We start from the raw sequence: 144,179 nt of genomic DNA on the forward strand, positions 1-144,179 counted from the left end.
ATTATAATTTTAAAAATTTTCATTTTTAATTGATTCTTTATTTATTAATTAGATGATAATTTGATATGATACAGAAAAATTAACAAATTATATTAAAAAAAAACAAATTCACGAATAATAATAGTGTTTAATGCAAAATAATATTAGTATTAAAAAGACTCCAAGATCAAAAGATATGAGCTTAGAAAGGGAAGAAACACTCAAACCTAAACCGAGCCCAACGCATCCAAAGCAATGATAGAAACAACCCACCAACAGCAAGCCCACATTCTATTCAACCCAAAATTCCAAGCCAGCTCAACCACTTCACCGTTGATCCACCGCTCTGCCTCTGCTTCTGCCTCGGTGGAGAAGATGAAACAGAGCAAAGAAACCACATGCATGTCCAGAAAAAAAAAAAAAAAAAAATCAACACACTTACAAAGACATGTACGCTAAATTTTACACAACTAGAGGCAAAATATCACAAGAAGAGTAAACACTTTAACTCACAAAATAAAAATACAACCACTATTAAATTAGATCTCTAAACGAGACTTAAATCAAATTTGGTAGAAGTCCAAATAGGCTAATAATTATTAAATCAATTAAATATGAAAAAATAATAAAATTACAAACTGACTTCTGAACTTTTTTTATAAAAAAATTAAATTGCATGAAAATTTTGTATTTTCATTTTAATTTTTTAAAGTGGTGTCTTTTTCATTATTTTCTGTAAAATATTATTTTATTAAAATAGAAATCATTTTACATAAACTTATAATATATAATACATAAAATTTATTTTATTTTAGTAAATAAATTTTAAATCAAATAATCATATGAAGTCGCTTATTGTAACTTCTTTAGACATTATCTTATGAAAAAAACAGTAAATTTGTAGTTTTTAGTAAAAGACACGTTTTTAAAAAAATATATATATAAATTTTCACAGTTTTTTTAATTACGTTTACAAAATTTTATTTTGATTGGGACTAAAAACTTCAAATTTATGCATATACTAAAATATTTTTTTTTAATTTATATAAGTTTCAAAAATTAATTTAAGCAATAACTTATAATTATAAATAATTTAAAAAATCATAAAATTAATTTAAACTGTAAATAATTTAAAAATTAAACGATATTTTTTTAATTCTATTGTTTCTCTTATTTTTTTCATTTTTATAAATATTAAATATATTTTTAACGTGGGTTGCGTATTATTTAATTTAATTTGTTAAATTTATTTAACATTCCAATTGGAAGTCTTTTCTATTAAGGAAAATAATATTAAAATTAAGACTATAATATATTTTAGAATTAAAAGTATTATTTTATTTTATCCTCTTATATAATGTGATTCATACTAATTTTCTTTTTTATTTGTCCCAAATAAAGTTAGATTATATTTTTTTAAGCACATCACATTTAAATGCTTTAATTTAATTATATTTTAGTCTAAAATTTCTTTTTTTATTTTATTATTGAAAATTAATATATTATGATAATATTATAATTCTTAAAAATACATGAAAAAAATATATAAAAAAGTAAATAACGAATACCAGAGCTAAGCTGGTAAGTATTTAAACTAAAGAAAATTTGAGATTTTTTAAATGAGATAATTTTGAACATAAATATTAATAAATTTAGAGAAGATAGTATGAGATTTAGAAAATAAGATTTACGGGACGTGTAAGTTTAAATGGAAAATATATATATATATATTTTTATCGATTAGTTATGTCTAATCGCCTCACTACTATAACGTCACTTATTTTTGTCAAACAGATCTGTACGTACAGACGTGTCAGAATGTCTCTTCACGTTAGATATCCATTTAATTCTCCCAGCATATATACTGGCAGGGTTGCAAAGTAACTGAACTCGCTTTTATTCTGTCACGTCACTGGATTATGCTGACAGTGCTGCAAAGTGATTGAACTCGTTTTTCTTATCTTTTGTCACGTCACTGACTGGACTATGCTTTTCATGGGTAAATTCGTACACGTTACTGAATTATGCTGATAGTGCTGCAAAGTGATTGAACTCGTTTTTCTTGTCTTTTGTCACATCACTGACTGGATTATGCTTTTCATGGGTAAACCCGTACACGTAATCAATTCAGTCCGCCTCTTATTATAAGATTGCATCACGTAATATTAGGCTAATCTATTTATGTGTGACTTGATGAGTTTTACGCGTATTTTTTTCTTTAGGATCAAGTCTTATTTTAAGTGTGAGAAATTAGACGTTGAATTAAGAATAGTATATAAATATAAAGTTTATTTAAATTTACCTTCAAAATTAAAGGACAAATATCTTCCTTTCGGTTTAGATTGTCACGGTTTTCAGTTTTGTTCCCAACTGTCTGTGCTTTTATATTTATCGAAAAAACGAAAAGAGTCGGTCACTGTCCTGGCTTAGCAGTGGGTGGTTAGAATTAACAAATGAAACGTAAGACAAATTTGTTTGGATTAGCGACCACTGGAAGAACCAAAGCCGGAGATTTAAATTAGTTTTCCTACAAACATTACCACATAATCATCAACGTGCTTCATGCTCACGCCTAACAAAATTACAAATCACAGGGGTCCCATTATTTTTTATTTTTTTAAAAAACAATTAGAGCCAATAATTAATATGTGTAGATGCCAAGTGGGCATGCATGATCATGCTTTTTTTGTTCATCTTTAAATAGATGGGCCCTCATTGTCTACTCGTTTGGGGATTTTTACTAGCTCATCCACCGTTCACATTATTTTTTTTTTCATTTTAATAATGATAATAATAATTTATGAATTACCTAATTTTTTTATTTTATTAATATAAAAGTGACTATTTTTAAAATAAATAAATAAAAAGACAGAGAATTCAAAACTTAAAAGTGAATAAATGGTTTGAGATGTGGCGTGGAATTCCAATTCAATTAATTTTTTTTTAAATGGCTAATTTTTTTTAAACATGTAAATTTTATTGTATGTGAAAGTCCAAATGGACCAAATACACAATCAAGAATAATTAATAATACTTACGTGGATGGGCCTCGTGACAATGTTTTCATTCGCCATACCTCAATGCCTACTTACTAGCCTTTCATTATGTATGTTTTGTTTTTTCAGATGTAAAAGATTTCATCCATGTGCATATTCACTATAAACATTTGTCGCATTACCAACCCAATTTTAATTTTTTTTAAAAAAAAAAATAAAAAAAATATTATTAACTCAAAGTGATTAAGAAAATTATATGAAGAGGAGGAACATGAACCCAAACTCCTTGATCTGACTCAGAATGAGCCGATGTTGCTAGAACATGAGCGACATCATTCGCAGACCTGTGAATAAAAGCACATCTTGTTTCCTCATAACTGGATAGAAGCAATTTACAATCTTGAACAAAAGACTAAAAAGTAATAAATCATCTAATGAAACATTGTTAATGGACACAATAAGAACCTGAGCATCCGATTCGAAAAGAACTCGATCCCATCCGCACTCTTTAATCCAGCTCAATGTCTCTCGAAAAGCCACTGACTCAGCACACTTAACCTTCATCTGACTGCAAAAACAGCCTGCTTTAGCCGCTATAAATCTACCATTAGCATCTCGGACTACACAGCCGAAACCTAGCGAACTTCCTTGCGAGTTTAAAGAGGCGTCAATATTAATCTTAATCCAACCCTGCGGTGGATGAGAGCAAACAGTCAAAGCCGACACAATATTGGTGCAGCTGGTAGAATCAAAACAGGCCCCCTCCATTGCTGCAAAAAATTCAATGCCATGAAGAACACACCATGTTAATGATTTTGCTAATAAATTTTAAAATTTATTGATAATTTATAAATTTGTAAATTAATAGGTACTAAAATTTATTAATATACTTAAAATTTATTAATAAATTTTAAAAATTATTAAAATAACTAACGAATCTTAAATCTGTAATAAAATTTTATTAAAAATTACTAAAGGATAAAATCCTTTAACCGTATTTCTTTTTTGAAATCTGTAATTTTTACTTTTCAATTGATTTATTAATAACTTTAAATATATAGATAAATTTTAAAATTAAAATTAAAATTTAATAATAAATTGTGAATTCATTAGTAAAATTTTTGTAATTAATTTAATTTTCTTATCTCACCATTTTATTATTTTTTTTCTTTCTTCATTATTTTATTTCTCATTTTCTTTCATTTTCTCTTATTTTTCTCATTTTTCTCTATATTTTTTCTTTCCACCACTTTCTCCCTTTTCTTTCCTTCCATCATTTTTCTTATTTTTTCTTTCATTTTCTTCATTTCCTCCATAATTTTCATTTATATTAATTTCCCCCATTTTATTTTTTTCCATCATTTTTTCATTTATAATTTATTTCTATTATTTATTTTAATTATTTATTCTTTTTTCTCTTTTCTCATTAAACATCTTTCTCATATTTTTTTCTTTTTTTATCAACATTTTCTTTTTCTCATTTTTCTTTTCTTTTTATCGTTTTCTCTCCTTTCATATCATTCACTTTCCTCTTATTTCTATTTTCTCTCATATTTTATTTTCTTATTTTATTTTATAATCTACACTTTTTCTTTTTCTATTATATTTCTAATAAATATTAGACATAAATTAAAAATTTATTAATTATATTAATAATAATATAAATTTAAATTTTACTGAATTAATAAAAAATAATATTAATAGTGAAATTTATTGTTTAATTAAAATAATATTTATTTTTTAAAATTATTTAAATAATCAATAAATTTATTGATAAATTACAATTATTGATAATTTATTAATAAATTTTATATTTATTAATAAAATATTTTTCTTTCAATTTATTAATAAATTTAAAATTTATTAATAATAATAATAAAAATTTCATTAATAAACCTGTTAATATTATTACTGAATTTAAATTTGTTAATAAAATTTTATTAAAAAACTATTTTTTAATAATGGATGTAATTAGCCATCAAATCGGTGGAAGCGCCTGAGGCTAAGCAAAAGAAAATGCCTTCCTCACAGTTACAGATGCAATATTTACAAGCAAACGTGATAACCGTTGGATTTCACTATTCCGAACCAAGGTCAAGCCCACAAATGACTGCTCACAGTTAAAGATGTAATATTTACAAGTAAACGTGATAACTGCTGGATTTCACTATTCCGAACCAAGATCAAGCCCACGATGACAGTCTATAACCTAAAAGCTTCTAAGTCTCCCGCGTGAACCAGGTCCAGTCCGCTCAGTTTTAAGATCGGGTCCTATGTAGATTTCTCAATCAGACCGGTCCTGCCCGTTTGACCCTAATACTGGGCCTCTACTGGGTTCGGACTTTCTCTCTCCTATCCTGTCATGAGAAGAGAAGACAACAAATCTAGTCACTTCGCAACCCTGTCGATTCGAGCGCCGGAGAGAATTAAATGGCCGCCTGACACACAGAGAGTCACTGCATTATCCGTAAGTACGAACCCATACGGCATAAAAGATGGTCCTGTAACAGAAAAGTCGTGACACGCTACGAAAAAAGGAGGATAAAAGGAGAGACACCCTCCTCACCAAAGGGGCTTTTCTTTTTCAAACTTATAGAATCATTTATAAACCCTATTTTTTGACCTCAGATCATCAAAAAACATTATTTACATTTAAAGAAAAATGAAAATAGCATTTATATTTAAGGGTATTTACATTTAGTAACAATAAAATATATTTAAATTTAATATAATTATATTAAATTAACTATAATTTAAGTAAAATTAGATGTAATAAAACAATAAATTTAATTTATTAAATTTAAACTCATTATATTTTTATTTAGCTAAATTAATAAAAAAATAAACTTATTAAATTTTTTTAAATATAGTAATATATTAAAAATAAATTCACGAATGAGATAGGGATAGGTTGATTTGCCGTAGGAAGAAATAGGAGACTTCGGTCCCAAATGAAAAAACTTCCTAGAGAAAAACTTTCTCTATAGAGAAATTTGGAAAGAGGACACCACTACCTCATCATTGTAATAATTATTTAGGCCTTCAATAATTCAGACTGCAATAATATTTAAACACAACTTTTGATATGACTTGATTTCTCGAATGATTTTGAATCTGATTTTTCATTCAATTTAAAACAATTTAATATAAATTCCCTTCCGTGCCGATATGGGATTCGCATTCCACAAAACGGCGGGATTTTATATTAATTAAAATAGAAAATACATAATGCTCATAATGGAGCTCGTCAGATCAATGCAGTCCATCTTCCTCCCTCTTTTAATATATGCAGAAATTGCCAGATAATGACCTGCACTTACCTATCAAATCATTAATAACTTCACAATTCCTTATTTATCATTATTCAATTTACTAAATTTGTCACGCTCCAGAAAAGCAAAAACACGATATAATTTTTGTATACAAAATTAAATCATAACAGTATAATTGCTTACGTAATGGAGTTACTGTACAGTTGGGTTCATAATTAATTTCAAGTAACAGAATTGGATCACGAATCATCAAACTAATATAAGTTTAATTTAATTTTAATTCCTAAAATTTTTTAGAATTTAATTAAATTATATATTTTTAAGTTAGATCATAATCACAATTCAATTCTAATTCCTAAAATTTTATGAAATTCAATTGAATTTCATGAGTTTTTGAGTGTTTGATTTGGAAAGAAATTAAAATTTAATTTTAGATTTTAAATTTTATGGAATTAGTTATAACTGAAAATCAATTCTTTCAAATTTTAATGAATTTTACAAAATTTACATAATAATATTTTGTGACCGAAATGCTTATAACCAACTATTTCTTTTGATTATTATTTATTTTAATAGTTAATTAAATAAATAATTCAAAATTAATAAATAATTAAAAATATTAATGATTATAAAATAAATGATTAAGAATTATTTTAATAAATAATTACACTTTTTATTTTTGTATTATTTCATGAATATTAAATAAAAGTCTTGGATGTTAGTAAATCTTTAGATTCCCTTGAATTAATTGGATGAAACGGAAACTATTTTACATAACAAAATATATAATTATTTTACTTTTACGGCTAATATAGAAATTGAGATTAAATAAATTTTAACTTTTAAATTAAGCCGAATAGAAATTATGGCTGTGGAAGTAATTCAACTAGAAATTTTGAAATTTTTAAAAATGTAAATTATTTTTATTTGGTCTATATTTTTTTATTTTTCAAAAATTTAATAATTTTTAAAAATTTATCCAGATAATATATATAATTATATAATTTTAATATTCTAAATATTTAAATATACAGTTTGATTTCATTTAAAATTAGTTAATTTATTTAAATTTTATTATTTTGATAGGATTGAAGAATAATAAGAGAAAATTTTAATTTGAACTCTAACTTCTGAAATTAACGTGAACACAATTAAATTCATAAAAAAATAAAAGACAGAGTCATACTTGAACTTTAATTTCCAAACGAATAGTGTTATGGAGTATGTTATGCCTATAATCATACTTAACAAATAGAATTCAGTTTCAAAATTCAAAAAATAAAAAGATAACTCTCATCTGCCAAGATATACTCTACTTTAATTTTAACTAATTGTATTTAAATTAAATTAAAGCTCTTAGCACTATGAAAAGGTATTTTAATACAACAAGCATCTCATTTTCAATTAAATGATAATTAAAGTTTTAATTCAACTGATTGTGAGATAATTGGTTGTAAGATTTATGTGCCGAGATTTATGTATTTCTATTGTTTTCTCAATTATTTTTTATATTTATATTATTTTTATATTTATTACTTAATATAATCGCAGTTAGTTTTTGTATTAAGACGTCATTGCTACTATTATTCAAATTAATTGAATTTATTAAACTCAAATAATTAATGAATTAGGTTTCATAAGATCTTCTTAAAAATAATATAATTTAATTTAAATAAATTCAGCGTCTCATATATTTTAATTTTTTTAATTTTTAAATTTTAAAAGCATTTGTCTAAGAATTAGAGATAGAACTATGTTTAAAATCTAAAAAGGATTAGATACAACTAGTTTATATTTTATATTTGTGATGAACCAACAAAAACTCTGAATATTTCTTATTTTCATTCATTTTCTTAAATTTAATTATTTATACTTCTCATTTTTAGTTTCGACATTCATCATAAATTTTTTATTAGAATGTGATTTCTCGAAAAATAACACATTTAAACTGAATAAAATTTATATAAAATTTAATTGAATTTTAGATGTTAAGTTATATTAAATTAAACTGTAAATTCGTATAAAATTTATTTAGAATTCAATTGATTTAGGTAATTTTACTTACTAATCCAACCAAATACTATCATAATATTAATTAAATTTTTATTGAAATATAGAGGAGAGCTTTGCAATAGAATCCAGACTGCTAAAACTGAAAAGCACGGTAAACCTATACACAAACACAGATTAAAAACAACAAAAGCCCCCTGGCCACCCAAACTAACACCACCCACGACTGCAATTCAGCAGCAATGCAGCAGCCCAACCAGCCAAGAACACCAGCCTCGCTTCCAATCTGCTAATTTGCATGCAGGAATCAAAGGGGAAAAAAAACAAAAAGCCTACCAAAACTGTACCCCTGCAGATTTTGCATAAACCAGAGAGCAGTTTCCTTCAGCTAATTTTGTACCATCCTTCACAAATATGCTTGAAAAATCATACATACAATACAAAGCTTCATTAAAAAGCTCTGATTTAATCCCCGGGAAAAAATAAATATATACATGAACCCGGTTTATAATTTTAATTTTCTTCAACTTTTTGGATTTTTCAATTCTCCGGTATCAAATTATTGGATATACATATTGATATATGCATTAAAGTGCCCTCAAGCGTTCCGATAATCATTCACCGGAGGCAGTAGGTGCCGCCTCGTAAACCAAGCTTCCGAGCTTAGGCCTTAATTTGTCTTTCCAGATTTCTTGGCCTGGTTTCGCATTCATTTCCTTTCCCTTCACCTCTACCACAACCAATTGCTCAGTTAATTGGTAAATTTCGATGGCCATGACAAACGTCCCGTCAATTCCTTCCAGTTTAGCTCCACAATCTCTGTTTTTTGTCACTTTCACGTTCTCTGCCTCGGCTATCTCTTCTATTCTGTCTATTATCTTCGCCGGTGACTCGGAGGATACAAACCGTTCATTGCAGGCCGAAATATCGCAGTCATTGAACAAGCCGGATAAATCAAAACCTGATGAGAAGGAGATGATGTCAAAAGCGTTCAAGCTCTTGTGGTTTTCTTGTCTCTTCAAATCAGAATCCTCTAAATGGAATTCTATCCCTTTGAAATCCTGTTTGAACCATGGATCCCGGAGAATCTCATCGACGGTTATCCTAGTCTCGGGATTTGCATCGAGAAGCCGAGAAAGGAAACGCCGTAGATCCGGAGACGTCCATTTCGGGAATCTGAACTGGCCTCTGTAGATCTTCCGATACATAACCATGAGATTAGTGTCATTGAACGGTAAATAACCAGCAATGAGAACGTACAAGATGACGCCGCATGACCAAACATCCGCCTTAGCACCATCGTAGCCTTTCTTGCCGAGAATCTCAGGTGCAACGTAAGCTGGAGTCCCGCAGAGGGTATGGAGCAGACCGTCCGATTGGATCTGATCGTTGACGGCGCTGAGACCGAAATCAGAAACCTTGAGGTCCCAATTCTCGTCGAGAAGGAGATTCTCGGGTTTCAAATCGCGGTGAAACACGCCTCTGGCATGACAATATCCCACGGCTGTGATAAGCTGCTGAAAATACTTACGGCTGAGATCTTCGCTGAAACGCCCCTTTGCAACCTTGGCAAAAAGCTCACCACCTTTAGCGAACTCCATGACGAAATAAATCTTAGTTTTGGTGGCCAAAACCTCCAACAGCTTGACGACGCGAGGGTGGTGCAATCGGCGCATGATAGAAATCTCCCTCTTAATTTGCCCAATAAAGCCTCCCTTCATGACCTTCTGCTTGCTGACGGCCTTAATAGCCACGCTCTGGCCGGTAACGACGTTTCTTGCATGGTAAACCTTGGCGAAGGCTCCACAACCCAGCAGCTTCCCCAACTCGTATTTGTCAAATAAATTAATATCCGGCGTTATTTCGGCGATCGCCGGTGAAGGGTTGCTGGGGTCCTCCGCCATATCTGAGTTGTCAGGCAGAAAAACCTTCGGTCTGCATTGACGTTAGCAGAGAGAATCGGCAGGAACCCCAAACGGAATCAGAATGGCAGGTTAAGATTAAGCCTTCCAAATTTGAAATTTAAAATATTGTTTATATAAACATTATCCAGTGAGGAAGCGGCGTCACAGCCAAAGTGTATTTTTGTCACAGAAAGCGGAGAGAAATTTGATGAGCTGGAAGAAAATTAAGCTAATTAGGAGAGGAGGGGCTGAGGTTTCTTCCAGATGGCACACAAAATCTGGTCCAGCTCGTGCTGTCAATTTAAAAGAGTCTGTTTCTCATATAGAGAGAGGGGAGTTGAGTGTAGTGGCAATTTTGTTATTTTTAGACTTAGCCGCTATATTTACAGATTTTCTTCCATTATTTTTTTTACAGAGTGACGCAAGAAGGGACAAATGTCTACCATCCACGTGTCTATTTGTGTTTGGCAGGAATCATACATCATTGAACGGCAAGTTTTAACTTTTCAATGATCGAGAGTGTGGATTCGATGCGGTGGCGTATGGAACCGGGTAAAATTGTTCTTCTATTATATCATTATCCTTCACATGTTTTTCGCATCTCATTCTCATTTTTTTCAATAATTGAGTTTTTTATTTCATAAAAAGAAAATAATAATTGAGTTTTTTTGTTTGAAAAAAGAGTTTTTAATTTTTTTAAAAGTATATATACACACACGCGCCCCTTCGACGTCAATGTTAATTAGTGTAAAAAATTTATCAGTACAAAGATTAGTTTAGTTAAAGAGAGTGAAAGTCTTTTTCTATTAATTAATCTGTAATCATATTAGAAAAAACATTTCAAGATTATTCGTTGTGTCCAATTTAGAAATCTAATCTGTAATCATATTAGAAAAAACATTTCAAGATTATTCGTTGTGTCCAATTTAGAAATCTAATCTTAAAATTTAATGCTAATGTTGATAAACTAATTAAAATAGATACAACTGGTTATAATTGTCGAAAAGAAATTAAATTTTAGGCTATTAGGTTGGATTTCTTCCTATGAAATTATTCTGTTATGCTCAAGTTCATTATTAACTTGGAGGTTACAATGATGAAAATTTTATGGAAAATTAAAAAATTAAATATTCATATACATGAAAAATTTACAATTTAGTTTGTAATAAATCATTTGTACTTGATCAATTCAGCTGCTTAGCAATTTCCATTTACTGTATTCCAAGGAATATAATGCATTAATATATGTGAACACCTTCATACTTGAAGTTATTGAATATTTAATTAAAAATATAACCTATTTAATATTTCAATTTATAAAGATTAAAGTTATTAAATGCAAAATTGGTCATATAATTAATAATTTATAGAAAGTAAAAAAATTATTTTATTTATTGTTAATTATATTTAAATTTTTATAAAATGATAAAATCACATTTAGTAAAATAAGAATAATTTTATTATTTTATAATAAATCTTAAATATAATAAATAAATTATAAAATAATTAATTAAAATTTCTATGACTTCATAAATAAATTATTGATAATATAATTAATTATATTTAATTTTTATAATTTAATTTATTTAATAAATTTTAATTTTAATAAAGCATGTAATCAGCCTAAGCATAGATTTGGCATACTATAATTCTACAACAATATTCAACATGGTTATTTTTTCAAAAAACAAAAAAAGAAAAAAAAATTCAATTTAGCATCATTCCGTTACTCTCTCTCTCTCTCTATATATATGATAATTAGTTATTTGCCAGCATCCACTTTCCGTAATTGCTATGAACTAAGGCTGGATAATTATGTGGAGATTACAGAACTTTCCAAAATACTAAATACTGCAATAATTGATATTTCTAAACAAATAAACAAATTTACTAATTAGAAAAAAATACTATATACTTATAATATTCAAATAAACAAATTTACTTCTATTTCACTAAATAGGTTAGATTTTTATAATATTAATAATTGAGTTTTTTTAAGGTCAAATATATTAATAATGAGTTGAAGGCTTGGTTCATTCATAAAAAAAAATACATGAAAATAATAACGTAGAAATAATTATGTTACTAAGAATTTTAAAGTTTAGAAAGTAAATTGTTGTTTTTAAAAAAAACACTTGATGCTACACTAAGGAAAAATGCATGAATAATGTTCCGCATATATACTGAACTGTGTGAATGTCGAATTAAGGGTTGAATCACCAAACTATCCTCAAAAACTCTTTTATTGACTAACCATCAGAATGATTGCGGTAGCCAATCCGTCTACTGCTTCTACTTTATTATCTTACTAAATCAAGGGTAATTCAGGACTTTTATCCCATAGCTGTATCATAAATAATTTTTTTAAAAAATATTTTTATTCTTTAAACTTTTGAGTACTCCAAATATTAGAAATATTCGTGAAGTAACCAAATTCTTAAATATCTACAAAATTTTATGTAGGCTTTATAATAAGGGTAAACAAGTGTTGTTACTTCGTAGCATGATTCTAATAATTATGCATTCAATGTCAATGTTGAGGAAATAATATGGTTATATATATATTCTTATAATAGTTAACTTTTTCAAATAAAATTTATTTTTATCTGCCAAATAAAAATAACTTTTTAAACTTTCAGTTTATTTAACCAATAAATTTGAGGAAAATAAAAAATAGCGAGAAAGTATATTTATTATCAAATATAAAGGTTGTATATGATTTATCAATCATAATCCAAAAAAGTTTAAAATAAAAAAAATAAAGTGAATTGAATTAATCAATCATATTTAGTTCAATTTAATTAATAAAATTAATTTTAATATTTAATTAATTCTATAAAAAAAAATAATAGATAACAATATGAATAGATCTTGCGGTGGCCACCGCATAATGGCCTCTTCTAAAGTCCTGTAGCTGCAAGCTTTAACGGCTAAACGCCGAATGTAACAGTTGATGGAGAGAGAGAGAGAGAGTGAGAATAAGGAGTGAGGGTAGGAGGCGGTGGTTACAGTAAGAATAGGTTAAGAGAATCTGGCAACAAATGGCAATTGGATCGCGTACATGTACTGTTCAAGCTTGCATCATTTTCTTTTCTATTATTTTCCTTTGAAAATGAATATTCATGAATCATGTACATTGTCTCTGTGAACGTGATCTCATCATATCTAAGCCCAAATTATGCTTCTTGTCTTTTCACTCATTATTATTATTATTACCGCCGCAGAATTGAAAAGAAAAACCTTATCAGAAGCCTTAAAGTTTTTTTTTTGAATTGAAATATTGTTTGACTGTTATATATTACAACACAATTAAGTTTTAATAATAATTGTTTGAAATCATCTTGCACGTGATCTTAATATATAAATAATGCTAACTTAATATATTTAGACATTAATATAGCATATGATGCAATCAATTATATATATGTATAACATTACATATAATAATATTATTATAAATTAAAGTAAAAGATTTTTTTTATCAAGATAAAAATCTTTTATTAATAAAATGGGTTACTCGTCTATTATAACTTTAAGTTTAAAAAACATTCAAAGTATAAAAAATAAAAAATAAAAAATTATACAAGCTGTAAAAGTTCTAAAGATCCGAATGCACCCCTGATCTAAATGACCATCCAAAGTTTTAGAGAGATCTCGCTACTCCACCTTCTATAAAACTGTTTATTGGCACTGAGAAACTCCTTTTATAGTAGCTCTAATAGACTATAGGATAACTCAATTAAGTGCCAAAGAAATTAAAAAGAAAGCTCGACAATCTTGTTATTGGAAGAAAACATCAAACACAAGCATAAAACATATATGCACCCAATGATTTTGGTTAAGGAAAATATTATTAGACCAGTCATTGCCAATGGGGTGGTAGTAGTGGCGGAACCAAGAGCTTCCTTTTGGTAGGGCACTGCAACTACACTGCTGCGGCACCACCGGTTGCGCCGCTGCGGCACCTTCCTCCCCCTTCAAAACATTTTTCGGTCGCCGGTACGGCACGTACCCCTTGCCGTACCCTCCCTCCGCCCTTGGTAGTAGTGTGCTCTACAACCATTCATCACATGGATCAAGGTTAATCTATTAAACGGCTTCTATCGCCCTTCATTGAACTTAAACAACATGAAGTGCGAGATATACAAAACCTTAAACTTATAAGCAAGAAAAAATTAAAAGACACAAAGGAAAAGACAATCCAAAATAACAGTCTTAAAAGCTTTCAAATATTAATTAGCTTAGATATTGCCAAACAAAATATAAGCTATATTTATACCCGGCCTAGCAAGGTCAAGGAGGAGCTGTTCTATGGGCAACGGTAAGCCAAAGGTGAATGACATAAAAAGGCAGAGCAACATAGATGCTCAAATCAAACTCAAATTGGTAAGGAGAGGAGGTAATGTATTTGTAGAACTCAATCGCACCCTTAACCCCACAAGCTACTACTAGCAAACATTGCTAACTACACTCATCTATCGAGCTAAAACAGAAAAAAGACATAGGTTTTAAGTTTTCTTTGATTATCAAAAACTCGTAGGATCAAAAAATAAGAAATATAGAGCCCAACAACCTTTTAAAAGCTAGATGGGCGACAACTGCTCAGGCATTCCTTAGAATGTTGGAAATGATCTCTTTTTTTAGCCCAACAAAATGCGACACAATTCCTTTGAGTTTAATAGCTGACCTCGTGATGTCTAACTAGCAAAGAGAAATCTACATACATAAAGGTAAATAAATCAAACCAAGCAGTAGAAAGTAAAAAAAGCATATCAACATATCACTCTTTCTTCATTAAAGTAATTTAAATCTGCTAAAAAAACACAAAACACCGAGAATGCACCACGGATTGGAAGGAGAAGGCAAGAAGATATATATATATATATATATAGCAGACTAATGTTTCTTTAGAATATATTATGTGGCATATTTTAACTTCAACACATGGCCATTTATTTAAATAGATTGTTTTATAGTGTTATCACTAAGCATTTATAATACAAAGAGGATTTATAATACTTTATATCAGAATTTTATTACTCTTTTTTTATTCAATTGATATTAAATTTCAAGGTTTTTATGATTATATTTTTTTATATTATTTTTAAAAGAGCAAAATAAATTTTTTTGTTTAATTAATATTTATACTTCAATCTACACGTATATTCTTTTAATTATAAATTGTACGGTTGAGTAATAAATTTAATTTTTATTAAAAATAATATATGTTTAGATAGAGTAAATTAAATGCATGATACTTTAATTTATATAGTTCAATGCGAATAATTTATATCTCTCATAATAGAATTTTATATAATTAATTTGAATAAAATTTACTATTTTAATAGAACCCTCGACATAGAGTTTATAATAAAAATAAAATTTTCATTAATTTTATTATATCAATATTTTATATATAAATTGAGTAATTTTTATTATATTTTAAAGAAAAAAAATTGTGACTATTGATATTAGTTTACAAATTAATTAAAAATTAAAATAGATGAAAAACTATTAAATCTAATTTAATTAAGAAAATTTTAAATTTAAATTAATTTAATAATAATATTTATTATTTAAAGTTAAAAAATTGAAACTAAAGTTTAATTTATAATTAAATAATAAATTAAAAAGTAAACAAAAATTATAGTCGTTTGCATTTTTAGCTTTAAAAAAAAATAAAAATAAAAAATGATGACGAAATAGAAAAATAGGGGTGGTTTTTGACACATTATCATTGAGTTGAGCGTATGGAGGATCTTCTAGTTTAATTATATTCGGTGCTTCCATGATGTTATCGTCATCCTTCCTGGTTTCTCTAAAAACGCCGGCTCCATCCATGGATCAAGCTTTTCTTTTTCTAAAAAAAAAAATTTATTATATGTGTAATTATTATATTTATAATAAAAAATTATTTTATAATATTTACAATAAATAATAAAAAAATAAGTTATACATGTAAATTATTTTTTTGCAAAACAACGCATGCTTTAGTTTATGTATAATTCAATGTAAAATAGAAGTTTTTCTTTTTTAAATTTGTCCATTAATAAACGAATTCAATTTCATTTGTGTAAAATTGAAGAATTAATTGCATAAAAAAATAAAATAAATATTATTAGGAAATTGTGGTGACTACATAACAATAGCATCATATTCATATGAAGAGAGAGAGAGAGAGAGAGAGAGAGAGAGAGAGAGAGAGAGAGAGAGAGAGAGAGAGAGAGAGAGAAATTAAATGTAAAACAAGAATCAGGCATGGTTCATTGGTGTGGTCCCTTTTAGTTTCCTTAATTAATTAATAATCCAAGTATAGATATGTCAGGACCATGTGGTCGAGATTTCCATGCTCCCTTTCCCATGTTGCTTTCTTATTGGGACCATTCTCAATTTTCTGAGGATATAATTAAAAAAGAAAAATAAATAAAAAATATTGATTGCGTTCGTCCAAATCAATGCATTTAATTTGTTGAGTACAAATTTTAAACTGTGGTCAGGAAATTGATCTGCTAATTAAATTGGTTGAGTGCAAAAAAGAAAAAAGCATAAACTATTGACTAAGCAAAACCCTTAAGTTAAAGACTTGAAGATTATTGGTGTAGTGCAAGAATTACTAATTGTTCTTGGAAATAAAATATAATACGTTTTATAAAAATGAATTTAATTAGTTATAAGCCTAAAATAATTTTAATAGTCTTAAAAGATTTATTTTTTGAAGTAAACAGTATTTCCTAGGTGGCAGTATATTTTGTTTGTAAAATATATTTATAAATTAACTTAATATATTAACAAAAAATAGATATTTAAATAAATCTTTCAAAATATTATAATTTTATAAAAAGTGGTGTATGTGTAAATTAAATATTTTTTTTTTGATGTGCAAAGGTGGATTATAAGTCGAAAAAAGCAGCAGTGAAATTATACAAATGTCTCTCAAAAAATTGCAGATAAAACACCTGATTCTAATAATAAAAAAAACACTTAGCCAACTGATCAGCCATACACAAATTAAATAAATGAAAAATTACAAAAGCTCGTAGTATATGATAGGCTAAGAAAGATCCATGGTTATTCTTATATTGCTAGCAAAATTTTTTTTTTTTTTTTAGAATAGCGAAAATATCTTCCATTCTAGACTATATAGTATAATATAAGCTTCAAAGACCATCTGACGTTGCATATATAATAATATAAAATATTATACTAGTATTTTATAAATAAATTATTATTTATCAGTCACTATTAAAATCATTATGTCAATTTAATTGAAATGAAAATTTAATATTAGCTGTGTGTATAGTTTAACTTAATACCAACAAATATCAATAATATTGTTTTTATTATTTACTTAATACATTGAGTAAAACATAATTTAAAAATTATTTTTATAAATGCTAATTAAAAAAAATTAATTAATTTATTAAACTAAAAATAAAATTGAACTGTTATTATTTAATTTATAAAAATTAAAAAATAAAATAGTTTATGCTTGTAAATAAAATTTCAAAAGAGAATAAATTTTAGTGATATACTGAATATTATGATGTATTGATATTTTCTCAGATGAAATCTTTATAATAATGTGTTAGTTAATTAAATCGTTATTAGATAGCATTATTTTATGGTTATATTTTATTATTTAAAAATTAAATATTTTTAATTACAAAATAATAAAATAAATATATAATAAATTTATTAAAATTTAATAAATAAACAAAACTTGTATTATTTTAAAAAAAGTATTGATCGGCTATTATCTCATGAAAAATATTATTGGATAATTATTATTTTATAATAATTAAATTAAGAATTATTAACTTATGATTTTTATTTGCATTAAATTACTATCATATAACATAAATTTTTTTTTCTGTTACTGTAGTGCATTCATATTTGTCCATAACAATTTTTTTATAAAAAATTCACATAATTGTTTTATGTTCTCGAAGAGACAATGGCTCACCAAATGGGAAGATAGGAAACTGCAAATTCGATTCAGAATCTGCCCCTTGAGAATAACAAGTCAGGATCTAGTTGGCTCTGTGTGTTATTGATTAGCCATCATTTCTCTCTTTTTCTTTTTCTTGATTATATCATTTCTCTACTTTTATTATATAGATAGATCTAGGTTTTAAATTTACTGCCAATTGGATGAAAAATTTTAACGGTTTAATATTTATATTTTAAAATTTAAATTTTAGAGGATAAAATTATTATTTTTTAATTTATTATAATTATAATTATAATTAAAATAAATAAATTAAATCTGAAAATATTAATAATAAATTATAATGTACTTCTTAAAATTTTATTTGATTAATAAAAGAGTCATTAAAATATATATTTAATTTTATTTTAATAATATCAATTAAATGATTTATTTCTTATTTTTATTTATATATATTAATAAAATTTAAATATAATAAAATATATAACATTATTAATATGAATTATAATTTTATTTAATATCTCAATAAATTTATACATATTATAGATATATATTTATTATATAAATAAATAAAATAGAGATAAAAAATATTGAATAGCTAAAATAACTCTTAGTAAGAAATATAAATTTTATAAAATCAATTAAGGGAATGACTTTATAAGTTAGAACATATAATATTTTATTTTATTTTATTTAATATTATTTATATGAAATATAATTTTTTATATTACATAATTGATAATATTGAATATAAATATTTAATAAAATATTTAAATATATAATAAAAATTTATCTATTAATATAATATATTTAATATTACATATGATAAATACTTTCAATATAAAATTTAAATTAAATATTTTATATTTTATTGATATAAAATTTTTATAACTATATTATAATTTATTAAATTCAATTTAATTCTCAGATAAATTGAAAAAAATTATTTTTACTATTTAAAATTTAAAGTTTTAAATATAAATTGAATTAATATAAATATTTGAATTTTTTATATAATGGACCTAAATTTATTGATCAAACAATTTGTAAGGAAGCAAACTTTGTTTTGATGATTAGATTTAGTCACTTTTCAGTAATAGAAAATATCAAATTAAAGAAAAAAATAAATAAAAGAAAATGTTTTGTGGGTATGAGTTTTATCTTTAAACATCGGCTTATTGGGTATCTGAAGAAGGCCCCATGAAATAAAGCGGGGCCCAAGCGTCAGAAAACCCATATCAAACATCCAATTACTACACCTTTTGTTCCCACAAGACAAATTTAATTGAAAAGGTAATGCATATAGTAAACTGGGATTTAACCGGATTATCACTGTTTAAACCGTTGTCTCTTCTATATATAAAAAAAATTAAAATCTAATAAAATTTATAATCTAATTTTAATTTTTTAATATTAAATAATTAAAGTAATAAATTTGTTTAATGAAATAATTATTTTATTAAATTTATTATTAGTTAACTTAAATAAAATAAATTAAATTGTTACAAATATAAAAATTATAATAATTAAATTATTTAAAAATTGAAGGCACCAAATTATTATAAAAATGAAATTAAAAGAATTAAAGTATTATATTTTAATAATAAATTATAATAATATGATTATTTTATTAACTAAATCAAATTTTAAGTAATAAATTATTATTCATTAAAATGGTAAGAATAAAATTATAAAAAATTTATTAAATTTTAGGGGCTATATCATAACAGTTAAAAATGAAAATTAAAACCTAGTTGAGCTTAGGTGCATTTACACAAGAATTTGCTATTTTTAAAGCTAATTTTTAGAAAATAAATTCAATTAAATCTCTTTAAGATTAAATAATTTCAATTAAATTGTATACTTTTACTAATAGTTAAGTAAGTTATAATTTAATAAAATATTATTTTTAATAAATAAGTATATTATTTAACAATAAAATATATTTTATAATAAAATTTCCTTTTTAGAATTTGAAAAATCGTTTTACTATTTTATGTATTTTAAAAAATTTTATGTTAATTAAAATATTAATTTTTTGATATTTTAAATTATAAAAATATTATTATTTTATTAAAAAATATATTAAGTCTGGATTGGGTGTTAGCTAAAACCAAAACAAAGCAAATAAAATTACACCATCCAAATATAACAAACAGATAAACTACCCAAACCGCCTAACCAAAGCACAGAGAAGTATGAATAAATTGTGAACCACAGAAAATTCAGGAATTAAAATTTTCATATATAATAAAACTTCATGATATATAAATAATTATATAATCATTGTGATTAATTATCTTTTATTAGAATTGTATCAAGAATTTAACCCTGTTTTGATTATTAAATTTGGTTATTTTCAGAAATATAAAATATCAAATCAAAGAGAAAAGAAAAAAACTTATGTAATTTTTATCTTTAATTAAGGCTCATAGTAGGTGTTTGATGGAGGCATTGGCATTGCAGTTATAGGTTATTGGGTATCTGAAAAAGGCCCAATGATATAGAGAGGGGCCCAAGTGAATTGGTGGTCAAGTTCATTAGCTAGAGAAAGCCCCATCTACAAATTGGCCCAATAAAATTGCATAATCATAGCTGCAAGACTGCAGCAAAGCAAATTACAATAAGGCAGTGAGGCCCAAAGTATTCAAGAAATAGGCTAAAAAGGGGGGCTACTAAAGGCTGGCCTAAAACGTGAAAAAGAAATTGCCTAAAAGCGTAAAATATGAAGAATTAATTTATTATGCAGAACAAAATGAATTTTGCTGAATCAAAACAAAAATGTAAATTAATTACCAAATGATATCCAAATTCTCACCAAAAATTTCTCCTTCTGCCTCTTTACAAAGCAGCAAAATATTCTTTTTCTTTATGTTATTGACTAGTTATACTCGATTATTATATATATATATATAGAGAGAATTGATATAACAATAGCAAATTTTTACCTACACAACTGAACTAACCGCTTCTTATAAGCTTTATGGTTAAATTTTATTACTCTTAAAAAATATTAGTAGTGTAAATTACTATATCAATAGTAATTTTATTTATTAGAATATATATTTTGAAAAAACTTTTATAATAATAAATATTTTTGTTATTCATGTCAGGCGACAGAAAGTTTTTTTTTTTTTTGGTATATAAAGAAAAGCTGATATGAAAAATAATTAAAGAGTCCTTTTAATTTTTTAGAAAATAATTTTTATAAAGGTATCGAAAAGAGTTCATTTGTTTGACCAATTTTAGACCCCATATACCACCTAGACACATTAGGATGGGGTTGATCTAGCGGTTGGTCAGATTAATTTGATTTGTGATAATTCTTTTTATTAATTTCAATCATTAATTAATTTACTATTTAATTTTTATATTTTAAAAAAATTCATTAATTAATTTTTAAATTTTATAAAAAAAACTTCTAATTAGTTTCTTCATATAAAAATATTTTATTTTTTTTATAATATTTAAAGATTAAAATTAATGAAAGGAGTAATTAGTAAATTTTTCTATAAAATTAAATAATAATTTTTTAAAATTGTTATTTTTTTAAATTTTGATAATTCTGAAGCCGTACTTTAATTTAACGGTAAAAAGCTGAAATATTAATATAAAGACATTTCATTCTTTTTATATATTAATTGATTATTTATATTAATTTTCATTTATTTAAAAATAGAAAATTGTTTTAGGTAAGGGATCTTTAGAAAACCTAATTATAACAATGATTTGGAAAAGGGTTAACATTGCCTTTCATGGATTGAGTTTAGGATAGGGACACATCATTTTAACATTCAATGCAAAGATTAAGAAATAATAGAAATTTAAGAAACTAAAATTCAATATATTAACAAATTAAGAAATAATAATTTTTACATTCAATGCATCATGTGGATATATAAACTATAATTTATATGGAAGTTCCTTATGACGTATTTCCAACTAAATTCACTCAAAATTTTGTTAAGTAGATAAGTTTTGTCTCAAAATTGTACGATAGAAAAAGTAATAAGATTTTTTTTTTTTGTTTAGAGTGATTATTCGAACATTTTAATTTAGAATAAAATAAAATTAAATTAATTAAAATTTAAATAAAAATAAATTTGAATCGAATCAATTTGATTTTGATTTGATGAATTAAAATTTTAATTTGTTTTTTATTTTTTAAAATTTATTTTTTAATATTTTAAAATTTAATTAAAGTCACTTATATTCTAATTTCTCTATATTATAAAAAATATATTTTATTATTATTAATTAATTTGATTTTATTAATTTTTTTAATAAAAATTAAACCAAATAAAAATTTTTTAAAGTAAAATTTAAATAAAAAATAAAAAATTGCACTGAATTTTTAAATTAATTCAATTATATTAATTTTTCGAATTAAATTAAATACGACACATCTTTATATATTTATATGTATATATATGTATACATGAAAAATAATTTTTTTAAATTAATATTTAAATAATTTTTTAATATTTAATATCATTAAAATAATATAATTAAAAAAATTTATCTTTTATAAAGTGAATAAAAAATATGAAAAAGGAGTAATTTATTTAAAATTATAAAGAGTTAAGTATGAATATTTGGTATAACATGAAAATATTTATAAACTTTATTTCATTTAAATATTTTTTCCAAATACGTGAAAATATAAATTCTTCTTAAAGGAGGGAGTAAGTGAAAATTTTTAAGAATATATAAATTAAAATTATATTTAGAATTGTGAAATTTATAAACTTGATTAATTATGTGTATATTTTAATATAAATATTTAATTTGATGGTTATTAAATCCATATTTATATAAAATTGCGTTTGTATTAAATACGTATATGCGAGTTTTGTCTCTCAAGTATAGAACTCCATTGAATTTAAAGCTCTTATTTTAGAAAAAATTTTTTTTTTCTTTAAGAGAAAGAGAAATAATTTCGCTAAAATGATAGCTTCTTATCACGAAAATAAAATAATAATAAAAAGATCTCATTGCATATTATTATAATAGATTTCATCATTAAAAATTTTACAAAATGAGAAAAAGCCATATCTCACCATTATATTATTAAGAAAATAATACAATATTGGTCGCCAAACCTATAATTACATTAATTAATTAATAATAATTAAGGAGATTAATTAAGAATCTTTAGCTTTATGTTTGGAGGGATGCATGGTTGGTAGAATAGGTGGTGAATAGCTAATCAAGGGAGGAACATATTCCCTTTGTACTTAGGGCAGGTATGGTTGATGTTGCCCCTCCCCATTTTTGGAGTGGGTGCGACTAATCTTATCCCAAACGCTCACTTTTGATTCTGGTTATGTTCTGAGAACGGATTAGATATTTTTGTACAGAGACGATTTTGATATGTTATAATTGAATTTGAAATGAATTCAAATTTAAAAAATAATATTAGTGAATTCAGATCAAATTTGAATTTTATGTGTAGACCTATTTCAAACTATTTATATAAATAATTAATTTAATATAAAAATTATATTTTATAATAATTTTATAATTTTTTATATATTTTTATTTAAAATTAAAATTTAAATATTTTTTAAAAATATTAAATTTTTTAACAAATATTATTAATGAAAAATAATTTTATATAAATTATTAATTAAAATATATAAGATTAAACGGATTCAAATTTTATTTAAATAATAATAATTAGATTTGAAATAGATTCGATTAATTTAAATTAATTTTTAATCAATTCGGAACTAATTTAGATATTACTAATATAAATCATATTTAAATAATTTAATTTTTATGAATATTCTATCTATTTATATTTTGAAAAAATTACTAATTTACTTTTATTTCAAAATAATTCAATTGAAATATTTTATATTTTATAAAATTAAATTCTTTAATTCTTTTAAATAAATAATTAACATATTTAAATATTTATATTATTTAATCTTTATAATTACGATTATATTTATTATTTAATTCACCGAAAAACTAACCATACCTAAAACTAAAACCCACCTTTGCTTGTATGTTGTCTCTGTTGGCTTCTTTCTTATCCATCAAAATTAACTACGTCGATAGAAACTTCGTGTTTATCTTACTATTGTGTTGACTTTACAACTGCGAATAAAATAGAATTACCAAGACCAAAATAATTTAGTTTATTAAAGGTATTTAATTTAAAAATTATTTGAAAAATTAAGGCTGAATTTTGTGTAAAATAAGTAAGTAATACAGGTTATAGATAAACACAAACGGATCCTAAAGTGTATTAAGATGAAATAAAGTCGCAACCACCTGCGTGATATTGCGTGTAACACGGAAAATTCCATAATCCATTAGACCACTTCCACAGATTAAAGCAAAATGGCATATGCCTATTTCAGCATTCCTTTATATACAAAGTCAATTCCTATAAGAACAATTACTCATCGCAGACTTTATCATTAATCGTTGAAAAATCTTAACAAAGCATTTTTAAACCAATTTCTAATTTGATTATTCAACTTCAAAATTAACACTATATATCACCAGCTTCACAGCTGCTGCTTTATTTGACCAAGGCTAGCTTCTTCGTCTCAACAAGAGGATTCACCGTGGCACCACCCTCCAGTTGCCGCTGGATCTAATCATTGAAGCCAAATAATTAAAAGGCACAGAATAAAATTAAACCCATCCATAAAAGAAACCAACAATAATGCACCAATTGTTTATTAGCATGTGGATGACGATCCAGAACGAGTCCACAACAACCGCCACCAACACTGTTGGATATGCAATATATCTTATATATATACAACATACCCATTCATGCCTTGAGTATAAATTGTTTTTTTAATAAATTCGTTTCTGACTGGATTGGAGTTCAAAACCTCTTAATTTTAGAAACGAACCCTTATCAATGAGATATAAATATTATTCATAATTTTTATTATTTTAAAAATATATAAATTAACTATTATAATTTTATATAATTTTTTTTAATATTTAATAAAATTAAAGGTCTTTAGAAGGGATATAATTGAAAAGGTGTAAAAAAAAAAAAAAAAACCATTTTTCTTAATATATAAACAGAGTATTACTTTTACGATTAAGTAATTTGTACACGCACACCTGCCTCCGGCTGTTAAAATGGAGCCGTCTTTATTCGGTGGAGTCTCATTTCTTCTTCTTCTTCTTCTTCCTTTTACCTAGTAAACCAGCCGGATTAAAGCAACCAAAACAAGCAGAACAGTCAAAAACCAGCTATTGTTATTCATTGCTGACCATGCTCTTTTTGTTTTAACATATAAATGAAGAATTCAAGAATCCACCTTCCTTTAGATGCAGCTTCTTCTGCAACCCAATACACAAAAAAGAATCCTCACTCTTCTTGTTTTATTCTTTAAAGCATTTGGCTATTCATGACGGCTTCTCTTCAAATTTTCCCTCCGAGAAAACGCCGGCCACCGGTGGAGGCGTTTATTGCTCCTAACTTTTCCGACCTTAAACTTGTACACTCTCTCCTTATTCTATCCCAAGACATATGTTCTCTCGACCCTATACCATTCCTTCTAAAACGCAATTATCTTTCCATTATACGCAAAGCCAAGCTCCTTTCTATCCTATTCGATGAGATTTTTCGAAACCCAATTCGTTTTGTGTCTCCAATTCACCTCTGCTTTGAAGAAATGTACATAGTTTTACTGAGGGTGAAGGCTCTGATTGAAGACTGCTCAAATGGAAGCAGGATGTGGCTTTTAATCCAAACCGAATCTGTGGCTACCAGTTTTTACGAGCTAATCCTTGAATTATCAACACTTCTGGATATTTTCCCAGTTGAGAAGGTTGATTTGAGCCTAGATATTCAAGAAATCGTCGTTTTGATCAGAAAACAATGCTACCAATCAAAAGCATTCTTGGATCCGAGTGATTATAATTTAAGGCATCAGGTGTTAACCATGCTCGATCGAATCAAGAAACAGATCGTGCCTGATCATTCGAAGCTCGCTGAGATATTTTATAAATTAGGCTTGCGTAATCTTTCCGCCTGCAAAGAGGAGATCGAGAGGCTCGAAGACGAAGTACAAAATCAGATCGACGAGAAATCCAAATCTGAGGTGGTTGCTCTGATGGGACTCGTACGCTACGCGAAATGTGTTCTCTATGGAGCATCAACGCCCACATCCGATCACCAGCGTAGACGGAAGGTGTCAGAGGCCAATATTCCGTCAGACTTCCGATGTCCGATTAGCTTGGATTTGATGCGGGACCCAGTCGTAGTGGCCACCGGCCATACATACGATCGAGAGTCCATCAATCCTTGGATTGAATTGGGACACAAGACATGTCCAAAGACAGGTCAGACGCTGCCACACACCAACCTCATCCCTAACCTCGCTTTGAAGAATCTAATCGGCATGTGGTGTTGGAAGCACAAAATTCCCTTCGAGACTACAGAGAATAACCAAAAAGATAACGCCGTTATACAGAACAAGGCAGCGATAGAGGCTACAAAGATGACGGTGTCCTTTCTGGTCAGCAAACTTTCCCATTCAGAGTCATTGGAAACAGCTAACGGCGTCGTTTATGAACTTCGTGCGTTGGCTAAAGCAAACCCAGACAGCCGAGCCTGCATGGCCGAAGCTGGAGCTATACCTTTGCTTGTACGATACCTAGGCTCAGACGTAGGTTCGAAAATACCGAACCTACAAGTCAACGCGGTAACAACCATTCTCAACCTCTCAATCCTCGAAGAAAACAAAATAAGGATAATGGAAACTGACGGAGCTTCAAACGGCGTTATCGAGGTGCTGAGGTCAGGTGCCACGTGGGAGGCCAAGGGAAATGCGGCAGCTACAATATTCAGCTTATCTGGCGTGCACTCATATCGGAAGCGATTAGGGAGAAAATCCCGTGTAATAACGGGGTTGATTGATTTGGCTAGAAGTGGGAACACGTGTTCGAAAAAGGATGCATTAATTGCGATATTGAATTTGGCAGGAGATCGAGAAACGGTGGGGAGGCTAGTGGAGGCAGGGGTGGTGGATATGGTGAAGGAAGTAGTGAATGAGCTGCCGGAGGAGGCGGTGAGTATACTTGAAGTGGTGGTGAAGAGAGGTGGAATGGTGGCGATCGCCGCTGCTTATAGTGTAATTAGGAAACTAGGGAGGTTGTTAAGGGAAGGATCGGATGCGAGTAGAGAGAGTGCAGTGGCAGCTCTTGTTACGATTTGCAGAAAAGGAGGGGCGGAAATGGTGGCGGAGCTAGCTTCGATAACTGGGATTGAGAGAACGATATGGGAATTGATGGGATCAGGTACGACGAGATCAAGAAGAAAAGCAGCTAGTCTGTTGAGGATTCTCCGGAGATGGGCGGCTGGTTTGGATTGTGGATATGTGGATATGAGTAGTTCATCAACAGCTGCATTGGCAAGCTAACATTTGTGTGCAGATGAGATGTTTTTCAAATTTTTTTATGAGATAAAAATGTGTAATTTCTTCGTAAATAAAAAATAACAATAATAAATTGTACATCCTTGGATTTTTCAGTTTGGATAATTTCATTCTTTGTAATTGCTTGTTAAAATTGCAGTCTCAATAGCAGCATATGGTAAATATTAAGTAATGAACTCGTGTAAAAAATGTTAGTTAAATTGTTATTAAAATATTATAACTTTATAAATGAAGTAGAAGAGGAAATTGCTTGCATCTCTCTCCTTATGATGGATCTAGAGTTTTAATGGCTATTTAGGGTAGTTGCTAGAGAGACGCTTCTGTCTTTATTTAATCTCGTAAGCAGCTGGGCTATTGCCTAAGTTCCTGGCACTGGTTCAGGCCCTTTGTGTTCCTTGGTGACTTGTTGCAAGTTCTCCTCTCTCCCATTGGTGTGATGGTGTTGGAGATGGAGTGGGAGGACTATTCTCAGACTTGGTATCTGCTGCGCAGGAGTATATATCTGAAGCTCTTTTTGAGATTTTTATTGATTTTGTTTGAAAGATTAACTCTTTTCCTTATATTTGGTATAACTATTTGAGTTGGATGAGAAAAAGTTATAATTATTTGAGTTGGATGAGAGAAAACTTTCACGCCTGATTTTGAAGGGGAGACTTTATAAGATTCTATCCCAATTTTTCTTTTATTAAAAATAAAATATATTTAATTCTTTAGATGCTTATCTTTATCTAAATTATTAGTCTAGATATTATGCTCTTACTGTCTTGCTATCCTTCCTTTTCAATTAATCATGTAAATATATTTATCAATTTTTATGCTGATTAGCCAGTTAAACGAGTAAGATTGTGGATTCTGAATACAATGTAACATTACTTTTCTGGGTAAATAATACTCGGCTATTTGATGAAAAAACAAAACCTGAAGTTTACAAACATGAAGATCTTCAAGTGGCCGAATATTGAAGAAGAGACAAAGTGATATTATATAGAGAAAAGCGTTGGTAATTGATTAGTATTAAGATGAAAATTGGTGTCTATAAGAAGAGAAACACAAGAGTACACAATTGCACATCTCCCTGCTCTTTCCTAGACGGGCCAAACCATTTTTATTATAAAGATGGGCCAAATTCTGACAATGAATTAATTGAAATAAGAACTAGTTTCAGGCCATTCATTGATTTGGTCCCTAGGCAGTAACAATCAAACTGCTTCAAACTTAATACGTCAACATTTTTGTTCATTCTTATTTAAGGAATAAATGTGGTCGGGACCAAAGCAAAACTCATTTCCAATCAATTTGTGGAGGATGGCTACAAATAAAACTCAATAAATTGATAAAAACGTAACTCACATTTTTAAATTTTATTTATTTTTTTAATAATAATTTTAAAAAATATATAAAATTAAAATTAAATTTGATATTTTTATCTGCTATATAATTTTAATCTTTAAGCTAAATAATTTCTCAAGCAAAAGAATGGAAAAGTATTTGCCGGAAAATGACTACAGCTAACACTCAGGGATAATGAATGGGCCACAAGCATATGGGCATGGGAGTCGGATGTAGCAGCATTTAGTTCGTCGGTTGTAATTTATTGGTGTGGGTTTAAATATCTGTAGACATCCCATTGGATAAAATTTTATTAAAATATGTTTAGATAATATATATTATATTTAAGATTTGAGTTTAGAAAACAATATCCTTCATTAGTTCTATACTCCAACATGTAGATTTTGCTGATTCAAGTTCTTTATTTCTGTGAGAACGGGCCGAATGAAAGTATTTGGTTCGATAGGTTCCTGTGCCCCTTGGGGTGGTGGTAACTCATTTTTGCTAGCAGCGAGACTTGCTTGAGTTTGGTTGTTTCTCTGTCCAGATGTATTGTATAGTTTTATGCGTGTGGTTCCATTGGTTAGGGTCCTCATTTGGATTTGGGTATCTGAGTTTATTGTTTTTCTAGCTCTTTGCTTTGGTTGCTAGTGGTCATGTCTCTGGTGCATGGTGGAATAGGCGCCAACGTCGATTGACCTTCTCACGGCCTCTCTATGGCTATGCTAAAATGGAATTGCCATAATGATGGTTCTCTTTCTAATTGTCAGCAACTTTGAGCCTTTCAAATGTTTTGTGGAGGTGCTTTGCTTTGATTTTCTTTCAAATGCTTGGTTGAGTTTCCAGACACGCAATGGATGTTCTAGCTTCTTTTTATTCATATGTTGTTCAGCTGTCAGCGATTCGACAATGGTGGACACTACTTCCAAAATGCTTTGCGATAGGATGAGCTTCTTAGTGTTTATGGTATGAGCTTCTATTTGAATTATTTATTATAAAATATAAAATTTTTAGCCTCATCAAAGTATATATAAAATTATCCGTAGTTTGGAGCTCATTGGGTCCTAACTATAATTACAACCAGAGGAGTTGCTGGTCTATTCTAGTTGCATGCTCTGTCCCGGTTTCCTTTCCCACTTTCATTTCTTTTTTTTTTTTTTTTTTGAAATTTTCTACACACAAAAACAAATTTATGAACGTAGTGCCTGCAGATATGCCAATCAATCCACAGCATTAAATGGATATTTCTTATCTTTCCGCTCATTGGATAAGCTTTTATTAATTGAGAAGCTGCATATGGATGGCTTCAATTAATGTTTTCTCCTTCTCTCATTTAATTCTAAATATAAATTATTTTTTATGATTAATTATAATATAAATGAGTATTTTTTTTTTCATGGAAATTCCTATATATTTATGTAATATTATGAAATTTTATGAACCTGAAATGGTTAATGCTATATAATTTTATTTTTTAAAAAAAAATTATTGGAATTAATTATTGTGGTAAACTTACTATACCATCTAAGAGAATTGGGTAATAATTAATATTAATTATTTACATGGAGAGAGGGGCTCTATGGAAGATTATAAAAAAGAAATTAAAAACAAAAGAGAAAAGCATATATAGGCTTAATTTTTTTCAGGTAATATTTAATATTTAGAATCAATCAAAATATTAATATTTATAAGTTTAAGAGTTTAAATTTATTTTTTAAAAATATTTTATCAATTACTACTAAAACAATTATATTAAAAAAAAAATGCAAACAGCCGAGAATGCATGTAAGCCACATGGGTATGGAAGAGGCCGGAAAATTGATTAACCGTAAAGTACAAAACGGATCAGAACCGATCAAACAAACGGCAAAAAAAAAAAAAAAAAGACAAAAAACATAGATTGAAGAATCTGTTGTTGTTAGCAAATAAACCAAGAAAATGTAATGATAATAAAAGAACAAGTTTCTGTTGGTTAGGTGATTAATTCGTCAGAACCCAGTAAGGCAAATTACCACGTGTCCCCACTTTTTTCCTTTTTACTAACTTTTTCTTTCATTAGTAGACCCCACTTGTCTTTTGTCCCCGCACCTTCTGCTAAGGCTATCCCTCTCCTCTCCTCTCCTCTCCCTATTTATCTCTTCAACACACAACACCCTCGCTCACGAACTCGCTCGCACCACCCAATCAGACAAAAAATTTTGTTTCATGTGGGGAGAGAGAGAGAGAGAGACACACACACACACACACACACACACACACACACACTTCACAGCCGCACGCACTCACACACAGAGGCAGAGAGCTGAAGAGGAGAGGAAATTGAGGTGGTTTCATGGGTAACTACAGATTTAGGTTGTCTGATATGATGCCCAATGCTTGGTTTTACAAGCTCAAGGAAATTGGCAGAACCAGAAGCCATAACACTTCTGCTAATTCCATGAAGAAAAAACACCCAACAGCAACATCAGCTGCTGCTGCTTCTCAGGCACAGCAGTCCAAAACAAAGCAACCCCACCACCAACACCACCACCACCACCACCAATACTCTTATCCAAGAAAATCTTACTACTTCACCAGAGAACTTATCCCAACTAACGCAAAATCTACAGACACCCATTTCCATGACCCACCAAGAAGATCTTCCAAACAACGACTACTCAAGAGAAGACCTCTCAAGTCTTCATCTCCTAAGCTAGTCACCTCCTCTGTTTCCGCTGGTTGTAGCTGCCGTGCTACCATCTGGACTAAATCATCAGATTCTCCGCCTGATTATTCAGCTTCTAGTTCTGATAGCTCTACAGATCAGTTAGACATCTGCGACTCGTTCCCACCAGAATTCAGGTCTGACCGTGTTCTTGATACTCAGTCGTTTGATAAGATGGTCGCATGGTCGAGCTCTTGTGGTTGTAATGTCGATTCGAATGCTGATGACATTATAATCGATGTTGAAAAGAAATCTGTTGGTGCGAATTTTGATAAGCTGGATTTATCTGATCTTGACCTTCCACCAATCTTAACCAAGCCTGCTAAATTCGACGACAAGGTTGACGACATCAAAAACAAGGAGACCAAAAAAACAACCAAGTATAGAAAGAGTTCAGCTAAATACGGGGAAAAGAATGCTCATGGGTCTTTATCAGTGAAGGTGGTGAAAGAAGAGAGCGTCACCATGAAAGAACATAAGAGCAGTTCCATGAGGAGACATTCTCTGAATTCTCCAGGACTAAGACTTCGAGTGAATTCTCCAAAAATAGCGAACAGGAAAGTTCAGGCACACGCTCGAAAGAGTGTTTCATCAACATCGAGTTCAAGCAGTCGGCGGAGTCTTTCAGATAGTCTGGCAATCGTGAAATCTTCTTTTGATCCTCAGAGAGATTTCAGAGACTCAATGGTGGAGATGATTGTGGAAAACAATATCAGTGCATCAAAAGATTTAGAAGACCTTCTTGCTTGCTATCTTTCTTTAAATTCCGACGAGTATCACGATCTCATTATCAATGTTTTCAAGCAAATCTGGTTCGATTTGACAGAAAACAGGTCCAAGTAATTTTCCTTCCTTGTATATCAACTTCTTCTTAATCTATACATAATCCAAATTAATAACCATTTCTTGTTATTGTAATCTAACGTAAACAGCTACATATCTCCTTTTTCTCATTCGATTACACTTGCGTGCTTCTTTAAATTTTGGGTTGAACTCGATTAAGGAAGTGGGAACAGAGCACTTCATAGTTAGATTTAGATTTTCTAGCTTTTGGGTCTAATGATGCAGCTTCTGCAATTAAGATTCAAGGTGGTCTGAACACTGTAGGGACTCGGACGGCTCAAAAAGCCTGGAAAATCTGTTACGTTTTGCTGCCTCTGCGCCTAAGATTCAATGTATTTGGTACGAAAAATTTTTAATTCTTAATGTAATTTTATTTTTCCAAGCTAAACATCATTCTTCAAAATCTACCCTAGCCAGCAACCACCAACTTGAGTGCTGTTTCTTTTTCAATTTTATGCTTTAACCCCACTTGAATCATTCATGCTCTAAAAGTTCTGAACAACCAATCCATTCAGGTCTTCAACCCTTTATTTATTTATATTATGATAAAAAATATATATATATAAATATTATTTATATTATTCGGATGATAAATTTTGATATTGTAGTCTTTTTGAGGTTGTCCTTGGTAATGGAAATTGAACTGCAAAAGTATTATTTGGCTGTGTGGATGCTGGAATCAGCAATCGCCATGAAAATGGACAGAAACAAAAACCGAACAACATCCTAAAAAATTTCAGCTTTTACCTCCAAAAGAAGATACCCTTTTATTCTTGTTGGATTCTAAAAATTGTAACAAATTTTATTCAATTAATTTTTATAAAAAAAAAAAATTCAATGTTTTTAAATGTTTGATGTTTCTTCTTCAATTCTTCTCCAACTTGGAGACAGAAGAAAGTTGTTTATTCAAAAATCTTTAAATAAAGGTGATAATAAAGAAAGGAAAAGGGTAAGATTCAAATTTTCACAGTGATGTGAAACCAAACCAGCAAAAGCTTTTCATGAACACCTTAGCTTTGAAAAATTTAAGGGGAAAATTTTCTTCTCTTTAAAGTTAAAGTTTTGCATAGAAGATTTAAAAAGCTGATTAATTCACTTTCATGGCCTTCGCAAGTAGGACATGTAAAAAGGAGACTGCAGACACTTATGGCCTGTAATGGAGGGTTTAGATTGCTATTGCAAGAAAATCTACGGCCAGAGATGATTGTTTTATCAGAATTTGGAAACTTGCATTCAATAGAGAAAAAATTTATATTTGATTAGAAAGCATGGATGCTTGGTGTTGTCTCTTTCTGGGACAAAGAGTTCCATGCTTGATTGACATCGCCAAACAAGACCTTGGAATCTTAAATTAAAGGTCCCTAATTTTGCGGTTGCTATAGTTTCATATTAAATTTATTTTCTAATATAAAAAGTCAATTCCTCACTCGCTTTTCATCTACCGTACTTTTAAAATATTTCAAGCAAATTAATCCTTATATTGTCCAAATACAAATTTAACTTAACATTTTTTTTGGCAAATTAATCGTTATATTGTCCAAATACAAATCTATATCTGTCTGCCATCATAAAATAAAGAAGCAATTTATTTTTTTTTACAATTGATAAAAATTATTATTAAAAATATAATTAAATTAAATATATAACAAGAAATTTATTAAGACTTATTAATATAACAATACATTGAATTTTTTTTATAATAATTTAAAATTATGTAAAACTGTTGTTTTAATAATATTAAGACAATTATTTAACATCCACTCATAAAATATTATAATATTACTATAAATTTATAAATTTTACATATTTATCTATTTAAATAAAAATGAATTAAAAAATACAATAATTATGTATTAAATGTTTTAATTACATTATAGATATAATAATAGTCTAACGTAAATTATGAACCGTCACCATAACATAAATCTATATAGTAAGTGTCTCATAAATTGGTATATAGTTCCTCTATAGAAAATAACATCTGAACCGTAACATTCGTTTTTCACTATTACTTGCTTTTTTTAAGTAAGAGGAGATTTCATAAAAAATTATCGTTAGAAAATACAATCGAGTAGATCTCTATTACATATATTATAGCGAAATTTCTTATCAAATAGTCGATACTAATTAAATTTTTAAAAAATTTAATGATCAACTCTATCTTTTTATAATATTTTTACAACATAAAAATTTAATATGTATATAAATTAAAGTACACATTATTGCGTACTCATTATTATAAACAATTCATTACATTTATCAATTCTATTAATTTATTAACTTCAATATTATAGTAATTATTACGAACACTAATTTAATTTTTATTTTTACATATTAATGAAATTATGATGTAATTTTATTTCAACGGCATAAAAAAATTTTCATTATAATTAATCATCTAAGACAATAATTTACTATAACTTGAGGGTTATAGGCCATAATGGACACAATCATATTAAAGTAGACTTATTGCCCTAATTATTAGAAAGAAGTTATCCATACCTACATATAAAAAATCATTATCTCTTAAAGGACAATGATGTAAGATATGGACTCGCACAACATTATATTAATAATATGTTGTGTAATAATTTTAAAAATAGTATTTAATATTTTAATTGAATTAAAATATTAGTATGTAATAATTAAATTGAGAAAGTAAATTATGAAAATATATTTTTTATAATATTTAACTAATCACTATTAAAATAAATATCTGGTAATAAAATATATAATAAATATTAAAATAATTAATATTTTCAAACAGGTGGTTTTCAACTTTTATATAAATAAATATTTCTAAAGGGTCACATGGGATGCTCATAATACTTAAGCTAGAATTAGAACATAAGATTAATTATTAATTACTTCTAAATAAAAAATTAACTATAGAACATAAGATTACATTGTCTGGCTATGCCTTGTACTGTGTTTGGTGGTCTCAATGCAGTATTGGGTCAACAAAAAACACTGTTTTTTTTCTTCTTAATTTTAAAAAAGCACTGTTTGAAGGAACATGAACAAGTAAAGCAATTGATGCATTAATCAATAGACTCTTCAACAAAAACATGTCTTTTTTTATTTAAAAATGGCAAATTAGGTGCCCGAAATTTGGCAATTTACCCATTTTTAAATTATATACGACAACTACCATATATTCTATATGGACCTTACCCTACCCAAATAATGGTGACAAAATGGGAGATTTTTTTAAAAAAAAAATCGTTTTTTTGTCTTTATCTATAATTACAGCCGGTTTGATCATTAGAGAATAAAACTTGTGAGAGAAAAGGCCAAGTTATTGGAAAATTTTATAAATCTTGCATTTTTGGAAACATAATAACATAATAAATAAATGCTAATTTTTGGAAACATTAGGCATAAAATAATAAATTATAGCAGATGCCATAAAAAGTATTAGTAATTTAAAAAAAAAAAAAAGAAGAGAGAGAGAAAGAGAAGCATGCATGCATCTACGGACAGCTGACAGGAAATCAATTTTGACAAAGAGATTGAGACTGACTTCTACCTTACGCATCCGTAATTGCCATACAAAGACAGCCACACCCAAACCCACCTGTCCAGTCCGGCGGTGGGCCACTACGGCACTACCTCAGGTGGGGGTACCCCATAGATTGCAGAAATGGTGATTGGGCAGCCACGTTTCGTTTTCAATTCTATCAAATCAAATCCATCGAATCCATGTTGGGAAATTTAGCTCAAAATCAGCCGTTGGAGTCAGTTCGAGTAGTTTAAAAAAAATTATCAACAAAATTTTCAATTTTAAAAATATATTAAAATATTTAATTTTTTAAAAAATAAATATATAAATAATTTATTATTTTTAGTCATTAAATATTATAAAAATTTTAAAATGACTTTAATATGAAAAATTTAATTAATAATTTTTTTATAAATTTAAAAAATTAATTTATAAATTTTTTAAATTACATAAATAAAATAGTAAAATAAATAATAACTAAATTTAATATAAAAATTTATTAGATTTTTTAAAATATTTTAAAATATTTTCTAATATTGAGAAATTAATTAATGAAAATTAAATAAAATTTTTTTTTTTAAATCAATAAAAGATTAAAATTTGACCAGATCTGATGGTTATGTTGTGCGAGGGTAATTTGTCGGCGAGCGAAACGACAACCCATGTCAAACAGCTACGTGTATATATATGGAATATGACAAACAAAAAATAAATTTAGAATTTACACAACAAACTCGTTTTTTCTAGAACGGTACCGCTTTTTTTTGGTACGAAATTGAAAATATAAAAACCTTGAATTTAAATTTTTTAAGTGAGTAATATATCTCTATCTATTAAATTAAGGTAAAGATAGAATAAATAAATACAAGTTTTATTCAACTTATTTTATTTTATTTTGTTTATAATGTAAATATAATAAATAATATTAGAGTAATATGGTAGATATTAAAGTAACAATAATATAATGATGTTATATATAGTATTATAAATTACTATGCATATATTATTTTAAATATATGATTTAATTTTAGTGGTATGTTTTTTAGCTTAATTTTAATAATTTATCTTTTTAAATTTTATTTAAAACTTATTTTTTGAGAGAAATCTTTTTTTTTTAGAGTTTTTCTATTTGAGTGAGGAACCAACAGCAATATAATACGACACTGATAAATTATGCTATTTTGTAAGGGTAAAAGTATATCGACAGGTGTATAAATAAGAAGCAAATGATTGCAAATATCGAAAAGGATGAAAAAATTATAAAAGTAGAGAAATAAAATAGAAAGTAAGTGATTGCAAATAGACCATACCATTTTATAAAAGTGGAACTATGCTGGCACGTATATAAATAAGAAGCAAATGAGTGCAAGCATTCAAAAGGATGAGAAAATCATGCAAGTGGAGAAGTAGAGATCACATAGAAGGATATGAATGCAATTTCATAGGAAAAATAATAAATATAATTAATTAAAAAATAAAAAAAATATAAAGAATGGATATGTTTTGAAGAGATTAGTAGAATAAAAATAAATATTTACAAGATAAAATTGATACTATTTATATATTATGTATCTGAGTTTTATTTTATATATATATATATATATAAAATAAAAAAGTATAAAAAAATATATTGTAATTTTATTAATAAAATTATAAAATATTTTTTATATTTTTTTAATTTTAATTGCCCACACTCTGTTTAAGCTTTGAAATTATTATTATTATTATTATTATTTTTAAATAATATTGAATAAAGTTATTAATAATCACGTGTAAAAGACAATTTCCCAGTTGGATATTTATATAGAGATGAGAAGATAAGAGTTAAGTCCCAATAATTGCACAACATACACTTGTAGCCAAAACATGTTTGCACGTGTGTGAGCAATGTTAAATCTTTAATGTTTGGCATCCCTCCAATTTGTCCCCGTTTGCTGTCGTTTCATATTATTGCACAACTGATGACTCACAGACCGTATACGCATCATTTCTATCCTCACTAATTAAAATATTTACATTTATATAAAACCATTCATGTTCAGTTTTTTTATTAATGAATTTATTTAATTAGAGTAATTCAGTTAAAAAAATTTATATTTGGAGTAATATGTATCGGTAAAAATAAAATTTATTAATTTGAAAAACAAAAAGAGTAAGAAATTAAGAAATTTAACTTTTTAAGTAAAATATAGAAAATTGAATTTTTAAATAAATTTTATATTTCATTTTAAATTGAAAAAATTAGGTGAGATAAAAATATAAATAAATTAAATTGGAAAAATCGAAAATACGGGGTATTATTATAAATTTGACTTTGCATGGATGTGGTGTGAATAATTATCTACAATTAAATATAAAAAATGAAAAAGAAAATAGTAAAAGAAAAATTATTGGAGATGAATGGGATAGGTGCACGTGCGGGATACAAAAATCTAGAGAGATCTGAATATAAGGCGGAGAGGAAAAGAGTTAAGTGGAAATTGGAAGAGTCCAGTCTCATCTCGTCTCGTCTCATCTGTCGCTATTCCAAATTTGTCGCCATCTTCCGGTGAAACGCCGATTCTTACAATACACCAAATCCTTTTCTTATATATTTTTCATTTTCTTCTTTTAAATAATTTTCTATCTGTAAATTACAAATCACATTTACTTTACCTTTTGACTCTTCGTCTCTATTTGAGGTTGGATTTGTTTTTTTTACCTGAACTAATTTGATCCAATAAATCCTGGCTAATAAGTTAAATGGGATGACAAGATCTATCCACACTGATTTTAATTAAAAATATTTTATTTTTTAGTGGTTTCAAAAAGTTATAGAAAAAGAAAGAAATATTCTTAATGTTTCAGCTACAAAAGGGACCAATAATAATATGGATATTTAGAATTAAATAATAAATATAATTAAAATTATATAGATTAAACCACATAAAAATTTATTTTTTAAAAGTATTAAAAAATTTAATTTTATAAAATATAAAAACTATTTAATGGAGTGGTTTTGAAATTATAGATTAAATTATTTTTTTATGATGATGTGTAAATTTTCCTAGTGAAAATGTACTACAAATACCAGAAGAAGAAGAAGAAGAAGACATGGCAGATAGAGCCGACCAACCCATAAATAGGGGAAAGACTTTTGGGGAAAAACGTTGAAGAGAAAATGCGAGTGCCCAAAATCTTTACAAAGGATTGTTTGGTGGGATTCTATGTTTTCCCATTGGTACAAGGTACTTCCAATTCATCACCTTCTATTTTCTTTCTTTTTTTTTTTCTATTCTAAAAAAATATTAATAAAATAATAAATATGTATATTATAGGCAATAAGTAAGATAAATGGAAAATCTTATTAGATTTCATAAAAGTGATATCCCAACTACCTGAATTTTGCAACTTCCTCACTCACCTAATTGAGGCTTCCTGCTGTCATTCACTATTATTAGTTTAATCAGTTAATCGATACCTTTAAGGGAGAATTTTTTTGTTTTTAAAGACAAAACTTCATTTGAGAGTAAAAAAAAAAAATGCAATAGAAAAGCAGGAGGGACAGGATTCCACTCATGCAAATCAAATTAGAAATTAACTGATGCCGCTAGACTGTAGAGTTTCCTTATCTACAAGTAAAAGATACTGAACTATTATATGCTCTAATTGTTTAATTTTTTGTTATGCATGATTTATCTATAATTAAATCATCAAAAATCTATTTTCAGTTTTCTTTTTTTTTAAAAAAAAAAAAAAAGTTTACAAAAAATGAGCTTGCATATATTGCCTTGATTCACGTAACGATATGTTATCTTCTCTTTCTCTTCCTTCGAGTTTCAACAAACATTCACAGAGTCCAATAGTGCACACATCATCTCTGAATCTGCTTGGATTCAGCTGACAATTATAGTACTCTCTGGAATGCAAATGCAATCAAATATCTTAAATATACATCCCAAAATAATTCATAAAAATATTTTTATATGATAGAGGATTAGTTCCCCCCACTCATCTCAATAAAAATAGCTGTTTCTCTTCTTCATAGATTGTCTACCCAACTCCCAACTGAACTCCAAATCGGCCCCCTCAACGACAAGTTTCTGCAATATTTGCCACGATTAGGACCAGGCAGGTCCCAGGAGGACTTTCTGTGGGTTTAGATACAGAAATCTTGGGCCCCAATTACAGCTTTGTCTGGGGTTATATAAAGCCCAATTCCAATTTATTTTCCAAAACCTTCACCCAACACTTCACATTTTCTGGGCCTACCTTCTGCCATTCTACTATTCTTCTAGAACTTTGTGATATATAATATTAAAATTAAGAAAGAAACTATATATATTCATTCATATATAAGATTTGTACAATACAATTGAATGTATGAGAGTGAGCATATGCTCATTTCTCCAAAGATTATTACAAGCTCTTTTTTTTTTTAAGGTTTTATTTTTGCAAACTATAGCTTAACTTGTGTATGTAATATTTCCTCACAACAAACTTACACTCATGCAAACCATACTCTCCAAACTGTACATACTTGTGTAAAAAAAGAGTTATCAGCTGACTATGCTGCTCTGAACGTGCTTCTACTCTTGCAAGTCATGAAAATAGAAAAGTAAAACTTCTGTATAAGAAAGCAATAAATAGCACAAACAGAATTTGATCCCTAATTGAGATTGTTTTACAATTTTTGCCGGAATTAGGATCAAAATTTAAAGAAAAGCACTTGAGCTCTATAAAGAGAGGAGGTTGGCTTCCTTGGAAGCGAGGCACACAGGCTACTTCCTCACAGGCACATATGAAATCCCCCATGCTCCAGTCCTGTGTCATGAGTATGCAAAAAATTATGTACTTTTTGCGTTTTTATTTGTACAAGTCAAGATACAACCATGAAATTGTGTAAAATTTTCAAGCTTTTATCTGGAGCCCATCATTGTTAATACACAATTCAAAGCTTGTGATAAGCAAATTCGACCTAACAGCCCCCCACAAAAATTAAGAGCATAGCAATTGAGAAAACAGAGAGAGAGAGATTTACCTCAATACGGTGTCCTACAACGACAAGGATGGTGTCTGGCCCTGCATCTAAAGACAAACGGCCTTGTGCTGACGGGAGAAGAAATCGAGATGGTGTTGCAGGAAGGTGAAGGCAGAAAGTAAAGTCACAAGTTTTGCTGTTCCTCTCATTCGGGGAAGATGGATTTTGTTTCATATAATTATCATTGTGGTCGTATCTACATAAGCTGAGGGCAGACTCTTTCCCTTGGATTCTTTTTCCAAATTGTGTTCTAGCGATGTTTTCAACGAAAACTTTACCCAATAGCTCAGCAATATAATCAAGTTTGATAGCAATATTCTCCATCTTTTCACTGCAATTTTGGAAATTATCAATTAACTAGCGGTAGGTAGGCCACATAATCCTCATTCCATAATCAAGTTTGTAAAAACTTCCACTAAACTAAAACTAAATTTTCAATTAGTTAATTAGTTTTATTTTTCCTGAGAATTAGTTAATTAGTTCACCATTGATTACCAATACTTAATTCTATCAGGTACATGTTGAAATTAAATCATGCAACAAACTTCAAGATTCAACTCGCATATAATGATGCTTTCAAAAAAAAAACTTCAAGATTCAACAAGCTAGTGTGCTTGGATTAAACTTCTCAGCAAAAATTTTCACCAAAGCAAAGCTCATGCTTGAATCTGAAATACTTCCTCTTCTCTCTCTCTCTCTTTTTTTTTTTTAAAAGCAGAAATACTTGGTATTGTTCAATACTGATTCTAACAGTAGGCACCAGAGAAGGGCTATGTTAATATAAATTCAGGCCCAAAACACATAGGATCATGGGCTACGTTCATCGGAGCTCGACTAGCAATTGAACCCTACTGAATACCGATCAAGAAAATCAATTTACAGACTGATGAAGCCGATATATCCGATCAGGCCTACCACATGTAGTTGGCAACAGGCATATATGGAAATTATCTGGAAACCAGGGTTGGGATTCCCTCCCCAAATATCTATTGACAAAAATATATATATATATCGGATCAGTGGGAATGATCATTGAAGCAAAAAAGAAAGTGTACCTAAAATCCCGACATCTTTCGGGCACGAAGTACTCTGGCTCGTATTTGATTCTTCCCTTCCCGGAACGAGCCCACGCAATCCGCTCCTTGTTATTGATGCGCTCAAAAGACTTCCCTCGAAATCCCAAATCTTCCTGTTCTAAATCTCCAAAAACTCGATCGGCTTCATTGGCCAACGATTGCAACTTCTCAGCACAAATCTCGTGGCAGGTTATCATGAAAGCACCAAATTCCCTGGCCGACCTCAAAAGGCGATCAATAGTTTCACAATCATTCAATTCCAAGGATCGGTAATCGATTTCTGCTGGAATCTGATGAGCTTCGTCATTGAGCGGAAGCTGAGGGTCAGGGAGGGAAAGTTCAGGGACATTTAAGGACTTGCCAAGGTAATCGCATAAGATCTCATTGGCAGCACAGCGAGATCCTTTTCCGGTGGGGATGGGAGATGGAGGTGGCGCAGTGAGGTGCAATTCACTGCCGGAGCGTAGTAGAAGAGACATGGTTATGCGTAACGTAGTGGAGGAGGAGTAAGAAGTGAGCGGAGGAGGAAAAGGTGGTGGGCTTTGGTTAAGTGTAAAGGAAGTTTTGAAAGGTTCGTAAAGGGCCCATTGGTTGTGGTTGGCACGTCGACGTTTTGCCATGGATGTGAAGAGGCAGGCAACCACTTTACGCTTCGGTTCATGATCATGTTCAAACTTTCTGATTTTCTATGACTTGGAACACAGTTTGGTATTTTCAATAGATGGGCCCCAAAGTATATGTGGAATATGTCAGTTGGGCTTTTGGACTAGGGGCCCTACTTAACAACTTTTGTAGACCCCAATGCATTCAATAATAATATTAATAAAAAACATTAATTAGATTTTTTTAAAGAAAGTTAAAGAAAAATCTCATTGAATGGAAGATTAATACTAATCAGAAGCACTCCGTTACCAATTAGATATATGTTATTTTTAACTTCATAAACCCTACATTTATTAGAGAAATTTTGGTAAGTGTAGCCAACGATTCTTTTATATAGAAATTCTGATAATTGCTATATAATGAAAATTTAATATATATCCGATGTTCTTTGTCCTTGATCAGGGACAAACGTTTATTTGATCCAACAGAACTCAAAATACAAGCATTGCATGGAAAAACACAGGGCAAAATTACATTACAAGACAAACATACCTTAAGAGTTTTTGCAAGCTTTGTCCTGGATGTTTCCCTCTTTTTGTTTTCACCATTTAAATCTTTGCTTTTCATCATTGCCTTGAAACCCAGACTCCTGAAACCCAATATTCTCAACAGCTCCAACAGTCTTGAACAATCTCCTCTTGTGTATCTCCTCCAGCAGTGACCGATGCAACAACTGGCTACGAACATCAACAAGTGACCGAATCCTGCTTAGTTTTCGCTGGGGATTTGAACTACTGCATTCGCAAGAATCCAAATGCCAGTTGCCTTGTCTAGATTGTTTCGCACTCAAGCTGTCTGCAGGACAAAATCTCGAAGACTTATGGACGCCTGTAAAGTAGCGGGGCTCTCCTCCTCCAGTCTTGCTCTCATGTTCATTGCCTGAGAAGTATTTGAAACCTGAGTAGTTGAACGAGCTTTGAGAACTTGCATCATCATTTGCAAACCCCTCCCCTGCATTAACCACATGTTTATTAGCCCTCTTTAGCTTGAAATGCTCTAAATGGTAATAAAGATTTCAAGGATATGAAATATATCTACCTTGAAGCCAGTCATGATTGCTTCCATGATGCTGCTGCTTCTCGTAGGAAGAGTTCAAAGCCAAAAGAGAAGCCTGGGAAGAAGAACGTGAGGAGATGGACTGGAAAGGGTGGTGGGTTCCATCGTCTTCATCATCACCATAGTTAAAGCTGTGATGCCGTTGAAAGAATTGGGAGAAGCCCCACCCTTTCCAGCTTGGAATTAAGGATGTTATTTGCTCCTCTATCATTTCAGCAATCTCCATTGGTTCCCAGTCAGTGATCTCCAATTCTTTCACCATTTCCATTGCAACGTCGATTGCAGTATCATTCATAGTGTCAAAGGGAAAATATATGTTCCTTGTGCGACCTAAATATAGCAAAATTAGGTCAATTAAAGGAAGATTGTACTAATCAAACAAACAATCAACGGTTCAGTGAATTGTCAACTGCTGCTTAAAACTTATTCAAATTTGATTCTATCGTGTAATGTAAATGAGCATTTGTATACCATCCTCATCAGAAATTTGCACTTTGAGGAAAATTGTGTCATCTTCAGGATTCATAGTTCCTGTAATAGTCATTTCTGTGGCCTTGGTTGGATCAGCCAACAAAGATGGACTAATCTCCTCTGTTCCATCAGGAGAAGTCATTTGAAATGGGATTTTTGGGACAGGCAGCAATTTGGATTCATCAGATGCCAGAAATGGGTCCAACAAGAGCTCCCGCGCAGGCAACCTTTTTGAAGCAGTCTCCAAACACTTCCCCACAAATCTCTGGGCTTCAATATCTTTAATCCTGTAGAATGCCTCTGGCAACTTTCCCTAGCAAGTGAGAAAGCAGCACATCAATTAGTGACCTCTCACTCTCTTTTATTGGTTAACATTTTTGCATAGGATTGATGAATGAACAACTCACAGAAGTCACTTTCTTGTATATTTGGGCAGGATTCGAGCACTCGCTGTATGGGTAATCAGAAGTGAGCATTTCTAACACACACATGCCAAAGGAATAAATATCCACCAGTTCATTATATTCCTCTTCATATAATTCTGGTGCCATAAATTCTGGGGTTCCTGATAAATTTCAATCAGAAGCCCAAAGGAAATACATCGGAAAGGTCATTGAGGATCAAATTACTTGTATTATATATTAATGAAGAAGAGAAGGAAAGAGTAATTACCTATGACACTGTGAGCACACTGTGACTCACGAAGAATAGCTGCTAAGCCGAGATCACCAATCTTGACTTGCCCAAGATGGCCATTGACAAAAATATTATCGCACTTGAGATCTCTATGTATCACAGGAGGATCATGGCCATGAAGATACGCAAGTCCAAGAAGTATTTGGCGTGCCCAGTTCTTGACTGCTCTTATATCCGCTCGCTGGTACTTCTTTCTGTACCTGCAATACACATAAATTCATATCATTAACTTCAACTAATTCTAGGATTAAGAACAAGCATGTAATGATACATTAGGTTTTTCGGTTTTCATTACTCTCTTAAGGTCCCCGAGGTTAACATTTCAGTGATGAAGTTGAAGGTTCTTCGATCAATGTCAATCCAAGATGTGTAGAATTTTATGATGAAATCATGATTGAGGTTCTTAAGGAGGTGAACCTCTGAGTATAGCCGCTGCAACTCCTCTGGTGAATGTAATACATCATTAAGCTTCACTTGGTTCCACGCAACCTCCATTCCAAGAACCTCATCAAAAGCCTTATACACAGTCTTCATGGCTCCTTTCCCCAGAACTTCTCTGAACTGCATACAAAATATGGACAGAGGCTCTCAGCATTCTCTGCTGATAATGTGCACATTTGTTTAGTTTTAATATTCTAAAACACTTAGATATTCAAGAACTAGAGAATATCAAGAAAAATTGTATTTAAACTTTATATTCTGAAATTAAAAGAGAGTCCAAAACATACTTTGTTATGGGTTACGATTATGGGTATAATATAATTGGTTGTAGCATATGGAAATTCTGTAAATAGATTGGTTGTAGGATTTAAAAAATTAAAACGAAAATAAAGAAATGAAGAGAAAGAAACATGATAATCCAACTTAATTTGTATAATTCATTCGCAACTAATCTCAAATTTAATATTATTTAAGGTTGCCAATATGATTTGATATAGTACACATGTTCAATGTTCAGACTTCCTGGGGTCATTTCATGTCTTCAACTTGACAATTTCTTTTACTACCTAATATATAAACAAAGACCAGCTTGGCAATTGAAAAATAAAGTAAAATTTGTAAAAAAAAAAAATTAAGAAATAAATAAAATTTCCTCTTAAAATGAATAGGCTAATTCAAGAAAATCAAAATGGGGTTAGATGAAATTAGCTCACTGTGCTTTGCATTAGCTCCAATGTCTTTGCATGTTAGATCTGTGCAATTCTTTCTTAGAAATGAATACAAGTGTAATTTCATGTTAATTCCTGCTTGAAGAATCCAAATGATAATTAATTGCAGAGAAGAATCAGAAAAAACCATGGAACTTACACGCCCATAACGACCAGAAGGATCAGTTTCAACATATCCAAGATGTGCCTTTGCTCCATCAACACGACCTCCTAATCGCGTCTTGTACATGGCTGGTGAGAATCTAATTAATTAATCAATAAAAATTAACCCTCTTTCTCGGAAAACAAACACGAGCAGAGAATTTTTCTGTTGCAGACCTCTTAAGCAGGTATAAGATCAGCTATAAATACTATTTATTATGAAAAAAACACTATAATCTATAGAAATTATCGAAGATGGAGAGCGGAGATGGATGTAAAACTAGTGCTAGATGATCCGAGGCTTTCCCTCATGATTTTCATAGGAAAAAACACCGAACAATAACCAAAAGAGCCTTGAGTAATCAACACATAGCAGAATCCAAGTCATTTGAACAAGAACTCCAGGTGCAAATTCGTAATCCTTGGCAACCATCTGTCTCAGAATGAAACCCAGAAAAGATTAATATTTAAAAAGGGCTGTGCAGATATTTTAAGAGATGAGAATCTGAGAAACCTATGCAAGAATAGTCTTTGATAGGTGGGAAAGACTAGGGAAAGAGAATATTTTGCTTTTTGTGAACCAATAGATTGAGAGATAAACAAAAGGGTTAATTGAAATATGATTGCGGAGAGGATTGTTTGAGATTAAACATCAAGAAAGAATCCAAAAGAAGAAGAATTATAAACTGTACTGCTTCTAAACTTGAAAAACCTATGGCCACGAAGTTTTGAAAGCACCATTTGTGGATGAGAGAGAGCTCAAGAGAAGGAAAATCTGAGAAGGACAGGAAAGAAAATCCTTTGAAATGAGTGTTGGAGAAATTGAAAAACCAAAAGAAGGAAAGCAATAGGAGAATAATATAGAAGGTGGAGGTGGTGGTGGTACTACGGTGGTGGTGGCGACTGTGAATATAGAAGGTGGTGGGGGTGAGTGGGGCGCAAGGTCACAGCAGAGAAAGGTTCTTGTGCATGCAAGTCCTTCGATAAACTAAAAGAAAAAACAGGTGACGCAATTGGAGGCTGCTGAGTCCAATTAATGAGAAATTTATTACCAATTTGACTCTGTGTTGGTTTGAGAGAGCGGTCTGATCAGGTGGTTAGAGTAATTTTTCAGTACAACTTGAATTGTGATTCCATGCAAGTAATTTTTATATGAAACAGAGGTTAATAAAATTTTAATAAATAAAAAAATATATTAAAAAATCATTTTAAAATATTATGGGTTCGCACCAATTTCTTCAATTTAATAATAACACTCAAATTTAAACTTCCTGTATGAAACACCTCTACAATTTGACGAAAACAAGTTTATCTCCTTAATGTAAAAAAAAATCTTTAAAATAAAAAATTACCCATTAGTTCTTTAAAATAATTTTATTATATTTATTATTAATTAAATACATATTTATAGATATGTATTTTAATATTTTTATTTGTTAAGAAAAAATAATTTTATAAATAAAAATACTCATACATTTGATATGTTAGATACATTGTATAATTTACATGCAAAACTTTCATTCGAGTCTATTTAAAAAATAAATATTTTTTATTTTATAATTTTTATCTATTTATTTATTTATTTCATGTTTAATATATAAATGAATTATTATTATTCTATTTAATTTTATTTTATTTTTAAAATAATTTCATATTAATTATTTTTAAATAAAAAATTATTTTTTTAATATGTGTAAAAAATTATTATAACAAATTAGTATTTATATTAAAAATTATAAATCAATTAGAGGATACCAACTGTAAGCTTAAAATATTTTCATGGAACTGTATTTTCAAGGACTATAAAGGCAAATATAAAGAGGGGATTGAGGACGTATTTCTAGTGTACCATGTCCATGGTAAACGCTAGGTAGATGATAACTGCTGAAAGTATCTAAGTAATAAATTTATTTCAAAATAAGTGTTCTCCTACTCCGAATTTTCAAAAATTTTACCGAAACAGTGATTTTCCTTTGTCCCTGCAGGGATAGAGTAACAGAAGTTTTAAAAATTTAAAAGAAGGTGGGACAAACAAAAAAATTATTGAGGCCCAATAAAGAAAACCAAAGAAAGAGGAAAAAATTTAAATAGGATCAGTAAACGGAAAAAAAATTAAATTAATTTTGAATTAGATCAAAATTTACATGAGAAACAATTAAATTAAACACCCTTTTGTCACCACTAAACTGCCTAACTAACCAAAGCTACCGAGAGCAGCAATATCAAAGCAATCACAACAAATAACCAAAACATGTAAATATGCAAACATGAAAAAGTAATAACAATAGGGCAGGGCACAACAGCAGTATTATCAAGGCCCGAATTAAATAGGCAATTTCTAATATCATTCACCAAAAATACCGAAATAATATATAAGTGATACTGAAAAAATAAAAAAGACATTTCACAGGAGCGTTACTCATTAGATATAGCAGTGCACTGTTGAGTCGTTGGTATCACATATATAAAAAATCTCCTTAGTGATATGTAAAATGATATGTGATGAGATGCGATCCTCCATACATAAATTCAAAAAATCTCGTCACAAATCATTAAGGATTAAGTGAAACTCCTACCACAGTGACCTAACAGCCATCCTGAGGAGACAAAGATAAACACTAAAAAACAAGAGGATAACCATATATTTACAATTTGACCTCACAAAGAATATTTGAGATCTAAACAAAACTATACAAGAAAATCATAGACATCATGCGAAGATAAGGCGACACCCATATATATATATATAATATTTATTGAAATATATATATATATATATATATATATATATATATATATATATATATATATATTTTATTTAAAAAAATATGCTAAACTCATTTTTTAAAAGTTAAATTTATATGGACCGTAATCCTGCATTCTGAGTATTTGGGCCAACTCAAATACGCCTGAAAAGTTTTGCGTCATTTTCTACGTTCTAAAGATATATATATATATTATTTATTTATTTATTTTTGCATAATTTAAAGATATATAATTAGTATAACTAAATAACAGTATTGTTAGCATAAGAAAATTTTAAAGGCAAATTATAAAAAATCATGAATTATCAAAAGTTTCAAAAAAATTAATTAATCAAATTAGACATTTAAAATATTGATGAAATAATATTTGGGTGAGCATTTGGTCAGTTCGGTTTAAAGTAGAACCGAATCAAATAAATCGAAAATTAAAATTTTAATATTTATAAAAATCGAATCAAATTGATTTCGATTAGAAATCGAATCGAACTGAACCGGTCTGATTCAATTTGATCGGTTTCGATTTTTAATAAATTTTTTTATTTTTTATACTTTATTTTTAGTATTTCAAAATTTAATTTAAATATTTTAATTTCAATATGAATTAATTTTTTTATATTATTAAAAATAATATATTATTATCACTAATCGGTTCGATTTAATTTTTTTGATTTTTTTAATTAAAATTGAACCGAACTGAAATAATTAAAATTTCTGAAATTAAAAATCAAAACGAATTAAATTGAATAAAAAATTAAATTAAAATTTTAAATTAATTTAGTTCAATCAATTTTTCGATTCGAACCGATCACAGCTACCCTAAATAATATTGGCAACAACTTTATTGTGCATAGATAGCGGATGATCAATCAACATCCCGGTAACAAAGTAGTTGATTGATTAAATTAAAATTTTCTAAATATGTATTTATATTTCAGTATTATTTAATACTAATCTATTAAATATTTAAATTAAAACTATAATTTATTAAATACATCATTTAAAAAAAATCAGTAATATATCATTTATTGCAAACAATTTTTTTAAACTTTGTTGATTGCATTTTAGATTTTTGCAAAATAATTTAAATATTTTATAAATTAATCTCAAAGATATAAATATATATTTAATCAATTAAAACTTAGAACAATAATGAATGTTATGATAAGTACTTCAATTTTTTTTAAGTGAAATTGAAAGTTTGAATCATCAACGTATAAAATAAATATTTATGGAGAGTAATTTACTTTTTAATGAATAGATTGAGTGTGAATAAAATTTAAAATAAGTTGAGATTAATTAATAAAATTTGTAAAGTTGGATTACACATAATAATTTAATTAATAAAATTAAAACATTTTAACGGTCTAATAGAATAAAATAAAAAATTTATTAATTAATTTGATAGAAAAAATATTCATTAAAAAGAATCATGAATACTTTTTGCAACAAAATAAATTTAATTGACATTAAATAATTAAGTCAACTATCGCATGGTGTATGTTTATACAGGGAAGCTTTAATATATAAATAAATAGCCAAATAAGAGTATAATAGGACATCAAATTCTTTATTTCTTTCAACTTATTTATTTATTTGTTTATTTTTACACGGCTATCTAAAATACAATCAAGATTTTATGTAGTTTTATTATCACCAATAATAATAATAATTTTGTTTTTCATTACATTATACTTTATTCCTACATTTTATTTATTATTTAAAATTTTCTATAGTTATTAAAAAATAATTAAATTATATTAAAATATTTTTTTACTATCCATCTCACTTGGATTATTCAAAATTCAATAATTTTCTCTCTATTAATTTACTACTATAAATATAAGATAATTAAAGAAAAAGAGAAAAAAAAAAAACTTTAAGTAATATTCATTAAAATTTTCAAAATGATTAATAATTTTAGATAATATAATTCTTCAAAGGGGTGATAAAAATGGACCGAAGTATATGTCAATTTATGATCAGAGCCTAGACTCAAATAAATTTGGAATTTGTATATATGTTGCTAACTTTTATTCTTCCGAATAACTCCACATCATATCATGGAGCAAATATTCTATTACTCCATTTCTCTTTTTTTTTTTTTCTCAAGTTTTTCTGAGGATAATTTAAAAAAAAAAAATCAAAATTACAGTTGAAATGTCAACTGTGTTTTTTTTAATCAGATTTATATCTCTAGCTTTTTTTTTTTAAGAATATGTATAAAATTTGTACCGAGGCATCTGATATCTCAAATACTGAGATGGAAGAAGGAAAAAAAAAAAAGTTGGTTTACTTTAACATTTGATAATATTAAATTAATCAAAACACCACTTATTATTTTGAAATACCTATTAAAAAATAATTTCATTTATGTCATATTCTTCCACTTTCATTTTATATATACTTTATGCATGGAGAAAAACATACACCACTCATTTGATATGATTAATTTTATAAGAATAAATAAATAAATAATTTCTTATAAAATTATATATAAAATTTCTATTTCCTCTAAAATGAATTTAATTCAAAGATTAAATTCATAGAATAATCATCTCACACATATCTGCTTTGTTATCTATGTATAATTGACAGTAGCTACGCAGGCAATTTAAAAATAACAATATTATCAATTAATTTATAGTATTAAATTGGTTAATTGAGATTTTTTTTCCTTCTTGTGTATTTAAGCTTTATAAGATAAGAGTTAAAATAAAATGTTAAGCAATTAAAGATATATTATTTTCATATTAAATAAAGGGTGTGGGTAATAATTTTTAATTTCTTTGTAACAAATATAATTGTAATAATTTTATTATAATTAAGAATAATATTTTTTGCTTTAGGAATAGATTATAATATGTATATGTTAGATTATACATTATTAGAATCTCTCTCTCTCTCTCTCTCTCTCTCTGCGCAATTGCAACTGTTAAGTTAATTGATTATAGAAATAAGTTGCTAATGTCACTAACTTGCAAATAACTATGATTATATTTAGTTGACCCATAAACAATAATTGAGAGTTGACAAAGGCACAAATAGATTGATCTGAATAAAAAGACCTGATACTAAGACCCAAACTCAAATCCTCTCTTTTTCTCCTTTTAAAAAAATAGATTAAATTCTCACACAAAATGGGTAAGACTACACTTAAAGCCAAGATCTTAAAATTTTTTAGTAAAACAAAAAAAAGTAACATAATAGATTATTTTTTAATTTTTTACATTTTTAATGTGTAAGAAATGAATGAAATTTTAAATTCGAATTTTCCATCTATTTATTTGAGAGAGTGCTACTTTTATTGTGTAATCTATTAAATATACTCTGCCTTTTATACCTCATTCTCATTTAAAAAAAAAAAAAAAAAAAAAAAAAGAAAAAAACTTATCCACTATAAGGGGGTTAAAAGATGAGAGATTTTAAAACCTCCAAAAGCTTACATCCTTTCAAAACATTTCCTCCCCAACAAATGTATATTTGCAATGTGTTAGGGGCTCAAAAACATGAACTCGTCTGCAAAGGCTGAAAACTAATATAATACCTTGACAAAAGGATGTAAAACTAAATCATTTCAATTAAGTTCTAATTTAACAACGAAAAATTACCTCCTCCACCAGGATTAAGATGTATATACAGATATCATCACTTCTTTAATTGTTCACTCAAGTATTTGGTTACACGTTGAAGTGCTTGGTCCCAAGAAACTGTTATCAGTATCACTTAGCAAAAAATACTTATATACAAAATGAAAAATTAGAATTGCGCCATTTAGTTCTTTTTCTTCGTTAAAAGAAATAGTAAATACTGACCTTCTGTCTCAATTTTAGATCACCTTCACCAGGTTGACCTCCGATGAGTGGAAGTTGCTATCAAACAGATATCAGGCTGAGAAAAAAGGTCAGTGTCCAACAAAACAATTTCCAGGACGTAACCACAATGCTTCCTGTATCCTGTACAGTTTCCTCCACTACTGCAATAGAAGGATCAACCAAAAATTTACCCTGTGGCAATTCTATTCAATGTCAAGATAGAATTTTATCACAAGATTCTATCATGATTATCTCGCTGAATGCCCAAGTGTAAACTAGCAGCTGGCGCACAGAACCATGGATCCCACAGTTAATATCACCATCACCATCATTGCACTGCAGAGGCACTAGACTGCATTTGGAGGAGTATCTAAGTATTGGGGCGTTAGATTTCTAGATATGCAACAAACCAATTTGAGAAGTTGAAAACCCCTCCCAAAACCTAAAATTATTTAACACCAAAAAGAAAATTCCTAATATGTAATGGTTCTCTCATTACACCTGCAAAAGAAACATTATTTCCAATTTAACAAGTTACATCAGAGATGAGCAACAACAATTTTTGTGTCTATACCTTTTACCTACGAGGGATGAAAATGACAAGAAACTGTAAGCCATACTCATAATTCAACCATTTTATACATAAAGATGAAGACAGCTAAGGAATCATTAGTAGAATGTACAAAAGGTGATCGAACCAAAAGCAAAACAAGGAAGAAACTTCATGCACAGATCATCGAGGTGGCTGTCAAGGAGCCATAGAAGCAGAAAAAAGAAAAACTGGGACTGGCTGGTTTGTTAAGAATTTCACTGTTCCGATCTTTCAAGCTTCTTAACCATACAGATAGACAATCCCTTCCCACTAGACTCAGATAGAGGGGGAAAATCACCTTCATCTTTCAATTGGTATGATTGTATGGCAATCCTACATGTCCAAAACAAAGAGAAAGAAGTTCAGATAGAATTTTGCACGACACCCCACCAAAAAGAATTATGAGATTTATTTACCTATCATGATCAATGGCAGGAACAGGTTTTGGCCCTTGCATCCCTGGTATTGCTGGGCTCACACTAGAGTTGTGAGCTGGTGCAGAACCTGAATTTGGATGCCCACCACCTCCTGTTGTGGAGACAACAAGTGGTGGGTGCCCAATTGACCCATATTCTACCATCCTCTCTGACAGATGCATTGAACCATTTACATTGGAATAATGTTTGTTTTCAGGAGAACTAGCATAGCGAAGATCTGAAAATCCAAACTTTCCACTGCCTTGGTGGCTATGAAATTGTGCTTGTGACAGCTCACGTTCTCGGCAATTTCTGTCTGGCAAAATTTTCTCCAGGGAGGTTGCAATGCGACCATTGGAATTGGAACGAGGAGACCTTACAGGTGCTTGACTCCTTCCCCTAGCAGTCAAGGTCCTATCCTTGTAATGGTTCTGCATAAATTTAAGCATATAACCACTTTCAGAACATAAGGCCTGCCACCTGAACAATTTAATAAAACAACAGAAGCTGCCAAATGACACCAAGATCAACCAAGCTAGTTTCACTTAGTATCAAATTTTCAACATAAAATTCAAATGCCCAAATATCTTAAGGCTGATGAGGAGTATACCGTGTTGGGAAAATATGTTCCTGTTCCCCGTGGCTTTGGCATCTCTTCCATACCAAAGGCTCCACCAGGTAGCATGGGTGGGTTCATAGGGTAGAAAACTGATCTTGGGACAACACCATTGACATTCATCTGGGAGAACACATCCTTCCTGAACTGCCCTGATCGTCTTATAACATCCCATGAATTCTTGCTCTGGAACTGAGTAAGCAGCTGTGGAGACATAGAAGGAAGAGATGAACTAAATGCATACTCATACCACCATCGACCATGATGCAAACTGTTTAAGTGACTCTCATAATCCCCACTAAGATCTGACAAGGACTTGAAGGCTTCAGGATTTCCAGCAGTACTAGCAGAGCCCTGATTGCTGGAAAGGCTAGGAAAAAGATCTTCAGAGGACCAAGCCATTGAACTGAAGCGTAATGGATGACTTGTTGATCTGACAGGGGATAGAACCTCGGGGCTTGTGACCAACTGCTTGTTATCAATGTCATTACAGACAGGATAGACCGTATCTTCAGCAGGAACTGGCATAATCCCAGAGGACACTCTCTTCATTGTAAAACCAGAACTTTCTTGATGTTGCAATTCTGGACTCCCATTTATCATTTCCCCATCCCCCGTGACTGAGGATGAAAAATAGAGATGTGGTGTATGATATGCTTTGGCCATCAGAGATTCATTCTCTTCAGCACTTGGAGCAGAAGATTTACCTGCATCATTTGAAATTGAGAGACTTTGCAGTCTGGAAGTTGCAAGGTCTTTTGCATCCCCAGAAAGACGATTATCTGAAAAAGTAGCCCCATTTGCAGAATTTTGCAGTTCATCAATTGTTCCATTTACTTTCCCTCCTGATACCTTAACATGGCCTCTATGCAAAGGTTGCTCATGATTCAATCTACATTCTCCAGTTACACCACTTGAATCCAAAGATTCTGATTCACAAATTGTATGATCTTCTTCATACAACTCTGCACCTGGAAATGTTGTTGTGCCAGCAAATCCAGGATATCTATCTGAGGGTACAGGATCTTGAACATCAGGCCTTTGTCCACTTCCATGCCTATCTAAAGTGTTAGAAAAAAATTTAGAAAGTTCATCTGTTATGCTTTCTTCTGGCTGAGAAAGGATGCGACCAAGCTTTCGAGCACCATATGTGAAAGCACTCTTTATTCGGTAAAAGTTTCCTACATAAGAGAAGGCAGATTATTGTTAATTATTCCCTATGGTTTTATTTTCTTCCCCCTTCAATAGTTAAGAATTCCAAAAATTGCAAAAAATGCTCTCGTCTATGTAGTATTTATAGTCTTTTACATGCCATCTTTTTCTAGAAAACCTGGAAACAAATGTCTATATTATTCACTGCAAGAACTGGGTCCTTTCATTTTGTCATTGGGCTTTAGTTCAACAGGCCAAGCATGAGGTAAGGATCAAAGCCTAGAACTACATATTATCACCAATGAAAAATATTGTTTTGCACACAGGTATATATTAAAAGATCAGAATGCTTTTGATTTATTTTAGTGGTCTCAAGCGGAAAAAGTAAAAAGCTTACACGTGGATAGAAGGCAAGTTTATCTTCAGATCATTTAACTGTGGTTGGCAAAATTGGCCATAATTACAACTCATAATCATGCAAGGCTATTTTTGTAGTTCAGAACACAAATGCAAGTAGGCACAACATGTGAGACTTTTAAGGTGTCTAGCATATACAATGAAATTTTACAAAAATTGGCGGTATAATGCTATAAAGAAATACCAGGGTTCAAAAATAGCTTGGGGATATGTTCTCATAAAGAAGGGTTGGATATTCAATTTCTTCTCTCTTATAGATTTTGGGGCACATGGTGGCAACTAGCAAATGGAATGCTTCCCATTTCCGATTTTGTTTCATTCTTTGGTATAAAAATGTGAAAATAAATAAGGATGGTGTCTTTTTTTCAGGTGGGTGATGATAGCAATAAATTGCCAAAGGAAATATATGTCCTCTAACAACTGATTCCAATTTTTTTTCATGGGTTTCAAGCGCAATAGCTTTAGTTATTTTTAACCACATGGAGGTCAAGTGATTGACAGATCAGGAGCTCTTGAATGAAATCAGTCCTTCATCCATGTAGCATATGAATCAATTTGATTGGTGTCACATAGATAACTACTTGAAGGTCAAATTTGTACAAAAAATGTCCCTTCTTCCAAATGGAAACATCAGTAGCTTGTTGAGAAAGAAAGTTAGCAAAACAAAAGGCTTGATAGATATTTTGCTTTCCAAAGCACGAGGAATCAGAAAATCATTTGCTCCTACAATGCAAGTACCCAAGAGTCCATTCATTGTTTAGCATATGCTCCTCTTAGAATTAATTAGGTGCATACAAAGAATTTAAAGAAGCCTAAGGCCTGTTCATTTGTGGAAAATAGGATAGGTATTTAAGGAAAAATTCCTTAACATTGGAAAATAGAGGTTCACATTCACATGTCAGTTTTCTAAATGGAGAACTAGAAAATTAGTTTCCAATTTTCCAAAATTTAACTAAGATTTGGAAAACATTTTTTAAGTTATTTTCCACTATTTTTCCTTTATGACAAAGGCCGTGTTTTTGAAAGAAAAATAATGATTTTACTCCATAACTGAAATGAATAACTATTTAGAAAAATATTTATCTATAATAATAGAAATTAATGAAATTACTATAGAATAAATAAAAAAATATTAGAAAACTTTAAAAGTAAGTTTCTAAATATATTTTGTCATTATTTATTTCTTAATCATGAAAAATATGAATCTTTTAAAATTTGTAACTAGAATTTTTTTATTATTATTGATAAGTGAACATATTTTTATTTTTTCCTTATTTTTCATAAAAAATGAAAACTGGAATTTCTTAAAAACTGAAAAATAGAGAACTACTTTCCACAAGTAAACAGGCCCTTCAATTTGCAGGAATTCTTATTGCATTGTTAAGACATACGGGGTGTTAGCATGTCTTACATTTACTACTTCATGAATAAGTTGGAGAGAGAAATTTTAAAGAGTTGATGCAAAGGCAGAAGCACATTGAAACTTTTTGAAGTTTACTAAGAAATGGTCCTCTTTTTTTTTTTAATTGGATAAGGAATATTAACTATGAATGTTTGCAGCTAAATTCTCTAATCAAACACTAAAATGGTTTTGGATTTTACTGTGCATATTCATTCTTCACTTTCAGATGATAAACTACTTGTCTCAATATCTAAAAGATTGTATCAAAATACTTTGATAACTTACACGATTCAATAAGATATGATTTTAAGAAAAACCACCAAATTTTGTATCAATATCAATAGCACAGTACTAAATAGTTGCTTAATATTTATTTCAAATTTAGGTAGGAGGGGAAAAGAGGCCTCCACCTGAGTAGAGAGCAGCAGTTATACCTTTGCTTACACTACGACCAAGGTTGTTATTTTCTTTCAATGGGTCGACTACATTAAGATGCTTTAGGGAAAATGTCCGTACGTTTGCCTCATATGCTCTTGCAGGAACTGAGAACATTTCCAGACATTCCTTCAGGAAATCATTACTAAGCAATAGATCAAATCCACCATTTTCTGGAGCCTCAACTGCAAAAGGGGCAAAGAAGATAAAGAGTCTCAATCAAGGAAGATGAACACCAACATATTGAAATAACACTTGCTCACCCACAATTTCTGGCAGTGAAGATATTCGGACTGGACCATTCAAACTGATGCAGTAGTTTTCCCAATCAAATTTACTGAAGTAGTCCAAAAATTTATAGAGAACCTATAAAATATTGAAGATTGGGGGTTAAACTCATTCCAAAAACAGTGCAGCAAAGTGACAAATTGTTGGAGGACTCACAGCCAAAGGACCATTTAAGGATGAATGGAAGAGATTGAAGATATATAGAACCAAAGTCTCCAAAGCATAGGTAGATATCAAGCCATGATGAGCACCAAGAATACGGCTCTCATAATAGCACCAAGCCTTAATCAGTATAATACTGCATTTGAAAAGATGATCTTTGCCAATTAGGCGATCAACCTACGAATAATCAACACAAGGGACATCAACATTTAGCCAATGGACAACATAGAAGATTTAGTTCATTCCACACAGACATTTAAATTTCTGATTGCAACATATGCAAGATGAATCTGCATATACTGCCCAGCAATATCCAAACAAAAAAATTTAACTAATATGTGAGGTGCACACAATGCATGTGAGAGAAGGAAGATTGGAATTTCTGCAACAACAATCCCAACCATAAATAAACCCAACAAAATCAGAATAAAAATGAGAAATATAAACTGTCTACCAGCAAATGTAATTAAGATCTTTAACAGTTTCTCGTCAGTGAAAAACAAAATAAACAGTAGTGCCTTTGGAAAGGGAAAACATCTAAACCAGATGAAGTTAAGAATTGTAGACATCACCAGTGATCCACCTTTCTTGCTTGGAAGTTGAAATTATCAAAATTTATATAGCTAATATGCATCTCACAAGTTCATAACTCAGCATCAAAGGATATGAGAGCCAATAATTACTTTTGGCCTATCGGCCCAAAAAGACAACAAATTTGCGGTTTTTCAAATTTATAGCCAAAACTTTTAATTTTGGATTAAAAAGCTCAAACTTTCGAATTTTTTGTAATTGTAGTAACTTTTTAAATTAATTAGATTTAAATTAGTTCACATGGCATATCACGTATCATTATTTTTACTACAAAAGTAACTTGATTAACTTGAATTAAACTTTAGTTAAGACCTTAAACCCCCTAATTACCTAAAATCCCAATTGAAATTCTTATTTAAGCAAGAAAAATTAAGTATTTCAATTATATAATTAAGGGTTTAGGATCTTAACAAAGGTTTAATTCCAGTTAACTCAAGTTGCTTATATGATAAAAATAATGACACGTAGTATGCCATGTAAGTTAATTTTTTATTTGGTTAAAGTTAACTTAAGAAGTTGTTACAATTATAACAAATTTAAAAGTTGGCTATAAATGTGAAAAATAGCAAAGTTGTGGTCTTTTTGAGCCAATAGGCCTTTATTTTTATACACAAAAGAAAAATAAAAGATTCAAAAAGAAATAATTCTCCATTTGGAGAATCAGGCATAATTTAAATATGGACTATTACAAGGAAAGGTACCTGCTCAAGAAAGCATAACGTACATAGCCCTCCTAACTGATTGAAGGAGATATCTACTACAATGTTCTGTACCAGACACTTTACAAGCTTAACCTGCATCAAGAAGACACAAACTTTTATATACCAAAACATGGAGTCGGATGAAAAGCAGTTTCAGCTGAAATTTTCAATTGGGAGATAAAAAAAAATGTTGATGTTTTTCTTGAAAAAGCCGACATTGAGAGCAATTACAACTCCAAAACGAGTAGCAAATAACATGCTTTTGTTCAATAAAAGTATTCAAACAAGTTAATCATTAGGTCTTGGATGATAGAGATGGATCCCACTGTAGGTTGATTAGAATTAAAAAGAAGACTGATTATAAAATCAGTTAAATGATATCTAACAAGCCATCCATAAAGAATGTGTGATGCAGATGAAAGACAATGACCAATAAAAACTAAAAGAAAAAAATGCATGCATAAAAGACATACAAACTTGTACATGCATCTAACGCAATTGACAATGTGATGTTTATCCAAGAATATACTTAGATAAAAATGCTACCCAATTATAAGAGGTCATAAAGCGCATTCACAGTCTCTGAGAAGGAATTAAGGGATTGCTGATTCCAGAAAGAGTTTGGACCTTAGAAGGAAAACAAGTTTCAAGAATTCCAACCCAAAAAAAAGGAGAGGGGGGGGGGGTTGGGGCATAGCAATGGTTGGTTGACTAGAAGCTTAAAGGAAATGCCCAAAGGTAAATACCTACAAATAAACAATTCCAGCCTAGTGAAAGGAGAAAGAAATATGGAAACAGTTAATCGAGAGATACCTCCTTGGAGGGTAAAATAAATGATCTACTTTAAGAACTGCAAAGAATAAAGATTATCCTTGAGATAGTCTACATATGTGAACCTCTTGTGCTCAACAAATTGGAATAATAGTACGAGGGATGCTTACTGCATATAAAAGCACTTCAGCAATATGAGATCACTAGATACAGAACTAATTTTAAATCAAACCATCTGTTCAGCCTCTCAACGACAGAATGTGTATCATCAAACAATAAGCAAGTTACAGTGATATCCTTTATGGCTGCTACACGTTGAAATACATCTTCATGTGCACCATGTTTGTGTGAGTATGTGCAGTATCAAATGTTTGTAAATATACAAATATGATCTTAGTCTGGGCCAAGCAAGGATCATCAGTGAAATGGCAAGATAAGAACCTCTGCTCTTATTAACTGAACATCCTTCACAACAAACTCAGCAGTCCTGCTCTGATCTTCCCTTTCAAGGACAGAGCAGACATCATTAGCCAGTGCCTCCTCAATATTCATACCACCAAATGCTGTCAAATCAATATCTCCATCAGGAAGATAGGTTTTCAGTGGAACTGACCCAAATGGGAATACCTGTAAGAAACATGACTTAGAAGCTAATCTAGTTTAAACTCAAATCAAGATTCAAAGCATAATGATAATGACAAAGATGACAACAATAACAACACAACAAGAATAACAATAACAAGAATAATAAAAATAAATTCACTAATGGTGAAAATAACATACTAGAGAAGTGGACAACATTCTTTTCATAACCTAAATAGTTCAGTTGATTATCAGCTACTGTAATGCTTGTTACATGACTTCTTTTACAATAATTTTATCTTTGATGAGCTCCAGACATGTGCCATCAGACTCATGGCCCTTGAATTCCAAATCTGCCATAATGATAAGAAGTAGGCAAACTGCTCATAGCTGAATCCCAGGTACCATGAAAATTCAAAATCATCAATTAGATACAGCCTTTGGTTAAGAGAGGACCATGTGACCAGAGCATCGAATGGATTTATTAATAAACAATTCTCATCAATCTAGTTTTCCATTACCCTAAAAAAGGGGTCTTTGCAGGATTTTTAACAAAAATTAAGTAAAAACGCAGTTACAACGGAAGTCACAAAAAATGTGATCAAGCTTATTGCTCTCTAATAAAACTTCTAACATAGAGCACTAACGAGTAACGATAGCATTCAACAGGACAGCATCAGCATCACAACAATCTAATATTCTATAGATCTTTACGAAGCAAACTCACTAAGACAAGTCCAATTAAATTGGTACAAAGAGCACATGGGACAACATTGCATATGAAGGAAAAGATATTTTCTAGCAGCATATCAGCCTAATTACAGCAAAATATCTGGAAGCGGTCAAACTCAAATGCATGATAATTTTCATTTATCCTATTTCCTAAATATACACACAGTGCAAGGGCACTCACTTTCCAGCAAAAATCTCTTTAAATTGCCACATATCACTAAAAAAATAAGCTGCATATCATTCCATGAAAACATGACCAAAGCATTTTGTGACGTATGTTGGCGTAAAAACATATATTCATATATCTTCACAACCAGTAGAATTCCTGGTTAGCCACTGCACATGATCGGAGATTGCTTTCCTACATCAACCCAGAGATAACGAAGAGCTGAATATATGATCCCCTACATCATGTCCTAAGCTCTTTGCTAGGTAATCAGCACCAATTTCCATTTAATTTCAAACATAGAGATAGTCTGCTATTAGAGTAATCTAATTATACATAATTGAGAATGAGTACTTGAATGGATCAAACTAAGTTAAAACTTTGGTTACTAATGTTCGGAGATCCAGAAAAGGGGTTTTACAGTGGTTGTGTAAGCTTAGATGGAGAGGAATACGTTCATCCCCTTTTATCTCTTTCCCTTTTGTCCGCTAGTGACGTCTAACCGTCTCTCTGCTACAGTGTCACCTGTCTTTGTCGCTCAGGTCTGTATGTACGGATGCGTCAGAGCCCCTCTCCACGCCAGGCGGCCATTTAATTCCCCCGACGGGCATGCGGGCAGGACTGCGAAGTGACAGGGCCAGCTATTCTTCCTCGCGTCACATCACCAGGTTGGACTACTTCCCAAAGGACTTGGGCTTGCAGTGGACCCGACCTGTCCCGCATGTCCGGGTCAGGGCTTGAGATGTTGGGTCGGTCAACTTAAGAGGGGCTTGATGGGCTTTGGGCCAGCGCTCTTCTCTTGGGCCCGACCTCGCCCAGGGTGGAGGAAGCCCGGCGGTCATCAATTATATTCCAACCACCCACCTTAGAAAAGAAACAGCAATAACCGAAAAGTACTTGAACTCTCTGTATTATATTTTATGACATGAGCTTGTAAAATGGTCGGTCTTTGATGAGGTGATATGCAAATTTGTCACTTCTAAGTAATTCACCTGACTCCCTAAAAATGTCAATGTTTATGCACTTTGGCTTATGGGCATTGAATTTCAAATGCAACCGCCAAATTTTCAGTTGGTCTTGTTGGATTCCATAGACCAATCAGTCAATCATTAAATTAAAAATACAGTAGCCAGATGCTTTAATGCATTTTTAGTTGACTTTATCACAGGCAAATCCCCTGCATAATGCATTACCTGTTGATATAGAAAGATATCTTTCCATGTCCCCCTCCAGTTCTCTGTACATAAACATGAACATCACTTGACAAACATCTACCAATAGAAAGAAGCAGAACAAATCATATGGCATGGACTGCAATCAACAATAAAGCACTCCTGGTTGATCCAACTTTCCAAAACATGTCTCAATACGGATATGTAATAGACTATAAGTGTAACTGAAGCCATGATGGAACAACTAAACCACCAAAGGAAAAAAAAAAAAAGATGGCCAGCACATTGCCTATACAGAAAGCCTCATATAGAGCCATAATGGCGGGAATATACATCCAAGAACAACAGCCACAGGCCAAAAAGATCCTATAAAACAATGACAACAGCAGAAGAAAACAACAATACCATCAAATTGTGAACAATTTCTAGCAGAATACTACCGCCATGGCGTTAACACATTTGCAAATGGACCAACTTGAATCAATAGAAAACTAATATCCTCCAAAAGACTAGTACCATTCAAATTCACACCACGTAACACTCTTTTTCTTGCAAAAAATTACTTAAAAGCATAAGTTCCCATATCTACTGAGTTCTATAACATATTTACATATCTTATTCGCTCTATAGCATTCGATGGAGGCATAAGCATATAAAAAAATGGTAAATGCAAATGTTTATATCACCTCACAGCCAAGAGAATTCCTAATTAGCCTCTGCACATAATCAATAACCGCTTTCCTCCTCTGCTCGGAGACAAAGGTGGGCTGGACCTGATCTATTATCCCCTTTGTCACGGCCTCGGCTCCCTGCCACGTCTCGGCACTAATGCCCGCTTGGTTTGAGATGGAAGGACGAGGAAGAGGCGGGGGCGGAGGCGGAGGCGGAGGCGGCGGCGGTATTTCCTCTAACACCGTGCCGTTTAAGTCCGGTGAGCAAGCTCGAAGGTCGCCCATTCAAGTAACAAAATATAACAATCGAATCTATCACAAAGTAAACCCGTCCAAGACGACTGTTTCCTCATCCGCGAAAGCGAAATTGGACGAAATGAACATCACTGATTTTATTGGACGGAGTTTGTGCGAATCAGAATTGGAATCGACAATTTTGTACCGGGAATGAAGATTGATATTTGATCGATCAGGGTTTGGTGAGTGTGAACGGGGGAAATTTTGAAAAACGACAGGTAGAAAGGAAGCAAACGACAGGTGAAACCCAAAAGAAATTTTAAAAATTGGGAGATTTTAGAAAACAGGTGGCTTTAATGGCAGGCCCGAAGTGTTACGAATTCAGCGAAAGCTTTTGCCAAGAAACACGCCAATACTGTCGTCGTCTTCTTTCTTTTTTTTTTTTTCCTTTCCTGCCCTGCCTACATGTATTTATTGTCTATTTATTTCCCTTTTATGGCATTTTCATATCTTTCTTCTTTTTTTTCCTGTACCACTGCGGGAGCACGTTTCCTCTCGCCTCCCCATCGGAGTCCAACAGAAGCTCTCCCCTAAAGGCCTAACTTTGGTTTTGCTCAACTTTCATTTTTTTTTTTTTTTTAAAAATAATTGTTAAACTTTTATAGGTTAAAACCACCAAATTATCATTATAATGAATTAAGCAAATCTTAGATTTGCGGTTAAGTTTTTTCTCTATATTTAAATAAGTCAATATTTTATTAGTGTGTCTCTTAATTTTCTCTCATTTCTCCCCTCTTTTAATAAAAAAATATATTTTTTCATGTAATGGTTGTAGTTATAGGGAGTGAACGAATAATTCGTACTAAATTTAGCTTCCAGGCTGAAAGATAGTGTAGTTAATGAACTTGACCCAATCACTCTAAAAGAGCCAATTTAATGTTGTTGTTTGGCTAGAGAGCTTGCAACCATGGTAAGGGAACACGCTTCCTTTGTTTATAGTCAATGGGTGATCTTTTGGAATAAATTCTGCATCCCTTATGCTAGTGATTACCCACCGGAAGTTATTGATTTATTCCAAAGGTTTGACTGTGTTAGGTAGAGCTGGGGATGAAAATGCTACTTTTAGCATATGTGTATCCTAGATAATCCAAAGGCAACATTTGTTGAGTTTTCTCTGAACTCTTGTGTTCTTTGTTTCAGGACTAAAATCTTCTTCGTCTTCCTTCCATCTATCGCTCTATCAATTTCCTTTGTTTATTCAGGTAGATGAGACTTCTCTCCTTAATCGTAGAATGAATTCTTCAAATTCCCATGTGATTTTTATTTTTTTTATTTTGTTGTTTTTATTTTTTATTTTTTGAGTGATAGTAAATCAAGTTGTTTGAAAGATAGTTTCTTTTGATATTGAATTACTCTATATTTTTTTCTCATTGTGTTGGTATTTTTGTTGGCTTGCATGTGAGTGACTATTCTTCAATCGTCTTAAATATACTTTTCTCTCCTGCATGGGTAACTATTATTCAATCGTCTTAAATATATTATTCTATCCTGCATGTTTTATAGATCGTGAAATCCAAATCTAAATTTCTCTATATTTATAGGCCGATTGATATCAATGACAGTAACTCAAGAGATTTAATCTGAAAGGTGCAATATAAATGCTAAAGGGTTGTACCATTTCCATCATCGTCGGTGTTAACACGATATCAACAAATCATAGAATTTCAGCTATTTTTTGCATTGTTATTAGGAGTTCCTCTACTGTTTGTAGAAGAGTCTCATTTCCCAACTTGTATGTGGCTTTATTGCTTTTTCAAAGTTTAAATTTAAAAATTAATATGTCTTCCTTTTTCTAGGTTGTTATTGTTATTGAACTTTCCTTTTATCCTAAAAAAATTGATGAGAATTTTTTTTTTTTTTCTGGAACTGAGATTTGGAATTTTGGTGCTACAATGGTGATAACCCTGAATTACTCAATCATTTGGTGCTGCAGAGATAAATAATGGCGTTGTTTGATTATTTTTTCAGATCCAACTCTATTTCAGATTACCCATGTTAAGTTAGGGTTTGTGTTTATGGGCCCAAATTCTTTACATACACTTTTGTTATTTGCTGGCTCTAACCTTTGTTTGTACTTAGACTTTAAGCTTTTTTATGTAATGAATCTAATCTTAAAAAAAAAAAAAAAAAAAAAAAAATCCTAGAGGATCCAAGGAGTTTGCGTTGGGTTTTAATTCCTTGGGCTGCTCTAGTTGAGTAGGGCCGTATAATTGTTTTTCTATGCGCTAAGTTTTATGAGTTGGTTCCTTTATAATCCTATTTTAGTTTCCACAATATAATGAAATTATGTAGTTAAAAAAAAAAAGTCAAATTGACTTTAAATTTTTCTCTAAATTAGTCCACAAATTTAAAATAATAATATATTTTTACTTTGTATTAATAAAGTATTAGCTTCATATTTTTAATCATTAATTATATTCATCGAAAATAAAAAAAAAAAAATACACCAGCATATAATTATATACACTCAGGTTATGTTTAGCATTGTCGTGAATAGGGATCAAAATTCGCTACTGAATAAATAGAAAATTAAAAATTTAATTAAATAAATAAAAAATAAAAAATTTAATTAATTTTAAATAAAAATTAGTTTGAATTAAACCGCTATAATTTAATTTGATTTAGTTCAATTTAATGGATAGTGTTTTGAGTATATCGTTAATAAATTTGGTTCGATTTTATAGAATTTTTTATTTTCAAAATCGAATCGAAATAAAATAATTAAAATTTTTAAAAATAAAAATTAAATAAAAAATAAAAAATCAAACCAAAATTTTAAATTAATTTAATTCTATCAATATTTTCAATTTGAATAGAATACTATTCATTTTAAATATCAAAATTTATAGTTTTGACATGACATTTATTATAATATATAAACATAATTTTAGTAAATAATTAGAGATTAGAGTTTTTTTTCAATTAAAACTCCAATTTTATGAAAATAATATAAGTTATTTTCATAAAAAACATTATACATAATTTTTTTCGTGAAATAATTATAATTTAATTTGATTGTAATGTTACAAAATAAAAAATATTAATAAATTTATACATATAAAATTTAATATTAATAAATTTCTAAAAATATATAAAATTGCTCTATATATTATGAAAAGAGACTGTTATTTTACTTATAATAATTTAATTTTTCATTTAATTAATAAAATATCTTGATTGACAACTTTTTAAATGCACCATTTGTTTGAAAATACAAATTTTCTTTTTTTAAGCAAACAGGTCATAAAATAACATTAGAAAATTATAATGAATAATAAAGTAAACAATTGATTAAAAATAAAAAATCATTTAATATCTTAAACTACATTATACATTCACAGATTTAATCTGCTAGTAGTGTATTTGAGTAGATCTGAGAGGTCTCAATTTCTATTCCCCTAATTTTCGATCCCCATTTAAAAAAAAAAAACAGCATTATAAAAATAAATTTAAGTTTAGAATAATTTCCCAACAATATCAAATAGATATTAGAGTTAATTCCACTCATCCTTTTTTAACTTAGATTTTGTATTATTATTTGGTATGAAAAAAATTAATTTTTTATTTTAAAAAATTTTTATTTTAAAAAAATTAAATTTTCAAATAATTTTATAAAAATTTATTTGAATTATTTATTTGCATGCTGAATGGTTAATGAAATTAACTCTGGCATTGCATATAAAAGAAAAAGAAAAGGAACAATGGAGTATGGGCCTTGTCCATAACTCAATGTAGAAGCCCACTCAATTAGGCCTATAATCAGCATAAGCAAAACTCGCATCGACAAATCTTGCTGGACTGTTCTCCGGGAAAGGACGGAGATAGGGACGAAGGTATTCGTAATCGGAGATCTTTCGTTAAGTTGGGAAACGCGACTCTGAGAAATCAGCGAAATCCGGTTCCAGAATGGCTGCGAATGCAAGTAGAAAAATTGCTTCGGTTTTACTGTTCTTTCTATTATCACTGCCATCGATTTCTCTCGCTTACAGGCCTGGAGACATAGTTCCCATGAGCAAGATGGGTCAATACCACTCGGTCAGTACTCTATTTCTCTTCTCTCTTTCTATATAGAAATTATCGCATATCGGCGCTCGACCATTTCGATTCTAGTTATTTCTTTCAATTTCTTGTCGCTAAGGTTTTATTTGGCTCGTGATTTCAGTCGAGAACTCTGTGGCAAGACGTGATCGGTAAACACTGCCCTATATTTGCTGTTAATCGCGAGGTATCTTTTTGACAAATTTTCTATTATTGTTCATTCTCGATTTCTCTTTTGGGCAGCGATGGGGGTTGTGGTGTTTTCAATTTTCATCTTTTTTTTGGGTGTATGATTTGTAGGTTTTGATTCCAATACCAAAACCAACAGGTTATACAGGCGCTGATCCCTACAAAATGTAAGAATTATGTTCTTTGGATTTTTTTTTTTTAGACTTTCTAACTGAAAATATCTTTGTTGATAATATATGTCGGTGTCTTTGAAATTGGTTCTACTGTGTATTAAATCTATATTCTTACTTAGGTCAATCAAAATTAGAAAATTATTGCTGGTACAGCTTTATATTTTGATTTTGATCTTCACAATTAAACATGCTATGATGTCACTTTTCTAATACTTTTATTGTCATCTGAGTGTAAGAATCCTCTTTTATTTTAATTTTCAGATTATCGGATTAAGGCTTCTGTTAATTGTATGCTTTGAAAGTTGATATTTGCTTTTGGATTAGTTCTTCTTTCAATTTAATTTTAGTTGGGGATTCAAATTAAACTACTTTTTCAGCATTGTTATTTGTTAAGCTGTAAAGCAACCTACTTTCACAAATTATATTTTATTTGCAGATCATTTCAAGTCGGAAGAGAAAAGTTTCTAATTCCATGGTTGTTTCTGATAAATCGCAAAAGTTCTGAGGTTCCAATGATTGATGTGCACTTGGTAAAGAATGCATTGTCTTGATGTTTTTTTCCCCCAAATTTATCATGATTTCTGGAGCTTCTTGGGTCATGTTGCATATTGACCATGTTGAATTACCAGCTTCACCCAAGTGAATATAATGATTATATTTCTTTTTCTTGGCTGTATATTGCTTGATCTCACTAATAATGAATTTTTGCTTTTATGTGATACAGAGATACTCAGGTAGCGATCTACATGGGGTCACTGCAAAAGTTGTAGACATGCCTCATCACTGTATGTGATATTATTTTATTTACCATTTCCTAATGCTTGAGTTGGTTAGGCAACCAAATGCAATACATAGATTATGCAGTCAGTAAAAACACTAGAACTTCAATTCATTCTTTGCCTTTTGTTCTCCTTTTGTTTATATTTCTTACAGCCGAGCATGTCTTTTGTTGTTCTTATGCTTTTTATCTTCTTTCTTCCATAGGAGTGGTTATTGTTCCCCTTCACCTTCTTTCTCCCATGGAGCTATAATGTCAACTTTGTCCTTATAGACTCTCAACTCAGGCTATAAAATACTGGGCATGAGCATGATTTCTCATAATATGTGACCTAACTTCTTCAAATCCTCTTGGTTCTAGTTTTTCATTTCATTACTTCACATTTTTTTTTCCTGTGCAAGGCATCTTGATGGTCATTTATGGTCAAGAAAACAGTTTATTGTAGCTATCCTATCGAAACTTTGCTGTAAAATTTGAACTTTGGCCTATGTTGCAAGTACCTCCTATTAAGAACTTCTAACTTCTGCATTTTTTTAAAGAAAATTTTCTAGATAGTGTTAGAATTTTTTATTCAATTTCCATCCTTTTGTTTGCTATTATTAATTTAATCTTTACATATTCTTTACTCTTTCTTTGTTCTTATTTTAAACCCTAGTTAAAGTCTTATAAGGTCTAGATTACCTATAGCTGGGATGGACTGTTATCCTATATTATTATTACTTCAATTTATAGTGCTTCATTGTAAATATTAACAAAGCTGGACGTTGGTTTGATCACCTTCTGAAATGGAAAGGGGCTGCTGCCTTTACAGTTCAAAATAAATTTTGAAATGCCTTCTTGTGTAGGTTATCCTTATTATTGAATGTGTTTTTAATTAAGTTGTACCAGCACATTTTATTCTATTCTGATGGGCCTGATTTCAGCATTTAATTGTCCTTGGCTTAAACAGATATTGAAATCCATCCAGACATTCGCAAGCAGTTCTGGGACCCTCAACATTGGCCTAAGCATGTTCTTGTAAGATACACATGGTGAGTATCATTATAAAAAATGAGCTTCTTTAGCTTAATTGGTTTGGTGGACGTGCTAATAGTTTGATCCTTAGTTATAAGCAAAAGAACTAGTTATGTTTTTGTCAGTTCTCCTGCTTTAACTTTTACATGGGAGTTCTGCATGTAGTATTTGAGTTTTGATGAGAGGGTTATGCTTGCAGATTAACAGTTAACAGGATATCCAAGAATAACATGGCCTTTTGAGCCCTTGAATTAGTTTTTTCCTTTGTGGGGGCAATTATAGTCACTGATATACAATCTATTATTTTGACTTTATGGAAACTGGCATTGCTTATCTGGGCCTTCTTCATGTGTTTAAGCCAAGGGTTTGTTTTAAACTTTTCACCTGTCAGGTTTCAAGTGTAGTGGATCTATAGTGAAATCTGTATGGGACATAAGTCATCATTCTGCTGTCATTGGATAACCTGTCCGGGTGCTTCCCTGACTGCATCTTCTTACTGATAGGTGGCATGGAAAGTGGAACTTAGACCTGGTTGTGTTTGCCCTTTTAATATTTCTGTTTGCACATTAAAATGTTAGGTTAAGAAAAAAGCTACAATTTTGTATCCATTTGCCAAACTACCAGCACAAAGGTTCAAGACTCACACGTAGTGGTTTGCTTTAGTCCCCATTTCCTAATGGTGTAATTGAGTTATGTTATCCTATATGAAAGTGCAGACATGTATCATCTTTTTCTTTCTTATTCCAACCATCTGACATGGTGGAATTTGTCTTGGACGTGAGGGCTATAAAGAGCTCAAAATGTAAATAACTTCTTTTGATTTTTTGCTCTGGCACAGGGAGGAACAATCAGATATTGATGTTACTTCTGGATTCTATGTGTTGTTTGGTTCAGGTAATTATTTCTGTTCAAATTGGAAACAGCTGGTTTATTGTAGTTATGCTGATTAGTTTTATTTTGCATAAGTAATGCTTGTTGAGAACAAGAGATGTTTTAATGCAATCTGAAGTTAAAACAGTTGTGAACACAGGGTTGATGCTGTCGTTCATTCTCTCAATCTATATCTTGCAGTCATCACGAGACAAATTAGCAAGGTATTTTTTTTCACCATGCTGTTGGGAAGCCTACCTTTTTAGACTAAAAACTGAATATCTTCGGAATCTGAGCTTCTCAAACTATACTCGGTTCAGATACTTCATTGTTCTGTAGCCTTGCATGCCATTTCCTGATAGTATTTTGTGATCTTTTAGGTTTGTAATGGAGACAGTTGCAGAAAGCAACATTCCTGCTGGAGGAGTGGCTAAAGTTGAATAAGGAACTTTCAAAAGTTTCAACACATCTCATGCACAAATACAAATACAGATTTTTTACTTCCAAGGTTTTATTCATGCAATCAGTTCCTGCTGAGATCTGAATATTTATGCGGAGAGCTTTAAATCCTATGGGCTTCAAGGAAACTTACAAGTTGATGGAAGTGACCAATTAGGCTAATTGCATTGTAGTCTGGTTGTTGTAGTGTATGTTAAATAGTTGAATGCATATTTGTGCACAAGAAATTTGATTACATGCACTGGGAATTTGACTGGTATCAGTTTTTGCACTCTCATAGAATGATTATATTCTCATGCACAAAAACTTCCATAGTTTTCCCTGGCTTCGGATTTGGTGAAGCATCTTAGGTTATATATATATAGCAGGAATGCAAAGTGAATCTGAGTCTATATTGATCTAAGACAAACTTGTTAGGCAAGCGTGAATCGGGAGATTCAAGTAGATCTCTCTCTCCCTCTATATACAGCTAAAACCCCATTCAACTCGTGTTGTTAAACCTGGAGAATCGTTTTCTAGTCCTGTATCAAATGTTATTGTTATCCAAAAATCCTAAGCTCTTGCAAAAGTAAAAAGAAAAAAATTCACCGGTAGCCTCGGCTAGATTTTAGATTTATGGTTACGTATGGAGGATTTTTCAGTTTTGTTGAAATGTAATATGGAGGATTGGTGTAAACAAATTGTGGGATCTTACTGCTCGTTTGTTTCAAGTGCTGCATGACTTGTTATAAGAAATTAAGTAGCTCTGCAGCTGGCTTGAAAAGGTTCCCTTGTTCATTTCAAATGTTTGAATGGGCACGCCTATTTTTAAAATCGAAAAAAGTCAGTCTCTTTATCTATATTTTCTGTTAAATCAATGACCCACAGGATTAGAAATTAAATATAAGTACTAACTTTTAAGTAAATATAATATTTAATAACTAATTTTTAAAAATACAGAGGTGAACTATAAATAAATTTAAAATTTTATGAATTAAATTATATATTTTATAAAATTTTAAAAATTAAAATATAACTTTTCTAAATAAAAATTATTTTTAATTAATTTTTAATATCACATCAACATCTATTGTGTTAGAGATAAAAATTCTACTTTGCTGATGAAATAAAAATATATAAATCTTTGTTATAAATTCAATCACAGAATCCTATTAAAAAAGTCAAATTACATGATAATTTTTTTTTATAATTATTTCATAAAAAATTTACTAATTAGTTTTTAAATTAAATTTTTTATTAAGAGTATTTAATTTTTTAATAATTAAATTTGATGAATAAATTTTTAATATTTTAAAAATGTTATAATATATTTTTAAAATAAAAAAATTAACTAGTAAATTTTTTTTATAAAATATACTCTTTTCTTTTCGTTTTATAAGTTTTATTCATTTTGCTTTTTATATATATTAAAAAAAATTAACTTTCTAATTATATTTATTTTAAAAATATTAAATTTTATTAAATATTAAATTTTAAATTTAAATTTAATACGATATTAAATTTTTTTTATTAATGTGATTCCGTCTTACTTAAATTTAACAAACAAACGCAAGCGGAAGTTCTTTGTCACCTAAATATTGACAAGGACAGGTGTTGCAGTGACAGTTGAAGGCAGCCTCTTTGGGTTTGAGTTGAGAAGAGCTTGGCTGAGTAGGCAACAGCACCTACCCACCTCCATTTGCTATATAAAAACCAGTTCTTTTTGGAACCTGTAAACCTAAAAGTGAGAACCCACTAATCTCATGCTTACAGGGAACATCGATTATAACTCGAACCCTAATTTTTATTTTTCTAATTAAAAAAAAAATATTATAACTGGCTGGTGCCCACTACGTCAGATTCATAGTACACGACGAATAAATAAATTTTAAAAAAAATCCACTATTTACACACAAGTAATGGAAATACAAAAGGGAAATATGCTTAAAATTGTTAATTTTGTGTAATATTTTGATTAGTTAATTTTTTAAAATGAGTTCGAGATTAAACATTCATGGCGGATCTGTGTTTTCTTTTTCTGAAAAAAAAAAAAAAAAAAAGAAGATTGAGAAGAAGATTGTTAGATTATTATTAATATTTAGTTGGATGATGGGCATTAATTTAAGTGTGTTAAAATTATCTCGTATAAAGAAAAATAATTATTGAATTTCTATAATTTTAATGACTCAATTTTTTTTATAAAATATATTTTTTAATTTTTATTTTTATAAAACCGTTAATTATTTATTCAACGCCATTAATAATGTGTTAAATTGACTAAGATGTGATTATCCCTAATTAATTTATGTAATTTTGAAATACAAGTACTCAACCCTATTGTAATTTATTTTTTTTATTATGAATATTGATTGCTTTAAAAATTCTTAAAGCTAAGACTACTCAAATTATACCCAAAAATAGTGATAGAACAACTCACCAACATGCCAATATATCCAAAATTACTTTTCACCTAACAGCAAGTTAATGTGCCGTGCAATCCAACACATTAAACTAATTAAAACTCATTGCGTTTGATCTATCGTTACCATTATAATTTCAGTCATAGCTATAAAAAATAAAAAACAGTTGAATTAGAGTAAAGAAAGCTACACACATGCTTAAAAAAGAAAACCACAAAGACCCACAAAGATATCCAAGCCAAATTTTAGAGAATTAAGAGTAAAGAGCACAAGAAAATCAAACACGAAGCTCACAGTCACAGATCCGCCATCGCAATTCAACTCTAGATCTGCCACCACCATCAAACGAAAACCGAGACCCCAAACAGAGCCTAAACCTCCAACTAGGAGACACCATACCCAGAAAGGAGACGTGATTGAATTTTTTAAGAGTGTTGATTGTCGGACATAGCTGTGCGGTCCCAAATTGTTAGCATCGATAAGCGAGAATCTCTCCCAAGTAGTAAAAAAACTTCTGAAATTCAACACTTTAAACTATCAAATGAACAAAGTTTCAAAAATAGGATCAAAACCATCAAATACCCAAGAGACAAGCATGAAAAACAAAATGAGAGTAACAAAACAATAGGCAAAGAGAAGACTCAGAAATCAAAGCCTCCTCTCGCCGAAGAACAAAATCAAAATACTCACCTTTTACGCTTTCTCCCTTTCTTTTTTTTTTTTTTTCCTTTATTGATGTCAATAAAGTTTATTAGAGTTTCTATATTGTAAATTTAATTTTTGCAATATAAATTAAATATTTAATAGTTTTAAAAAGTACAGAATGACTAACATGTTTTTTAGAAAAAAAAAGGTAAATAATTAATATTATTAATTAAACTATAAAAATTAAATAATATTTTTTTCATAAAACCATTAAATAGGATTATAATTATATATATATATAAAAGAACATTAAATAAGATTATAATTAATACATTTAAGCCAGCTTAAAGTGAACTATTTTAGGTAGCAGGGTTCATAAAATATTTAGCCATAGCACTGCTCATAATGATTATATTTGTTTACGATATATTTAGAAAAGGAAACTGAAAAGATGTTAATGAAGGATACGTTTGATTTTATCAAATTAATGAAAGGAAATTGTCTCACCAAAAGGCATCCAATAAGGGTAATAATTAAAGTGGAGAAGTGCCTAACTCAAGTTATAACAATGAGGTGCTGCTGGTTTGGGGAAAAGGAGACATACCCATCACTATCCATCATTCTTCTTCCTTTTTTTTTTTTTTTTCTAACCTTATAAAAGTTAACTTCTTACCCCAATTAAAAAAATTAATATAATATTTATCAATAAAAATAAGAGATTTTGAGTTCGAATTTAATCGAAATTGACGACCGTCGAATTTCCTATTCTTGAGATAAGACCAGGCCCTAAAAAAGAATAGGGCTCCAAGGCCTATCGGGCCTTTATCAAGCAAATCAGCCTCACACTGCATATTCCAGTCCGGTGATATGAAGCAGATTGGACAGGCCACGCACGTGAACCTATTCGAGAAAAGTCTAGTCCGATAACGTAACAAGAGGTAGAGGAGCAGGCAAGTCACCTCGTAGTCCTACTGGCATGCGCGTCGAGAGAAATTAAATAATTGTCTGACGTGGAGAGAGGTCTGACACATTCGTACGTATGAATATAAGTGATAGAGACATATGACACTGTAGTAAAAAAGCGGTTACACGTCACTAGTAGATAAAAGAAAAAAGGGATAAAATGAGAGAAACATCTTCTTCTCCGGTCAAGTTTACACACCCACTTTAAACCTTATTTTTTAGATTTCAAAATATTATAAATCAATCACGATAGCAAACCCTTAATATCACTATAAAAATTTTAGTGATCTTAATATAATAATAAAATTAAAAATTACTAGAATTTAATTAAAAATATCTAAAAGGCTGAAAGAGTTATCAATTAAGAAATTGAAAAAAGGAAATCAACCCACCAAGTTAACGTTTAAATCACACGTATACATATTTTTTTTTTTCCAAATTTGGTGAGTTGAGTAATGGAGACAGGAGAATGATGACCGAACTCAGCCTATAAAGACCAAAGGATTCGATACCTATGGCTAATGGCTATGGGTGTTATTGAAGAGCCAACTTGGAAAGTGGCTACACTCAGCAACCAAACCTCAGTTAATTTTTTTTTTTTAATCTTCATAACCTGATCAGACATGAACTGTCTTAGCTAAAAAGCCTCAGACTAACGTAGATTAAATAATTAATTCTGGGTTTTTTTTGAAAAAGTATGCAGCAATATCATGATGGACCAGCAGAGAGAAACCTTCCACCACTTACTGTTAAATTATATTAAGTATTTTTTTAACAACTTGACTTTTAAAATTTAGGTATAAACTGCTGCATGCCCATTGGAATGCATCATTACTTGACTGGAAGTTGAAGTATTGAGACATAGATAATTACTTGAAAAGGTAATTATTAAATAATAGCGTAATGTTTTAATTGTTTTTAATTAAAAATCTCGAATTTAAATCTTAGTTATAAATAATTAAATAATTAATTATCGAATTTAATTAGTTTATCTATATCAGACTGTAGAATAATTAAGAAGTTTTGTCCTAAAAACTCAACTCCTATCACTCTTTCAGAATCAAAACATAATAATGAAGATTGCAATCTCCTGTTACTTTTGTCTTTTTTTCTTAATTTTTATCTAATTTATATTTAGTATGGTATGGAGTCTTGAGTGATTCTACAATTATTGATGATTGGCCTTAGTTTCAAAATGTAAATGACAAATTCATATCAATTTTTAACCACAAAACTATATGTTTATATATAAATAAAAAATCCTTATAATATAGAAATTCAATAATTAATCACTCGATTTTAAAAAATACAATAAAACGAGCGTTTTAAAAAATTTGTATGTTAATTTTTCTGTTAAATATTTTATTATTTAATTTTTATAATTTTAAAAAAATTATTAATTAATCTTTTAAATTTTTAAAAAATTGACTAATAAATTCTAAAAAATATTTTAAATTTTTTTTATGATATTTAACTATTAAAATTAATTAATAATTTTTTTAAAATAATATATATTTAGTTAGTTTATTCACATCATAAAAATTAAATAATAATTATGACATAAATAAATATTATATTTCCACCAAAAAGGTGTTGGTGGCAGGCTCACCTCTCTCTCAAAAACTTGGAATTTGAGAAGAATGATTTAAATGTTTCTGGTCACCTATAATGCTTAGCACTTTACAGCTTAATTAATTATAAAATTTAAACTCTAAATTCGTAATTCTGATAATAAATTCAAAATTTATTGAACTAAAACTCATCTATATCTGTCATACCAACAATAATACATCCCATAAAAAATTTGAAGTTAAACGTTTTTAGATTAGGAATAGAGTATTTATAATATTTAATTTGATCAAATTATATTAAGATAAATTTAAAAATAGTATATAATCAAATTATACTATTATTTATAATTTAAATAAATTTAAATTCGATTTAAATAAATATTTTTAAAAAATAATAATAAATTTTGATTGTTATCCTGTCAATTACTCCCATTCTTTAAGGTTTGAGAATTCTTGTTGCACTATTTTCTGTTTCTTCTTTTGTTTTTTTTGAGGGTGAAGAACACCGCACATACTTATGGAAACACGACAGTATCCTAATTTAAGGAACAAATCAATATGTTAATTAGATTACTCGACGAATGATTTCTTTCTAAGCAACTTGCTTTATAGCGAAACACGAGACACACAGTAGTAGCAACAGTCACCATTCCTGGATAAAGCAAAAAATTACGTGGCCATAACACTTCTTGAAGTTAAATAGACTTGAGCCACACCGAGAGAGAGAGAGAGAGAGAGAGAGAGAGAGAGAGAGAGGGAGAGTGTGTGTGTATATATATATATGCAGTATCAGTGTTGAAACGTTAATGCACCATTTTTTTTCAGTTCTTTTCATCTTCCTTGCAAGCGTATGCTTCCCAGTGCCATAGACGAGGAACACTGAGCAGCAACCCCTCTCGACCTGCGGCTCTGTAAAAATATTAAGGTTTGGGTCTGATATTTGATTGTGATGAGAAAGAGAGAGAGTTATGGTTTAATTTTATTGGTAATAAGATGTTCTCATGTGTGTTTTTCTTGGCATTTGCAGAAGCTGCTTTTAAAGGACAGAATACGACGACCAACAGAATCCATCTCTGCTGGGAACTGTTCCAGTTTTTTTTTTTGTGTGTGTGATTAGGTTTCTTTCTGTGTCTCCATCGCAAAACTGGGATAAAAGAAAAACATGTGCCCTGATACTTCTGATATTGAAAATGGTGAAATCATAGTTTTAAAAGATGGAGCCTACAATGAAGACACAATGAGAGATAGAGAAGAAACTCAATCATTACAAGGACTTCTCCGCCGTTTACCGCTCACTGGCAATGTCGGACGGCCACCACTAAGCGAGGTCATTTCTGTCTCAATTTTTCTCATTTTTCTTTTGTTTTTTTTCCCTTCGTCGTCGGAGTTTCCATTGGAAAGTGGTGGCTAAATATGATAGGCTTGATTTTTGTTCAGTAACAAAGGTTGAGTCCAGGTGAAAGGAAATAGGAGTCAAAACGTTATCGTTTCTTGAATGTTTCAACTTCATTAAACTTTCTGTTTGCTTTGGAACACTCTCATCTCATCTTCTCTTCACTGAAACTTGTGCTTTTTCCTCTTTCTTGGCATTGGCAATGCCATTTTGATGTGATAATCAAAGTACCCATTTTGACCAAAGTGGAGTCTGAGACTCTGAGCTGAGGCTTTGGGAGTTGTTTAAGACATACCTTTATAGGCAGGAAAAATTAAAAACTCAAAAATATACTATATATTTTTTTTCTCATCATGAAAAGTAAATATTTTATAATAAATAAATAGAGAGACTTAAATTCGAATTTCTCTATTTTTTAGATTTTAAAAAGTGAAATAAGACTGGTTATCCCGTAATTGGCTAGGTGCGCAATTTTTTTAAAATGCAAGACTTTATTTATCACGTTGGGACAATGATGATATAATTCAGAAAGAAAACATATTCCTGTGTGTTTGCCTTATTTAAGGGAACAGACCAATGGCTTTCACTCAATCTCAATGAAAGTGACACACAGCCTCATAACATTAAAAATTCCGACTTTTACGTGTTTTTACCTTTTAGTTTTTATATTATAGTTTAAAGATTTAAATTTTAAAGAAATTTTTTCTAATTTCAAAAAGAAAATCGAAAAAATTGTGATTTTGTATATGTGATGGTGAATGTAATACTTTTTAATGTTTTCTCACATATCGTAATTTTCATTATATATTTATCTTACAAGCTTATTTTTCAAATTTATTTATATTTTATTTTTTTATCTATCAAATATTGAAAAATATTTAGAAAAATATCACATACAAAACCACAGTTTTCTCAATTCTATTTTAAATTGATTTTTAGAGGATCAAAAACTCAGTTTAGCAGCCGTGTGTTTAAATGGGTAGCATAATCCATGCAGGTAGGAGAAGAGATGCTTGCTTTAGGAAAGATAGCAGGCCCAATAATTTTGACGACCATGCTCATATATTCAAGGTCTGTAATATCAATGCTCTTCTTGAGTCGCATGGGGAAAAAAGAGCTAGCAGGAGGCTCACTGGCACTTGGGTTTGCAAATATCACAGGCCTTTCTGTAATGAAAGGCCTGGCCATGGGCATGGATCCCATTTGTGGGCAAGCCTATGGTGCCAAAAGATGGTCAGTCATCAGCCAAACCTATCTCAGAACTCTCTGTCTCCTTCTACTCGTCGCCCTACCCATTAGCTTGTTATGGCTCAACGTGGAACCCATCTTGTTACGCTTGGGTCAGGACCCAGATATCACAAATGTAGCCAAAGTTTACATGGTCTTCTGCATTCCTGAATTAATAGCTCAAGCTGTGCTTCATCCAATCAGATCCTTTCTTAGAATTCAAGGCTTAACGGCTCCTCTTACAGTATCTGCTGTTGCTGCTGTTATCCTTCACGCCCCAATCAACTACTTTTTTGCTATATATTTGAAGCTCGGAGTGAAAGGAGTTGCGTTAGCAATCGCTTTTAATACCATAAATATGAACATAGGCTTGCTAATCTATGTTGCTGTATCAAAAAAGCCGTTGAAACCGTGGCATGGAATTACGGCAAGCTCCATTTTCTATGGCTGGCGGCCATTGCTGTCTCTAGCTTTGCCTAGCGTCATCTCTGTGTGCTTGGAGTGGTGGTGGTATGAGATTATGTTGTTTCTTTGTGGCTTGCTCACTAATCCCAAGGCCAACGTTGCAGCTACAGGGATCCTTATCCAGACAGCAGGATTAATTTATTCATTTCCATTTTCACTAAGCTGCAGTTTAAGCACACGAGTAGGTCACGCACTGGGCGCTGGAGAACCAGCTCGAGCACAATGGACAGCCATAATTGGGGTCGTTTTGGGATTTGCATGCGGCGTCATGGCTACTATTTTCACATTCTTCTTTAGCTCAATATGGGGAAAATTATACACAGATGAGCCACAGGTTCTTGAGTTGATATCTATTGGACTTCCGTTGCTGGGGTTATGTGAAATTGGCAACTCTCCTCAAACAGCTGCCTGCGGAGTCTTAACAGGAACTGCACGTACTAAAGATGGAGCTCGGATAAATTTATATGCCTTTTATCTTGTGGGTTTGCCCGTTGCAGTTCATCTAACTTTTAAACTGAAAATGGGTTTCCGAGGGTTGTGGTTTGGGCTGCTTGCAGCTCAGATTAGCTGTGTTTCTATGATGTTGTATACTTTGTTTCGAACTGATTGGAAGTATCAGGCTGAGAGAGCTGATGAGCTGACTTTGGCCGCAGGTGAGAGGAATGATTTGGAAAAATGCTTACTTACGACTGATCAATGACACTCTAATGTGAAGTCTGTTATACAGGCAACTTCTAACAGATACAGAGCTAGAGTAATATATGAACTAAAAATATTGCTTTGATTCAGAAAATGCAGGATTAGTGTTAATTTCTGATAGTGAAGAAATTTAATTACCAAAAAAACAAAAAGGCAAAATGACTCCATTGCACATTAATTAATGATGAATTGATTTGTTCTGACCCATGTAAAGCTGCAAACTTTTTTTTGTTTGGGTATAACATCTCTCCCTGTCTCAATTTTGTGTCTCAATTTTGTTTGCCTACATAACTGCTTAGCTTTCAATTCACATATGATCATGAAATAAAATGTAAATAATTCGATCTTTTGGTGCTTAAAATAATTTTGTCTTCTCCAAATTATTGTATTTCTAAAGTCAATAATTTTCTTTGTATATGTATAAGACTGAATCCATTCAATTTTTAAAAATGATTACTAATTTTTAACTTTTTGAAAAATCATTTCTTAGTGGTTGCGAATGACCGGTCCATCAAAAGTAAAAATGAAACTCAATTTTGAAAAGAGTTTCAAATTATTCGTTCAAACTCTTGTTAGGTAAGCTACAAACTTTTAACACCACAATTTCTATCCTGTTCTAGCACATTACCCACTCCAGTGAGAAGAAAATGACATGTTCTTATGGCATAATTGAAGTTTGAACTCGATTAGTCTCAACACTGAGTACGACTTTAGTATCAGTGAAGAAAATGACATGTTTGAAAGAGAAAGAAGATGCCGACACCCCAAATTGCACAAGCTAAGTTCACATCATAAGGTCGTCCATCACTATAAAAGCCTGAACCATCCCTAGATGTGTAGCATGGAGCCTTATCTTGTCAGTGAAGCAAACAAACAAACAAGGTTCATGCATTAATTTCTACCAGGTTTAACTTCCATGTGAAGCGAAGCTACTCAGATTGTAATTGTATCAGCTGCAATCAAATTTTCATGAGGAAGGAAACATCACAAATAAACCTAGAATTAACGCAAAAGGATTGATTGCATCAGCAATAACCACTAATGACACAAAACATCAATGTAAGGAAACCATAATAGAACAAAATTTAAGTAAAACTGGTAATGAATTTGTAATTGGTACCCAAGTTTTAGGAAGCAAGTCTAATGTGTATTATGCTGACAATCAGTAAATCTACCATCCCTTCTCTTCCAATTCTGAAATGACCTGAAAAGCAATAAGAGATGCTATTAGTAAATACTTAAAATCTCTTCTAATTATATTTAATTTTTTTAAAAAATTTTAACTTAAAATCTCTCAATTTTATATAAAATTTTAGTATCAATAAATTAAAAGTAATCTGTGCTTAGTTATTAGAATAACTCTCTTAAATAAATATGTCATTCTTCACATAAAAATAAGTTATTTTTTATTTATAGTCCTAAAATATAAGTCACTAATGTAGTTTATATATTAGTTTATTATACTCATATTATGCAAAGTAAATTCATTGATTTTAAAAATAATTTAGTAATATGAATTTTTTAAAAAAAATTAGTAAAATAATATCGGTAGAGAGCATATTAAAAAGATAACACAAAAATTTATTACTTTAAAATTTTTTTTTCTTTATGCATAGAAAAAAAATAAATATATCTTTATAAAATATAAGAAGAGTGATTGAATTAATTTACATTGCAAATTACCGGATCCTCGAAGCTTTTAGAGAACGAGAGAAAGAGAGGGAGAGCGTGAGTGGGGAAGGAGTGCATGAGAAAAAGATGAAGGGAACATAATCCGAGTGCGATTAGTATGTGGGTAGCGTTTTGACAGGAACTCTGGTTGTGGGTTTGGTATTATCGTTTTATTTGAATTTTTTCTTTTAATTGCTTTTTGTATTTTCCGTTTGAGTTATAGGTCCCTCATTTATGCCTTTCAGACGGGAGGATTTATTTATATTTTTTATTTTATTTTATTTTTAATAAATCTCTACTCTCATTCTTCTCTTGTCGTCGATAGATGTTTTTTTTTTTTACTCTCTTTTTATTCAGATTTGACGATGGCATAAAAAAAAAATCTATGTAAATTTGATAGGAGAGCGTTTAAATATGGCTTTCAAAGAAATCTGCTTAATTTTGATGTTGGCATCATGGAACTACATTGCTGTGTCCGGTAATTTTGCTCTCGGTGACTAATAGATATCGACTATGTTCTGCTGCGTCTCTTTTTATTAAATTTGATCAAAGTGTGAGTATTATTTTTAAAATCAATTGTATTTATATATTGGCGTTTTTTTCTCCGCTCGTCATGGTCTTTGTGGGGTTCTATTGTTGGCTTTTGTAGTCCTTATTTCTATGATGGACGGAGCACGTTTGCCGACCATGAATGGTTGGGTGGTATCAGGTGATATCTTGGCAGATCCGATAGTATTTATTTGCCTTCAAATTTCTTGAGTTATTTGGCTTCATTTAATTTATTTGATTTTATTTTCTTTATTTAGTTTAATTTATTCTGTTTGGATAATAGTTTCTATACTCTATCCATATAGTCCCATGAATCTTATTAAATGCAAAATATTGTGCAAAAAAAAAAAATTAAGTTACGTTAAAATAAATTATATAGTATTAGGGATGCATAAATTATAATTTTTTTAATAGGGATGAGGGTGGTGCTCAAACATGATTGTGTTATATTAAAGTTTATATCTTTAGCATTGGACTATGTCAAGTAGGCATAAATTATGAAAATTCAAATATTATAAGTAACATTTAATAAGATAGTAAAAATAATTATAAGAATTAAAAGTATATAATTTTGCCTAATTATAAAACAATTAAATCACAAATAATGTAAATATAATTACATAAAAGCATATAAGTTCTTACCTTTTAATTATAATAATTTATAAATTTAATAATTTTTTTTTTTGAATTGAAAAATTAATTTTAATGATTCAACTTGAAAACTGGATAAACTAAATACAAAATGAGTTTGCAAACTCAACAAAATGATTTAATCATAGATGGAGTTTAAATCTAATAAAATAATTTAAAATAAATTAATATTAATAATATTAAAGATAAATTGCAATTTAGTTTCTCTGGTTTAGTGAAATATAACCTTTTATTCCTCTGTTTTAAAAAACTTTCAATTTAATCATTCACATTTGAAAAAAACTGCAAAATAGTTCCTACCGTCAAATTTTCAGTTAACATTTCATTTATTTTAATAAAAATGACTAAACTACCATTTTCTCATCATCCTTCTCCTTCTTTTCTCGATTCTCTTCTTCCTTTTCTCCTCATCTTCTTCTTCCTCCTCCTCCTCCTCCTCCTCCTCCTTCTTATTATTTTTCTTCTTCTCTTTCTTCTTCTCCTTCTCCTTCTTTTCCCGATCCTTTCTCTTCCTTCTCCTTCTCCTCCTCATTTCGATCCTCTTCTTCATTTTCTCTTCATCCTCCTCCTCCTCCTCCTCCTCCTCTTCCTCCTCCTCCTCCTCCTTCTCTGTTGGGATGAAGTGAATACTGTTTGGTTGAGTTTTTTTATTTAAAGGGTAGTTTAGTCATTTTTATTAAAATAAACGGAAGGTTAACTGAAAATTTGATGGTAGAGACTATTTTACAGTTTTTTTAAATGTGAAGGATTAAATTAAAAAATTTTAAAATAAAAAGACGAAATATTATATTTCATTAAATTAAATGAACTAAATTACAGTTTACCCGAATATTATTCGATTTTGAATGGAATGATTGTTGCAGGACCCTACCGTCTTACGTTTATATCCCATTTCAGAAGGTGACGGCAACGGTGCGGCCCCGGGGCCACCATGTTTGTCGTGTAAGTAGGAGATTAGAATTCCAAGTTAGAAAACAGATGATAGAGACAATCTGGTCCTAACATAGCTTGTCTCCTCTCTTTGGCCTATCCACGTGGCAGAATGATTGCTGCTTCCAAAGATGTGGTGATGTGTTCTTTTCTTTGAAACCAATAAAAGCCTTCTTCCCTAATTTCTGACATTTACACTTTTTATTTTCTTTTCAATTACCCCCTAAACAAGTTGAGAATTGTTATCCTTCCCCCAAATAAATTATAATTATATATCATGCCATTTAACAAAAAATAATTTTTTTAATTTATTTTAAAAAATAAAAAACATGTATGACTATGTATAATTTATTTTCTTTTAAATTAATAAGAATTAATGACTAAATAAGATAAATACATTTCTCTTAGCTGTTCATGTTTTGAATGAACCTAATTATATAAAATTCAGATTTTAAATGTTATAAAAATATTAATAATGTTTTTTCAATAAATATGATAATGATTGTTATTTATAAAAATAAATATTTATATATAGTTTAAAAATAATAATAATAAATAAATTAAATAAATTTAAATTTTATTATTAATTTATCTAATATAAAAGATTTCAATGGAATTCTATTAAATTGATTTCAAGCAGTAAAGTTTTTCAAAAATAGAAATAAATTGAATTCTACTGATATAATTCATTTTTTTATAAAAATTTTATATTAAATAAAAGTAATATGAAAAATTAGAAAATTAAGAAATTTTTGTAATTTAAAAAAAAATATCAGTAATTTTCCATCATAAATATATTATTACAAATTTTAAAATTGTAATTATTAGTTTTTAGTTTTTTAATTGCTTGCTGATAAGATATTAGTGGTAATTCCTTAATTATACAGTCAATAATTATTCGAGGGGAACGAAGCATTCAATAATTAGTGAAAAAATATAAAAAGCAAAAAATAAGAGGTGATGAAAGGGTTATATAAATAATAATAAGAAAAAAATATTTTTTAATCCCTCAAATATAATATAATTAAGAGATTTATTTTTTTTAATTTTAAAATTTAATTTGTAAATTGTGAAATTCAATTTTACTAAAATTAAAAATTTATCTATCTAATTCTATTAAGTTGATACTTTTTTTAAATAAATTAAGTTAATAATTTAATTTTAATAAAAATAAATAAAATATAATTTTAAAAATACTCTTATTAATGTAAAAATAACTTTCACTCTTAAATTCCTAAATTCTCTTCGTTCCTCTTTAAATCACTAAATTATCTTCGTCCTTTTCAAATTATATTCATTATTCATGTATGATTAAAAGGAATGGAAAAGTGGAAGGCAACGGCAAGCGGCAAGCAAAGGGTGATGGCAATTGGCAAGCGATAAACAACAGTCGGCAATTAGCAACAGAGCGCGATGATAAATGACACGAGCTATGAGTGATGTAAGGAGAGATGCGAAATGACGAGCTGCACGTCGTGGCAAACAGGGAGAGATATGAGCGACATAACGTCAGCCGACGGGCGATGCAAGGAATATATAACAGTGAACAATAGCAAATAGTGAGGGACTTCTATTGAATTTTGATTTTTAATTTTTCATAATTTTAATTTTTATTTGATTTATGGAATTTAAATTTTGAATGTATTGAATTTTTTTTATGTGTGGAGATTGAATTTGGAAATTTTAATTTGTTGTTTAAATTTGTAAATGGATTTTTTTGATTCAATTTTTTTAAAGCTTATTTTAATAGAATTAAATTTCATGAATTAAAATAATACATTTAAAAAAAATTGTTTAATCATTTATCTTTTTATTATTATTTTTGAATCAACTTATTTATCTTTTATTAACAGTATTTTTATGAAAAAATGTTAGATTTTATAGAATTAACCTTTAAATATTAAAATATTAAAATTTAAAATATAAAAATAAATTTATTAATTAAATTGTATTTAAAGGACTAAAAAATAATTTTCTAAATAATAATAGAGTTTTGTACCGTAGTTTAGTGGTGGGACTTGGAAAATGGATTCTTTAGTAAGCACGAGGCAAATCAGGGAAGACTTGGAAGGTGGGCCTCGCTCAATTTTATTTTAAAAAATAAAACTTATTTTATTTAGGGCAAAAATGTTAAGACTTCACTCACTATTTCTTATTCCTCAAAATTCTCTTTGATATCTAAGACTCGGTTTATTGCCAAAAATAATTTAAATTTAGAAAATATTTTACTATGAAATAATTAAATAAATATTTTTTTTAAATTTAAAAAATATTTTTATCAATTAATTTTTTGAATGTTTTAAATGCTAAGATATTTTCTCCTAAAATATATTTTTCTAAACAAAGGTATACAAATATTTAATCGATAATTTATCATAAATTTAATTAAAATGAGAGTAGCTTCTTGAGAATTGAAACTTCAATGACATTTTGTTTATGATTTTTCATTTTCACGCATTTTCTTCATATCAAAACCTTTTTAATTCTTTTTTAGTGTAAGGTAATTTTTAATTTTAATTAAAAAAGATTCAAACCGATGAGTTTAATTTTTTTAATTCGATCGATTTGATTCAGTTTAATATTTATAATAATTTTAATTATTTAATTCAATTCAATTATTTATATTAAAAAAATCAAATGAAAACAAAATTCAACACAATATCATTTTTGAGGTTATTTATATATGTTGATTTGTCCCTCCCACCTCTTGTTTTCAAGACTAGTCTGTCGATTACTTTGGATAACAATCTGTCCCTCTCCCTTTCCTTCTTCCCAGTTCTTCTTCTCTCCTACTTCTCCACCATCTAAATCACAACTTGTCCCCTCCATTTCCTTCTCTCGCCTTCATTATTTGCATCACCATTGACCCATCAAAAATCCACTTAAGCAATTCTTTGAAGACCTTATCACACCATCTAGTCCATCCCACACACAGACTCATGTCATATCTCACATTACATTATTACATTTTAAATTTATTGTAATTTAATTTTAATTTTTCTTTTCGATTAATTTTATTGTAATTTAATATTTTAAAGATTAATCAAAATAGATATTCGAAAGCCGAAGGCCTGCAATTCCTTCTATCCACGTGACGTCCTGTCATTGGCCTTCACATTTCTCCCTTACACCACTCCCTCTTCTTTTCGAAAACCTCCTTTCTTTTCATCCTAGCCTTTTCTTTTTCTCTCCATCTCCAACTTTTTAAACCCTCGTCGGAACTGATACTCGGAATATCTTCATCGGAACGTCTCTGACCGCTCCAAAAGAAGAGATAAGAAAGCGACAAAAGGGAGCTATCCTTTTTTCTGTTTGTATGCGTGAGGTTTTTGATGCTGAGTTTCTCTGATAGCTTAAACGACGACGTTGTTTTCAAGTTTCAGTGATTTTTCATTTTTTATTTTTATTTTGTTTTTATTTATTAGCGTCGACTTCAAGTAGGTGCTTTTGCTTCATCTCGTTTAATTTCTTAGGTTTTCTTTGTTTACAAACTTCAAGCAAGAGGAGGCTTCCAGCTGAAGTGAAATTCTGACAAGTCCTGAAAAAACAAGTGAAGAAAACCTACTTCTTTTTTCCAATTATATTCGGATTAATCGGCGAGAAATTTATAGCGAAATCAAAGCTCTGTAGCTGATGGAATTAAAATTTGATTCTTCTCAGATGAGAAAATGCTGATTATTGCTAGACCTTGTTGGGGATTTTGGATAATGATTTCGATTGTGGAAATATAGAGATAATAAGATTAAGAGACTTAAAGAAATGAGAAATTCAGGTATAATTTGAGGCTGCCGAGTTTGCAACATGAGTTACGGCAGCGGCAGCGGCAGCAGCGACAAGAACAGAGGACGAGAGGCAGAAGAGGAGCAGCAGCAGCCTGTTTTCCGGAGGTCCGTCGAGGTAGAACCGGCGACACTTACTGAAAATGGTTCTTTAACGGCGCAGGAACTGTCGATTGATGATTGTCTGCTCGTTGACCCCAAATTATTGTTCATCGGCTCCAAAATTGGCGAGGGAGCTCATGGGAAAGTTTATGAAGGAAGGTCGGTGTTCTCTACATGTGTGTTTGTGTATATACAACTATGGAATGCTAGTTCAATGATGAATCAAAGTTTTATTTAGTTCTAGTCTGAAGTTGACTTTTTTTCTTTTTTAAACCAATTATTTTCCCTTTTTAATTTTAAAAAATAAATAATCTGAGGTAAATACTGCATTATTGCTGTAGTTAGGATGAGAGAGCCAGTCTTCTTAGAAAATTTTAGCCATGGCTGGATGCTGTACACAAAAGATTATGTCTTGTCCCTTAAAATATCTGATTTTTTCTCGTCATAATAGATGTGTAATGATAACAGAATTTGTATTATAATTGATATGATAATCCATAATTGAAGAGCTATAAATCTATACTATTCTTCATAATTGTTGGAATTATATTTTATTTTTATGTCTGATTGAGATCATGCCTAATTGGCATGTAAAATTTTTAAAACATGCTTTTCATCTTTAAAATTTGTCCAAGTTTCATTATATGAACTATTTGTAGATCCTGTTCCATTGAATAAAATGTGCATTTGTGCCTTCACACTGAGAGTCCAAGAGTAGTATTTCTGGCAGCTAGTGTCCTTGTTATGTAGGTGCAATCAAATATTTTTCCAGGTACGGTGATCGAATTGTTGCTATCAAAGTGCTTAATCGAGGGAGCACTTCAGAAGAAAGAGCTGCATTGGAGAATCGTTTTGCCCGTGAAGTTAACATGATGTCTCGAGTAAAACATGAGAATCTTGTCAAGGTGAGCATCGAAATTATGAACTGTCTGCCCGTGAGATTCCTCTTATGCAGTTATTTGCATTTTGATTGTATTTTTGGATATCTTGTTTTCTCTATTTTGTATCTGTCATCTGTCCTATTCATCTCCATTTAACTTTACATTGTATGCTTCTCGGCTTTGCAGTTCATTGGAGCTTGTAAGGAGCCCCTAATGGTGATAGTAACTGAGCTATTACCTGGAATGTCACTTCGTAAGTATTTAAATAGTCTTCGTCCAAAACAACTAGAGCTTTGTGTGGCAATAAATTTTGCCCTTGACGTTGCTCGAGCCATGGACTGTCTGCATGCAAATGGGATTATACACAGAGATCTGAAACCAGGTACTTGAAAGAATATTTTGAAAGAATTCTTAATCTTTTAGGCATCTTTTCTCTCTAGTCCAAAGCTTATGCTTTCGGTTTTGTCAATTCTTTTGGGGTTGGTTGTTGGTAGATCTAGATCTAGAACTTCAAGCTAGGACGGCAGGGGTGCTGGAGGGAGGATAATTCCTCAGAGATTATGGGACCAGGTGCACTTGTGGACCCTATACAGTGCATCCCATCTCTGCCTCCAGTGATTATTTTCTGGGTTGATATTGTCCACCTCCTCTATTATCAAAGAGAAAGCCTATGTACGGTCCTGCATCTTTTCTGTCATCTCTATGACCACATGTTCGCTGAAGTTGACTGTATCTAGCACTAATTATTGTTTGTAAAAGAGACATACTTGTGTCTTTTTTGTCTTACTGTTCTAATACTATTCTACGCATAATCCTTTTAGATCATTGACACAGAGATGCTTGAACTGAGTTCTTATTTAAGTTTATCCTTTAGTCCTGAGATTCTGCACTAGTGGGGAGGGAGAGTGGATTCCATTTTGTGGATGACATTCTTATGTATTTTATGCATTAAGAACATGTCTTCAACGCATTCAGCAATGATGTACAAAATTTAACCATTATTGCAGATAATTTGTTGCTTACCTCAAGCCAGAAGTCTCTGAAGCTTGCAGATTTTGGCCTTGCAAGAGAGGAATCTGTGACTGAAATGATGACTGCTGAAACTGGGACATACCGCTGGATGGCTCCTGAGGTTTGTGATCTGCTTACATGAATTGATCGTTTTTGTTTTGATATTATCTGATGTGAATAACTGAAGATGGCATGTCAACCATGTAATTTGCAGGCAAACATCAGTAAATGTCTCTTTATGCAACAGAATAGTTTTACTTAATGGATTCCTCTTCCATTTTGGCAAGGGTTCATTTTGTACCCTCTTCATTAGTTCCTCAGGGGATAACTAATTTTCTTTCTACCAAAATTTAATCTCCTAATGAGATCATAAAATCTCATGGCTAGGTTAGACTAATTTAATATTAGCTCTGTCCTTTGATCTTTTTATATTGTCTTACTGGGTTGTAATTTTTACCTTAATTGTTCAGCACTTTTATTAACAATGGCTTTGCAGTTGTATAGCACGGTGACATTGCGGCAGGGAGAGAAGAAGCATTACAATAACAAGGTTGATGTCTACAGCTTTGGAATTGTCTTATGGGAGTTGCTGACCAACCGCATGCCATTTGAAGGCATGTCAAATTTGCAGGCTGCTTATGCAGCTGCTTTTAAGGTGAAAAAATTGCCAGTTGGTACTGTGATTTACCTGTGTTTTAAGCTTTCTATTCATTTAGTTTGGGATTTATTGCTTTTGATTGAAAGATTGTTTCGCCGAATGCAGTATTATATGAAGAAAGATACTACTGTTCTTGTGTTATTTGGTCATGATGTTAAAGGAATATCCTTGCAGGCTACACTTTGTGTCGCTATCACGACTTAGCTTTATTTTTAAACAACTATTTTTATTTGAAATGCAGCAAGAGAGGCCCAGTATTCCAGAGGACATATCCCCTGATCTTGCATTTATCATTCAATCATGTTGGGTTGAAGACCCTAACTTGAGGCCCAGTTTCAGCCAGATCATCCGCATGCTTAATGCCTTCCTTTTCACCCTTTCTCCGCCACCAACAGATGTACCAGAATCTGATAGCCATGAGACAGCAGCATCAAGTAATGGCACCATGACAGAGTTTTCTGCCCGTGCAAGAGGAAAGTTTTCTTTCCTTCGCCAGTTGTTCGCAGCTAAGAGGACTAGAAATTCTCAATGAGGGGTAAGTTTTGGAATGTTTCCTTTTGTCCCAGCTCAAAAAAATTTGTGCTGTCATAGAGATATATATTGTCAATGAATGGGTTAATTGATTAGACAAGGACTATTAGCAAAGGAATGAAACTCTGGAAAACGATGTTAACGAGGGAAGTTGATTAGTAAATAAAAAGATGAGTAGAGAGAGACCTATATATCTGCTCGCCTTGTTGTACAGCAGATAGTGGATTTAGAAAAATCTTTATGTCCATATCCATATCCTTTGTAACTTATTCCACAGATGGTTGCAGTACTACAACTTGACATTCGATTTTCAATTTTTATGGCTAAAGTTGAAGAGATTGCTTTGCTAGTGCTTTTGTTTTGATAGAGACCATAGATATATATGAACGCATAACTGGTTAATATTTCAAGAAAGTTGAAGAATTTGCTGTTGTTGAGACTTGAGTTAAGCTTCTTTTCCTATTCTTTATTTCTTTCCTTTTTCTTTTGTTTGTTATTTTGCATTAACAGTTCATGTATACATCGTTTTTTGTTTTCTTGCTTCTTAATTTTGTTAGTTACCTAATTATGAAACGAGTGAAAGTGCAATCTCTGTAGTTTGGTTGGTTAAAAAGCGTTAATCCAATTGAAACATGAGGCCACTTAATTTTTTTATGAGGATTTATTAAAAAAAAAAAAATCTTTCTGAAAGAAAATGAAGGGGGGGGGGGGTGTGGGATGATTCAGATTTATGTTGAGTTGGACTGCACAACTGCTTTTGAATTCCAACGGTTAGAACTGTTGGATTGCTACGTAGATTAGCATTTCCACATCCACACTAACTCTCTCTCTCTCTCTCTATATATATATATATATATATATGAAAACAAAGTAGATAAAAGATATGTGAAGATTGACAAAAGCTAAAGGCAATGTAAATAGTTTTTAGAATAATATATTATAAGCAGACCACACTATTATAATGGGTTTGTTATAGATAAGTATGTTGATAAGAGCTGTTAAGGGAATATATACATATATGTAGCGCTTAAGCTTTAATGCTTGGTCTAATAAAATATAAAAATTGACTTTTTTATTTCCTTATTAAGTTTGGACGGAGTATGTAGTGGAGTGCAACATGACAATTGCCAAAATTTGGTGGATGCTTTTGTAATTATTATTATTAATTAAAACTCCATCTTAAGATCTCCTAGAGACTATTTTAATAGCATTGAGGTAAAAATTAATTGATATTATCGTTGTTGTTAAAATGCTATTAACAAATTCCACAGCTTAGAAAATCGTCACCCCAGAAAGAAAAAAAAGTTAACCATACACGTTCCAAAGCTTAGAAAATTGACAAATTCCAGACGGCGATAATCTAAGCAAGAAAATTCTATATATTCCAATTTCCAAGAAAGAAAAAATGAAAATGAAATGGAAGGATACACACGTGTTCACTTGTTAATAATAATGATCATACATGGAGTAGCCAACAAAACTATTCCAGAGCTGGCTGACAAAAGGTACTAACTTGCTGACAAAACAACTGCTTAATTGGTCATCCATATCCAACCTTATATGATACATACATCCCATGGATGATCAAATTTGAGATGACATCAAAAGGATAATTTGGTGCATAGTGATGGTCCAGTATCTCTCTACCTCCTCCTGACAAGTCACAGCTTCTGCTGAATTATGGACTTCCCATGCTCTCTGGTACTCTTCATGTGCTCTACAATTATCATCCGCCGATTCTTACTTAAATCCACTTTATAATGAATCCAAAATACTAAATAAATGAGTTGTATTTAATGTTTATATAAATTATATTATTTATTTGTGTTTTAAATTCATAGTAAATTAGATTCAAATAAATTTTTTCTCAATTTGACACTTGTAAACCTCCTCAATTGTATCTAATGTTCTATTTGAGTACAATTTTACATGGCTTTCCATTTACTTCCCAATTTGCTCCAGAAAATACCCAATAATTTTGATGTTTAATTAATATTTTAAAAAAAATGGAGAAAATTAATGTAAGTGGTTTTATTTTCAGAAATGGGTAATCACTTGTTGCTCACGGAATCCATCCATAGAGCCATGGATGCAATTATTGCTCCTAACAGAAAACCTCTCTTGGACATAAATGCTAGAGAATTGTGGACAAGGGAAGGGAATTTTATTTGGGATATTTATTAGAATTTTGCTGAGTCATGGATTTGTATTTGGACTTCATTTCTACCTAACACTCATTAATTGAGATGGACTCCCTGCGGAAATGAATGACTTTAAGCTATCAAATCTATAATAATACATTTCTAATATTTTCTATCTTTTGGAAGTTTTCAATTTTTGCTAATTTTTTATTCGAATGAAGCATAAAATTCAAGCTTAATCGATGGACTATTTAATGAGAAATAATTTTTCCTTTTTTTCTTATTATAAAAATAAATGTTCAAAACGAGAAAATTTGAACTAAATACTTTAACCTATTTTTTATACTTTAAACATGAGAAGACTAACCGGTTAAATTTAACTCTTTAATTCAATGTTTATTGTATTAATTTTTAATTGTCAATATTACATAAAATTATATAATATTATTTTGAAATGGTATAATATCATATGAAAATGTAATTAAAATTATTTTCTTATGTTATTAGTAAACTCTTAAATAAAAACAAAAATAAAAATGTTATATTACAAATATAGTCTGCTAGAAAGGTCATCAAACTCGGGCATGCGTACGTCTCATTACCGTCGGATGAAACTGAAGTCTACGTGTCGCAATCACATACAATGAAACGATTAATTTCCAAGGCAAACCAACGCGCTGACAACACTGCATTTAAGAAAAAAAAAAGGAGACTGGAAGTCAATGCCTCTAGTAGTAGAAGTAAAGGTACACACAGACACGAAAGCAAGAAACAACTTTACCCAGCAATTTTGTGAGAACACCACAGAAGATTAGATAAATCTTCCATGGGATTCAAGATCCGGAGAAGATTCAGATTTATATTTTATTGTAATTCATCAACCTCTCGTCATCTCTTCTCCATTCAGAATCGCGTTTGAAGACTCTATCCCTCAGCAACCTCTATTTTTTTTCCCCCTTAAGGAAACCATTGAACTATGTGGTTTTTGGGATATGGGTTTCATCTTAGCATCTCTCGAGGTCTTCGATTTCGTGAACTTCTGATAATTCGACGGTGAAGGGGGAAATTGCTGGAGAGGTTAGGGTCGGGGTTGGGTTTGTGCATGATGAGGCTGAGTAATCGTATAGGTTAATTGGGATTTTAGGGATATTGAAGGAAATCGCTAGACGATTCTCTGATGAGAAATGGGGGAGAATGCAATTGGAAATTCAAGGGCAGATGCGGCGGCTATGCACACGGCAATGAATGCTGTGCAAGCTCTAGGGAGAGGATTCGATGTGAACTTCGATACGAGGTTGCTGTACTGCAAAGGAGTAGTGGGTTCTAGGGTGGTCCAGATTGACGAGGAACATACTAAAAATCTCTTTTTGTATGATGATATTGAGCTGGCCAATGTTTCCAGAGACATCAACAAGTCTTCCGATCCTAAGACTCGCCAGAGTTCTGGTGTTTGCACTTTCTATGAGGTACAGTCTGCTAAACATACTATGTGCCTTCTCTTGAATTGTTTAATTATTTATGTTTCTTCTATAGGCCTGCCTATTCCGGCGTTTTAGTGTGTTGGTAGTTTTTATATTTTAGTTTATGGCAATGTGGTAGGTTTTTGGTGGTGAGATGGGCTGCTAGCTCTGAGTTTGGGATTGAAGGTTTGAGAATTGGGTTTCAGTAGAAGTGAATATATCTTCTTTTTGGATCTAAGGATTTAGACCTTTTAAATAGTAAGTTCTGGGCACATTTAAAAATGCAATAGATGACCGAGTTCATTTAAGCCTCTGAAGTTGCTGAAGCTGACGCTAGTCTCCATAGAGGGGCTTAAATTAGAGTAGTTGAGCTTGGGCCAACAGCAACTCCAGTTAAACTTGATGTCTTCTGCTCAATCGGTCAATCCAGGCTTAGACATGCAAATCTATACTAGGGCGGTTTCTTTGTGCTATATCTCACATTTTCCTCCCTGGGTAGTAAATGAGCCCTTGTCATCATACTTGATGATTTCTTGGGGTAATTCTTATTTTGTATTTAGTTACACTATGGACAATTTTTTCAAATACTGTTTTTTAAAATTCTATATAGAATCTTGCATAAGTACCCCGTCTAGGATTCAAAAGCTTAGAATGTTGAAGTATATATTGCTGAACATTGTCTGGAGTTGCATTAAATATTAAAGAATCAGATTTGTTGTTTGACTGATCTCAAGTTGTTGGTCATGATGGTGAGGTGGTTGAGGGTATTTTGGTCTTATAGAAAAAGAGTTTCAAATATTAAATATTAATAGCTAATTTATGTGGTGCAATAGATTGAAATGCTCAATAAATAGCATTGGCATTTTCTTATTTGTAGCTGTTAACCATGAAATAGTGGTTACCTAAAGTTATTCTCATTTACTTCTCATGGTGGTCACTGCAGATGGTGGAGTACTTTAATCAAAAGGCTAATATATCTGGAGTTTTACCCTTGGGCAGCTTCAATTCTGCATTTAGCTTTACTGGTTCGAAGCATATTGATGCTGCATCTACGAAGACCCTCTCTATGGACGGATTTTATATTCCGCTTGTAAAGGTCCAACTTATGAAATCCCCATTAGTGTTGCAGGATAATGTTAAACAGGCTGTCCCAAATTTTTGGGACCCTGCATCCTTGGCAAGGTACAAAAATTGATTATTAGAGGAGAATTGTTGGCTTTATTGCTTCAAATATTAATTATGACTTTTTTTGACAGCTTCATTGAAAACTTTGGAACCCATGTTATCACTTCAGTGACTATTGGTGGTAAGGATATGATATATGTTAAACAACATCAATCATCCCCTTTGTCAACCATGGAGATTAAAAACTATGTTCAGGATATTGGAAATCAGAGGTTCTTTGACACGGAAAGTCATACAAGTTCAGGTCCTATGAAAATCAAGGATAAGGCTAGTTCCAGAATATTTCTTTGTTTGTTTTTCTTCCTTAGTGCGCTTTCTGTTCTCGATTGCCATTGGCTTAAAATAAATTGTTCATGAATTTTGTAGGGTGGTGATTCTGGCATATTTAACAGCCAAGGGATATATCCACAACCCACAAGTGCTCCATATCTTACTGGGAAAGAAGTATGTAGCATACATTTAATATATGTTCTTTCAAATTGCTGTTTCGCTTAAGTTTTGTGACATATCTTTTTTGTTGTTTTTTCTTTTGAAATCGTTGCATCGTTGTTTTAATGATAGAAGGTTTTTCATTCATGACATTATATCAGCCTAGAGATTCACATCTGATAAACTTAAACTATATGTGCCAAAAGTACTTATCAGGATGCTAGAACGAAACGAGTCCCTCCATATGCACTTCATTTGATATCTGTGCATGAGTTATCTAATGGCATAAATGAAGCATATTAAAAGCATTTTACTTATTGCATTTTGCTTAGTCAAATAATTTGGTTTCAATGACAGTTGACCACAATGACACGGGTAATTGTAATTATGAATCAAATAGGATTTGATGTAGATCACTAGATTGATGACATGATGGAAATATGGCATTACATTTCTTTTTAATATGCATCTTACAAGTTTGTAGTTTGCAAATTGCATGTGAGGCTGGCCTAAATTTGTTTGTGCAGTTTCTTATCATTAGTGCTGAAACATGTTTCCTCAAATCTAAGCTTTTTTTCTTTTTATAAAATCCTTAATTGATACAGGATGTTACAATAATTTTTCGGAGGAGGGGAGGAGATGACTTGGAACAAAACCACAGCCGCTGGGAAAGAACTGTGAGATACTCTCCAGATGTCATTGAAATGACTTTTGTTCCTATCACTGATCTCCTTAATGGGGCACCTGGAAAAGAGCATCTGACACGTGCAATCGGTTTATACCTTGAATGTAAGATTGATTCATTGGACCTCTGTGTATGTGTATAGTTCCCCTTTTATGTGTTGTGTGGCTAATATTAAAGCATTCTTCTTGATTGTGACTTTGAAATTTTTAATAATTATGCACAGACAAGCCCCCGATTGAAGAGCTGAGATATTTTCTGGAGTTTCAGATTCCTCGAGTATGGGCTCCTGTACAGGAAAATATTCCTGGCCACCAAAGAAAGGAACCTGTTTGCCCATCTTTGCAATTCAGCATGATGGGGCCAAAGCTCTATGTAAGCCAGGAGCAGGTATACCTTCTTTTCTAGTGCCATGTGAAAGATAGAACAACTATTTGCAAGATTTTGGGGTTATAGGATGAAAGATTTACTGCTAGGACATGAAGAAGAGAATTCCTTTCTCAGCTATCACATTTTGCCCCACACATGCAGAGAGAGAGAGAGAGAGAGAGAGAGCTTTGCTCCTTTTTTTCTTTAACTGGTTTAGTTTCTCTTTTGTTTATCTGGATTTATTCGATAGAATCTTCCTTGGAGCAATTCCAAGTTTCCTGGTCTTCCTGTCTTTAGATGTTCCTGGTGTTGATCATAGTGTGATTGCATCTCTATCTAGCACTCTCTATTTCTTATCAAAATTAGCTTACAATAGACAAATGCTACTGATCAGAATCAAATGAGGGAATATACAGGAAAATCATGCAACACCACTGTATTCCATCCTTATTCACCTTTCTGAGTTTTGTTAATTTCATTTGCCTGGGTCTGGTTTATTCTCCATGAACTAGAAGGCTTATGAAATTTTCCATAAATGGTTGATGTTCAAAATATTGTTAAAATTCAGTGACTGGTTTGCCCTTCTGTATCATTCAGTGAGCATTTGGTTGTCCAAATGAAATTGAGATTATTCCATTGCATTTGATGTAGCATCTGGAATTTTTTATGGTGTTTTCACCACATTCCAAGTCAGTATCTTGCTTTAAAGCTTTTAACTATTTTAGGATGAGATAATTATTGGCCATTCTGATAAAAAATTATATATTGAGAAAAGACATGGTTCTCTAGCTGCAAGTATATGTTGTATACATTAATAACCTAACAAAATCTTGCCAACTAAGGCAATTGGTAAGCCTTATTAAAATTTGGTTTTGATTTTGGGATATCTCGGGATGCAGATATCAGTTGGAAAAAAGCCTGTGACAGGCATGCGCTTATCTCTAGAAGGAGCCAAGCAGAATCGGCTGTGTATTCATATTGAACACGTAGCATCCCTTCCTAAAATCCTTCTTCCATATTGGGACACCCATGTTCCAATTGGTGCTCCTAAATGGCAGGGACCTGAGGAGCAGGATAGTCGATGGTTTGAGCCAGTGAAATGGAAGAATTTCTCTCATGTAAGCACTGCACCAGTGGAGAATCCTGAAAGCTTTATAGGTGATTTCTCTGGAGTGTACATAGTCACAGGAGCTCAACTTGGAGTGTGGGACTTTGGGTCAAGAAATGTTCTATACATGAAACTCCTCTATTCCAGACTACCTGGTTGCACAATACGAAGATCTCTGTGGGATCATGCCCCTAATGACAAGTCAAAGAAAGTCCCTTCTGTAAATAATACCAACCCTGGGGGCTCAAGTTCAGGTTTAACAGAAAACACTGTGGGCAAGAAGTTGGCGAAGTTTATTGATGTGTCTGAGATGAGCAAGGGGCCACAAGATCCTCCAGGCCATTGGTTGGTTACTGGAGGAAAGCTCGGCGTGGAGAAAGGTAAAATTGTTTTGAGAATGAAATATTCATTGCTGAATTACTGAGCTCACTGTTGTGGTTTGTATGATGATTTGCAATGTTATATTGTAGAGGATGTGCTTTTGATGCATATGGATTCATGTTATCTTCCATATAAACCACTGAAAGTATGTGAGGTGGCTTGAGAGGATGTGTAAGTAGGTGTTTTTTGGAGTGGGGTTTTTCCCAATTTCAGAGGCCAATTCTGTTTTCTCTGTTATCTGTGAATTATGTAGAGAAATTTAACTTCTCGGTATTAAGTGATGAAAGGATGTAGAAAGAGTTTGCCTTCCAATGTGATTATTTTATATATTTATAATACAGATTCAGGATTTTTTGTTTTTCCAGACACAAGCTTGTTTTTTTATCCAAGTGTATCCGCCACTCTGCGACTCTAATTGCCTTGCTCTAGCTGACAAAGTGCAGTCCTTTGAAACGAGGCTTTTTTACATGATAACTTGGATGTTTTATGAAGTCTTCCTTGGTTATGTGCCTATTCCTGAAATCATAAAGGAGCTTGATTTGGCTGATAAAAAGTCATTCTGAATAGAGATCTTTGAGAAGCTGCAATTATTATTCAGGATCTTGATTAATACCTTTTGTTCTGTCGCACTTAAAAACAAATATTTTTTGATATACAAATTTTTACTAGAATCGACCGCCTTCAGGATTATGTTCAAATTGCCAATTGGCAGGAACAACATTGTAGCTGCTAAAATCATCGTGTCTGAAAACAAGCTGCTCCTCTTATCAGGAGGTGCTATAGTCCAAGGCTGCAGGGATCAAATGTATTACCAATCAAGTCCATTACCAATCAAATGTATTCTCCATGATATCAATTGAGCTATGAGTTGCTCTGCCAATATGTTCCCAATTTCTCGACATACTTTGCCACCCCGTTCTGGACGCTGAGCGGACGTCTACTGCACCGACCCAGTCCACATTGGTTTTCAGGACCAAGCTGAATTAAGAGCGACCTTTGATGGTGGACATCAATTTTCTTCACGCAAGGGACCCTTGAGAAAACAACACAACAATTCAGAGCTTGCAAGTCGATGATAAAGGAGAATTATAGATTTCTGACTTGTGACTTTGAAAGTGGACCCTTCAACTCAAGCATGCCCATAGCTGTACTCTTCCTACATCTTGTTTGATTCAAGATATATATTTTCATGGAACTTATTTTCTAGAAAATCTAGAACAAACTAAATGACAAATCGGTATATTACACTTAACTATAATTTAATAACTTATTAAATTTCTCCCAAATTACTTTTCTCGTACAAGAGAAGAGAAGTATAATGGCATACTTCTCAGAAAGTTGATTTGATAGCGCAACTAAAGAAGATAGCTTTTTGCCTCTCATGGGAAATTTCAGTTTACTCAACCAGTTACTTCTATGACTTCAGATTATTCCCATGACTTTTATTCCGTTAATGGGGAGTTGCAGGGGTTAAGCAATCATGAGAGTATTCAGCCGAATACTTGGAAACCTCCTCCCAGATAGTTAAAATCAAGTTTGATGGGGCAATTGATGTTAAAAGGGAATGCAGCTTTAGCAAGAGATGGGTAGGGTAGACCGTCCGCTGAACTTCCAAGAAATTCAAAGGAACATCCGCTAATCATAGAAGCTTTGGCTTCCCAGAACAAGGGGACTCACTTTCGTCATTCGAGTTAGGAAAGGACGAGCAACTTTCAACTACATTAGCGGTTGTACTGAAGATATTTTTTATTTTTTCTCTAAATCATATATCTATAAATATATAATGAATTAGTGTTTTATTTACTATTTTTTACATTTTTTAATAAATATAATAAAATGAGTTTTAAATAATTAATTTTTGCAATATAAAATTTGAAAATGTTTAGATAAAATGAATGTTTAATAATATAACTTGATTTTTCAAATATTATTTCAATTAACCTAAAATAATCTCAGTTGTTTATATAAAACAAGTGTGTGATAACTTTTAAAATTTTATTTCAATTAATTTAAATAAATTTTGTCACACACTCATTTTATATCAAAAGTCTGAAATTTTTATTTTAAAAAGATGTTTGATTTTTAGAAATAATATAATGCATAAAATTGCAAATTAAAATTTTAAAATTTTAATAGATATAGTAAAATTTTTGGTTTGAGATAATTGATAGCTTAAATGTGTTGTTTATTTAATTTGATAAAATAATTTTTCATTTTTTTATATAAAAATATAAATATAAAATTAGAAAGTAAATTCTGCCACGTGTTAATTATTAGGTAGTCATTCAAAATTAATGACAAGTTCTGTAAAAATTTATAATTTATTTTTTTAAAAAATTGTCATTATTAATAAATTAATTTTTTATATTTTTAAAAATTTATTAAAATATTTTATTTTTTTATCTTTATCAATAGAAAAGCTTTCATTTAATTTTATCATTAAAAAATTATGAAAAGGTTAAATTATCCCTACAATAATCAATAATAAAAAAATTGAAAAAAAATTCTATCTTTTAAAAATTATACAACGTTTTATTAATTTTTTTTTCTAGAAAAACAATGAAATTTAATTTAAAGCCCTTGAAGCCCGCTTGAAGAGCTAACCCAAGCCCATAATTGATTGGACGGATTCATTTCTGGCGGAGATGGATCCCAACGAGACTGCAAACGCTTCATTACAACAAGAATAATCTGCCATATATTTAAGTGTTTTAATCTTAATTGGAAAAACTTTGATGGATTAAGTTGATCTGGAATTATTTAAATAATTTTAAAATATACTTTTATTTTATTATTATTTTTTTAAAATATATTTATTTCAATATAATCAATTGATTCATAATAATTGTAAATCAACTTATTTCTTAATGAAAATTATTTTTAATAATAACATAAAGTTCTTTCAATAAAAAATTACTTTTTAAATAGTTGTCTAATATTTTCAATTTTATTAATCAAAAAGTATAATAAATAATAATAAATTAAACAGATATATATATATATATATTAATCGCTATACAGTATAAATTTTATTATTTTGGCATTAAAATTTTCTTAAAATAATTATATTTTTAAATTTATGTGTAAATAATTATAAATTTAAAATAAAAAAATGAATAATTTCTTTACAAAATTATCCAATTAAATATTAAAATAATTGATCAGCGGTTCGAACTTATCCATGAATCCAGATGGCTGTGCATTGGATACTCATCTTCAGTGATGAGAGAAGCGGAAGAAAAGGGAATCCACGAATGCAAATGGCTGTGCGTTGGACACTGTTCTTCAGTGACGATAGAGGCGGAAGATGAGGAAAGTGCCACTACAGATCAAAGAGGAGAAAATTTTACACGTATGTTTGTATATACATTTCATCAATAAATAATAATAATATATTATTTAAAATTATAATAATATTTATATTTAAATTAATAAAATTTTATTAACTCAATAATACAATGGGATGCATATAAATTTATTTAAAAAAAAAAAAAAAGTTGTGGTATTCAACACTTTGATGCCGCAAATAAACTCCGTATTCCTGCGGGCTGTGCCATGCTTCTGCATGTTATATCCACATGTCGTCCCATCCCATGCATTAAATTGGGCCCAACAGGAAACTAAACAATCGTCAGAGACCATACGTGGTCTAGGTGTTCACACAGTCCCATTGCCAGCAGCTGTATTCTATATAACACCAACCCTGTAATCTTCACACTCGCTCACTCATACTCCAAAAGCTTCAAATCTCTTTAACATAATACAACAAATTTAGCATTTGATCCTCACAAACAAAGCCATGGCCGCTCTTAAGATGGTTAGCGTTATTGTTGTGGTGTGCATGCTGGTTGCAGCTCCAATGACTGCACAAGCCATAACGTGTGGTCAAGTGGCGAGTGCACTCTCCCCATGTGTTAATTACCTCAAGACAACTGGGGCTGTCCCTCCTAGACCATGCTGTAATGGAGTCAGGGCCATCAACGCCGCTGCTAGAACCACCGCCGACCGTCGAACGGCTTGTCAGTGCTTGAAATCAGCTGCCGGAAGCATCAAGGGAATCAAACAACCAACCGCAGATGCTCTCCCCCGTAAATGTGGAGTTAACATTCCTTACAAGATCAGCTTCTCTACAAACTGCGCCAAGTAAGTGGCTATATATGATATTGTATAAATTATTGAGAAATTGCTCTTGGTTCTAATTAGAACTTAATATTTTGTGTTGCAGCGTCAAGTGAAGAGGATAGAGCAGCGATTTTGGACGCTGAGATGGATCAGGTAGAGAAGAATAAATGAATAATAATAAAGCCTCAAGCTTAGGAAAAGCTTACTGGCTCCATCGCATGGCCGGGTCGTTGGTTAGTTAGCCCTGTTTTGTACGGTTCATTTACTATCTTTTGGGACGCTATTTTGGGTCCTTTGTCAGAAATAAAATCCATGTTTATCATGAGGGTTTGATTTGATATTTTTTTAAAGTAATATTCTGTTATTAATATTCAGACAAAACTTAACAAATGAACTACAACTAATCCGTAGCCAAGAGGTCACCCCAAGACCTAAATTGTTAAGTGAAAAAAAAAAATAACACTCCAAACTCGAGAACTAATCTGTAAAGTAGCCGCATTAGCGAAAGTGTGAATAATTAAATCATGCAATAAACCAATGAGATCATCGTGAAAATAAAAGTTGACAGTCCAAAATCTGCTCCTCATCAGAATTTATAGCACCAACAACCTCCTTTGAATCCATCTCCAAAATAATATGCCCCATACCTGTACTTTTAACCAACTGAGAATATCGTGAACCCTCATAACTTCAGCTAAAGCTGGGGAGTAAACACTATCCTTGTAACCCGAATAATTAACCCATTAACCGACCCACTGAATCTTTAACAATTGCTCTAAAGGAAGTTCTATTGATCTCCCGAGAGATACTTCGGGTCAATATAGACCCTAAGAAAGTAACTGTATTTTGGAAACTTAGATGCTGTGCATTGATTGGTAGTTATGTTTATATATAGGTTTGAGGTGGAGAACAGAAATTCAACAAACTAACCGACCCTTAACAACTTTGAGGGTTCTCTACAATGTTCTAGAAGATTCTAAAATGCACTACATTTATAAATAAAATGGCATCGTTTTGTATCCTCCTTTTACGACGTCGTTTTCTTCCTTGTGGTGGCGTTTTCCTCCTTGCTTCTTACTTCCTTTTACGGCATCGCTTGGATCAGATATATTATATCTCTTCAGCCCTCCGCAAGATGGACATGCCATAGTTTTGGGTAATCTCATATTGGATAGGAGGTTTTGAAAATGCGTTGCACCGAGAGATTTGGTGAACAAATCGGTGATCTGCTATCGGGATGGCACATGCACTGTTAAAATAAATCCTTTGGAGAGTTGATCACTTATGTTATGGCAATCAATGTCCAGATGCTTTGTCCTTTCGTAGAATACGGGGTTGGCTGTTATATGTTGAGCTGTTTGGTTATCGCAGGGCAGAGGGATAGGAAGCTCCGGTTCTATGTGAAAGTCGTTTAACATATAAGTTATCCATTTAAGTTCACACACTGTAACCACCATGCTTTTGTATTCGGCTTCTACAGATGATCAGCTAACAGTGTTTTATTTTTTTTTTATTTTACAGGATATTAATGATTGGCCGAGAAAGATGCAGTAGCCGGTGAGTGATTTTCTAATCATTGGACAGGAAGCCAATATGAGTCGAAGAAAGCTCGAATCTTGAAATTATTTTGGGCCGGAAAGAATAAGCCCTGTGTTGGATAGCCTTTCAAATAGCGAAGTACATGGAGAACTACATCCCAATATTATTGTCATGGCTGCTGTATGAACTGACTGAGATGTTGTGTTGCGTAGGAGATATCCTGCCTGGTAAATTCGAGGTAAAGTAGTTTGCCTATTAACTTTCGATATCTGTATGGGTCTATCAAAATCGGTCCAGGTGTATTATCGAGTTTAAGCCCTTGTAGTAAAGGAAAGTCAGATGTCTTAGCATGCATAAATCATGTTTCTTGAAGGATGTCTAACACATATTTCTTTTGGTGAAGGAAAAGACTAGCTTCAAAACGTGCAACTTCCAATCCCAGGAAGTATTTAACATATCCCAAATCTTTGATGGTGAAGAGTTTGTCTAGGTATGTTTTTACATCTGATATGTCTTCTTCTGATTGTCCTGCTATGAGTATATCATCAACATAAACAATCAAAGCTAAAAAACTATCTTTTTGTGATTTTGTGAACAGGTAGAGATCAAAGGAGGATTGGTTGAACCCATATTGCTTCACACAATTGGTGAGTTCTTTGTTCCACATTCTCCCTGCTTACTTTAGGTCGTAGATACTCTTAATAAGTTTGCACACTTGTCCTGATTTGGCTTTGTCATAACCTTCTGGGGGTAGCATGTATAAGTCTTCTTTTACATGTCCATGTAAATAGGCATTATTAACATCTAACTGATGTACTGGCCAGTTCTTGGCAGTAGCTATAGCCATGAACATTCTCACAGTAACTAGTTTGGCTACTAGAGAGAAATTATCAATGTAATCAACCCCAGGTAGTTGGTTAAATCATTTTGCCACGAATTAAACCTGTCAACATATCCATTTGGCTTATGTTTGATTTTATAAATCCATTTAAAGGCAATAACCCTTTTTCTTTTTGGTAGAGTAGTCAGGTACCAAGTATTGTTTAACTCTAAGGCACTTACTTCATCTTGCATGGCTTGCACCCATTTGTTGTCCCCTTTTGCTTGAAGATATGACTTTGGTTCATGAATCATAGACACATTTGCCACAAAACTCAAGTAATGGGGTGTAAAGATAAGTTCAGAAATGAAACAGGGTAATGTATTAGAAAAATTACTTGTGGCAATATTAGGGGATACACCAAGATTATCATGACATATAGAAGCTGCCACAAAATCATTTAGTCATCTAGGTATGGTGGAAAGTCTTGTGCTTCTCCTTGTTGATATTGAATTTATCATTTCTTCAGTATCTTCTGTTGAGATGTCTGATGGTTCAGATGTAATGGGTGCTTTCGCTTCATATGAAGGTTCTGTTACTCTTGGGGTTTCATGGGGAGGACTGTGGTAAGTGTTTGTGTAGGGGTTGTGGGTGTGTGTTTGAGGTGGGACTGGTAGGTCAGGTTCTGGTATTGTGTTTGGTAGAACTGCTTTGTGAGGGTCATGGGTGTCTTGCTGGGATTTGATGGGAAATATGGTTTCATGAAAGATGACATCCCTAGAAATTAGGATTTTGTTAAGGTCCAAAGCATAGACTTTGTAGGCTTTCATTCCAAGGACATACCCAAGGAAAATACTCTTAAAAGCTCTTTCTGTAAATTTTATTTTGTGGGGTAGGGTATTGATTGTAAAACACATGCAACCAAAGGTTTTAAGTAGGTTAAGGTTAGGGGCTTCCTTATGTAGGCGAGTATAAGGGGTTTCCAGTTTAACACTGAGCTAGGGAGTTTGTTAATGATGTGAGTGGCTGTAAGTATGGATTCACCCCATAATCTTTGTGGTAAATTTGACTGAAACATCATGTAACGACCCGGAAACCGGACCGCTACCGGCGCTAGGATTCAGATCGACTTAAGGTCGCCGAAACCTGTAGCAAGCCTAACATACAGTCTGTCATACCTGATAGAATCCCATACATGATCACACATTTTCATAAAAACTTTAAACTTTTTATATACCAAGCTTGACCTGTGCATCATCATAAACTGTATACATAAAACCCCATACTAGAGCTCTCATCAAATGCTCTAGTAGGGTTAACATCTCATACATCAAGCTTGGTTCAACATATCTCATCATTAAAACATTTACGTAAAGATCATGTACAACAGGGATTTACAAAAAACATTAGGGCCAAGCACAATACTAATCCTCATTACATTACATTACATTACATGTCCACTACAACTCTATTACATGACATAGCCATTACCCTTGCTGACTTCCTGCTATCACTGACCCTGCAAACCTGGGGGTTAGGGGAAAGGAGTGAGCTACAAAAGTCCAGTGAGCAGAACATTAAAAACATTATAATAAACATATGCTTTCATGAAATGCATCACAACACAAACAATTCACATCAAGGATGGACTTGTCACCAGTAACCCTCTACATAATCCAATTATGCCAGGGGCGTAGTGCAGGCCACACCTAGTTTTTCTCTTACATATAACATATCATAACATATCCAACGGTGCCAGGGGCGTAGTGCAGGCCACACCTGGACTTCTCATACATATCATAGCATATCATATCGAGGGCTAGTGGGTCATCCAACATCCATCCACATCAACAGCAAATTATGCAATGCATCATATTTGTAAATTCTAATGCAAGCATCCTATAATCATGGCAATCGTGATGCATGAATATGCTTAAAAGTTTGATTGCTTTAAAAATACAAGAGTTATGTTCTACTCACCTCTGGCTGGTACTCAACTAACTCTGAAGCAGCTATCTCACTGCTGGTCTCCTCGGTTCCTCAGGTCCGATCCTACACAGGTGGACTCAAATAAGAGACCAAACATACTCTAACATGACTCTAAACAACTCTCCAAAAACCCCCTAAAACATCACAAAACATGCATAGAAAACGGGCAAAGGAAGGCTGGGTAGGGGACTTTCGGCGGCAGGTTCGGCGGCCGAAGGTCCCTACAGAGCCGAAAGTCAGGCACTTTCGGGGGCAAGGTTCGGCGGCCGAAACTCCCCTCTAGAGCCGAAAGTTTATCTTTCGGGGGCGAGTTTAGGCGGCCAAAGCTACCTCCCCTAGCAGGTTCGGCGGCCGAACCCTACTTCGGCGGCCGAACCTGGGTCTTCCAGGGTGACAGAACTCGATTCTGCCTCCCCCATTCAGCCACTAAAACTCTCCAAAACACACATCCAACTATTCTAAAACATGCATACACATTCGTTCATGCATAAGGGGTATAAAACTAGCCTAAACCCCCACAAACATCAATATAGCATCACATTTATCATTAAACTAACATAAACCAACATAAACCCTAACATTTTAGATCTATTCTAAACATGCATCAATACCCCTTAACCCTTCATAAAACTTACTTAAAACATAAGAATAGATGAGGATTTACACTTACCTCTTGAAGATCGAAAGTAGGCGTGACCCAAGCTTGGAGATGAGGAGGAAACGAGCTCCGGAGGTCTCCAAGCTTCAAAACTTTGATCTTAGCTTAAAATCTTCAAAACAAGGTAACAACTTATCAAAAACTAGAAGGAAAAACATAAAATCGACCATAGAAGGGCAGAAACTCACCTATGACCGAAAATGGAGAAGAAAACTCGCCTATTTTCGGACAGGGGGCCTCTTATAGGTGGCTGGCCAGACCACCTTCGGAGGCCAAAGGTGCCTCCGCAACTCCACCATATTTGGCGGCCGAACCTGGACTTTTCTTCCATGGTGTTTTCTTTCAAAACTCAATTTTCTTTCTTTGATTAAAACCATAAAACATTAAAACATTTTATGAAAACCTTTATTTTCACCCTTCTAAGGGGTTCCGACCTCGGGATTCGGGATTCCAATGGAGATTCCGTCTGAAAGTTGGAATTCCGATGCCGGGACTTAGCCGGGTATTACATTCTTCCCCCTTTAAGAACATTCGTCCCCGAATGTTCAACAAACAAACGTAAGCAACAAGGAAGCACACATAAAAACATAAAACACTAACCTTAGAAGAGATAAGGATATTGTTGGAGCATGGACTCCCGTGTCTCCCAGGTACATTCTTCCATATTGTGGTGATTCCAAAGGACCTTCACCATCGGAATTTCCTTGTTTCTCAGCTTTCTGATCTACGTGTCTATGATCCGCACTGGCTGCTCAATATAAGTGAGATCTCCTAGGATCTCCACATCAGGCTCATTAAGAACATTGCCCCGGTCTGACACGAACTTCCGTAACATGGAAACATGGAAAACCGGATGGATTCTCTCCATGGAAGCAGGTAAGTCCAACTTGTACGATACATTCCCAACCTTCTGCAAGATTCCAAAGGGTCCGATGTACTGTGAAGCTAGCTTACCTTTCTTCCCAAAACGAATCACCCCTTTCATAGGAGACACCTTGAGCAACACCATATCTCCCTCCTGGAACTCTATATGCTTCATGCGGACATCTGCATAACTCTTCTGCCGACTCACAGCAGTTCTGATTCTTTCTCTGATAATGGGCACTACCTTGCTGGTGATCTCTACTAACTCAGGCCCTGCCAAGGCCCTTTCTCCAACTTCTTCCCAGCAGACAGGTGACCTGGACTTCCTCCCATAAAGAGCTTCATAAGGAGCCATTCCGATGCTAGCATGATAGCTGTTATTGTAGGCAAACTCCACCAAGGGTAGATGCTGCCTCCAAGAACCGCCAAAATCTAGCACACACATTCTAAGCATATCTTCTATAGTCTGGATGGTCCTCTCTGACTGTCCGTCAGTCTGAGGATGGAAAGCAGTGCTAAAGTCCAACCTTATGCCCATAGCGTTCTGCAGACTCCGCCAAAACCTGGAGGTGAACTGGAGTCCCCTATCTGACACTATTGATACTGGAGCCCCATGCAGCCTTACAACCTCTTCCACATACACTTGTGCCAACTTGTCCACATAATAGCCACTCTTGACTGGGATGAAGTGAGCAGATTTGGTCAGTCTGTCCACAATCACCCATATGGAGTCTAGTCTGTTGGACGTTGCCGCTAACCCCACCACGAAATCCATAGCTATATTCTCCCATTTCCACTCTGGAATCGGCAGTGGGTTAAGCATTCCAGCCGGCTTCTGATGTTCCAGCTTCACCCTTTGACATACTTCGCAGGCAGACACGAACTGTGCCACTTTTCTCTTCATAGCTGGCCACCAATAATGTAACAGCCCGCAAACCGGTACACCTCTTGTAACGGCCCCAAACTGCTCGGCACTAGGATCCAGATCGGCTTAAGGCCGCCGGGACCCGTAGTAAGCCTCTAGACATCCTGAACTCTAGGTATAATCCCATACATGATCAGCGTTTTCATAAAACTTAAGCTTTTTCAGAAAGCCTTTAAACTTTTTCTTTATTTCAGCTTGACCTATGTATAGAAACATAGAACTTCATACTAGATGAGTCATCAAGCTAGCTGTAAAAACATATCCGTTTTGGGTCAAGGGATTAAGACCCTTTCTTCCCTCACGGCCATACATACTTCAAACCATTAAAACATTTCATATAACTTGAAAACATTCTTAAAACATTTCTTTAACTTTCATATTGATCATGCAAAACCAAGGGATTTACCGACACTAGGCAAAGCACAACTCTATACTATACATCTCACATACTTTTCTTAGCTTGGCTCTATCTCTTATAACATACTCATTACTCTTTCCATTCATCATATTCTTTATATACATAAGGACCATACATCAAGTCCATCTATCATGTCCATAAATCATCATTTCCACTACTAAGCTAAACAAGCATACAAAACATTCACAGCATTACATAACATATCATCTCTTTAACAACTTCCTTACATAACATCCACTATAACCATAAACATACACATCAAGCCTTACTCAAACATAAACAAAACACAGCTAAGCTATTACAACCAAACATGGCAACCCATGCTTGAACCTCTTCTTTCCCATAGCTCTATCTGACTTACTCTGGCTTACTTACTCTGGCCCTGCAAAACTGGGGTTAAGGGAATGGGGTGAGCTACAAGAGCCCAGTGAGTAGAAACAGAGAAAACAGTTCATTAATTATGATTTCATTTTATTATTCATTATTTATTTTATTTTATTCTTTCTTTTATTTCATGCTTTCATGAAATGCGTCATATCACAACGAATACACATCAAACATTTCTTCCCCGCTTGAGTTCACGCTAGCAATCTCTTCCTCTTGCGGGTGATTTTAGAGGGTTCTCGAAACGTCCTTCCCCTCAGGGTTAGACATGACCCCAACATTCCCTCTGTCAAAACTTGGCCCCGAAGGAGCTCTCATAAGGCTTTCCTACATGTACTTGCCCGACTGACAAAGACTCATTGACAGACTTGTGGGCTATTGAGGTCGCCTTGGTCCACCCATCTCATCATATACACAGCAATTTATGCAATGCGTCATATTCGTGAAACTAGTGCAATCATCCTATTACATATAAACATGATGCATGCATATGCTTTAGGCATTTGAATTCCTTAAAATAAAAGATGCATTAGACATTTGATTTCTTAAAATAAAAGATTAGGTTTAGTTCTACTCACCTCCTGGCAGACGCTGACAGACTCTGCAACTGCTAGCACTACTGGCCTCCTCGGTCCCTCGGGTCCGATCCTACACAGGTGGACTCGAATGAGGTGCCAAACATACTCTAAACAACTCATAAACATACCCCCAAAAACCCCTCTAAACATCACTAAAACATGCATAGGAAACACCCAAGAAACGGCTGGACAGGGCACTTTCGGCGGCACCTTCGGCGGCCGAAAGTCCCTTCCAGAGATGAAACTCGGGTAAGTTCGGCGGCAGGTTCGGCGGCCGAAACTCCTGGACAGAAACGAAAGTCCCTCCTTCGGGGGCACGTTCGGCAGCCTAAAGACTGCCTCCCATGCAGGTTCGGCGGCCGAAACTCCTTTCGGCGGCCGAACCTGGTCCCCTCTGAACGACAGGTCCGATTCTGCCAAGCCAAAAACCAAACTCAAATATACCCAAATCCTCACATACTCTCTCCAATCATGCATACTCACTCCCACAAGCATAAAGGAGCATAAACTAACATAAACTCCTCAACACAAACATCACATAACATACATTGGGTATAAAACCCACATAAACCTTAAACATGCATGTAACGACCCGGAAACCGATACCCCTCTGTAACGGCCCGAACCGCCACCGGCGCTAGGATCCAGATCGGCTTAAGGCCGCCGGGACCCGTAGCAAGCCAAACATACATACTATCACCTGGTCAAATCCCACACATGATCAAAAACTTTAACATAAAACCTGTAAAACTGAACATACACCAAGCTTGATCCGTATGCTACAACATAACTGTGAACATCAACTTTCCCATGCTAGAGCCCTCATCAAATGCTCTAGCTGGGTCAACATTACATACAACAAGCCTGGTTCTCAACTCAACATAAAAACATTACATAACCATGCATCAACAGGGATTAACCAGTCTATAGGGCCAAGCACACTCTAATCCATAAACATAAACTCTACTATCAGTTACATACATTATCTCAAATTACATTACATCAACTTATATTACATGTCCACTTCTAGAACTACTAGACTGCAACATAAACTATTACATATACATACGACTTGACTTTACCCTGCTGCCTCTGAACTCTGACTTAAACCTGCAAACACTGGGGTTAGGGGAGAGGGGTGAGCTAAAAAGCCCAGTGAGTAGAAACAGGAAAAACAATTCATTAATTACATGCTTTCATGGAATGCGTCATAACACAAGTAAATCACATAACTGTGTCCGTCTCGGGGCTCATACATGCATCTTATCCCCACGAACTGTTTTCTGAGAGTCCTCATGAATTGCTAGCATCTTTACTCTCAAGGATCGGACATGACCCCAAAAATACCCTCTGTCGGTGCCCGGCTCCCCAAAGAAGCTCACAGGACTAACATAGACATAACATGGTGTCTGGTCCACAGAGAGCTCACATGGACTTTCCTACAGGTACTCGTCCGGCTCTCAAAGGACTTAGACAAGACTCAATGACAGATATGGGCTATTGGAGTCGCCTTGGTCCAAACCTACCTCAGCATCAACATGAAATAATGCAATGCAACATATTCGTGAACTAGTGCAATCAACCTACTATACATAATCATGATGCATGCTCATGCTTTAGGCATTAGAATTTCTTAAAATAAAACATTAAGTTTAGTTCTACTCACCTCCTGGCAGACGCCGACTGACTCTGCACCTGCTAGCACTAATGGCCTCCTCGGTCTCTCGGGTCCGATCCTACACAGGTGGACTCGAATGAGGTGCCAAACATACTCTAACAACTCATAAACATACCCCCAAAAACCCCTCTAAACATCACTTAAACATGCATGGAAAACACCCAAGAAAAAGGCTGGACAGAGCACTTTCGGCGGCACCTTCGGCGGCCGAAAGTCCCCTCCAGAGACGAAACTCGGGCAGGTTCGGCGGCACCTTCGGCGGCCGAAAGTCCCAGACAGAACCGAAACTCCACTTTCGGGGGCAGGCTTCGGCAGCCGAAACTGCCTTCACAAGAGGGTTCGGCGGCCGAAAGTCACTTCGGCGGCCGAACCTGAGCTTCTGCCAAGGGCAGAAACTCGGCTCCTCATGCACATTCGCTTCCCAACACCTCAAATCATGCATAAACTTGTTTCTACACATGCATACACATCATACATCATACCTAGGGGTCTCAAACTATAATATACCCCAACTACAACACATTTCCAACATACATTGATTCAAATCATAACATAAACCTATTCATGAACTGAACATGCCTTTAACCCCCCATAGATCTTCATAAAACTTATTTAAAACATAAAAAGAGTTCAAGATCGACCCTTACCTCTTGAAGATTGAGAGGAAGACGACCTAAACTCGGGGGTTGGAGAGATTTGGTTCTTGAACCTCCAAGCTCCAAAAACCTTGCTCAAAAGCTCAAATCTTGCAAAACCAAGTTGAAACTCGTTAAATCTTACAAGATTTGAGGAGAAATCGTTAAAAATGAACCAAGGGAGAGTAGGGACTCACCGTGGCCGAAAATGGGGAGAAAACTCCCTGTTTCGGTCATGGCGTCCATTTATAGGGCTGGCCAAAAACACCTTCGGAGGCCGAACGTGCCTCCAAAACTCATGCAAGTTCGGCGGCCGAACATGGAGATTCGGCGGCCGAACCTGGTTTCTGCCCAACTCAACTTTCGGAGGCCTAAGGCACACCCGAAACCAAACCATGTTCGGCGGCCGAACATCATTTTCGGCGGCCGAACCTGGCAGACTCCTCCTTGGTCTTTTCTCTTCAAAACTCAATTCTTTTTCAATTAAAACCATTGAAATCATTATAAAAACATTTAGAAAATACATTTTACCCTTCTAGAGAGATCCAACACCTTAGAATCCGCCGGAGGGCAGGAATTCCGATGCCGGATTCTAGCCGGGTATTACAATGCATTTCTACCCAAACTCAACCATCAAACTCTATAAAACTTACTTAAAACTTCATTAAACATAAGGAAAAGCAAGGATCTACACTAACCTCTTGGAGATCGAGGGTTGATGTGACCCGAACCTTGGAGATGTGGAGGAAACTAGCTCCGGGGTCTCCAAGCTCCAAATCCTTGATCCAAGCTTAAAACTCTTCAAAACCACGAATGAAACTCATAAAAACCATAGAAGATGAAGGAAAACGTGAAATCGACCAAGGGAGGACATGAACTCACCTTGGCACGAGAATGGGGAGGAAAACTCGCCCATTTTCGGTCTGAGGCCTTTTATAGGCGACCGGCTGAGCCACATTCGGCGGCCAAACCAGCACCCTAAAGTCCCCCATGTTCGGCGGCCGAACTTGAGGTTCGGCAGCCGAACCTGGTTTCTGCCCAACTCAACTTTCGGAAGCCAAAAGTCCATCCGAAACCATCTCATGTTCGGCGGCCGAACATCACCTTCGGCGGCCGAACCTGGGTTCTTCCTCCTTGGCCTTTTCTCTTCAAAACTCAATTCATTTTCATTTAAAACCATGAAATCATGTGAAAACATTTTAGAAAACACATTCTACCCTTCTAGAGAGATCCAACACCCTAGATTCCGCCGGAAGGCAGGAATCCCGATGCCGGATTCTAGCCGGGTATTACATTCTTCCCCCCTTCAAGAACATTCGTCCCCGAATGTTCCACAAACAAACAGGCATCTGAAACATAGCATCAATCATACATAAACAAGCAAGCAATTAAGCAAGCAAAACCTAAAAACCTCTCTCCTAAAAGAGAGACACGGCACTGCCGGAGTCAAAACTCTCGGTTCTCCTAAGAACACTCTTCCAATAGGAGACACCTCTAGCAATACCTAACTTCCTCTGAAACTCAACGCTTCCACTGCGCTACTCTGATCCTTACTCTTCTCTTCTCTTCTCATCTTTACTAACTGGCTTCTTCTCACTGCTAACCCAAACTAACTCTAACTCTCACAGGTAGTACCCGAATTTCAGATCTATCTTGGAAAACAAACAGCTCCTACTAGCTGTCCCAATAGATCATCCATCCTGCATGGGAATACCTGCTCTTGGTAGTGACCTTGGTCAACTGCTTACAGTCGTTACAAAGTCTCAAGGATTCATCCTTCTTTTCCCACAACCACACTGGAACACTCCAGAGTGAGGTACTAGGTCGGATAAAACCCTTATCTACCAAGCCTCACCTCTATTCTGACAACTCTCAACTACAGGTGCCATCCTATAGGGAGGGACAGAAATGGTTCTGCGTCCAGACACCACTCCTATACCAAACTCTAGCTCCCTGACAGATGGTAAACCTGACAACTCGCCTGGGGAGACATCTACGAATTCTCTCTCTAACAACTGGCACTGAGGCTGGTTCCCCGACCTGACTGCTAATGTAACAGCCCGCTTACCGGACCATCACCGGCACTAGGATCCAGATCGGCTTAAGGCCGCCGGGACCCGTAGTAAGCCTACTGTCAACTCTAAGTACCTGATAAAACCCATACATGAGCATACTTAAGCTTAAAACTGTTACTTACTCTTCTCTTTTTTTTTCTTTGCTTGACTATCTTTTCTTTTCTTGAAACTTTTCTCATCGACTAAGCCTGGCCTATGCATGCTCTGTCTGTATGCACTCGAAGAGTGATACCTGCTATGGTACCATACAGTAATTACAGAGATAGAAAGACTACCATGCACCAAGCCTAGCGCATCAGAACAACATTATCTCAATCATAAAATGATCATGTATAAAGGAATAACAAGCACTAGGGCCAAGCACAATTCTATAACTCAGTACATAACTTACTATTACATCATTTCTCTGCATAACATAAACTCTGTACTGTACATCATTATCATGTCCACTACTCTATACTATTACATATGCCTTTTACCCTTGCTATCTCTTTCTCTTTCTCTTCTCTGAGGCCCTGTAAAATGGGGTTAGGGAAAGGGATGAGCTACTAAAGCCCAGTGAGCGGAATCTATAAAAAATCACATTTAAAACATGCTGTCATATGATGCGATCACTGCACAAACATTTCACATCTCGGATTGGACATGATCCCAAAACTCCCTCTGTCAGTGCCCGGCCCCCAAAGGAGCTCACACAGGTCTTTCACTAACTACTCATGGTGCCCGACCCTATAAGGGCTCACACAGGACTCATCCAAGGTAAATGCCCGGCCCCAAAGGAGCTCACACAGGTCATACAAGAATGACAGACTTATGGGCTATTGAGATCGCCTCGGTCCAATCCACATATACAAGTAATAATGCAATACATCAACTTGGTGTATACTAATGCAAAACATCCTACATAAACATGGCATTAATGATGCTTGAATCATGCTTAAACAGTGCTTAACCTTTAAAATAAAGTTCTGTTCCACTCACCTCTGTCAACTGCTGAGCAGTCTCTGAAACCCTAACTCTGTGGGCCTCCTTGGTCTCTCGGGTCCGTACCTACACAGGTGGACTCAAATGAGGACCAAACTTACTTACACATACCTCTTATTATCTCCCCAAAACCCCTCTAAAACATCATAGGCATGCATGGAAAAATGGGCAAAAGAAGGCTGGACTGGGCACTTTCGGCGGCTGGTTCGGCGGCCGAAACCTCCCTCCAGAGACGAAACTCATGCATGTTCGGCGGCACCTTCGGCGGCCGAAAGTCTCATCCAGAGACGAAACTCATGCACTTTCGGCGGCCGAACTTCCTCTTTCGGCGGCCGAAAGTCTCTTTCTCACCCAAAAACCTAGCTTTCGGGGGCAAGGTTTGGCAGCCGAAACTGCCTCCACACGGGGTTCGGCGGCCGAACCTTGCTTCGGCGGCCGAACCTGGATTCTCCAGAAAGGTAGAATCCGAGCACAACTCATGCTCTCAGCCTCCAAACTCCTAGCAAACACCCATAACATGCATACCAACACTTCTCAACTAACATATAACATAACACATGCATATAGAGGCCTAAAAACTAGTTCAAGCCCCAAAAACCACAACAAAACGCATATGAGCAACATATGCTCAAACTCATGCTTATACCCCAAAACATGCCATAAACCTCTCCAAAACTTCTAAAACTTGCTTTAAACATAAGGGGAGGTGAGGATCCATGCTTACCTCTTGCAGAACTAGAGGATTGATGATCCAAGCTTGGAGATGGGGAAAAACTCACTCAAACTCTCCAAGTGCTCAACTTTGCTTCCTTTTGCTCAAATCTCTAAAACAAAGCTCAAATCAAGTTAAAACATGCAAGATTTGAGGAAAACATGAGAAATCACACCAAGGAGAGCTTGAACCTACCTTTGACCCAAAAACAGAGTGTTTAACACTCAAGTCTCGGGCAAAAGGGGCTTTTGTAGTGGCCAACCGACCCTTCCTTCGGCGGCCTATCGTGCATGCGAAACCATGCAACTTTCGGCGGCCGAACTTCACCTTCGGCGGCCGAACCTGGCTTTTGTCCCCTTGGCCTTTTCATTTCAAAACTCAATTTTCTTAACTCAAAACATGCAAACATGATAAAAACACTTAAAAACATCTTAAAAACCTTTCTTATACCCTTAGGGCAAGCTCCGACATCCTCGAATCCCGACTTCCAACGGAAAATCCGCCGGAACGTAGGAATTCCGATACCGGGGTCTAGCCGGGTATTACATTCTCCCCCCCTTAAGAACATTCGTCCCCGAATGTTCCTCTCGAACTCAAACATACTCCAAACATAACATAAGGTACATGAAGAACAAAAGAAACTCGAACTAACCTCAAAAGAGATGGGGGTACTGTCGGAGCATAGACTCCCTTGTCTCCCAGGTGCACTCTTCGATATGATGGTGGTTCCAGAGGACTTTTACCATCGGGATCTCCTTGTTCCTTAGCTTTCTGATCTGGGTGTCAATGATCCGCACTGGTTGTTCTACATACGTGAGATCACCTAGGATCTCCACATCTGGTTCGCTGAGAACCTTATTCGGATCTGACACAAACTTTCTTAGCATCGAAACATGGAAGACTGGATGGATTCTTTCCATAGACTTAGGCAAATCAAGCTTATACGACACATTTCCGACCTTCTGCAAAATCTCAAAAGGTCCAATGTACCGCGGAGCCAGTTTACCTTTCCTCCCAAAACGAACCACCCCTTTCATTGGAGACACCTTCAACAAGACCAGATCCCCCTCCTCAAACTCTATGTGCTTTCTGCGAATGTCTGCATAGCTCTTCTGCCGACTAACAGCAGTCTTGAGCCTCTCTCTGATGATGGGCACCACCCTGTTCGTGATCTCTACTAACTCAGGCCCTGCTAGGGACCCTTCTCCAACCTCTTCCCAACAAACTGGTGACCTGCACTTCCTCCCATACAGAGCTTCATATGGGGCCATCCCTATGCTAGCATGATGACTATTGTTGTAGGCAAACTCCACTAAGGGTAGATGTTGCCTCCAAGATCCGCCAAAATCTAGCACACACATTCGAAGCATATCTTCTATGGTCTGGATGGTCCTCTCTGACTGTCCGTCAGTCTGTGGATGGAAAGCAGTGCTAAAGTCTAATCTTGTGCCCATAGCCTCTTGCAGACTTCGCCAAAACCTGGAGGTAAACTGGGGTCCTCTGTCAGACACTATAGAAACAGGAGCCCCATGTAACCTCACAACTTCCTCAACATATACCTGCGCTAGCTTGTCCACAGAGTAGCCACTCCTGACAGGAATGAAGTGAGCAGATTTAGTCAGTCTATCCACAATCACCCATATAGAGTCTAGTCTGTTGGACGTCGCCGGTAACCCCACTACAAAATCCATGGCTATATTCTCCCATTTCCATTCTGGAATCGGCAGTGGGTTAAGCATTCCAGCCGGCTTCTGGTGCTCTAGCTTCACTCTTTGACATATCTCGCAGGCTGACACAAACTGTGCCACTTCTCTCTTCATTGCTGGCCACCAATACACTTTCTTCAAATCTTGATACATCTTGGTGGCTCCAGGGTGAATGCTATATCTCGCATTATGAGCTTCCCTCATAATGTCTCCTTTCAAACTGATGTCGTCTGGTACACATAGTCTATGCCCGTATCGGAGAATCCCTTGGTCGTCGAATCTGAACTCTTCGCTCTTGCCTGACTGAACAGTCCTGGCAATCTTGATCAACGCTGGATCCTCATGTTGTTTCTGAGCCACTTGCTCCAGAAACACGGGTGTAACTTTCATCTGTGCAATCAAAACACCTGTACCAGTTAACTCTAACTGTAGCCCTTCCTCAACTAACCTGTAGAAGTCCTTCACCACCGGCCTCCTTTCTGCGGTAATGTGAGACAAACTGCCTAGTGATTTCCGGCTTAAGGCATCGGCTACAACATTTGCCTTTCCCGGATGATACTGGATCCTGCAATCATAATCACTAAGCAATTCTACCCACCGTCTCTGCCTCAAGTTTAACCCTCTCTGACTCAGGATGTGCTGTAGGCTCTTATGATCGGTAAAGATCTCACATTTCACCCCATAGAGGTAATGCCTCCACATCTTGAGTGCAAATATAACAGCTGCCATCTCAAGATCGTGTGTTGGATAGTTCAGCTCGTGCTTCTTCAGCTGTCTAGAAGCATAAGCTATTACTCTGTCATTCTGCATTAACACACAACCCAATCCCACTCGGGACGCATCACAGAACACTGTGAAGTCTTCATCACTAGTAGGCAGAGCTAACACCGGTGCTGAAGTTAATCTTCTCTTTAACTCTTCAAAGCTCTCTTCACATTGGTCAGACCATGTGACTCTCTGGTTCTTTCTGGTTAATCTGGTCATAGGAGCCGCTATCTTAGAGAAGTCCTGAACGAACCTCCTGTAGTAGCCTGCCAAACCCAAGAAACTCTTGACCTCTGTCACTGTGGTGGGTCTAGGCCAATTGGCTACAGCTTCTATCTTCTTGGGGTCCACTGCTATACCTTGATCTGACACTACATGCCCCAAGAATGAAATGCTCCTTAGCCAGAACTCACACTTGGAGAACTTGGCATATAAACCATGCTCTCTCAAGGTCTGCAGGACTATCCTCAGATGATGGGCATGCTCCTCTATATTCCTGGAATACACCAAGATATCATCTATGAAGACAATAACAAAGTGATCCAGGTATTCTCTGAAAACTCGGTTCATGAGATCCATGAATGCTGCAGGGGCGTTAGTCAACCCGAACGGCATCACTAAGAACTCATAATGCCCATATCTGGTCCTGAAAGCTGTCTTAGGTACATCCTCTTCCCTGATTCTCAGCTGATGATAGCCCGATCTCAGATCTATCTTAGAAAAACAACCTGCTCCTGCTAGCTGGTCGAATAGATCATCGATCCTGGGTAGAGGATACTTATTCTTGGTAGTGACTTTGTTCAACTGCCTGTAGTCGATACAAAGTCTAAGGGATCCATCCTTTTTCTTGACAAACAACACTGGAGCACCCCAGGGTGAGGTACTTGGACGGATGAAACCCTTATCTACCAACTCCTGTAGCTGCTCTTTCAACTCCTTAAGCTCTGCTGGTGCCATCCTGTAGGGAGGAATAGAGATCGGTCTGGTACCAGGCACTAACTCGATCTCGAACTCTATTTCCCTATCAGGTGCTAGTCCTGGAAGCTCATCTGGAAACACATCTGGGAACTCTCTGACTACGGGCACTGAACTGGGGTCCCTAACCTGACTGTCTAGCTCTCTCACATGAGCTAGATACCCCTGACATCCCCTCCTGAGCAACCTACGAGCCTGTAGGGCTGATATCAGACCTCTAGGCGTGCCCCTCCTGTCTCCTCTGAAGACAAACTCAGATCCATCCTCATCTCTGAACTGAACTACCTTGTCTCTGCAGTCCAAGGTAGCACCATATGCAGATAGCCAATCCATCCCTAGAATGACGTCAAAATCTGTCAACTCTAGAACCACAAGGTCAGCTGGAAGGCATCTACCATCTATAAATACTGGACTATGTCGACAGACTGTCTCTGCCAACGATGGATCACACTTAGGACCACTGACCCATAGGGGACACTCTAACCCAGACGTCATCAAACCCACTCTCTCTATGGCTCTGGGAGCAACAAAGGAATGCGAAGCACCAGGGTCTAACAAAGTATACACCTCAGAACACCCAATGAGGACATTACCTGACACCACGGTGTTAGAAGTGTTTGCCTCCTGCTGTGTCATCGTGAAAATCCGCGCCGGAGCTAACGGACCTCCACCTCGGGGACCCGCAGATGAAGAGGCTGACCCTCTCCCTCTGCCTCTGCCCTGCGTCATACCTGAAACTGGTGGCTGTGGCATGCTAGCTGGAGCTGTCTGATGGGATGGTGCCGTGAAAGATGCCTGAGGGCACTCACGAGCCATGTGTCCCTCCTGGCCACACCTGTAACATCCTGTAATCCCAAAGCGACAAACTCCTCTGTGCGCTTTCCCGCACCTATTACACACTGGAACCTCTGAACCTGAACTCATGCCACTGCCTAATCCCAGACCTGCTTTAATCTTATTCCAGAACTTATTCTTCTTCGACTTCTGCGTGGAACCACTCCACTTCTTCCCACTGGAAGTTGCTGCACTCTGTGAAGAGGGATCTGACTTACCCCTACCTGGGGTCTTAGAACCAGAAGCCTGTGCCGGCTGCTGTTTCACTGTACCCTGTATAATGGCACTCGCCTCCATTCTTCGTGCTAAATCCACCACGGTGTGGAAACTCTCCCTCTCGGCTGCATGGATCAAAGAGGAATACCTGGAATGCAGTTTCATAGCATACCTCCTAGCCTTTTTCTGTTCCGTATCATAGGCCTGTCCTGCATACCGCAGCAACTCCAGAAACCTGTCAGTAAACTCATCAATACTCATATCCTCTGTCTGCTTGAGCTGCTCAAACTCTATCATCTTTAGCTCTTTCGAACTATCTGGAAATGCCCATCCGGCAAACTCATTAGCAAACTCCTCCCAAGACATGTTATCCAACCTAGGGTCCACATAGACGCCAAACCATTCCTTCGCCTTCTTACATTTTAACGTGAACCCTGCCATCTGAATGGCTCTGGTATCATCTGCCCCTAGCTCATCTGCTATCATCTTGACTGCTTTAATGTACTCAAACGGATCATCTCCTGATTGATACTTAGGAGCATCTAACTTTAGGTAATCAGTCATCTTTACCTTGCTCCTCACAGATGGGCCAGGTTGAGGTGTTTGGATAACTGGGGCTTCTGGTTGTACCACTGGTGGTGGTGGGGGAGGTGCAGCACTTTCTGGTGTAGAGTATGCTGGACTGGGGTAAAAAGGCGAGGGTGGATACATGGGATATGGTGGATATGGGGGGTAATATGGTGGATAAGGCATATATGTGGGATATGGGTGAAAACTAGGATAATCCGATGTACCTCCCATCGAATATCCTGGGCCCTGTGGGTAGGGCTGATAGTGGGGTGGATAACCATACCCCGAGGCCTGACCGCCTCCCTGTGATGATCCCACACCCTCCTCCATAGTGCCAACACCTAACCCTCCATCCCTTCTTGGATCCACATCCATCTCTTCCCTTGTATCACTAGATCTTCTTCTCTGATCTGTCTCCCTCCTGCTTTCATCAAAAGACCTTCTAGGGTCCCTTGATGATCTTTCTCTGCCTGCCCTTTGGGACATAGCTCTTGGCAAAGCAGGGGGACGCCCTTCCATACCCTCATTCTCGGGCGGAGCTCCAGTCAATCTAGCTGATCGACGGGTTCCTCTCATCTTAGCTTCTGAAAACATAACATAAACTTTAGCATCATAGGATCCATGTAACAACATGAACCCGCAACTCATAACATAACATATCATAGCATATCATTAAATGCACATGCATAAAGTCATGGCATAACACAGCAAGACAGGACTCAACATCCTATCCTAGTGGACATGATCTTCCTATTGTGCTTGCCCTCTAAAACAACCTCTTTCCGATGTGAGATATCTCTAATCCCTGAGCATCTTAGCTCAGCACACCGTACTTTAGAGGCCCTATGCTCTGATACCAATCTGTAACAGCCCGCTTACCGGACCATCACCGGCACTAGGATCCAGATCGGCTTAAGGCCGCCGGGACCCGTAGTAAGCCTACTGTCAACTCTAAGTACCTGATAAAACCCATACATGAGCATACTTAAGCTTAAAACTGTTACTTACTCTTCTCTTTTTTTTTCTTTGCTTGACTATCTTTTCTTTTCTTGAAACTTTTCTCATCGACTAAGCCTGGCCTATGCATGCTCTGTCTGTATGCACTCGAAGAGTGATACCTGCTATGGTACCATACAGTAATTACAGAGATAGAAAGACTACCATGCACCAAGCCTAGCGCATCAGAACAACATTATCTCAATCATAAAATGATCATGTATAAAGGAATAACAAGCACTAGGGCCAAGCACAATTCTATAACTCAGTACATAACTTACTATTACATCATTTCTCTGCATAACATAAACTCTGTACTGTACATCATTATCATGTCCACTACTCTATACTATTACATATGCCTTTTACCCTTGCTATCTCTTTCTCTTTCTCTTCTCTGAGGCCCTGTAAAATGGGGTTAGGGAAAGGGATGAGCTACTAAAGCCCAGTGAGCGGAATCTATAAAAAATCACATTTAAAACATGCTGTCATATGATGCGATCACTGCACAAACATTTCACATCTCGGATTGGACATGATCCCAAAACTCCCTCTGTCAGTGCCCGGCCCCCAAAGGAGCTCACACAGGTCTTTCACTAACTACTCATGGTGCCCGACCCTATAAGGGCTCACACAGGACTCATCCAAGGTAAATGCCCGGCCCCAAAGGAGCTCACACAGGTCATACAAGAATGACAGACTTATGGGCTATTGAGATCGCCTCGGTCCAATCCACATATACAAGTAATAATGCAATACATCAACTTGGTGTATACTAATGCAAAACATCCTACATAAACATGGCATTAATGATGCTTGAATCATGCTTAAACAGTGCTTAACCTTTAAAATAAAGTTCTGTTCCACTCACCTCTGTCAACTGCTGAGCAGTCTCTGAAACCCTAACTCTGTGGGCCTCCTTGGTCTCTCGGGTCCGTACCTACACAGGTGGACTCAAATGAGGACCAAACTTACTTACACATACCTCTTATTATCTCCCCAAAACCCCTCTAAAACATCATAGGCATGCATGGAAAAATGGGCAAAAGAAGGCTGGACTGGGCACTTTCGGCGGCTGGTTCGGCGGCCGAAACCTCCCTCCAGAGACGAAACTCATGCATGTTCGGCGGCACCTTCGGCGGCCGAAAGTCTCTTTCTCACCCAAAAACCTAGCTTTCGGGGGCAAGGTTTGGCAGCCGAAACTGCCTCCACACGGGGTTCGGCGGCCGAACCTTGCTTCGGCGGCCGAACCTGGATTCTCCAGAAAGGTAGAATCCGAGCACAACTCATGCTCTCAGCCTCCAAACTCCTAGCAAACACCCATAACATGCATACCAACACTTCTCAACTAACATATAACATAACTCATGCATATAGAGGCCTAAAAACTAGTTCAAGCCCCAAAAACCACAACAAACGCATATGAGCAACATATGCTCAAACTCATGCTTATACCCCAAAACATGCCATAAACCTCTCCAAAACTTCTAAAACTTGCTTTAAACATAAGGGGAGGTGAGGATCCATGCTTACCTCTTGCAGAACTAGAGGATTGATGATCCAAGCTTGGAGATGGGGAAAAACTCACTCAAACTCTCCAAGTGCTCAACTTTGCTTCCTTTTGCTCAAATCTCTAAAACAAAGCTCAAATCAAGTTAAAACATGCAAGATTTGAGGAAAACATGAGAAATCACACCAAGGAGAGCTTGAACCTACCTTTGACCCAAAAACAGAGTGTTTAACACTCAAGTCTCGGGCAAAAGGGGCTTTTGTAGTGGCCAACCGACCCTTCCTTCGGCGGCCTATCGTGCATGCGAAACCATGCAACTTTCGGCGGCCGAACTTCACCTTCGGCGGCCGAACCTGGCTTTTGTCCCCTTGGCCTTTTCATTTCAAAACTCAATTTTCTTAACTCAAAACATGCAAACATGATAAAAACACTTAAAAACATCTTAAAAACCTTTCTTATACCCTTAGGGCAAGCTCCGACATCCTCGAATCCCGACTTCCAACGGAAAATCCGCCGGAACGTAGGAATTCCGATACCGGGGTCTAGCCGGGTATTACAGCTAAACTCTCAAACAAGAGCTAGAACCCTCTGACAATCCCTCCTACGCACCCTACGAACCTGACAGGCTGACATCAAACCTCTAGGCATCCCTACTGTGTTCCCTCAACAAACTACCTCTGACCCATCCTGTCCTCTGAACTTGACTACCTCGTCTCTGCAGACCAAGATAGCACCACGAGTAGAAAAACCCAGTCCAACCCTAAACTGACGTCCAGACAATCAAGTCTAGGACCTCAAAGTCGGGTGGAAGGCATCTACCCTCAACTGACACAGAACTGAACCGGCAGACTGACTCTGCCACAGAGGGATCACACGTGAGTCCACTGACCCAAAGAGAACACTCTAGCCCAGAAGCTATCAACTCAACCTCTCGACGGCTCCTAGAGCAACTAAAGAAAGAGAAACTCCAGGGTTCACAAAAACATACACATCAGAACATTCAAAAGTGAGCGTACCTGGCGTCACCGTGTTCGATGTGTCTGCTCCCCTTCCTTGCCCACTGGTCTGAGCCACATTACTTGGAGTTAACCGCTGGGACCGTACCATCCTGGGTGCAGTAGGACACTCACGTGCTATGTGTCCCTCCTGTCCGCACCTATAACAAGCTGTTGTCCCATAACGGCAGACTCCCTTGTGCGGCCCTCCGCACCTCATACATCTTGTAGTGTCTCGACCAGAACTCGAACCATCTCCAGCATCTAGCCTAAACCTCTTCCACAACCTACCCTTCCTAGTTCTGCCCCATTGCTTAGGGGTTCTTCTCCCCCTTCTACCTCTCTTGGCGGCTGTACTCAGCATAGAGGGATCAACTTCCCTTGAACTTGAATTCTCAGAATCCTTAGACTCTCCCATGCAGTCCTCATCCATATTCACTTGCACGCCTATGTCCCTCCTCTGCACCACTCCTTCTCTGCTGACATCAACAAACCTTCTAGGGTCTCTTGATGTTTCCCCACTGTCAACCATATCTGACTGTACTCCTGGCAAAACGGGAGGAAAGGTCTCCGTACCTTCCCACTCAGACGGATCTGACTCCACAGATCGACTAGCACCTTGCATCTTCAGTTCTTCTGAAAATACAACAAGCGCACCGGTACACATAAGCATCACATCACATAGCATGGCATCATAACACATAGCATGCATCATATCATATGGTCCATGTGACAAACACATGACCCCTCATGCAATATATATCATGGATGAACCTGTCACCTATAGCCTACAACATAGCAGAACATGCCTCGACCAACTGTGCCAAAGGCCATACCTGGTCTCTCAGCCCATCTCATATCAGTACATATTATGCCATTTCGTAGCCAGGGGACTATCAACATCCATAATACAAACATAAATGCACATGCACCACACATGGCATTACACATCATCAAACAAGACGGGACTCCCCATCCGATCCTAGTGGACATGATCTTACTCTGAATCTTTCTTATTGTGCTTCCCCTTCTATGACATCTAAACCAACCTCTTTCCGATGTGGGATATCTCTAATCCTTGAGCATCTTTGCTCAACACACCGTACTTATGAGGCCCAAAGCTCTGATACCAACTGTGACAGCCCGCAAACCGGTACACCTCTTGTAACGGCCCCAAACTGCTCGGCACTAGGATCCAGATCGGCTTAAGGCCGCCGGGACCCGTAGTAAGCCTCTAGACATCCTGAACTCTAGGTATAATCCCATACATTGTAACAGCCCGGCCCTTTTCCACCGGCACTGTTACCACTCACAGCCCGGACTGGCTCCAGCGCTGTGAGCAGCTCTTAACATCCTCTCACCCTCACGGGCTCTTGAGGCAGGATTTGTCCCTCGGGGGAGCCACTACGGCCCACCCTAGCCCAAGGGTTTTGGCTTATGGCACTTTTCCACCATAAGTCGCCTCCCCCACTACTCGAACCCTTGACCTCCCACTTTAAGGGAATAGTCTGGTGAGAGTGAGTACCAATTGTTCCAATGGCACAATTGGTACTCACTCTCACCAGACTATTCCCTTAAAGTGGGAGGTCAAGGGTTCGAGTAGTGGGGGAGGCGACTTATGGTGGAAAAGTGCCATAAGCCAAAACCCTTGGGCTAGGGTGGGCCGTAGTGGCTCCCCCGAGGGACAAATCCTGCCTCAAGAGCCCGTGAGGGTGAGAGGATGTTAAGAGCTGCTCACAGCGCTGGAGCCAGTCCGGGCTGTGAGTGGTAACAGTGCCGGTGGAAAAGGGCCGGGCTGTTACATAAAAAGGCGCCTTTTTATGTAACAGCCCGGCCCTTTTCCACCGGCACTGTTACCACTCACAGCCCGGACTGGCTCCAGCGCTGTGAGCAGCTCTTAACATCCTCTCACCCTCACGGGCTCTTGAGGCAGGATTTGTCCCTCGGGGGAGCCACTACGGCCCACCCTAGCCCAAGGGTTTTGGCTTATGGCACTTTTCCACCATAAGTCGCCTCCCCCACTACTCGAACCCTTGACCTCCCACTTTAAGGGAATAGTCTGGTGAGAGTGAGTACCAATTGTTCCAATGAACAATTGGTACTCACTCTCACCAGACTATTCCCTTAAAGTGGGAGGTCAAGGGTTCGAGTAGTGGGGGAGGCGACTTATGGTGGAAAAGTGCCATAAGCCAAAACCCTTGGGCTAGGGTGGGCCGTAGTGGCTCCCCCGAGGGACAAATCCTGCCTCAAGAGCCCGTGAGGGTGAGAGGATGTTAAGAGCTGCTCACAGCGCTGGAGCCAGTCCGGGCTGTGAGTGGTAACAGTGCCGGTGGAAAAGGGCTGGGCTGTTACATACATGATCAGCGTTTTCATAAAACTTAAGCTTTTTCAGAAAGCCTTTAAACTTTTTCTTTATTTCAGCTTGACCTATGTATAGAAACATAGAACTTCATACTAGATGAGTCATCAAGCTAGCTGTAAAAACATATCCGCTTTGGGTCAAGGGATTAAGACCCTTTCTTCCCTCACGGCCATACATACTTCAAACCATTAAAACATTTCATATAACTTGAAAACATTCTTAAAACATTTCTTTAACTTTCATATTGATCATGCAAAACCAAGGGATTTACCGACACTAGGCAAAGCACAACTCTATACTATACATCTCACATACTTTTCTTAGCTTGGCTCTATCTCTTATAACATACTCATTACTCTTTCCATTCATCATATTCTTTATATACATAAGGACCATACATCAAGTCCATCTATCATGTCCATAAATCATCATTTCCACTACTAAGCTAAACAAGCATACAAAACATTCACAGCATTACATAACATATCATCTCTTTAACAACTTCCTTACATAACATCCACTATAACCATAAACATACACATCAAGCCTTACTCAAACATAAACAAAACACAGCTAAGCTATTACAACCAAACATGGCAACCCATGCTTGAACCTCTTCTTTCCCATAGCTCTATCTGACTTACTCTGGCTTACTTACTCTGGCCCTGCAAAACTGGGGTTAAGGGAATGGGGTGAGCTACAAGAGCCCAGTGAGTAGAAACAGAGAAAACAGTTCATTAATTATGATTTCATTTTATTATTCATTATTTATTTTATTTTATTCTTTCTTTTATTTCATGCTTTCATGAAATGCGTCATATCACAACGAATACACATCAAACATTTCTTCCCCGCTTGAGTTCACGCTAGCAATCTCTTCCTCTTGCGGGTGATTTTAGAGGGTTCTCGAAACGTCCTTCCCCTCAGGGTTAGACATGACCCCAACATTCCCTCTGTCAAAACTTGGCCCCGAAGGAGCTCTCATAGGGCTTTCCTACATGTACTTGCCCGACTGACAAAGACTCATTGACAGACTTGTGGGCTATTGAGGTCGCCTTGGTCCACCCATCTCATCATATACACAGCAATTTATGCAATGCGTCATATTCGTGAAACTAGTGCAATCATCCTATTACATATAAACATGATGCATGCATATGCTTTAGGCATTTGAATTCCTTAAAATAAAAGATGCATTAGACATTTGATTTCTTAAAATAAAAGATTAGGTTTAGTTCTACTCACCTCCTGGCAGACGCTGACAGACTCTGCAACTGCTAGCACTACTGGCCTCCTCGGTCCCTCGGGTCCGATCCTACACAGGTGGACTCGAATGAGGTGCCAAACATACTCTAAACAACTCATAAACATACCCCCAAAAACCCCTCTAAACATCACTAAAACATGCATAGGAAACACCCAAGAAACGGCTGGACAGGGCACTTTCGGCGGCACCTTCGGCGGCCGAAAGTCCCTTCCAGAGACGAAACTCGGGTAAGTTCGGCGGCAGGTTCGGCGGCAGAAACTCCTGGACAGAAACGAAAGTCCCTCCTTCGGGAGCACGTTCGGCAGCCTAAAGACTGCCTCCCATGCAGGTTCGGCGGCCGAAACTCCTTTCGGCGGCCGAACCTGGTCCCCTCTGGACGACAGGTCCGATTCTGCCAAGCCAAAAACCAAACTCAAATATACCCAAATCCTCACATACTCTCTCCAATCATGCATACTCACTCCCACAAGCATAAAGGAGCATAAACTAACATAAACTCCTCAACACAAACATCACATAACATACATTGGGTATAAAACCCACATAAACCTTAAACATGCATTTCTACCCAAACTCAACCATCAAACTCTATAAAACTTACTTAAAACTTCATTAAACATAAGGAAAAGCAAGGATCTACACTAACCTCTTGGAGATCGAGGGTTGATGTGACCCGAACCTTGGAGATGTGGAGGAAACTAGCTCCGGGGTCTCCAAGCTCCAAATCCTTGATCCAAGCTTAAAACTCTTCAAAACCACGAATGAAACTCATAAAAACCATAGAAGATGAAGGAAAACGTGAAATCGACCAAGGGAGGACATGAACTCACCTTGGCACGAGAATGGGGAGGAAAACTCGCCCATTTTCGGTCTGAGGCCTTTTATAGGCGACCGGCTGAGCCACATTCGGCGGCCAAACCAGCACCCTAAAGTCCCCCATGTTCGGCGGCCGAACTTGAGGTTCGGCAGCCGAACCTGGTTTCTGCCCAACTCAACTTTCGGAAGCCAAAAGTCCATCCGAAACCATCTCATGTTCGGCAGCCGAACATCACCTTCGGCGGCCGAACCTGGGTTCTTCCTCCTTGGCCTTTTCTCTTCAAAACTCAATTCATTTTCATTTAAAACCATGAAATCATGTGAAAACATTTTAGAAAACACATTCTACCCTTCTAGAGAGATCCAACACCCTAGATTCCGCCGGAAGGCAGGAATCCCGATGCCGGATTCTAGCCGGGTATTACAAATAAACTCTTTTCAGATCCTGGTACATTTTGGTGGCTCCAGGGTGAACGTTGTACCTGGCATTATGAACTTCCCTCATAATGTCTCCTTTCAGACTCACGTCATCTGGTACACATAACCTGTTCCCATAGCGGAGGATCCCTTGGTTGTCGAATCTGAACTCATCATTCTTGCCTGCTTGAACTACTCTGGCGATCTTCACCAACTCTGGGTCCTCATGCTGTTTCTGAGCTACCTGCTCCAGAAACACGAGTGTCACTCTCATTTGAGCTATCAAAGCACCTGTACCAGACAACTCCAACTGCAGCCCTTCATCAATGAGCTTATAGAATTCCCTCACCACCGGTCTTCTCTCTGCTGTAACATGGGATAGACTGCCAAGTGATTTCCAGCTTAGGGCATCTGCCACAACGTTTGCCTTACCCGGATGGTACTGAATTTTGCAATCATAGTCACTAAGCAGTTCTACCTGTAATACCCGGCTAGAATCCGGCATCGGGATTCCTGCCTTCCGGCGGAATCTAGGGTGTTGGATCTCTCTAGAAGGGTAAAATGTGTTTTCTAAAATGTTTTTCATATGATTTCATGGTTTTAAATGGAAAAGAATTGAGTTTGAAAGGGAAAAGACCAAGGAGGCGTTTGCCAGGTTCGGCCGCCGAAAGTGAAGTTCGGCCGCCGAACATGGACAGGCTTCGGGAGCGCCTTTGGCCTCCGAAAGTCTTGTTTGAACGAGCCAAGGTTCGGCCGCCGAAAGTGAAGTTCGGCCGCCGAACATGCATGAGTTTAGGGGGCACGTTAGGCTGCCGAAGGTTGATGACCAGGCCACCTATAAATGGCCCTCAGATCGGAAATGGGTGAGTTTTCTCCCCCTTTCTCGAGCTCAGGTGAGTTTATGCCTTCCTTTGGTCGTTTTCGTGTTTTCTCTACCCACCTCTCAAGTTTTTCATGATTTCTACCCTTGTGTTTGAAGATTTAAAGCTTAAAAAGGAGTTTTGGGAGCTTGGAGCTTTTGGAGCTTGGATTCTCCACACCTCCGAGTTAAGGATCACACCACCCTCGATCTCCAAGAGGTTAGTGTAGATCTCTGCTTTTCTTTATGTTTTAATGAGTTTTAAGTAAGTTTATTGGAGTTTTGAATGGGTAGAAATGCATGTTTAAGGTTTATGTGGGTTTTATACCCAATGTATGTTATGTGATGTTGTGTTGAGGAGTTTATGTTAGTTTACGCTCCTTTATGCTTGTGGGAGTGAGTATGCATGATGGGGAGAGAGTATGTGAGGATTTGGGTATATTTGAGTTTGGTTTTTGGCTTGGCAGAATCGGACCTGTCGTCCAGAGGGGACCAGGTTCGGCCGCCGAAAGGGGTTTCGGCCGCCGAACCTGCATGGGAGGCAGTCTTTAGGCTGCCGAACGTGCCCCCGAAGGAGGGACTTTCGTTTCTGTCCTGGGGTTTCGGCCGCCGAACCTGCCGCCGAACTTCCCCGAGTTTCGTCTCTGGAAGGGACTTTCGGCCGCCGAAGGTGCCGCCGAAAGTGCCCTGTCCAGCCGTTTCTTGGGTGTTTCCATGCATGTTTAAGTGATGTTTAGAGGGGTTTTTGGGGTTATGTTTATGAGTTGTTTAGAGTATGTTTGGCACCTCATTCGAGTCCACCTGTGTAGGATCGGACCCGAGAGACCGAGGAGGCCATTAGTGCTAGCAGGTGCAGAGGCAGTCGGCGTCTGCCAGGAGGTGAGTAGAACTAAACTTAATGTTTTATTTTAAGAAATTCTAATGCCTAAAGCATGAGCATGCATCATGATTATGTATAGTAGGTTGATTGCACTAGTTCACGAATATGTTGCATTGCATTATTTCATGTTGATGCTGAGGTAGGTTTGGACCAAGGCGACTTCAATAGCCCATATCTGTCATTGAGTCTTGGGTGAGTCTTTTGAGAGCCGGACAAGTACATATAGGAAAGTCCTTGTGAGCTCTCTGTGGACTAGGCACCCTGTCATGTATGTGAAAGTCCTGTGTGAGCTCCTTTGGGGGAGCCGGGCACCGACAGAGGGATTTTTGAGGTCATGTCCGATCCTTGAGAGTAAAGATGCTAGCAATTCAAAGGAACTCTCTAAAAAACACTCCGTGGGGAATATTTATCTGCATGAGCCCCGAGACGGACAAAGTGATGTGATTTACTTGTGTTATGACGCATTTCATGAAAGCATGTAATTAATGAATGGTTTTTCCTGTTTCTACTCACTGGGCTTTTTAGCTCACCCCTTTCCCCTAACCCCAGTTTTGCAGGTTTAAGTCAGAGTCCAGAGGCTGCAGGGTAAAGTCAAGGTTAAGATATACATGTTGTAATAGCTTAGATTGTGTTAATGTTTAGTAGTTTTAGAAGTGGACATGTAATATAAGTTGATGTAATGTAATTTGAGATGATGTATGTAACTGATAGTAGAGTTTATGTTTATGGATTAGAGTGTGCTTGGCCCTATAGACTGGTTAGTCCCTGTTAATGCATGGTTATGTTTATGTTATATGTTGAGTTGAGAACCAAACTTGAGGCATGTAATGTTACCCCATTGGAGTATATGATGAGGACTCCAGTGGAGGTTTTATGATTTTATGATGTATGTTGTATGTCAGGATACATGCACAGGTCAGGTTTGGGTTCAGCAGATGTTCAGTTTTCATGTTTTTATGGTTAAGTTTTAATCATGTATGGGATTTGACCAGGTAATAGTATGTAAGTTTGGCTTGCTACGGGTCCCGGCGGCCTTAAGCCGATCTGGATCCTAGCGCCGGTGGCGGTTCGGGCCGTTACAGAGGGGTATCGGTTTCCGGGCTGTTACAGAATGGTATCAGAGCTTAGGGCCTCAAGAGTACGGTGTTTTGAGCAAGGATGCTCAGGGATGAAGGTATCCCACATCGGAAAGAGGTTAGCCTAAAGGTCATAGAAGGGCAAGCACAATAAGAAAGATCAAGAGTAAAATCATGTCCACTAGGATAGGATGTTGAGTCCTGTCTTGATTGATAATGTGAAATGCCATGATTTTATGCATGTGCATTAATGTTATGATGATATGCTATGTTATGCTATGTATGTTGCAGGTTCATGTGTTTTCATATGAACCGTATGATGCTAATGATTGTTTGATTGCTTGTGTGTTCTTCTTCAGAGGAGCTAGAATGCGAGGTGCTCGTCGATCTGTGGAATCGACTGGAGTTCCATCTGAGAGAGAAGGTATGGACACCTTTTCCCCTACTCTGCCAAGAGCGCAGTCGTGGGGAGTTAGCAGATGGGGAACATCAAGGGACCCTGGACGGTCTTTTGATGTAAGTAGAGAAGGAATGGCTCCAAGAAGGATGTCAGCTAGTATGAGGGAAGTAGAGATGGATGTTCAGAGAAGAGATTTCAGTTTGGGAATCAGAGTGCCAGAAGAAGGTATGGGAGATTCTCAGGAGGATGCTCAGACTCAGGATTCCAGGATTTCAGGTTCAGGAGGGATTGATCCCTCCACTCTGAGTACAGCTGCCACGAGAGGTAAGAAGTGGAAGAGAGGCCTCAGAAAGTCGAAGAAGAAGTTTTGGCAGAATTTGAAGGCTAGTTTGGGTTTTGGTGGTTCGAGTTCTGGTCGAGACACTACAGGATGTATGAGGTGCGGAAGGCCGCACAAAGGAGTCTGTCGGGTGGGGACTACAGCTTGTTTTAGGTGCGGACAGGAGGGGCACATAGCACGTGAGTGTCCCACTGCGCCCAGGTTGGTTCAGTCCCAGCCAGCAGCTTCAGGTAGAACAGCTCAGCCAGTAGCTCCAACCATGTTTCAGGTTGGTGGTCGAGGCAGAGGAAGAGGGTCAGCCCCTCATTTCTCAGGTTCCCATGGAGAAGGTCCGTCAGCTCCAGCTCGGATCTTCACCCAAGCTCAGCAGGAGGCAGACACATCAAACATGGTGGTGTCAGGTACGCTCACTTTTGAACGGTCTGATGTGTAAGTTCTTGTGAACCCTAGTGTTTTTCTCTTTCCTTAGTTGCTCTAGGAGCCGTCGAGAGGTTGAGTTGATAGCTTCTGGGCGAGAGTGTTCTCTTTGGGTCGGTAGACCCGAGTGTGATCCATCTGTGGTAGAGTCAGTCTGCCGGTCCAGTTCTGTGTCAGCTGAGGGTAGATGCCTTCCACCTGACTTTGAGGTCCTAGACTTGATTGTCTGGACGTCAGTTTAGGGTTGGACTGGGTTTTTCTACTCGTAGTGCTATCTTGGTCTGCAGAGACGAGGTAGTCAAGTTCATAGGACAGGATGGGTCAAGGGTTTTCTTCTGAGGGGACACAGTAGGGATGCCTAGAGGTTTGATGTCAGCCTGTAAGGTTCGTAGGGTGCGTAGGAGGGGTTGTCAGAGGGTTCTAGCTCTTGTTTGAGAGTTCAACAGTCAGGTCGGGGAACCAGCCTCAGTGCCAGTTGTTAGAGAGGATTCTTAGATGTCTTCCCAGGCGAGCTGTCAGGTTTACCATCTGTCAGGGAGTTAGAGTTTGGTATAGGAGTGGTGTCTGGACCCAGAACCATTTCTATCCTTCCCTACAGGTTGGCACCTGCAGAGTTTTGAGTTGGAAGAGCAACTGCAGGAGTTCGTAGATGAGAGTTTCATCCGACCTAGTCACTCTCCTTGGGGTGTTCTAGTGCCGGTTTTTGTGGAAAAGAAGGATGGATCCTTGCGGATCAGAAGAGAAGATCAAAGTAGCGCAGTGGAAGCAGGAGGAGTTTTAGGAGAAAGTTTAGAGGTCTTGCTTGCTTGATTGCTTGCTTGATGTGTATGTACGATGATATGTTCTTATGTTATGTTTTTATGCATGAGTAGTTGAGGAACATTCGGGGACGAATGTTCTGTAAGGGGGGAAGAATGTAATACCCGGCTAGAATCCGGCATCGGGATTCCTGCCTTCCGGCGGAATCTAGGGTGTTGGATCTCTCTAGAAGGGTAAAATGTGTTTTCTAAAATGTTTTTCATATGATTTCATGGTTTTAAATGGAAAAGAATTGAGTTTGAAAGGGAAAAGACCAAGGAGGCGTTTGCCAGGTTCGGCCGCCGAAAGTGAAGTTCGGCCGCCGAACATGGACAGGCTTCGGGAGCGCCTTTGGCCTCCGAAAGTCTTGTTTGAACGAGCCAAGGTTCGGCCGCCGAAAGTGAAGTTCGGCCGCCGAACATGCATGAGTTTAGGGGGCACGTTAGGCTGCCGAAGGTTGATGACCAGGCCACCTATAAATGGCCCTCAGATCGGAAATGGGTGAGTTTTCTCCCCCTTTCTCGAGCTCAGGTGAGTTTATGCCTTCCTTTGGTCGTTTTCGTGTTTTCTCTACCCACCTCTCAAGTTTTTCATGATTTCTACCCTTGTGTTTGAAGATTTAAAGCTTAAAAAGGAGTTTTGGGAGCTTGGAGCTTTTGGAGCTTGGATTCTCCACACCTCCGAGTTAAGGATCACACCACCCTCGATCTCCAAGAGGTTAGTGTAGATCTCTGCTTTTCTTTATGTTTTAATGAGTTTTAAGTAAGTTTATTGGAGTTTTGAATGGGTAGAAATGCATGTTTAAGGTTTATGTGGGTTTTATACCCAATGTATGTTATGTGATGTTGTGTTGAGGAGTTTATGTTAGTTTACGCTCCTTTATGCTTGTGGGAGTGAGTATGCATGATGGGGAGAGAGTATGTGAGGATTTGGGTATATTTGAGTTTGGTTTTTGGCTTGGCAGAATCGGACCTGTCGTCCAGAGGGGACCAGGTTCGGCCGCCGAAAGGGGTTTCGGCCGCCGAACCTGCATGGGAGGCAGTCTTTAGGCTGCCGAACGTGCCCCCGAAGGAGGGACTTTCGTTTCTGTCCTGGGGTTTCGGCCGCCGAACCTGCCGCCGAACTTCCCCGAGTTTCGTCTCTGGAAGGGACTTTCGGCCGCCGAAGGTGCCGCCGAAAGTGCCCTGTCCAGCCGTTTCTTGGGTGTTTTCCATGCATGTTTAAGTGATGTTTAGAGGGGTTTTTGGGGTTATGTTTATGAGTTGTTTAGAGTATGTTTGGCACCTCATTCGAGTCCACCTGTGTAGGATCGGACCCGAGAGACCGAGGAGGCCATTAGTGCTAGCAGGTGCAGAGTCAGTCGGCGTCTGCCAGGAGGTGAGTAGAACTAAACTTAATGTTTTATTTTAAGAAATTCTAATGCCTAAAGCATGAGCATGCATCATGATTATGTATAGTAGGTTGATTGCACTAGTTCACGAATATGTTGCATTGCATTATTTCATGTTGATGCTGAGGTAGGTTTGGACCAAGGCGACTTCAATAGCCCATATCTGTCATTGAGTCTTGGGTGAGTCTTTTGAGAGCCGGACAAGTACATATAGGAAAGTCCTTGTGAGCTCTCTGTGGACTAGGCACCCTATCATGTATGTGAAAGTCCTGTGTGAGCTCCTTTGGGGGAGCCGGGCACCGACAGAGGGATTTTTGAGGTCATGTCCGATCCTTGAGAGTAAAGATGCTAGCAATTCAAAGGAACTCTCTAAAAAACACTCCGTGGGGAATATTTATCTGCATGAGCCCCGAGACGGACAAAGTGATGTGATTTACTTGTGTTATGACGCATTTCATGAAAGCATGTAATTAATGAATGGTTTTTCCTGTTTCTACTCACTGGGCTTTTTAGCTCACCCCTTTCCCCTAACCCCAGTTTTGCAGGTTTAAGTCAGAGTCCAGAGGCTGCAGGGTAAAGTCAAGGTTAAGATATACATGTTGTAATAGCTTAGATTGTGTTAATGTTTAGTAGTTTTAGAAGTGGACATGTAATATAAGTTGATGTAATGTAATTTGAGATGATGTATGTAACTGATAGTAGAGTTTATGTTTATGGATTAGAGTGTGCTTGGCCCTATAGACTGGTTAGTCCCTGTTAATGCATGGTTATGTTTATGTTATATGTTGAGTTGAGAACCAAACTTGAGGCATGTAATGTTACCCCATTGGAGTATATGATGAGGACTCCAGTGGAGGTTTTATGATTTTATGATGTATGTTGTATGTCAGGATACATGCACAGGTCAGGTTTGGGTTCAGCAGATGTTCAGTTTTCATGTTTTTATGGTTAAGTTTTAATCATGTATGGGATTTGACCAGGTAATAGTATGTAAGTTTGGCTTGCTACGGGTCCCGGCGGCCTTAAGCCGATCTGGATCCTAGCGCCGGTGGCGGTTCGGGCCGTTACAGAGGGGTATCGGTTTCCGGGCTGTTACACTACCCATCTTCTCTGCCTTAGGTTCAACTCCCTCTGACTCAAGATGTACTGCAGACTTTATGATCTGTGAAGATCTCACATCTTACCCCATAAAGGTAATGTCTCCACATCTTGAGTGCAAAGATCACGGCTGCCATCTCTAGATCGTGTGCAGGATAATTCAACTCATGCTTCTTCAACTGTCTAGAAGCATAAGCAATCACCCTTTCATTCTGCATCAACACACAACCTAGTCCCACTCGGGACACATCACAAAACACCGTGAAGTCTTCATTACTGGTAGGCATAGCTAACACGGGTGCTGACGATAACCTCCTCTTCAGCTCTTCAAAGCTTTCCTCACACTGTTCTGACCAAACAAACCTCTGATTCTTTTTGGTCAGCCTGGTCATAGGAGCTGCAATTCTAGAGAAGTCCTGAACGAACCTCTTATAGTAACCTGCCAAACCCAAAAAGCTTTTTATCTCTGTCACTGTAGTGGGTCTAGGCCAGTTAGCTACAGCTTCTACTTTCTTGGGATCTACCTCAATTCCTTTTTCTGACACCACATGCCCCAAGAAAGAAATGCTTCTCAACCAGAATTCATATTTAGAGAACTTGGCATACAAGCCGTGTTCTCTCAGGGTCTGCAACACTGTCCTCAAATGATGGGCATGCTCCTCTGCATTCCTGAAAGATATCGTCAATGAAGACAATAACAAAGTGATTCAGAAACTGGCTAAAAACTCTGTTCATGAGGTCCATGAATGCTGCAAGAGCATTGGTCAGCCTAAACGGCATCACTAGGAACTCATAATGCCCATATCTGGTCCTGAACGCTGTCTTCGGCACATCTTCCTCTCTGATTCTTAGCTGGTGGTACCCAGATCTCAGATCTATCTTGGAAAAACAACCTGCTCCTGCTAGCTGGTCAAATAGATTGTCAATCCTGGGTAGAGGATACTTGTTCTTGGTAGTGATTTTGTTCAACTGCCTGTAGTCGATACAAAGTCTTAGGGATCCATCCTTCTTCTTTACAAACAGCACTGGGGCACCCCAAGGTGAGGTACTAGGTCGGATGAAATCCTTATCTACCAACTCTTGCAACTGCTCTTTCAACTCCTTCAACTCTGCAGGTGCCATCCTATAGGGAGGAATAGAGATCGGTCTGGTTCCAGGCATTACTTCAATTTCAAACTCTATTTCCCTAGCAGGTGGTAAACCTGGCAGCTCGTCTAGGAAAACATCTAGAAACTCTCTGACTACGGGCACTGAGGCGGGCTCCCTGACCTGACTATCAAGCTCTCTGACATGAGCTAGATACCCCTGACAACATCTCCTGAGCAACCTACGAGCCTGTAGGGCTGATATCAAACCTCTAGGCATCCCTACCCTGTCCCCTCTGAAGACAACCTCTGACCCATCCTAATCTCTGAACCTAACTACCTTGTCTCTGCAATCCAAGGTAGCACCATGAGTAGATAGCCAATCCATCCCTAGAATGACGTCAAAATCAGTCAAATCTAGAACCACTAGATCGGCTGAAAGGCATCTACCCTCAACAAACACTGGATAGTACCGGCAGACTGACTCTGCCACAGATAGATCACCCTTAGGCCCACTGACCCAAAGAGGACACTCTAACCCAGAAGTTATCAACCCTAACCTCTCTACGGCTCTCGGAGCAATAAAAGAGTGAGAAGCACCAAGGTCCATAAGAGCATACACATCAGAACAACCAATAGTGAGATTACCTGACACCACGGTGTTTGACGTGTTAGCCTCCTGCTGAGTCGTGGTGAAGATCCGTGCTGGAGCTGATGGACCTTCCCCGCGGGAACCTACTGAAGAAGAGGTTGTCCCTCTCCCTTTACCTCGACCACTGCCCTAAGTCATGGCTGAAGCTACTGGTTGAGCCACACTGCCTGAAGCTGTCCGCTGGGACTGAGCCATCATAACTGCATTGGGACACTCACGTGCTATGTGCCCCTCCTGCCCACACCTGAAACATGCTGTTGTCCCAAACCGACAGACTCCCTTATGCGGTTTACCGCACCTCATACATTCAGAGCCATCCGAACCAGAGCTCGAACCACCACCTATTCCCAGACCAGACTTCAACCGGTTCCAGAACTTGTTCTTTTTAGGCTTTCTAGGGCCTCTGTCTCACTTTTTGCTACCTGAAGCTGCTGCACTCAGAAAAGAGAGATCAAACTTTCCTCTGCTTGGGGTCTTAGAACCCGAGGGCTGTGCCACCTGCTGTTTCACAGTTCCTTGGATGATGGCACTAGCCTCCATCTTTCTGGCTGCATCCACTATGGTGTGGAAGCTCTCCCTCTCTGCTGCTAGGATCAGGGAGGAATATCTAGGGTGGAGTCTCATGGTATATCTCCTAACTTTCTTCTGATCTGAGTCATATGCCTGCCCCACATACTGCAACAACTTTAGGAACTTATCCGTGTACTCATCGACACTCATGTCATCTGTTTGTCTTAGCTGTTCAAACTCAACAACCTTCAGCTCCCTAGAACTGTCTGGAAAAGCCCATCGAGCAAAATCATTGGCAAACTCTTCCCAGGATAGGCTATCCAACCTTAGGTCCACATAGTTTTTAAACCACTCCCTTGCTTTCTTGCATTTCAATGTGAACCCCGCCATCTGAATGGCTCTACTATCACTGGCTCCTAGCTCATCCGTTATCATCTTCACCGTTTTGAGGTACTCAAATGGATCATCCCCTGTTTTGAACTTAGGAGCATCCAACTTCAGATAATCTGTCATCTTTACTTTGCTCCCCACAGATGAGCTAGGTTTGGGTGTTTGGATATCAGGGACCATAGGTTCTGCTGGTGGAGGAGGAGGTGCAGCATTCCTTGGGTTAGGGTTTGCTGTATTTGGATAGAAGGGTGAGGGTGGAAACACGGGATACTGTGGATACGGTGGGTAGAAAGGAGGATAAGGCATGTAGGAGAAATATGGGTTAAAGCTGGAGTAATCCAAAGTACCCCCCATCGGATACCCTGGGCCCTGTGGAAAGGGTTGGTACTGGGGTGGGTGAGCAAACCCCGAGGCCTGAGCGCCTCCTTGAGACTCCTCCATACCCTCTTCTGACATACTCATGCCCAGACTATCATCTCTTCTCTGTTCATCCTCCTCTGATTCCCTCACATCAACTGACATCCTTCCCGGATTTGTTCTCCTCCTATTCACATCAAAAGACCTTCTAGGGTCTCTTGATGTCCCTTCTCTGCTGGATCTACTAGACATTGCCCTTGGCAAAGCAGGGGGACGAGCATCATTGCCCTTGGCAAAGCAGGGGGACGGGCATCCATGCCCTCATTCTCAGGTGGAACTCCAGTCAATCGTGCAAATCGACGAGTCCTCGCATTCTGTTTTCTGAGAAACAACATACATCTCAAACATTAGCATCATATGGTTCATGTGGAAACACATGAACCCACATCATACATAACATACCATTAATGCACATGCTTATAATCATGGCATTACACATCATCATCAAGACAGGACTCTACATCCTATCCTAGTAGATATGATTTTTTCCTATTGTGTTTGCCCTTCTATAACATCTATGAGCCCGACACTCTCTAGGTCCGATCATATGAACCTAGGGCTCTGATACCACTCTGTAACTACTCGGAAACCGGACCGCTACCGGCGCTAGGATTCAGATAGATTTAAGGTCGCCGGAACCCGTAGCAAGCCTAACATACAGCCTGTCATACCTAATAGAATCCCATACATGATCACACATTTTCATAAAAACTTTAAACTTTTCATATACCAAGCTTGACCTGTTCATCATCATAAACTGTATACATAAAATCCCATACTAGATCCCTCATCAAATGCTCTAGTAGGGTTAACATCTCATACATCAAGCTTGGTTCAACATATCTCATCATTAAAACATTTACGTAAAGATCATGTACAACAGGGATTTACAAAAAACATTAGGGCCAAGCACAATACTAATCCTCATTACATTACTTTACATTACATTACATGTCCACTACAACTCTATTACATGACATAGCCATTACCCTTGCTGACTTCCTGCTATCACTGACCCTGCAAACCTGGGGGGTTAGGGGAAAGGGGTGAGCTACAAAAGCCCAGTGAGCAGAACAGTAAAAACATTATAATAAACATATGCTTTCATGAAATGCATCACAATACAGACAATTCACATCAAGGATGGACTTGTCACCAGTAACCCTCTACATAATCCAATTATGCCAGGGGCATAGTGCAGGCCACACCTGGTCTTTCTCTTATATATAACATATCATAACATATCCAACGGAGCCAGGGGCGTAGTGTAGGCCACACCTGGTCTTTCTCTTACATATTGCCAGGGGCGTAGTGCAGGCCACACCTGGACTTCTCATACATATCATAGCATATCATATCGAGGGCTAGTGGGTCATCCAACATCCATTCACATCAACAGCAAATTATGCAATGCATCATATTCGTGAATTCTAATGCAAACATCCTATAATCATGGCAATCGTGATGCATGAACATGCTTAAAAGTTTGATTACTTTAAAAATACAAGAGTTATGTTCTACTCACCTCTGGCTGGTACTCAACTGACTCTGAAGCAGCTATCTCATTACTGGTCTACTCGGTTCCTCAGGTCTGATCCTACACAGGTGGACTCAAATGAGGGACCAAATATACTCTAACATGACTTTAAACAACTCCCCAAAAATCCCCTAAAACATCACAAAACATGTATAGAAAATAGGCAAAGGAAGGCTGGACAGGGGACTTTCGGCGGCAGGTTCGGCGGCCGAAGGTCCCTACAGAGCCGAAAGTCAAGCACTTTCGGGGGCAAGGTTCGGCGGCCGAAAGTCTTCACAGACCCGAAAGTCACCCACCTTCGGGGGCAGGTTCGGCGGCCGAAACTCCCCTCCAGAGCCGAAAGTTCATCTTTCGGGGGCGAGTTTAGGCGGCCAAAGCTGCCTCCCCTAGTAGGTTCGGCGGCCGAACCTGGGTCTTCCTGGGTGACAGAACCTGATTCTGCCTCGCCCATCCAGCCACCAAAACTCTCCAAAACACACATCCAACTATTCTAAAACATGCATACACATTCGTTCATGCATAAGGGGTATAAAACTAGCCTAAACCCCCACAAACATCAATATAGCATCACATTTATCATTAAACTAACATAAACCCTAACATTTTAGATCTATTCTAAACATGCATCAATACCCCTTAACCCTTCATAAAACTTACTTAAAACATAAGAATAGATGAGGATCTACACTTACCTCTTGAAGATCGAAGGTAGGCGTGATCCAAGCTTGGAGATGAGGAGGAAACGAGCTCCGGAGGTCTCCAAGCTTCAAAACTTTGATCTTAGCTTAAAATCTTCAAAACAAGGTAACAACTTATCAAAAACTCGAAGGAAAAACATAAAATCGACCATGGAAGGGCAGAAACTCACCTATGCCCGAAAATGGAGAAGAAAACTCGCCCATTTTCGGACAGGGGGCCTCTTATAGGTGGCTGGCCAGACCACCTTCGGGGGCCAAAGGTGCCTCCGCAACTCCACCATGTTCGGCAGCCGAACATGAGGTTCGGCGGCCGAACCTGGACTTTTCCTCCATGGTGTTTTATTTCAAAATTCAATTTTCTTTCTTTGATTAAAACCATAAAACATTAAAACATTTTATGAAAACCTTTATTTTCACTCTTCTAAGGGGTTCCGACCTCGGAATTCCGGATTCCAACGGAGATTCTGGAAAGCTGGAATTCTA

The 144,179-nt window shown here is 34.8% G+C and overlaps 11 protein-coding genes across 15 annotated transcripts; 7 read left to right on the forward strand and 4 right to left on the reverse strand.

Annotated features, from left to right (window-relative positions):
* Nucleotides 1-8,326: 8,326 nt before the first annotated feature.
* Nucleotides 8,327-10,429, reverse strand: LOC110621879 (CBL-interacting serine/threonine-protein kinase 14). The gene is made up of 2 exons (XM_043960497.1): nt 8,852-10,429; nt 8,327-8,777 (listed from the first exon to the last, which is right to left on the reverse strand). The coding sequence occupies exon 1, from the start codon at nt 10,159-10,161 to the stop codon at nt 8,872-8,874; it is 1,290 nt and encodes a 429-aa protein (XP_043816432.1). The 5' UTR covers nt 10,162-10,429; the 3' UTR covers nt 8,327-8,777; nt 8,852-8,871.
* Nucleotides 10,430-25,171: 14,742 nt separating this feature from the next.
* LOC110623412 (U-box domain-containing protein 16) lies at nt 25,172-27,661 on the forward strand. The gene has a single exon (XM_021768351.2). It carries the CDS (start codon nt 25,498-25,500, stop codon nt 27,511-27,513), a length of 2,016 nt encoding a protein of 671 aa, XP_021624043.1. The 5' UTR covers nt 25,172-25,497; the 3' UTR covers nt 27,514-27,661.
* A 3,337-nt stretch (nt 27,662-30,998) lies between these two features.
* Nucleotides 30,999-32,473, forward strand: LOC110622276 (transcription repressor OFP1). Its single transcript, XM_021766739.2, has one exon. It carries the CDS (start codon nt 31,190-31,192, stop codon nt 32,402-32,404), a length of 1,215 nt encoding a protein of 404 aa, XP_021622431.1. The 5' UTR covers nt 30,999-31,189; the 3' UTR covers nt 32,405-32,473.
* Nucleotides 32,474-40,208: 7,735 nt separating this feature from the next.
* LOC110622879 lies at nt 40,209-42,873 on the reverse strand. The gene is made up of 3 exons (XM_021767575.2): nt 41,982-42,873; nt 40,927-41,257; nt 40,209-40,709 (listed from the first exon to the last, which is right to left on the reverse strand). Exons 1-3 carry the CDS (start codon nt 42,620-42,622, stop codon nt 40,488-40,490), a joined length of 1,194 nt encoding a protein of 397 aa, XP_021623267.1. The 5' UTR covers nt 42,623-42,873; the 3' UTR covers nt 40,209-40,487.
* Nucleotides 42,874-43,016: 143 nt separating this feature from the next.
* On the reverse strand, nt 43,017-47,207 carry LOC110622878 (probable serine/threonine-protein kinase WNK5). Of its 2 annotated transcripts, XM_021767573.2 has the most exons (7): nt 46,197-47,207; nt 45,184-45,449; nt 44,865-45,088; nt 44,600-44,757; nt 44,193-44,505; nt 43,704-44,051; nt 43,017-43,616 (listed from the first exon to the last, which is right to left on the reverse strand). In XM_021767573.2, exons 1-7 carry the CDS (start codon nt 46,284-46,286, stop codon nt 43,207-43,209), a joined length of 1,809 nt encoding a protein of 602 aa, XP_021623265.1. In that variant the 5' UTR covers nt 46,287-47,207; the 3' UTR covers nt 43,017-43,206. The 2 variants fall into 2 exon arrangements, with proteins under 2 accessions (XP_021623265.1, XP_021623266.1); XM_021767574.2 differs by lacking the exon at nt 46,197-47,207 and having other exon boundaries at nt 45,306-45,449.
* A 6,033-nt stretch (nt 47,208-53,240) lies between these two features.
* On the reverse strand, nt 53,241-64,445 carry LOC110622639. Of its 2 annotated transcripts, XM_021767229.2 has the most exons (9): nt 63,657-64,443; nt 60,760-60,945; nt 59,548-59,640; nt 58,250-58,432; nt 58,069-58,171; nt 57,805-57,990; nt 54,394-55,580; nt 53,784-54,214; nt 53,241-53,700 (listed from the first exon to the last, which is right to left on the reverse strand). In XM_021767229.2, exons 1-9 carry the CDS (start codon nt 63,924-63,926, stop codon nt 53,583-53,585), a joined length of 2,757 nt encoding a protein of 918 aa, XP_021622921.1. In that variant the 5' UTR covers nt 63,927-64,443; the 3' UTR covers nt 53,241-53,582. The 2 variants fall into 2 exon arrangements, with proteins under 2 accessions (XP_021622921.1, XP_021622922.1); XM_021767230.2 differs by lacking the exon at nt 60,760-60,945 and having other exon boundaries at nt 63,657-64,445.
* A 3,256-nt stretch (nt 64,446-67,701) lies between these two features.
* Nucleotides 67,702-71,718, forward strand: LOC110623791. 2 transcript variants are annotated; one of them, XM_021768814.2, is made up of 9 exons: nt 67,702-67,973; nt 68,101-68,163; nt 68,277-68,332; nt 68,775-68,868; nt 69,063-69,123; nt 70,066-70,147; nt 70,969-71,024; nt 71,149-71,224; nt 71,381-71,718. In XM_021768814.2, exons 1-9 carry the CDS (start codon nt 67,845-67,847, stop codon nt 71,442-71,444), a joined length of 681 nt encoding a protein of 226 aa, XP_021624506.1. In that variant the 5' UTR covers nt 67,702-67,844; the 3' UTR covers nt 71,445-71,718. The 2 variants fall into 2 exon arrangements, with proteins under 2 accessions (XP_021624506.1, XP_021624507.1); XM_021768815.2 differs by having other exon boundaries at nt 67,704-67,973; nt 71,161-71,224.
* Nucleotides 71,719-77,692: 5,974 nt separating this feature from the next.
* On the forward strand, nt 77,693-80,861 carry LOC110623588 (protein DETOXIFICATION 53). Its single transcript, XM_021768583.2, has 3 exons — nt 77,693-77,962; nt 78,065-78,364; nt 79,428-80,861. Exons 2-3 carry the CDS (start codon nt 78,200-78,202, stop codon nt 80,820-80,822), a joined length of 1,560 nt encoding a protein of 519 aa, XP_021624275.1. The 5' UTR covers nt 77,693-77,962; nt 78,065-78,199; the 3' UTR covers nt 80,823-80,861.
* A 6,745-nt stretch (nt 80,862-87,606) lies between these two features.
* Nucleotides 87,607-91,933, forward strand: LOC110622924 (serine/threonine-protein kinase STY13). Of its 2 annotated transcripts, XM_021767664.2 has the most exons (7): nt 87,607-88,172; nt 88,283-88,662; nt 89,276-89,408; nt 89,571-89,766; nt 90,392-90,516; nt 90,892-91,050; nt 91,295-91,933. In XM_021767664.2, the coding sequence occupies exons 2-7, from the start codon at nt 88,424-88,426 to the stop codon at nt 91,583-91,585; spliced, it is 1,143 nt and encodes a 380-aa protein (XP_021623356.1). In that variant the 5' UTR covers nt 87,607-88,172; nt 88,283-88,423; the 3' UTR covers nt 91,586-91,933. The 2 variants fall into 2 exon arrangements, with proteins under 2 accessions (XP_021623356.1, XP_043816159.1); XM_043960224.1 differs by having other exon boundaries at nt 87,607-88,662.
* A 2,510-nt stretch (nt 91,934-94,443) lies between these two features.
* LOC110622875 (MACPF domain-containing protein CAD1) lies at nt 94,444-99,703 on the forward strand. The gene is made up of 7 exons (XM_021767567.2): nt 94,444-95,191; nt 96,129-96,367; nt 96,442-96,637; nt 96,737-96,814; nt 97,405-97,588; nt 97,708-97,871; nt 98,750-99,703. The coding sequence occupies exons 1-7, from the start codon at nt 94,910-94,912 to the stop codon at nt 99,380-99,382; spliced, it is 1,776 nt and encodes a 591-aa protein (XP_021623259.1). The 5' UTR covers nt 94,444-94,909; the 3' UTR covers nt 99,383-99,703.
* Nucleotides 99,704-103,036: 3,333 nt separating this feature from the next.
* LOC110623629 (non-specific lipid-transfer protein 1) lies at nt 103,037-103,783 on the forward strand. The gene is made up of 2 exons (XM_021768630.2): nt 103,037-103,482; nt 103,565-103,783. Exons 1-2 carry the CDS (start codon nt 103,139-103,141, stop codon nt 103,572-103,574), a joined length of 354 nt encoding a protein of 117 aa, XP_021624322.1. The 5' UTR covers nt 103,037-103,138; the 3' UTR covers nt 103,575-103,783.
* Nucleotides 103,784-144,179: the final 40,396 nt, after the last annotated feature.

Source organism: Manihot esculenta, chromosome 9, assembly GCF_001659605.2.
Source record: "Manihot esculenta cultivar AM560-2 chromosome 9, M.esculenta_v8, whole genome shotgun sequence".
Taxonomy (NCBI): Eukaryota; Viridiplantae; Streptophyta; class Magnoliopsida; order Malpighiales; family Euphorbiaceae; genus Manihot; species Manihot esculenta.

Coding starts and splice junctions, on each gene's coding strand:
- LOC110622276 (XM_021766739.2), top strand. CDS start 31,190: ATGGGTAACTACAGATTTAGGTTGTCTGATATGATGCCCAATGCTTGG.
- LOC110622924 (XM_043960224.1), top strand. CDS start 88,424: ATGAGTTACGGCAGCGGCAGCGGCAGCAGCGACAAGAACAGAGGACGA. Junction 89,767..90,391: donor ACACAGAGATCTGAAACCAG/GTACTTGAAAGA, acceptor CCATTATTGCAG/ATAATTTGTTGCTTACCTCA. Junction 90,517..90,891: donor ACCGCTGGATGGCTCCTGAG/GTTTGTGATCTG, acceptor ATGGCTTTGCAG/TTGTATAGCACGGTGACATT.
- LOC110623791 (XM_021768814.2), top strand. CDS start 67,845: ATGGCTGCGAATGCAAGTAGAAAAATTGCTTCGGTTTTACTGTTCTTT. Junction 69,124..70,065: donor TGTAGACATGCCTCATCACT/GTATGTGATATT, acceptor TGGCTTAAACAG/ATATTGAAATCCATCCAGAC. Junction 71,225..71,380: donor TCACGAGACAAATTAGCAAG/GTATTTTTTTTC, acceptor GTGATCTTTTAG/GTTTGTAATGGAGACAGTTG.
- LOC110622639 (XM_021767229.2), bottom strand. CDS start 63,926: ATGGGCGACCTTCGAGCTTGCTCACCGGACTTAAACGGCACGGTGTTA. Junction 60,946..63,656: donor GGAATTCTCTTGGCTGTGAG/GTGATATAAACA, acceptor TGTTTCTTACAG/GTATTCCCATTTGGGTCAGT. Junction 57,991..58,068: donor TTCACTGCCAGAAATTGTGG/GTGAGCAAGTGT, acceptor CCCCTTTTGCAG/TTGAGGCTCCAGAAAATGGT.
- LOC110623412 (XM_021768351.2), top strand. CDS start 25,498: ATGACGGCTTCTCTTCAAATTTTCCCTCCGAGAAAACGCCGGCCACCG.
- LOC110622875 (XM_021767567.2), top strand. CDS start 94,910: ATGGGGGAGAATGCAATTGGAAATTCAAGGGCAGATGCGGCGGCTATG. Junction 96,815..97,404: donor CATATCTTACTGGGAAAGAA/GTATGTAGCATA, acceptor TAATTGATACAG/GATGTTACAATAATTTTTCG. Junction 97,872..98,749: donor TCTATGTAAGCCAGGAGCAG/GTATACCTTCTT, acceptor CTCGGGATGCAG/ATATCAGTTGGAAAAAAGCC.
- LOC110622879 (XM_021767575.2), bottom strand. CDS start 42,622: ATGGCAAAACGTCGACGTGCCAACCACAACCAATGGGCCCTTTACGAA. Junction 41,258..41,981: donor GAAAGATGTCGGGATTTTAG/GTACACTTTCTT, acceptor CCAAAATTGCAG/TGAAAAGATGGAGAATATTG. Junction 40,710..40,926: donor TTGTAGGACACCGTATTGAG/GTAAATCTCTCT, acceptor CTCATGACACAG/GACTGGAGCATGGGGGATTT.
- LOC110623588 (XM_021768583.2), top strand. CDS start 78,200: ATGTGCCCTGATACTTCTGATATTGAAAATGGTGAAATCATAGTTTTA. Junction 78,365..79,427: donor GACGGCCACCACTAAGCGAG/GTCATTTCTGTC, acceptor TAATCCATGCAG/GTAGGAGAAGAGATGCTTGC.
- LOC110621879 (XM_043960497.1), bottom strand. CDS start 10,161: ATGGCGGAGGACCCCAGCAACCCTTCACCGGCGATCGCCGAAATAACG.
- LOC110622878 (XM_021767573.2), bottom strand. CDS start 46,286: ATGTACAAGACGCGATTAGGAGGTCGTGTTGATGGAGCAAAGGCACAT. Junction 45,450..46,196: donor CTTCTGGTCGTTATGGGCGT/GTAAGTTCCATG, acceptor TTTTGTATGCAG/TTCAGAGAAGTTCTGGGGAA. Junction 43,617..43,703: donor CAATCATGACTGGCTTCAAG/GTAGATATATTT, acceptor TGGTTAATGCAG/GGGAGGGGTTTGCAAATGAT.
- LOC110623629 (XM_021768630.2), top strand. CDS start 103,139: ATGGCCGCTCTTAAGATGGTTAGCGTTATTGTTGTGGTGTGCATGCTG.